Raw genomic sequence first — 144,179 nt, forward strand, 5'->3', positions numbered from 1 at the left:
CCTGCTGAAGTAAGCAGTCCCCTTCTTTTGTATATTTCACCATGCACATGCGCCGTAGCGAAGGCGTATCGACTATCTGTATAAATGTTTACCCTCTTTCCTTTTGCCTGTTTTAAGGCCTCAGTCAGAGCTACCAACTCAGCTTTCTGTGCTGAAGTGCCTGGTGGTAAGGCAGAGGCCCAAACAACAGTCTTTCTGTCGACCACCGCCGCCCCTGCCCTCCTCTCACCTTGATGGAGGAAGCTGCTGCCATCTGTATACCAGGTGTACTCCGCGTCTGGCAGGGGCTGGTCTGTCAAGTCCTCACGGGCCCCGTAGACTTCAGCCAGTACCTGTTGGCAATTGTGACTGACCTGCGTATGGTCTCCTGGTTCCGGCAGTAGAGTGGCGGGGTTGAGAGAGGCCGTCGTTCCAAACCGGATGCGCTCGGGGTTGAGTAACATTGCTTGGTAATGGGTAATTCTGGCATTTGATAGCCATCGATCAGGTGGCTGACGTATGACCGTCTCAATAGCATGAGACGTCACTACGGTCAGTGGCTGTCCCAGAGTCAGTTTGTCGGAATCTTTCACAATCGTGGCCACCGCCGCTATCATGCGAAGACACGGGGGCCACCCAGAGGCGACACTGTCCAATTTCTTTGAAAAATAGGCCACCGGTCTCTTCCAAGGCCCTAATTTTTGGGTCAAGACTCCCTTTGCAATCCCCCTTCTTTCGTCTATATATAGGATAAAAGGCTTGTTGGGGTCAGGCAGGCTTAGTGCGGGGGCTTCCAAGAGGGCCTTTTTTAGTTGATCGAAGGCCAACTGCTGTTCTTCTCCCCAGATGTAAGGGGAATTATTTTTTGTGAGGGGATATAGGGAAGCCGCAATCTCCGCAAACCCAGGAATCCACAGGCGGCAGAAACCGGCACTTCCCAGAAATTCCCTCAACTGGCGTGGGTTTTTAGGTGGGGGTATAAGCGCCACCGCCTGTTTACGTCCCTCTGTTAGCCACCTCCTGCCCCCTCTCAATTTATAACCCAGGTAAACTACCTGTCGGGCACATATTTGGGCCTTTTTGGCAGAGGCGCGATATCCCAGTTCGCCTAGCTTCTGGAGCAGGGATTCCGTTCCCTGTTTACAGTCCTCTTCGGTTTCTGCTGCCAGGAGTAAATCATCCACATACTGTAAAAGAGTCCATTGAGGGTTACTCACCCTAAAACTTGCCAAGTCATGATGTAAGGCCTCATCGAATAGTGTGGGCGAATTTTTAAATCCTTGTGGGAGTCTGGTCCAAGTCAATTGCCCTGAGAATCCGGTCTCCGGGTCCTTCCATTCGAATGCAAACAAAGGTTGGCTCTGGGGGCTCAATCTCAGACAAAAGAAAGCATCTTTTAAATCTAGCACTGTATACCAAGTGCGCGATGGAGGCAAAGTGCTTAGCAAGTTGTACGGATTTGGCACGGTCGGGTGAATGTCTTCGACCCGACGATTTACCTCGCGTAAGTCCTGCACAGGTCGGAAGTCACTGGTGCCTGGTTTCCGTACCGGCAGTAAGGGTGTATTCCAAGGGGATTGGCAGGGTTTTAATATTCCCAAGTCCAGCAATCTCTTAATATGAGGCCGGATTCCATCCTTTGCTTCCTTGGTCATAGGATACTGCCGTACAGATATTGGTTCAGCTGTAGGCTTCACATTTACTATTATAGGTGGCTGCTGAATTGCTAATCCTATCCCTCCGGTCTCTGCCCAAGAACTCGGAAACTTTTCAATCCACTCAGGGGCTAGTGAGGTTTTTATTTTTTCTTTGTCATTGTCATAGAGACGATGTTCATCTCTTAATTGTAAAGTCAATACCTGCAGAAGGCGCCCTCCAGAGTCCGTCACTGAGGCCCCTTCCTTCTGGAAATGAATCTGGGCTCCCACCTTAGATAGCAAATCTCTTCCTAATAATGGATACGGGCAGTCTGGTACTAAAAGAAATGAGTGGGTGACCTGGCCAGTGGCTAGATCTACCTGTCGTTCTGTGGTCCAACGGCACATTTTTCTTCCAGTTGCTCCCTGGACGCAAGAAATTTTTGAGCTAAGGGGGCCAATATTTTTGTTTAAAACAGAGTGCTGAGCTCCGGTATCCACCATAAACGTGACCGGCCTGCCTCCCACTCTCAGGGTTACCCGGGGCTCAGGGGGAGGCTCCTGGCCCTGACCCCCCTAGTAATCGTCCTCTTCCCCCAGGGGAAGAACTGGAATGTCAGTCTCCTTTCTTCTTCTGGTGGTATTCTTGTTTGGACAGTCTCTGGCCCAGTGTCCTCTTTCCTTACAGTACGCACACTGATCTCGTTCTACCCACGGTTTATTTCTGTCTCCCGGGTATTTCTTTGTTTGACCTCTTCCATAACCTGACCTATCCTGCCTATTAGATTCGTTTACTGCGGTGACCAAAATTTTAGCTAGTTCCCTATTTTTCTTTTTGTCTCTCTGATCTTGTTCTTTTTGCATTCTTTCCTCTTTTTCTTCTTTAGTTTCCCTCTTATTAAAGATTCTCTCTGCCTCTTTTAGGAGGTCCTGCAATGTATAACCCTGTAAGCCCTCCAGTCTCTGCAACCGTGCTCGGATATCTGGGGCCGATTGGCCAATGAAAGACATTATTACATCTGACTGCCGGTCAGGAGCCTGGGGGTCAAACGGGGTGTACATCCGGTATCCCTCCATCAATCTTTCTAGAAACCCCGCCGGGGTCTCCTCATTACCCTGAGTTATGGCACGTACCTTAGCCAAATTGGTGGGGCGTCTCCCTGCCCCTCTGAGACCTGTCAGGAGAATCTGGCGATAGAGACGAAGTCGTTCCCTACCGGCTGCCGTACTAAAATCCCAATCTGGTCTGGTCAACGGGAATGCTGCGTCAATCTCGTTTGGCAGTTGAGTAGGTTGACCGTTGTCCCCTGGAACATTTTTTCGAGCTTCCGTGAGAACTCGCTGTCTCTCCTCCGTGGTCAGGAGAGCCTGCAGAAGCTGCTGGCAGTCATCCCAAGTCGGTTGATGGGTCAAAAGAATAGATTCAATTAATCCTGTCAAAGCTTGTGGATCTTGAGAAAAAGGCGGGTTATGGGTTTTCCAATTGTACAAATCTGAGGCTGAAAACGGCCAATATTGCATCTGATTCCCCACCGAGCGAAGTGGGAAAGCCTGTGCCTCCCACTGGCCACCCTCACTCCCCCCTCCCCGACGCAAGCGCAGCCTGGCACCCATGGGGGTTGTACGAGCCGGGGGTTCCTCCCCCCTTTCTCCCTGCGTAGAATCCCCCTGCGTAGAATCTGGGGAAGGTGCCATAGGCTCTCTCGGGAGGGGTGCGTAAGGCGGTGGGGTGTCAAAAAGCAAAAGATCCTCCTGCCCGCCCGGGAGGACCAAGGGTTTCTTCGCCTTGTGGGAATCTAACTCCTTTAATGGGCAAAGGGCCGAGGCAGGGGCAACCAGCGAATTTTGCGCTGGGTCTTCCCACACAAAGATGTCAACTGACGGGAGCCCGCTCTGATCCGCGGGTTGCGGTTTTAAAGGTGTTACGGACGGGGGCGGGGCGGGTAAGGCACCCGCCACGACCCGGTCAGCCGGGAGAAAGGGTTTTACCCATTTTGGGGGATATTGTGCCAGGTCTTCCCACACAAAGATATAGGGCACTTGATCCGGGTGCCCTTCCTTGCCTTCTCTGCAGACCTGGCTCTTCACCTGTAAGATAATTCGAGAGTCAAAAGTCCCATCCCGCGGCCACCCGATGTTGAAGGCTGGCCACTCGGACGTACAAAAACTTGTCCAGTTTTTCTTCTGCACTCTCACAGACAAGTTTTGGGCCCGCTCCCGGACCTCTTTCCAATGATCTAAAGTAAGACTCAAAGGTGTAGTTAATTCCTGTCCCATGTTGGAGGGGAAAGGCAAGTGAGGTTAGTATATTAAAACACAGAAAACAACCACAAGACTCACAAATCACAAGACTTCACAAAGACACTGCGCACAACACTGGAACGAGACCTGCGCGCCCTAATGAGACGAGACCTGCGCGCAACAAAACTGAAACCAAAACGGGAGTGGCTGCTGCCACCAGCTCTTCTCCCGGGAAAGAAACCCTACTGAATCCTAACCAGAGCTTCCGATGAGAGCGAAGCGGCTGCCACCCGCCACGCTCCCCAGGTAAGCTTAGTGATGGGAGCGAAGCGGCTGCCACCCGCCAGGCCCCCCCAGAATACCGCCAATGGAGCGTCCTCCAAGGGCCTGAGCCAGGGGTCTTGACACGTCTGTCCTTCCTACTACTGGCTCTTTTCAGATACAGGTCCTGCAGGCACAACCTCAGTAAAACATGAACCTCCGGTACGTCAAGCGCCCCGGGAAAAAATAAAAAAATCAACAAAATCAACAGAACACAAAAAAAAAACACTTAAAACAGCAAAAACTTACCTCCGATTGGAAAATGGAGCGTGGGTCTGGGGTCTCCAAATCCCGGACGAGCCCCCAATGTAGGACCCCAAAAATTGGTGTCCTATAGAGAGAGACCCCCAGAAGCACGAATTCCAGTCCAACCGATGCAATAAAAGCAAGAGGAAGTTTATTACATCTGCGCAGATGGGCCAACTCTAAGCACAACAACACTCTCTGGTGCAGTGTGAGAAGAGAGGCGGCAATCATCAACCGCACAGCGTATTTAAGATTGAAAACCACAATATTAGCATATCTCCATAGCATGACACAAAGGTTCACAAGATAAACCACAGCATGACAAACCATCATAAGATGCATGACAAACTTCCAGGGTGAGGGGACAGAAGACCTTGAGTAGGCATAAACACGGGGTCATCATGACCAAAAACTCAACATAGCTCCTAAAATAATTATCACATGCTCCATTATCTCATAAAAGCATTAGCACATTCATCACATGTTACAAGGTCAGCTAAAGTCTAGTTATCTTAAACAAAATGCATTTTGCAAGCCAAAGCATTTTGCACAGAAGCAAAATATGCAGTTAGCTCAAGCAACTTCATTTTAACCCTTTCTATCTTAATTTTACATTCCAATTTAACCCCATCCTATCTTAATTTCACAAACAGAATGCCAGAAAGTGTTTATGTTGCATGTACTTTTATACACACATATATCATCATGTCAAAAAATCAGGCTATAATCAGGGCCATACCAATGCCTCTATCTAGCTATCTTATATATATATATATGTATATATATTTACTTCCATATATTTAAAAGTATATGGAAGGAGAAAAGAAAGAGAAAAAGATAATGATATTTTTAGAGGTTAACACCTATGAATGGATTAACTGGATTTTTTGTATTTTTTCATATATTTCAAATTCTCTTACAGATTTTTCATTAGTAATCAGAAAGAAACACCTACATCAGAGATGGGAGTTCTTTAAATAGAGTAAGAAGTCTTTGTATTACAGAGAAACCTCTTTTTGCTTTCATCCAGTTAGAATAATGGTTTCTCCTAACTGTAGCTGTTTGAGTGCAATTCCATTATAGTTATGTATTCGCATCTACCTCTATCATATCATGGGCATTTTGAAAAGGAGATTGCCTGCAATTTATCTCTTCCTGTACTTACAGTTCCCTATGTCAGATCCATGGCAGGTATTAAACAAAAGCTTTATGTTAAATTAAACTTATAGATGCTTAATCAGATCTTCTCTGATGAGGACTTAATTACAGACTTATAAACATATAAGTAACAGGAAAAAGTATGAGGCAAATTTATATAGCAAAGAGGTAGATAAAAAATAAACAACCTGATTTAAGATGAAAATGGATAAAATATCACTTGTATCATATTGTGTCACAGCAGTGTTCATTTAAAATTTGTTTACTAACAGTATTGGGTCATTGTTAAACAATTAGCTGCATTAAACATTAGGGTTAGGCCAGTCAAAAAACACTTTTGGATGAGATAAAAAAAAATTAACTTTAGTGCAACTGGAAAGACTTCATGAACAAGGTCAAATCTTTAATTATAGACTGTTGAGTTCATTGAGCAGAGAAAGACATTCTGGGAATGTGGTACCTATTTTGGAGAAGACTTAAAGAGGAAGTAGGACAAAAAAACCAAGATAGCTGTTTGGAGATAAGATAATCTAGTAGAGTCTAAACATCAGAAAATAGTCAAGGCATCTTTATTTTGATGGAAAAAATGTGAAATCCATGCCATAGCAAGGGTTTCACAATTATCAGGGAAAATGCAAATTATTAAAAAAGCTATGCATGGATTTAAAAAATTTTTTTCACCAAAATTAAGTCATCTTTTATTATTTTTCCAGAAACTATTTGATGTATATTAAACATATCATAGCAATAAAAGACAACAATAAAAGAAATGCGAAATTCATCTACTTATCTCTGTTACTAGGTCTCTAAATCTTGCCTCATTGCAATTATGAGAATCAGTGAGGCAATATCAAAGAAAGCAAAATCTTTAAGTCTGAGAGATAGAAAGCATTAACAGAAAGATAAAGAATTCTAAAAACTATTTTCAAATCCTGAAATACTATAAGGAATAATGAAAAGAGCAATGTTCTGATAACTCTCCCAAGTCTACTGTTAGTTGAATGTGTGACCTCTGGCAATTCACTGAGCACTGGAAAATACAGCTGAGCTATTGGTCTAGGTCATCCCCCCCTCCCTGACACACTTGACAAAAATGCATAGTGACAAAGCATAGAGATAGCAATTTTTGACATAATCCCCAAAGACCAGATCATTTGGTTAATTTAATTTGACCTTCATCACAGACAAAAATTGTTGCTACTAGTCAGAGAAGTACAGAGACAGAAAAAGGGATGAAGACTATTCAATGAATATGCACTCCATTCCAAAGAGAAGCATTGAGTTAGACAGCAGAATTGACCCAAGTGAAAACTGTATTTTCTATGTCTGGAAGGTGAGAAATAGATGTTTAAAATGAATGCAGGAAATCATGAGAGGCCATGACAGTGAAAGTTAGAGAAAGGTTATATCAGCTATGTTGTGGAAGATATCATTAGTTTATTATTTGGATCATTTCAAAGGACTTTAGGAAAAAAATGGCACTGTCTGCAGAGTAGGGGTAATCAACTCCCTATATTTTTAATATTTTTAATATAGTTTACTATATTTTAATGCAGTTGAGCATGTTAAAAAAGGATTCTTTGGTCTTAAAATAATCTAATATATAATTTTAACAAGATACATGAATTTCCAACTTTTAGTTTAAATGATTTTCAATGCAAGTATTCCTTAAAAATGAAACATTATTTTATAGCATCACTATTACTACTTGATTCTTTTAAGGGTGTTACCTTGAAAAAGGTGGCTAAAGAATAACAGTAGTTCATGGAAGACATAGAACATCAGGGAGATAGCTTTGGACACTGCATAGGGTGCATGAGAGTATCTAGTTACACCTGGTAAAATGGAGGATTCTAATGACTGAATTGATAATTGGCAAAAAATTGGTAAACAGCAATGTAGGGGTTCCGACTCCATGTGACACCAGGGTCCATATTCTTACCCATGTGTAAAGTCTTGAGATAGAGAAGGTTTTTGTTTTTGTTTCTTTATTTGCCAGGTAGAGTTATAGACAGTGAGAGAGAGAGACAGAGGAAAAGGTCTTCCTTCCGTTGGTTCACCCCCCAAATGGCCAATCCGAGGCCAGGAGCCAGGTGCTTCCTCCCGGTCTTCCATGCGGGTGCAGGGCCCAAGCACTCGGGCCATCCTCCACTGCCCTCCTGGGCCACAGCAGAGAGCTGAACTGGAAGAGGAGCAACTGGGATTAGAACCCTTGCCCATATGGGATGCTGGTGCTGCAGGCAAAGGATTAACCAAGTGAGCCACAGTCCCTGGATAGAGAAGGTTTTAGCTATACTTATTTCAATACATTATTGTCTTCCTTCTCCACTCAGCACCCTAGATGCGTTTCTTAATTCTTTGGAAGTGAAGTTTATCACTGTGTTAAAGAGTCATGTGGCTCACAAATAAAGACCACTGAAATGGAATTCTTAGGAATGAGACAGGAAAGAAGGGTCACAATATTTAAGATAAACCATCCAACCAGACCACTTTGATGCCATCATAGATGAGAATGCAGCATTTTTATTGTAAAAGTCCACATGTGAGGCAATTCCCTTTGTGAAAAGGTTTTCAAATACATAGACAGGGAGCAGTTGATAATTAAGAATTAGATCATATATAATATATATTCATATTGCCAATGCTATGCACACATTGCAAAGCTAGCTTTTAGTGTCTCAATTACAGAACACATTTCCTGTTGACAGTAATAACATTTTCTCACCATTGAAATTTGCCAACAACTCTCCCAAAGAATCAACATTTAATATCTTGACAATTCAAAACAAGAAAATAGTCTATTTACATTTGTTTGAGGTTATATACTAGAGCACTGATTATGAAAGTTTTATAAAATTGGCAGCTAAGTATGTTTCAAGATTTATCCAGATGACTTGATGATGACTTTGCACGTTTTTATATTAACAAAGCCACTCTCTTCTTTTACTCTTTTTTGATTTTCTATGTAGTTCTTTTCTTCTTTGCTACTTTTTCAATTACCTATATATTTATAATAGCTATGATTGAATTCTAACTTAGAGAAATGATTACCATAAGGAAAAATAACTGGCAAAGGGCACTATTTTAGAAAAATAAAGATTCAGGATGTGTACATGAAGATGGGGTTCAACTCATCATGGTTGAAATCTGATGCAGTCACTGCATTTAATACAATATAATCTAATGGGCTCTACCTCCATATAAGTCACTCATGTGTTCATTCAGTTTTTAATTTAACCTTCAGCACATTGTTGAATTCAAAGAGCATACACTATTACATTCTGAACACCAGTTAGGTATGAATCTTACTTATGCTTTCTGTGCATTCACAAATGAAGTTGTGGATGGGTCAGGACTTAATTAGTGTAAACCTGGAAAAATAATAAATAAAATATAATTATACTTTAGTAGTCATTTTTGTACACAAATATAGGACACAAATACTGCTCTAAAAGGAGCATGGACTTGCCCTAAAATAATTTTCTGAGAATGAACAAAAATTTCCAAAATTATTTGGGTCTTACTGGAAATTTTTGTAAGGTCAAATATGAGTTAACAATGCGTATATGAAATGATGAATCACTGGTTCCAGTTCAGCTCAGAGAGTTCATCAGAAGCGTATGGGGCAGTTGACTTAAAACCATATTTATTGAGCACCAACTATGTACCAGGCACTATGCAAAGTGCTGAGGACCCAAAGAGGAAATGACAAGGATTCTGCCCACAAGGCACTCACAATCACAAAAAGCAGATTTTGAGATGGAGAATAAGTTCTGTAACGACCTATTATCCTAAAAGGGAGAAAAAATAGCAGCAAGCACATTCAATTACTTTAAACTCTAGTTACGAAATTGGGCGCATTTAGTGTTGGCAAAGTAGATTATTGAGTCTGTATTTTACTTAAAGTGTAATATGTCATACAAACCAAAACAATAAACAATTTGAATCTTCATGCATGAGGGGGAAGGCAGTGGAATTCCTCCCTCTAATTCCAACCCAAATCCTTATCATTATATTCATGATTCTTTTATAGCCCAAAGACACAAAATAAAAGACAATACTTTATGATATAACTTCAGTCCATTTATTTTGGCTCTAAGAGATGCATGCATTAAACTTGAAGCATTCTATGTTACTGAATATTTACATCATTGTACATGTGATGTGAAGGAAATTTTTTATCTTGGGATAAAGGTATAATAGATATCTAGTCTAGTCTTTTTACTTTAAAGGGAGTTATGATTCTTCTTAAATGTAGAAGATATTCTGTTGGGATCAAATTTACCAATATGACCCTAGGTGAACATAGGATACAGTTTTTGACCTTTTGTATCTAATTGTCTTATGAATTATGTAAAGATATCACCATTCTAAATAGTCAGGGCTTTCACTGTTTCCATTGCTGTAGCTAAAAAAGTATCGTGTTTGGCTCCAATATTCTTGCTCTAATTTTACTTTGCCTTGCAGGTTTGAAACACAGGAAACATTAAAGTTAAAATTACACTAACCAAAGGAGAGTTGGGCACATACAATATGACAGTATACAATTTACCAGGTTAGGACATGGAAACAAATTCAGATCATTATCAATAATATAGGGGATTATTTAAGTGGACTTAGAAAGGAAAACTTTTCTCCATGAGATTTCCTGAATAATACCCATATCAATAAAGTGCATATCTCTTCACAGGTAAAGGTAGGAGACCCAATAAACCAGATTGAACAAGCAGAAAGCAGTGGGGAAGAAGATTCGGGCATATGAGTCCATTTTGGCAATTCGGATATGTATCCTCCCATGTCTCCAAGCTCCTGTTCGGCAGTCTTCAAAACAGCAGAAAAAACTGGCACAGTCCTTGCCGTCCAGACACTCATACCCATATTCCTCATCTCTCTCCTGAAGGTGTGTGGCATTGTTCATTTGAATGGTTGCTGATCTTGGGCGGATATCAATGGTAGGGGCCTGAGACAAGGGTAGGGAAGGAAAGGGTCCAAAATTAATTCCACTTGAGAAATCCTAAAATATTTCTCCACAATGTCATCAATGTAATGATGAATCTGAAAATGGGTACTCAGGATATTGCTATGATATTGTTATCTACAATGGTAAAATTGAACTTAGAAAGCACAATTGCAGATTTCAAATTTTGAGCTTAAGCAGTGCAACTGAAAATAATACCATCAAGCTAGTAGCTATAGCAGTAAGATTGAACACCAAAAGAACTCAAAGTTTAAATACTTAAATCAAACTACATGGAATCTTATTCTATTAATTATTAGATGTGAAGTTGGTTACATGAAGGCAATTAATGGTTCTACATGTGAGTGAATAGAAAAATAAAAATGCATCAAGTTTGAAATCAAATTTTGTCATGCTTACTCAGAGGCAAATAGGAAATCCCATTACACTGAGCAAATGTATCAAATGCTGTTACTAGAAAATTCTAAGATATTCATAAATATAAAAGTTTCCTGATTTTTATATCACAAAAGTATGTCTTATGCTTTAAGAGAATATCATACTACATCTATTATTCACCATCCTGAAGTTTTAAGAATGTCAGCAGTGTTGACCTACATGTGAATGAAAATTCAGAAATTGTTGCTACCTTAAAAAGCTTTTTTCACATTTGAGAAGAAAGTGGTAAATTTGACTGCATGATAATATAATCTTTGCCATCAAACAAATAATAAAATTGCTATAAAACTACAGGGTTTATTTAGTAATAGCTTGAATGAATTAGTTTTGGGATAATATATACACAAATCCTAGTATCTCTGAATTAGCTATCAAAGTGAGTAGAAATCTCATTACAATATTGCATGTTAGAGCCAACAGGCCCAGTGAAGATGGTAGTGTTCTTACCATCCAACATGTAGAGTTCAGACAAATAATGCGTATTCAGTTAAAAAAAAAAAACTATCCTATTTTGAATTAGGATGTAAATAGTTAAATTTTAGTTTTGAAATGTCTAAAATGCTAGGTGTAGCCAGTAAAATTGAATCCCATTTTATCTGAGAAGAAAGGGTCTTTTAAATGTTCATGTGCAAAGATACCCTATCAGCATATAACATGTCATAGGGTTTTTATTTAATAGAAAATTATGTGGGGAATAGGCATTGCAGCCTAGTGGGTTAAGATGCTGATACTTAAGACACCTGAATCCCATACTGAAATGTCTGGGATGGAGTTTCACTTTCATTTCTGATCCAGCTTCCTTCTTGGGAGGTAGCAGGTGAAAGCTCAAGTACTTGTCACTACCACCCACATCAGAGGCCCAGAAGGAGTTCCCTGCTCTTTGCTTTTTCCTCACCCCAATTTAGTTGTTGTGGACATTTGAGGAGTAAACCAGTGGGTGAAAGATCTTTCTCCATCTCCCTCTTTCGCGCTCTCTCTCTCTCTCTCTCCCCCTCCCTCTCCTTTCACTCCCTCTCCCTCTCTCTTTCTCCTTTTGCTACTCTGCTTATCAAATAAACTTTAAAAGAACTAAAACAAATAGTGCATAATTGCTGAATGAACTCTAAAAATTGATATCACTTTATTCACTTTGAATGTGTTATCTCTAGTAGAATGTTTAAATATCTACTCATAACAATAACAAAAAATAAAACACCATGTAAGCGTTAATAGTTAAATTCAGCAGTTGCATGCAGTGAAGTTCCATTCCAAAAACTTTATACCTTGAAGGAAAACATCCGAAGAAGCTTTGGGTTTGTAGACAGAAAAGAGAATCGCATTTTTTTTTAATAAAAAGAAGGAAAAAAAGAAAAGAAAAAGAGAGAGACAAAATAAGATAAATTAAAAATACATTTCGAAAACATAGTAAGTAAAATGAACTGAAATTATAAACACAGAAGGAGAGTTTGAAGTTTGGGATAAAGCATATACCTAAAGTTAGAAAATGGAATTCTAGGATTACTATTGAAATTTTTAATAAATAAATCTACAAATATCTTACTTCAACAGTCAGTGTTCTTAAATTATGAGGAAGCTTTCTATTGCCTAGTTCCCCTATACAGATTTACTTTGATTTTTATTTTCTGATTATCAAGGGGACCTTAATAGGTGAGTCTTGGCACCTATCAAGGCCAAAATAGCAGAAGAAAAATAAAATTTTAGCTTCCTATATGCAATTCAGGCTCTTACTAGAATTGTTAAATCAATGAATTGGCTTAAAAGAGGAAGTGATGTTGTCAAGTAATTTTTTTTTCAGTTTCTTTAATCCCCTTTCTATGTCCTTTAAGGAATCTATCTCTCTAACAAAATGTGCTCAGTAGATACATAGCTGAAAGGGTCAAAGGGCTATTTCTAAAGAATCTTCAGAACTCATTGGAAAGCTAGTTCTCACACCCTTCTTACAGCTGTCAGGTAATAATGCGAGTGTCTTTAGAATCATGTTCCTGGGGAAGAATGAAATGGAATGTAAAGGAGGGTAGCAAATGAAAAACACCACCACAAGGAAAATAAAGCAAGGATAGAGAAAGTGAAAAAGCAGAGAGAGACTTGACAGACATGGTAGGGAAGGACTGCATAAAGCATAATAAATATTTATGAAATTAGAGCTAAGCATTTCTTTTTTATTAATCATCAAGAATAATGATACTTTCTTCTTTACCTATTATCAAGCCTTTCATTCAAATTAGCACATGCCACATGCCATTTGTAGAATTTCACAAGGTTCCTAGAGATGCATCGGAATACAACCTAGAAGGAGCTACATTCCCTCCTTATAATTTTAACCCCTCAAATCCATAGTTGGATAGTTGGTCACTGTGATGGTCCTCATGACCCTTAAAGTAGAAAACCATGAAAGGCTACAAATTCAAGAGAGTAAAGAAATTCTCATTGTCCCTTTCTAGGAAGGAAATGGATCTTACCATTCATGGGGGTTCCTATTGGTCACAAAGTTTGTTCAGGTGGGTAAATAGGTATCTATGTGCTCTCATTCACACTCAAGATTTAAGACAATTTTTAGCTGTATTTATGCCTCCTTCTCCTTTATCAAAGTGTAGTGGCAAGCAGAAATCATCTTAATTGTTTCTAAATCGTACATGCATTTGAAAGCAGTCCAGCTTGGTAATTATAAATCATCAACATCAACCATCATCACCAACTACTAATGGTAAAAACTTTAATGTGTACAGTATTAAGTAATATAATTTTTAATCTTTTTCTGCATTACCACATTTGTTTCTCGCTGTAGTCCCATAAGACATGTTTTTTAAAAATGCTCATATATGAGGAAACAAAGACACAGGAAGTCTAAGCAACTTGCCTGAACAATAGGTAAACTGTTTATTTTAAAAATCAAATGCATTCAAGTACAAAATCAATAAAAGTCCTCTAGTGGTAACGCAAACACACACACACACATACTATAGTTTTTACAAAAGTGCATTAATCATTGAATCTTCAAGAACCTTGTGGCTTCCCCTAGTACAATGTCTTAGATGAAAGTTTTATTTTAAAGCATTGGTAAATTAAATATATGATAGTGAGGAGGCAGGAAGATGAAAAATCAAGGAAGACTAGAATACCAACTAGAAAATGGATGTACTTCTCAGCAACGTTATTAATCACAACAAAATTAAGAAAGCAAGTCATTATATTTGCATTAAGCATCTGACTTAGAGAATCAAGTATCTCTGCAGTAACTAATGAGTATAAATGGGACCTTGTGATCTAGCCAAATACATTCTGTTTTCATGTTGTAGCTCAAAATATTGAGCCTTATCCTGCACATAGGCTAACAAAAACAAAACCAAATCAAAACCAAGTAGTCTCTGCATAAAATATCAACAATCCCAATGGGAACTCATACATACAGGATTTTTCTTCTTTTTATCTTTGTCCTTGCTTGGTTTCCGGTTGCTGACAAAATAGTGCAGGGTGCCATACTCCACCAAAGCAGAGAAGACAAAGATGAAGCAAACAGACACAAAGAGATCCATGGCTGTGACATAGGACACCTTGGGGAGTGATTTCCGGGCAATGGTGCTGAGGGTTGTCATTGTCAGGACAGTGGTGATACCTGAAGAGAAACACAAAACAAGAGTCATGGGATTGCATCTTCAAGGTGGGGAACTGAGTCACTACTGAGAGTAAACTTGTTTTGAAACTTCTAATGAACACCCTCAGTAATGGAAAACAAGGAATAACTGATATTAAGTCTCTCTGTTCACAAATATTTTTTGCCTGTCTGCTATGTATTAGTTACAGTGACACTCATTGAATATACATTGATGGAGATAATGGCTTTAATTCCTTCCTTATTGTGCCTTATATTTTATTGAGACAGACACACTATAAATCATGTAAACAAAGCAAAGTATAATTAAAAATTTTGGTATTTGTCAGGCGACTGGTGAGAATGGTGAGAAGCTAGTTACATGGAATGCTCAGGGAAGATCTATTTGAGGAGTTGATATTTAAGGTGAAGCTAATACTGTAACTTTTTGACTGCTGATATTCAATCGGTTCTGAGAAAGGGTAGTTTTAAACTTTTAGAATACTTGGAATCTGGGAAGAGGCATGGGGACCAAGGTTCATGATGTAGAGGTTATATTAGGAAACATATGTGGCGAGGCTTGCATTTTATTCCAAGTGCAAGGAGAAATCACTTAAATGTACTAAACAGCGAGGAGGTTTGTATATAAGTTACATGACCTGATTGATAAATTCTTTAAACATTATTGGATGAAAATAAATATCTCAGAAGCAACATGATAGCTAATATTTAGTGAAAACCTTGTGCTGTGCACTATTATAAGCTTTTTGTGTACATGGTTTCTGTGAATATTCACAACAGATCTTTTCATTCTGGTTTTATAGAAGAGGTAAATGGGGTTAGAGGACCAGCTACACAAACAAGGGTTGGTAGAGTAGCAGAAAAAGGAATTGAACACAGCAGTTAGACATGATTTCAAAACCCCTTTTTTCCTAATTATACAATAGTACCCCAAAAAAACCAGCCCACCTAATAGCAGCTTAATAACAGAAAACAAAGTTAAGATGACTTATCTACATCACGGAAGGGTTAGGACTCTCCTTCTGTAAAAACTGTGATTTATAATAAAGGCACGACAGAGTCAGTCCTAGCCCTCAAGTAGACCTGTTTCCCTAGCTGTTGGATTAACCCTTTGAATACCCATACATCTTATCAGTCTATTTTTTTTTTTAATTGAGAGTCAGAAAGAGAAAGAGACATACACTCTGAGAGAGAAAGACTGCAAAAGAAATAACTTCATGTCATTATTGCTCCAGTTTGGTGGCTTATATTTCTCACTAGGGAACACACACACACACAGTGTTTCTGTCATGTAATGATGTTATAATAATGACTACTCACCAATAACTTTCCTAGAGAGCACTTGATTTTCTTGCCTTAATTAATTATGTTAGGGAAATTCAGAAGAATCAGGCATAGAGACTTGGGGGAGGGCAACACAAAGTGTAGAGAAGAGTGGCAGAATCATATAGGAAAAGAGAAATAAGGGTTTTTTGTTTTTTTTGTTTTTTGTCTCCAAATGTAGGCTATTGGTATGATATGCTTAGAAGATGTTTAAGTAGAGCCAAGAAATTCTTGGAAAAGTAGGTTTAAAAAGCACAGAAGTTGTATATTTCTTTCTAATTACTCATCTTTTTGTAGTAGAGCCATCTTGGAAGAGTTTAGCAGTTTCCTAGAAATATATAGTTCTCTTGGGGCATTTATTCTTCTGTAAAGTCAAAGTTTCTCAAGTGCTGTTATGAAATTCCAGAGATGGAAAAGACCAGTTTTGGTTGAAGAAACCTCACAGGATATACTATTCCTTGATAGAGTACTGATCAAGGGAATTATGGTGACAATTGCCATAGCCCTTTCCTGCACTGTCACTGATTATGTAATAAAACATCACCCTTTTTATTCTGCACACTCTGTGTCAACAGACATTTATTTTTATATTCATTGCGAGCCCAAAGTACAGTGCTGGTACTCAATAAATACTTGTTGAATAAATACACGAAACAATTAATGAATAGTGTACGTGTGAAAGAAAAGAGGCTCAATCTACTGTTAAAAATAGGAATCCACATTTATGACTTGTGAGATATTTTTAATTGCAAATGACAGTGGTTTATTTATTGTTTTTTTTGTGTGTTTTTTTTTTCTTTTTTGGCCAGGTACTGTGTCAAGTACTTTATATATCGTCCTACAAAAGTCTTCACAATGATTCTCTGATGTAAGTACTGTTATCATTTCTTATAGATAAAAAACACTGAGTACAGGCAGAATAAAAACTTGCCCTCAATAGTAAGTAGTGGAGGTGATGTATAAATATCGTCTGCCAGAATTCAAACGCTGTGCTCCAAGCCACACTGTGTTATTTCCATGAATATATGGAAAACATAAGATAATACGTAGCGTGAAAATTGCAGACAGTTGGAGTTCTTCTAGATTACTCATCTTGGAATTAAATCGGTCTAGGAGTCTTTTTGTTGTTATAGTAGGACTTTTGGAAGGTTTAAGCTCCTTGTCTAGAAACTGGGAGTGGTGGAAAAAACCTCTTAAAGCTTTGGTGAGGATTAAATTAAGTAATGTGTAGAGCACCAATTCCTAATAAAGTTGCAATATATTTTAGGTATTGGTATAATATATTTTACAGAAAAAATGTTTGCATTTTTAAATGAAAAAAGCTAATGATGTTGTCTATGCCATAATTCTTGTAGAAGTTCATGATTGTACATATTAACAAATAGTATTTTTGTGGAGAAAACAAAACCTAAATAGGTTCCTTGGCCTTTGTTTCATAATCAGGCTACTAACTACACTTGATCTATAATAGGCAAAAGTTTTAACCCAAGAGTACTTCACAAATTTCTTGGAAAATGAGTTTATTTTGGTGCATAAAATGTTTGAAATCCTTGCATATAAGAGCCTTCAACAAATTCATGGAAAATTCATATTTTAAAAAGTATGCATGAATTAAAAATTTTTGTACCAGAATAAACTTACTTTAGTTCAGTTTTTTCAACAAGTTTTTTCAAGTGTCCTAATATTAAGGTAGATATTTTAGAGGAGTTCTTTTTAAAAGAATCTAGTATGTGATATTTAGGTGAAACCAAGTCTGACATGTAAGTTAAACACTGATGCAGGAAATTGGGAAGATGTTATTTAGATTGCATGAAAGTTCATCACAGCCATATTGCTTCATGATATTTCCAGGGTTCTTCCTGGAACCTCAAGGAAGAGAATTGCTATGATGAGACATAGAAATAATGAGAAGTAGAATGCTGGTTGTTTTCACTAATTGATCAAAAATTTCACTAATTCAACCAAAAATAAGATGACTTCATATGTCTGTTAAATCCAGTTTTGCGAAGTAAAGAAATTAGACTTCTCTTACCTGGGGTGCATGAAACGAAACATATCCACAGGTTTTATCAGTTCTTCCAGTCTTGGCATGGAGTAAGCTCTTCAGGGATGTTATCTAACCTCAGATTACTTGGGTAAAAAATACCATTTGATGTTTTCATCATTTTATTTGTCACCACTATACCATAGTTAAACTTTGCCATCTATCACATGTCTGCCAAACTGCATTGAAATGTTATAGGCTCATAGATCGATGTTCCCCATGCTCTGGTGATCTGTGCATGGAAAATAGCTATAATCTCTGAGCCATATGTGTTTATTTATCTCACTTATGAACCAGGTTAACTTTAACTGTTCTGTGGCAATAATATTAAAGTCTATAGGTGTTTAGGGTCATCTCATTTAACCCTTGATATTGTAAGCACTGCAAATGGCATTAGAATCAATGAAATCTAGACCACTATTTGAAAAGGTGAGTGCGCATTAGTATTAAGTTAGCATTTTTTAGACTATTGACACATAATGCATGTCCTAGGCAAATTAAATAAGCATATTTTAGGGTTGAACTAAGACATGTGTACTTTAAAAGTCCTCTAGTGTTTTAAATTCAGTTTAAGAGGCACTAATCTAAAGAAATGAGACAGCAAAGTTAAACTAGAGGCATTGGCTCAATTCAGCTTCTGGTCTTTCTCCACAATTGGTTTCAACAATCTCTTACACCCAGAGAAAATCTTTGTGCTATTATCTGAGGTGCAAATATACTACCAACTGTCTGTGTGACTGTATAAATCATTGAACATTGCAACACCTTTGTTCCCTTAGCTCAGCACTAAAAAATGTGATAATCATTTGATTCACAATTAATCCAACTACTACATGCAGTATTTGTGAGGAGTAGAAAAGGGACCATATGAAACGTGCCTCACTTAAATTATCAAAAAAGAATACGTACCTGCTATTTGTTCAGGGACCTCTCCTTTCTTCCTGAACCTGATTCCTTCCCCTCAGTAGTCATTTGTCAATGAACACTCAATGAATGAGTGGATGAGATGAGCTACTGAAGTGGTCTTACAAGGATTTTTGACCAGTAAAAGTTCAGGCTTCAAGGGGAGACACTGATGTTTTCATGAAAATGTTTTTGTGAAGAGTGTAGATTGATAAACGGCAATGGATTTGTTCCATACACTTGTAACACATAGATTAACTGAATCATCATCGAGGCACCAGGTATGTGCCAGGCATTGTATGACACACATAAAAGACATTTATATTCTGATATGAGGCTGATAAATAAGCATGTAATGTAATACATTCTACTCACAGTGACAAATTACAGCCCTAAAGTAATAGGCTCCATGTATTTTGGGTTTGTTTCGGTACAGCGTATTAGACAAGATATTTGAATTGTTGAATAGAACTTATGATACAAAGTACTGCATGTAACAGGAAAAATCAAAATAGCTTCATTTTGAAACAGATGGGTAACTAAATTGGGTTTGGAAGAGGACAGATATGCAAATGATGTCTTTTTTTCCCAGTAATCACTTCTGCCCCTAGTTTAATAACCTAGTACAGATCATTTTTATCAGAAAATGACTTTAGTAGCTGACATTTCTGAAACTTTACTGTGCTTCATGCACTTGGCATAGAATACCTTATTTAACCCTAATAAATCCCCACAAGGTACAAGAAGAAATGCATGCTTTATGTGTGAGGAAACCATATATATATATATATATATATATATATATTTATTTATTTATATACAGACACATATATATATGGTTTGAAACCCAAATTAGTTTGACTCAAGCTAATAGTTCTTAATGATTATATAATATGGATTCTATCCAAAGAACTAGCAAAAAAATGATCTTGGTTCTACATACCTGATAAAGTGATTGTAGCTTTATAAATTATCTTGTGTTAGCTTTAGTCTTAGTCAACTCTTTTTTCCTCATCACCCCCCAACCCCAGCTACCCTAGTTTACTATTAAGGATTTTTGTCATATAAACGTTTCAACCCTGGACTTAGACTACTACGCCCTGTGAGTCTGTGGCTTTATTTTAGTTTATGTAAGACTGCTTCCTCATGTGGAGGAAAAGATGTGAAAATACAAGACAAATATCACCATATGCAATATAGCTCAGGAAGAAGCAGTCATTTTCAAAGCATCCCCCCAAATTTCACAAGAATTTTTCTAAAAATAACATGTTCAGTGACTTTCCTGTAAAGAATCAGTTACTTCAAATGTCATCACAGTAATTAATGCATATTGGAAGAAATTAATAGCCAGTAGTATGCTGGTGAATGTGTAAAAATCAATACTTGAGAAAAAAGATGGCTCTGAATTTCACTTTCCCAATTTCTAGGTTGTTAATACTTCCACCTTGGCTGATTTTAAGCTGTCAGTTGACATCACTGAACCCAGAGTAGGAAAAGGGCAAAAACAATCAGTTCTCACAGACTAATGTGTGCAGCTCACTCCTATTATTATTGGACAGAGTCCAAAACATACAAACCAAGTCCCTGTTAAAATTAAAAGGTTTTTAATAGTTAACTTAAAGTTATTAAGCAAGCTTATTAAAGAAACCTATTGAGGTAATTAAGGAAAACAGAACTAAGAAACTTTAAATAATATTTATTAAAATATGATATGATAGCTTTCTTTAAAATAAATAAAATTACATTTCTATGCAATTACTGGCTAAATTTAAAGCATGACACCTTAGAAAGAGGGATAAAGTACCTTTTACTGGGATTTATCTTGGGACACAACACAAATATATCTCACCCAAAGATGTTCTGGCTGGAACAGCATCCTTATTGATCCAGAAAGATACCCATGACAAGACAACAATGAGTGTGCAAGGGATGTAGGTCTGGATGGTGAAGTACCCCATTCTTCTGCTCAGGTCAAAGTAGACGGACATGACCACATAATCTCCTAGAACAGAACAAAGATAGTGCTATGCAATCCCTTATTAACAAATGAAAATAATTTGGAAATAAATATGTGTTCACTTCTCATTTGTACACATTTAAATTTGAGACTTCTTTGTAAGGAGTATGCTGTAAACTATTTTCTGTCCACTCGAGTTAAAAAGAAAAACAAGCAAATACACCAAAAACCCAATGAACTGAATCCTGATCTTTTCATAAGATGCAACTATTAGCTGGAAGAAATAATTTTTGAAGGTTTAGATCATATTTTTTTCTAGATTATTTTTTCCTTGTCTTCCTACTTGACACCCAAAGTGTGAATTTATTACTTGACTTAGAGGGCAGGAAACAGTGTTTCAACACTATGTCAATCTTACTTGTTAAACCTTCTGAATTTTGTAGCAATTTCCTGTTTTTCTTAAGACCTTTATCCACACAAACTGGAGGGAAATATGCTAATGATTGACAATAATGAATATTTTACTCAGAATTTACCAAATTAGCATAATGAAATATTTTTGATGCTTTCATTGATTTATATTGTTTTTTTTTCACAACTGTCATTTAAATTTGCAATTCATCATTCATTTGTGTGGTGATTTTTGTAATATCTATCTCTTCTATTAGACTTCCTCTTCCTAAGTCTGTGAATGGTTATCCATTAGTCCACTATTGCACAACTGGTTTTTAGCATCCTCTTTGACTATAAATGGGCAATCAGAAACATTTGCTGAATGAATGAACAAGTCAATGCATGCATTTGTAAATTTTAAAAATGAAGAACATAGGAAAATGTATTATTGAACATTTTGGATTAAAGAGGGGAATTTACAAAAATTTCTTTACATAAATAATCAAGAGAATATACTAATTAAAAACTAATAAAGGAACCAAAGAACAATCATATGGCTATGCATGAGACCAGTTTATTTTGAAACACTTTGAAGTCTCTGATTTTTAAAAATTATGATGTTTAACATTCTTTTAAAATTTCATATCCTTCCTTTTGTTCTATGCCAAGTATTATTTTAAAGAATTTCAAGTTTTGAGATTAGAAAATACATTTTTGAGATATCCCTGTTAGTACACATTTATGTTTTCTTTATTCTGTTAGAGAACATCAGTTTCAAGGACTGTATCTATACTTGTATCTACACTATGTAAATAAGAATCCTTTTCAAATGTTGCTCTTTTTTCTTTACTAGATTATATTTTGTCCTAGAAAATAAATAATTAAATATAAGTAATATATTTTAGCTTGTTTATTTGGCTTTGTGCGTTATTTCCCTTTGTGCCTAGCTTATTTTATCTGGTTTGAAACTAAGGTACTCTGGAAATTTCATACATAAAGACTGCCTTAGCAGTGTAAGTTATTGCCGCCTCAATACAGTTCTTTCCCACCCTCAAGCTTCATCCTGTAGCCTTCCAAGCTGTTGACATGGAAAACCATTAGATAACTGAGGAAGTAAACACTTTGTACCTAAACCCTGTAATGTTTCCTAAGTGTGGTTTTGAATACTTCTAAACACTGTCTTTTAGTAGACTGAAATACTACTACTACTACTAGTTTATATCATGGCTATTGAGGCAGGTATCAAGACCTACCGCTGTCTTGGGAATAAATTAATGGGATATTATTTTCCTCTTGGAGATCAGTACGTAGCAGTATTTAGCAACTGTGCCTGTAGATTTGATGGTAGAAATGTTTTTTCAATGATAACTATAATTTAGTTAATTCCAATGAGATTGTTTCTCTGAATTAATTTGCCTGAACATAAGGTATTTAAATTTTTCACAATTTGTAAATTAGTTTAGTCTCTGCTTTTGTCCCAATTTAGAATATAATAATAGACATGGGCTATAAATGAGGAACAAAAACATTTAAGATGACCTCTATATTTTAATTTTTTAATTTATATTAGAGAAAGGTCATATGTTTCCTATGTACAGTTTTAAGAACATAATGATACTTCCCACTTTATGCTCCTTGTCCTCCTTTGCTCCCACCCTGCCTTTTCCTTCCTTCCTTATTTTCTTTTATTTTTTTACAATAACATACTTTCAATTTCCTTTATAACCACAAACTTATCTCTCCACTAAATAAAGAATTCACCAAGGAAGTAGCAAAAACTGCTATTCCTCAGGAGTATAGACAAGGGCTGTAAACAATAATCATAATCTCAAAATGTCAATTTATTTCATGTACTTTATATTTTTGTAGTCAGTATATTAGTAACTACAAATCAGGGAAAACCTTTGTCTTTTTGAGTCTGGCTTATTTCACTAAACATAATTATCTCCAATTGCATGCATTTTATTGCAAAAGATACAATTTCATTTTTTTTGTATCTGGGTAGTATTCCATTATGCATATTTACCATAATTTTTTATGCTGTCATCAGTTGATGGATATCTAGGTTGATTCCATATCTTAGCTATTGTGATTCAAGTTGCAGTAAACATGGGATTACAGATAAGTCTTTCATATTCTGATTTCATTTCCTTTGGATAAATTCCCAAAAGTAGAATGGCTGGTTTATACGGTAGATCTATTTTCAGATTTTTGAGGAATCTCCATACTGTCTTCTATGATGGCTGCACTAATTTACATTGCCATCAACAGTGTATTAGTGTATCTTTTCCCTCACAATCTTGCCAGCATTTTTTTTTTTTAAATTTTTGAAGGGTAGCCATTCTAACTGGGATGATGTGACACCTCATTGCAGTTTTTATTTGCATTTCCCTGATGGCTACTGATGTTCAGGATCCGGAGCCATCAAGATGACCTCTACTAATATCTGTCTTTTTCTTTCTCATTTCTTTGATCAGAAAACCATTGGCAAGTACAAACTGTCTTGTTCCAGGTAGGAAAAGCAAAGAGAAGGAGAAATTTTCTTTTTAATTAATACATATTCTGAGATACTTTTTCTACTATTTCCCAAGTCCTTGAGTTTTCTGCTCATTTGAAATACATTTAAATGGATGTCTAAAAATTACAATATTTTAGACACAGGTAGACAGTACTAGTAACTTATTTCTTCATTATCTTGTAAGTGAATGAGAATCTGCACTTTGGTATTAATGATCTGACTTTTTAAGAGGTGAACTTTAATTTTGTCCAAAGTTAACAAGATAATTATCTCAATTCAATTCTCTGCTTCCCTTCAGGTCAGAGTCTAAATGTCCATGGTCCACTTATCTATCAATTTCTATAAATAAGGTAATAGCTTCTCAGCATCTTCCGTCTTTGCCAGTATTTCCAAAGCTTTTCTATGAGTGGATTACAGATTCAGACTTGGGAACAAACCATTTAAGAGCAAAGCAGCTTCACAGTGACAGCCTGATTCCTGCCTTATCTCTAAGCCCACATCACTTTTTGTATTCTTAAAGACTCTTGGGCTGAGCAACCTATAAAATCAAATCCCCTTAAACTGCTCCATCAGTGGTTCCCCAAGCACCAAAGATTTAAATACAACCAAAGTCAAAGGTGGTTATTTCAGCCATTTCAAATATATTATTTTTACTGATGTATTCTAACATGATGTTTAAAGTCACAGCATTTTATAAATTAGTTATGTTTCTGTATTAGCTTGAATTTAGAATAAATTGACATAGGCTAGGACTGAAGGGAAGTGACATATAATTTGAAATAACATCTATTAATATCCATTTGTACTTTGTTTTGTTTTTTGTAAGACTCTCTTGTCTGGTTGTAGGAATGCATGTTAATGAAAATGATTGTTTTTGCTGTTGTGTTAAATAAACATGAGAACTTCACAATTCAGTATTTATTAGTATGTTCTTATTTCATCCATGAAACTGTCTACTCTTAAAAGTTAAAGATTTTGGCCGGCGCCATGGCTTAACAGGCTAATCCTCCGCCTTGCGGCGCCAGCACACCGGGTTCTAGTCCCGGTTGGGGCGCCGGATTCTATCCCGGTTGCCCCTCTTCCAGGCCAGCTCTACTATGGCCCGGGAAGGCAGTGGAGGATGGCCCAAGTGCTTGGGCCCTGCACCCGCATGGGAGACCAGAATAAGCACCTGGCTCCTGGCTTCGGATCAACGAGATGCGCCGGCCACAGCGGCCATTGGAGGGTGAACCAATGGCAAAAAGGAAGACCTTTCTCTCTGTCTCTCTCTCTCTCTCTCACTATCCACTCTGCCTGTCAAAAAAAAAAAAAAAAATTAAAGATTTTATAGTGATGAAATATTTTTTAAATTTAACCCCTGAAATTATATGTGTATATATATTTATTTACATATATATTAGTTATTAGTGATGGTGTCTATTATGTTGAGATCCTGGGATGAATGGTTTGTGTATATGCTCTTTAAGTACCCTAAAATTTTGTTATGATGTTGAAAAACACCAAGTGAAATATATTTTCTACTTGTTGCTCTCTTATGATTCTTATTCCACTTCAATATAGTTGAATAGGATATATCTTTTTCTTTAGGATAACTTTGAAGCCATAAATATTATGCTCATTACATTCCTTCTTTATTCAAGCCATGCATATTTTTAATCACTGCTTTGCAAAGATTACTACATTATTAATGTGGTGTTTAGGACTATGGGGTCTCATAATTGAATCTAAATTAAAGGCTCAAATGGAGCAAGATTATTTTCTCTCTACAATGTAGATAGACAGACTGGTATGTTGAGACAAAGCATTAGGTCTAACTTCATCATCACTCATTAAATATTGCAATCTGAGACATAACACCATGAAATTGACTTTGAGTCAAATTGCTGAATTTTCCATAAAGAAAATTATTTTCTGAAATTAGGTCTTTACCTCACCACTTCACCATAACACATAAAATAAATTTAAGTTGGGCTGAAGATACAAATTTCTGAGTGAATATAAATACCAAACAAGAAAAGTGTTTAGAATATCCACACATTCTTAATATGGGAAATGTTTTGTTAAGCATAATATAAAACATAAAAGCCATAAAGAAAAAAAATACCTCAGGACTACTGTGTTAACATTAGAATTTTTGAATTATAAAGAATGCTATCACTAGTTGCAAAATGAAAAAATAACAGACTTGACTGGAATAATTCCAAAATAAGTAAGAAATTGAAGGTTAATATTATAAAGAATTTGTTAGTCATTGAGAAAAGGAATCTAAATTTGTAACTAAGAAATGAGTGGGAAATCTATAAGTATAAACACTTGAAAATATTCTCAAGTTCAGTAGTGATCAATAAAAGGTGGAGGTAACTAGTTTAGTTTTAGTCTGATTAGGAAAAAATAAACTGATAATGTCCAGAATTGACATGATATGAACTAGGAACAGAGCTATACAATATTTGTGGGAGTAGAACTATTTAGAATATAGTCTGAAGTTTATCAAAAACACACTTTTCTCCTAGATTTCTGAATTAAACATTTTAGGAAAAATCGGATTGCAGTTATTGATCTTGATTGGAACCTTTTTTTTTTTTTTTTTGAGTTTTGCCCTCAAGTATGGGTAAGTATTGGGCAGAATCCTGAGACCTTGAATGATCTAAGACATTCTTGAGAAAAGACTTTTGAATTAATCAGTTTCCAACTGCTATACATACTACCCACAAGTGGTTTCTGCATCCATCACCTGCACACCATTCCCAATGGTGGCTTAGTCTATCATGAACTGTTCAGGGATATGTTCAGTATTTTCTCAGCAAGGAGGTTTTGTGAAGTCAAGGGATGGGGAGGACATAGCTAAGCTGTATCCTTTGCTATCTCAGAGTACTCAGTCTTAGAAAAGGCATCCATAATATTAGACAGATAGCTGCAAATTTATCTTACACTATATCATTAAAGTTTCTGGCAGGCACATTCTGAAAGTTCTGATTAAATTGCTACAATCATCACTATATATATATATATATATATATATATATATATATATATATATCTTCAAAGAATATCCAAACTTGTTACTTTGAAACAATGACGATTCTACTTTCGATTATATGACATCATATGACTTTGTCTCTTGTCATTCCCTTTGTGTCCTCTAACCCCTAGACAACCTATAAGTTTTCCTATCATGATGATATGATTTTCCTGTCTATATTCTTCCTGACGGCATCTCCTTCCTAGGTTTCTAAATAATGCCCTCTTTTTCTTCATTCTGTATTTCCAGCCACCACCAGTTCTGCCACCAGTACCATCACCACCACAGACTTAGTTTATAGTATGTCTTGACTTGTCTTGTATAAAATGGTATCCAACTGAATGTAATTTAAAATTAAATGCATTTTAAAATTTAATTCTGCAATTGTTCAAAGCATATCTCAAGTACTCAATGCTACATGTTCCTAGAGATTAGTGTACTGGACAGTGCGAATTTCATCAAAAACAATTCAATTGGACAATGCCAGACTGAACTATTCATTCTAGAATACCTGTTTGTTCAGGGAACCTCATTCGACTTTCTAAGGATAAAAAAGTACCCTGCTTTTCCTGTGATTCTGGCCCAATTTTTTCTGATCATGGTGAACATCCCAATATTATCACTCACTATTCATAGCCTCTCTGCTTTATTCCAAATCACATGACTTACTCATATTCTTTTGTTCTTGTATGTCAAATGTTACCCTCAACTTCTGGAATGTTTTATGCCTTTCTGATCACAATACACACACATACACACACACATGCATATGTATGTGTATCTTCAAACCTCAAACCCTTTGTGAAAAAGACTTACTCATTTATTTGAAAGTCAAGTTACACACAGAGCAAAAGAAGAAAAGGAGGAAAAAGAGAGACCTTCCCTCCATCCATTAGGTCACTCCCCAAATAGGCACAATGGCCAAAGCTGGGCCAGATATAAGGCGGGAGTCAGGAACTCCATCCGCTTCTCCCACGTGGGGGACAAGGGCCCAAGTACTTGAGCACTGCTTTGCCAAGTGCATTAGCAGGGAGCTGGATCAGAAGTGGAGCAGCTAGGACTCCAACTGGTGCTCATATAGGGTGCTGGCATCACAGGCAATAATTTAACCCACTGCACCACAATGTATACCCAAGACCCAAATCCTTGGCATCAGGACACCTTGCTAAAAATCGTTAGCTTGGTCTGCATGGTTTCACATAGTTTTTCCTCCATGTCTCCAGCCTCATCCTAAATAGTGTTTCCTCACTAATTGAAGTTCATAATGTCCCTTAAATGCCCCCACCTCCCCAATGCATCTTACCTTGGGGACTTTTGTCAGGCTGATAGCTTTGGCTCAAACTCTAATATCCCCATGTTTACTTAATTAACTCCTTTCCTTCTTCAAATGTCAGTTAATTTGCCTGATCATCAGAGAAGTCCTTTTCTCGCCCTATATCCTCAGTAAGATCTCAGAGTAATATCTCAGTTAAAGCACAGCCTTAATCTGAATTTCTCCCTAGAGTATGTTTACTGCGAGTTCCATGAGGGAATTAACTGTACTGATTTTGCGTACTACAAAGTGTTCTGAAATCTTCCAAAAACAGTGTATAGATAAGGTGTTAGAACATCCTCAGACAGTTGTGTTGTCGAAAAACTTCTATTATACTGGTGGATAAGCTTCCTGTTGAATGATATGTGTCTTTAGCCTTTGTCAAAAGACTTCCTGAAACCTTCAAGGCTAATGATGAAGCAGCCAAACTTTTTCTTGTTTATAGCAATATCAGTGTATCCATGCATGCCATTAATGCACTCCAGCTGTAATATGGCTCTCATATGTGTGTCAGTAAAATTTGCTATCTCTTTTATCAAGCTGTGATTCCTAAGTACAAATTAATTGCATATAAATATGATTTGGTGGTCAAAGGTAACCAATGTTCTTTTTATGTGTAGTTACTCTGTGTAGAGTACTATTGAGACATTAATAGATCACTTAATTTACATTTTTAAGAAGTTCTGTTTTAGTAGAAATTTTAAAGTGTGAATTCTTATTTTACTCTTAGCTCTTATAGTTTATTGGGAATATTTTCAGCAGTAAAAGAGAGATACCAGTAAGAGATACTGTGGATTTAAAAAAGTTTTATATTTTTATGAATCTTTATTTTATACATAAAGTACATAATACATGTACTTATCCTTTATAAATGATTTTTTGTTTATTCAGGAGGTAGAGAAAGAGAGAGAGATCCCATCCACTGTTTATCTCCCCAAATTCATACAGCAACAAGGGCTGGGCCAGAGCTGGAGCCAGAAGTAAGGAATATAAACAAGTCTCCCACAAGGGTGACAGGAACCCAATTGCCTGAGCCATCATTGTTGCCTCCTAAGGTCCATATTAGCAGGAATCTAGAAACAAGAATCAAACCTAAATATTGCAATGTGGGACATACGCATATTCACCACTACTTGACGTCTGCTAACAGAAGTACATTTAAATCGTTTTTAAAAATGCATCTATGGAGATTTAATTCTGTAATATGTTAATAATAACAATGAATTATTCAGACAGGAACATTTGACTTTGTGCCGCCCATGCTTCACCACTGCCATGACCATTAGCAGAGATGTGTTTCCACACTGTGGGAAGATACCTGCCTTTAAGTTAAATTTTCCAAACATAATTATCTTAGATTTCGGTTTTAGAGAATGCCTAGGATAAAACAAAACTTGTTGTCAAACACACTTCTCTTTGAGGCATTATTCGATTTGTTTTATCTGATTGGTAAAATTGAGAAGTTGACCACTTAGTTATTTCCTTACTAAATGCATCTAGTAATATCTTGTTTCTGTCCTCCATTTGGTAAACTCTCTTGACTAATGTAAGAGTTTGATATAGTATTTCTGCTGTGTCCTAAATTTGGGTACCCAGAAGATACCAGCCAGATATTCTAAGTAAGTAAACAGGTTTTGCACATCCATTTCCACACTGGGTGGGTTAATATTGAAGATTAATCTTGGAGGAGAGATGACAAGAATCTCAACTGTAATTTTAAAAATGCCCTAAAAACCTGTGCTACCAGAGATTAAGATCATACTTAAACTCTATGTGTACAATGTGTAGTAACTACATCTCACAGATGGTTCCACAATCAGGAGACAAAGAGAGAAATGTTGTTGACAATTATAACTCAAACCTAGAAATCTCTTTTAGAGAAATGAGCCTGTTGGTAGATACACTGTTTTTCATGTTGTTTTCAGCCTTTCAATGAACCTGCTGTAACCCAGGCTCTGACATTTTCTTAAAGAAAGGCTCCACAGAGATTGGGAAACCTAATGTTATCAGAATACCAAGCTTTCTAAAATGACTTTGAAAGCAGCTGGAGAAAAGATTGTTCAAATTCAGGCAACTGCAGGCAACAGTTGCAAAAGGTCAAATCACAAAATGTTCCCCAAGATGTCAAATCACTCCTGGGGATACTCTGCAAAATTATAGGCTTAAAAGCTTGACCTTACTTGCTCTTTATTCCCAAGCACTCAATTTTAAAGGTTCTTGCCTCCCCTTAGAATTCTTTCACCCAAGAAGTTTTGCATTTTGTGGTATTTTAGAAAGATTTTAAGATATCTGTTAAAATTCATTGCTTATATATTTTAAAACACTGTAAGTTATGTCATATAACATCAATTAGCTCTAAGAAGTTGAACTTCTCTGAATGAGGAAACCTTATGTTTTGCTGCAAAAAGTACAGTAGCTACTTCACCTCTCTAGTCTCATTTTTTCTACATGGAAACATGGAAATAATAGAACTCCTTGCCTCACGGAGTTCTGACAAAGATTACTCAAATCTCTGTAGAGAGTTTACAGCAGGAACAGAAAAAGTAGGTTCTTAACAAAAGTTACTGAATCTTATTAACCACTAATTTTTTTCCTTTTCCTAATTTTTCACCCAACTTTGAAGACCTTATGATCTTGAGAATTTAGTTGTATATTAGAATTGTTCTTTTTATGGTTTCTGTTTATGATAAGTACCTTTATGGTTTTCTTTAAAAATCAATAAGCCAAAAACTTAGACCCATTCTATCTTGCAATTTTAAACCAAAAGATACTGTAGTTGTTCCTCTGCTAGTGCATTGAAATGTCCCCTTGGGGTCATAAACAAGAAAGCAAACCAATCCATGTTCCTCCTCCCACTGAGAAGACTCCATTACAGACAATGAAATATAAGAAAGCCACACAAACATCATAATATAACAATATTCTCTATTAGAGGGTAGCAGGCCTTGTGCTGTTATGTATGACTCTGCACACTGAAGACTCACCACAAGGCTGGTGAGATGACAGCATAGTCACCTCTTCTGTTCACCAAAAAGTTCTTCTAGTGACTTGACTGTCTAATTAAACAATTTGAGGACTTTGGGAAAGGCATGCAATCACATGCTTTTTCATTATACCATTAGAATTCAGAACTCAAGGTTGTCTTGGTTTTCAACCCACATGTCAAAGAATGAATTCGACTATTAACCTGTTTTCCACATGGGATATTGTGTCTTTTTCATTTTATAAAGGACAGTCCAGAGTAGAAGCTTGGTGCCAAGCATTCTCAGTGCACAGGGAAAAATCTGATGATATTTTTGAGCAGAATAGGCTTCAGTGTGCTCTGAGAGAAGGTCGTATGAACTAAGGTATGTACGCACCTGCCCCATATCTGGCTTCAGCTGTTGCAGGACTGTTATCAAGGATTTTCAAATGCCCTCCTGGTATCAGAAATAAACCCCTAAAATCTATATGAAAATGTGGCCCCTTAAGGTTTCCCAGAAATCCCATTTGGGGTGCCACATATGCTATTGAAATTTGGGGTGCCATGTGATATCACCATATGCTTATTAATAAATCCCCAACGTTGATAAGCCTGAGAGGGTTTATGCCTAATATTTAGAGAAGAATTCTAAATACTGGTGTTAGGTAGGAAGTCAGATATGAGCTTATGTGTGTGAAAAAGGCCTAAGGAGACATTTAGGTCCTCATATGCATCTCAAAGTCATCCCAATAACGTTTCAGGGGCAGCCCAGTATTTGCATCCTGCCCTGCCCCTTCTAACTGATAACCTACCAGGTGGGGGTCCCCACCCCTTCTGCCTGATATCTGCATTTCAAATATCCTGCTCAGGATCCTGATTCTCCAGGGGGTCCTGCCCATCCTTCCTCTAACCAAGGCGACGACGCCAGCCAGGTTTCCCCCTGTCTGATAACTTCAGGGGGAAAAATCAGATAGGCGTTTTTAGAATTTACACCCATAGTCTTTTGTTTCAGAAGGAGATGTGAGAAGACAAAGACCATCCCCTTAAACACACACGGCTTCAGCCAGACTGAGCGCTCAGCCCTCTGCCTCACTGCTGAGCCACCTGCCTGGCCTGCCCAGGTGTACTCTCTCCATTCATCCATGTAACCTCGCTCTCCACCCCCCGCCCCAGTCTGAGCGACTGGGCACTCTCTCTCAGATTCTGTCTGGAGAGGTGCCCATCCATTCTTACAGATGTCCCTTCCCTAATAAACCTTGCTATTTTACTTTCTACTACTCTCTGTCTCACGCCTGAATTCGTTCTTGCACAAAGAACCCTGCCATTCACCAGTAACAAAGGGAGGGACACACTGTGTCCCAGGCTTTTAGCTCACTTCCAAAGGGGAGTGGTTAATTAACCTGATTGGCCAGTGGGCACCCAGGTGTGGTCAGGTAGGGGCATGAGGCCACACAGGGGCGTGGCAAAGGTATCAGGTAGGGTGTGAGGTCACACAGGTGCATGGCGAAGGTGTGGTCTTCCAGCTCACAAACCTAATCAATTTTAACCTGTATGCCTGCCTACTTCACTCTCAGTCCTTTATTTGTTTATTTTTGAGTTGGCATTTGTTTTATTCCACAGATGGTACTCCATGTCTAATCAGCATTAAGAACAATGCCATAAGCTCTGCTCACCAAAGCTGAAAGTGTCTCTGACCTCATAATATGGGGAGTTTTCAGGGCTTCTATTGATTAATTAGAATTTGGATTTGATCTTTTAGTGTCAGTGCTGAAAGGGAATTTAGAGATCAGGTCATTTCCTGTGTTTCACAGGTGAGAAAGTGGAACTCTGAGAGGTTGCAGGGTTTGCCAAAGGTCAGTATTAAAAATCCAAGTCTCTCAATTCACCCTGAGTGTTTTTTCATCTTTATTAATATTGTCATTTAAGTAACTAAACTGTGAATTGTAAAAATGAACTATGGTTTATGCAGTAAAAATTTAATAGATTTTTCTCTCTCTTTTTCCCATGCTTGAGTTCCTGAATAAATTTCAGATTTAATCAATCTGTGATATGGAGTAACTGCTTTTAAGATTTGCAAACAATAAGAAGCAAGAAATAATAGCTGTTTATTTTAGAGAGCTCTATTACTTGCTAATGGACTGTTTTCTCAACATTGGAAACTTCTTTGCCAGGTGATCAGCAGAGATTTCTCAAAGAGGATTTGATGTTGGTATTAATGAATCTTTAGCATACTTATAACCTGGTGTTTAAGTATTGAAATTGAAATTCCTTTCTTGTCCTCTATAGCTTTCCAAATAGGAAAAGTCCCATTCTTTTCATGTAGTTCTATTCAATGTGCACTACATAGAATTTAAGCATACACATTAATGTATAGCTCCTTCACCTCAGAACTTTCCTTAGCAACATATAAAATTTAGTGGAAGGGAAGTATTAATGGGAATGATGGTTTGCTAGATATAGGACATTATAGAATGGAAAATGATTTTTACTTCCTGTACAAGTTTGATTATTCTTGCTAAGAAAAAAAGAAACACTGATCAATAAAGAATAGGCTACTAATAGAACTGCTTTGTTTTTACATCTAAAATCATGTCCTTGTGGCCAGAGCTGTGGTGTGGCATCTTAGGTTGCTGCTTGCAATGCCAGCGTTCCATATGAGCACTTGTTTGATCCCTGGCTACACCACTTCCAGTGCAGCTCCCTGCTAATGTGTATAGGAAAGAAAGGGAGGTGGCACAAGTGCCTGGGCCCCTGCCACCCTTGTGGGGACCTGGTTAGTATCTTCTGGATCTTGGCTTCAGCCTGGCCCAACTCTAGCCATTGCGGCCATCTTGAGGGTGAACCATTGGAGGGAAGAGCTCACTCTCTCTTTCTCTCTCTCTCCCTCTCCCTCCCACTCCCTCCCTCTCCTTCTACCTCTCCTTCTCTGTAACTGCTTCTCAAATAAATAAAAATAAATCTTAAAGAAGTTTCAAAACATAAAATTGTCCCCTTAAGCCATTACTACCTTAAGATAATTAGAAAATGTACAAATTGCAAAGGAGAAAGCATGTAACTTTGATCATTCACATTTAGAAGAAATATCAAAGATCACCTACTTGAGCTATAACTAAGCTCAGAATTGAAATTATACACTCAGGGTTGTACCATTAATTAGTACCAGATCTTAAGTAAGAATTTCAGTTACTTGATTTTTAATTTGGAATTTTCTTATAGTAACATTCCACTAAAAGCAGCACTGCACAGATGATTTTGTTCTATGCTACTGAAATAATAACACAAAAATCATAACCACAGAAATACAATTTCAATTGTCAACTTATTCAAATTTTTTATTTTAGTAATGAGGAAACCTGTGGCCTTTTACTCCCCATTTGACCTCTTGGAGACCTGCAAGTATCAGAGATCATCAAAAAGTTCATGGAACATGCATGTTATTAAAAAGTTATGTGTGGGTTTAAAAAAAAAACTTACAACAAAAACATGATCTTTAATAGTGTTTTCCTGTAAACTTCTGGAAGTACTCTTGCATTAGTTTTCTTCCATCCTAGATTACTTTGCGTGATTTGGCAGAAAGGGGAGAGGAGAGGAAAGAAAGCCACTTGGCCTAGGAGACAATTGATTATCTGCTTACTGAGAGCGGAGCTTGGAGCAACAGCATTTTGCGTGGCTTCATATTTCCCCTGTAGTTGTCAGGAGAAGTGAAGTCAGGGCGGTTTCTTGTATTGTTTCTTGAAGAGCTGTGGCATGTTGTTATGTGAAACAAACCAGAGGAGGGCAAGGATGCTAGCAAACAGCCTCACCACATTTAGTCAGCTGTTCTCCAGGGAGAGAATGACAGTGTGTCTCTGCCACTTATTGAATGTGTGTTGTATGACTCAGATGAGAATCTGAGATGAAATCAATGCACCCTCTCACCGAATCTCAGCCAAGGAAGAAATCTCGGGATAGCTAATCAGAAAAGATGCTTGGGTTGGCACGTAGCCATGTTCTTTGATCTCCCTGCAAGGAAGGACACTCCTGAAACTGGGCCTGGCAGTTGTAAGAAATGAGGGTTTCCCTTTCTTGAGCTAATTCAGAAGAGCTGAGAGCATGACAAATGTTGAATTTATAAATCATGATTCCTATTTCTTTGGTCCTTTTCTCTGGATGAGTTCTGTTCCATAAAACTAAAGGTCTTATTTCAACTTCCTGCCTAACTCACACAGAGCATTTGCCTGAGCAGTGCTCTGTGCTCTCTCTGTGTGGATGCTGTGATAGCAATGTGAGTTTTGAGATTAAATCTAGATTTTGACCCTGATTCTGGTTCTTACTGAGTGTATAAGTTTAAGTTACTTAACTCAGTAGAACATCAGTTTCTTCACATGTATACTCAGCTCTCCTGTCTCATATTCTCTGTTTTTAGATGGATCTGGGAGGAAGAAACATGATAGACTCCATGTTTAATGACTGACTTTCCTAGGTATTGGCTTTTTATGGTGGATTGCTGGGACATACTGCTTTGATCTCAGTGCACAAATTGTTTCATAGTGGGTTTTCCGGTATCATGGTACACAGTATGATAGAGTTATAACCACAGCCCCCAAACTATTCATTGAGAAGCCTGACTCTCTAATCCACCATTAAATCAAACCTCAATATGCTCATCTTGAGGTGTGAGTTTGCAGATTTTTGCATTACATGATGATAAAGATGCTCCCGATTCTATAATCTTATCCAAATCTTAATTTTAATCATACCCTAAAGCACATCATTATAGGTGATTAAATGGTGAGGGCAGCTAAATCAACCCAATATGAACCTTGAATGATTTTAATTTTTTCTAGTATAATTTTAATATTGAAGAATGTTCATTTATTTCAAATATCTATAATATAGCCAGCAATGAAAGGATGACTTTCATGCAAAAACAATTACATTTATATTCAAAACATAAATTTCCAGTGGGTATATATTTGATCAATTTTCAGATGGAAAAATAAGCCTTAACAAAAATTATGAATTTCAAACACTCCTGCTCCCTTAATCTCTTACGTATATACGTGTACTTAATATTTTTTTTTCTTTTTACATCCTTAAAGAATGTCACTGTTGAATTTTAATATTTATGATTTTGTAGTATACAAAGATATAATTTGTGTCATCAATAATATAAACTTTAAAGACTTAATATTTATTATTATAAATAAATTCTACAAAAAATTTATGATTTTTGCTTTTTTAATTTTATTTAAGTAATACAAGTTTCATATATTTTATATATACAGATTTAGGAACATAGTGATACTTCCCACCATACCCTCCTTCCCACTCATACTGCCACACTTCTTCCTCCACCTTCTCCAATTCCCACTCTTAGTTTTTACAGAGATCTGTTTTCAGTTTACTTTATATTTATAAGGTTAACCCTACTCTAAGTAAAGAGTTCAACAAATAGTTTGAAGAAAATAAACACTGTTCCTCAACAGAATGAAAAGGGCTGTAAACACTTATCAAATCTCAAAATGTCCATTTCACTTCAATACATTACATTTTAGGTAATGATGCTATGTTTACAGAGGTAATGTTGCCTTGAAATTATCTTTGGAACTTTGTGAATTTTGAAAGTTTAGGAAGAGATAATTACCTTTAAATATTAAATGGGTTTAAAGTAACTAATGTTTATTTATCACCTACCATAAGCTGCTCCCAGTGGTAATAACTGGAGATACCAAAGAAAACAATAAAGACCCAGTTTGAATGGTCCCCTTCATGTACAATGAGACTTTAGATAAGCAGGCAACTGAAAGCATTTTTGTGAGTTCCATGAAAAGGGATAAAAAGAGAATGGGGATTCAAACACATTGTCAGGACTTTGTGTGTTTCAGTGGAATGATGAAGGAGAAATCAGAGTTATCATTGAGGTACACAAGAAGAATGTTTAGTGAAGAGGAAAATACGAACCCCTGAATCATGTGAAAGCCTGATATATTTGGGGAATTATAAACAGTTCTTCTGGTTCTAGTGTTAAGTGTTAGGATTGGATGAAGGGGGAGGTAGAAAAAGATGAGCTTGAAGAGGAAGTATTAATTTAACTGTATGTTATGTAAAGGAATTTGGAATTACTCCAGAGAACAATATATTGCATTGTTAAGCCTATAACCATTATCAGATGTGAATAGAAAAACCTCTTACTGCTGGTTGAATTATTCTTTATTTAGTGGAGGGTTAAACCTGTGATTATAAAATAAACTGTAAGTATATCATTGTAAAAATTAAAAGAAAAAATAATAAAGGAAGGAGGTAAGAGGGTAGAAGTGTGAGCAGGAGAAGGGAGTGGTGGTATCATTATGACCATAAATCTGTATATATGATACAGGAAATTTGTTCCTTTTATATAAATAAAGGAAAGAAAAACCTCATTCTAGAATAATACCTATCTTGTCCAAAAAGTTTCAATTCTATCTAAAGTTGTCAAGTGGAGTCTCACTTTTCATGTACTCTTGAAATTCCAAAACATAGATAAAGAGTCAGCCCACAGACTAGCCTAAAACAATGAAGTCCACAGTCTTTCCTTTCTTTTTATTTGATACCATTTTACATATGCTTAGGTGTAGATACACAACCACCTTTCCATTCCAAAAGGAACAAAACTTGTCAGAACATACTCATTTCCTGACTGCTCTTATGTTTAAGTAATGACCTTTTGAAGTGAATTAGGAGATCTTTTGAGTCACTTTGACGTGGAATATTTCAATTCTTCTGCCTAATTGTTGTTAGGAATGTTTAAGAGAAGGTAGGAATCTCTAGCATTGTATGCCACTGTGGCAAATTAGGAAAATATTCAATTCTTGACATTTCTAGTATACATTTTCAAGTGTGGCCAAGTAAAGGGATGCATCATATCATCTTCACTCTTCACATTCCCTCCCCTACAAAGGAGCTTTGTTACCCTGACACTATCAGCCTGTCTGTTCTTTCACTCCACCCTAGAAAAAATTGAGTCAGTAAGATGAGTAATATAGGTGAGTAAAGAGATTTAGAAGAAACTGGACATGCATTACCCAACTCTTTGCTCTTTCTTCTTGGGATGGACTCAGTAAGGAGATTATCCTATCTACTCTCTTCTTTTAGGAGTGGCACCACTAATTCTCATGAGTGAGTAGTTCTAGTCCTGGGGTTTAGTACTATAAACACACTTTTCCCTAGGTATATGCTTGTAGAAATGATGCTTTCTACTTACTCATTTGTTTACTTCTCAGTTGTTTTAGAACATGGGAGGCCAAACAGTTACTAACTGGACTCTGAAATACCCAGCATTCACAGATAGTTGAGCATATGTTCCCATTCTTATGTCTGAGCCTCTTTTTATGCCATTATTCCTGCTCTTGCTAATGTTCCTGTAGTGTATCTTTTAAATTTTATTTCTATGTAATAGTAATGGAAATTATGAAGATCTAAATGATACTGTATATACAGCATCAAAACCCAATAAAATTATGAATAAATATAATTAACCTATAAACATATATGTGCATACAGAGGAAGATATGTTTGGGAAAAAAATAAAATAAAATAAAAATAAAGGAGAAGTGTGTATATGGTTCATCAAAACTAGATATTGGAGCCAGTGTTGTGCCGTAGGGTGTTAAAGTACTGCCTATAACACTGGCATCCTACATGGGTGCTGAATCTTAAAAAAAAAAAAGACAGGCATAACTTGATGTTGTAGTGATGTGAGTCGTCCACAGATTGGTTCACAAGTTTAATGCATGTCCACTGTATTTCCAAATATTTTTTAAAAATATAATATTGTTTCAAATCTATATAAAAATACAAGAACCAGTATTACCCAAGATAAAAATAAAATTGAGAATTTATCAATTGTAAATAAATTACTGTAGCAGTGGGAGTAAGATAGAAAGAAAATTCGACAGGATTTAGTCTCAGAAACACATACATCATATAAAGAGAATTGAAAATGAGTCTTGATGTAAATGGAAGGGAAGAGGGAGCGGGAAAAGGGAGGGTTGCGGGTGGGAGGGAAGTTATGGGAGGGGGGAAGCCCATGTAATTCATAAGCTGTACTTTGGAAATTTATATTCATTAAATAAAAGTTTTTAATAAAAAAAAAGAAACACATACATCATCATCCAAGTCATTTCCATGTTGCTACTGAAAAGCATTGTGGTAAAATCAGTCTTTTCCATAAATACCAATAGATCTAATGAATATCCATTGGTAAACTTTGAATATTGATGCCTATATTACACCATATACGGAAACAATTCTTGATGTTAGATGTACTAACAATAAAACTTCTATAATGTAGTGTAAGAGAAGTTCTTCATGACTGAAAAAAGCCAATGCTTTTTAAAGACACAAAAAACACTTGTGATAAAAAATGGCACTGCATACAAAATTATGTTTTTAAGAACATCTACATAGTAGAATGGTTAGGTGTACTTAATTATCATATACATCCCAATGCATAGCTATCGTTTTTTGGAAAGAATACTTAACAATACATCAAAACACCATGTTTTAGACAATAAGTGTACAAATTTTGTCTGTCACTTTAGAAAACAAATAAATTTGAAAACAAATATTGCTTTAAGGTTAAAAACTTCTTTTCATTAAAGGGCCTCATTGAGAAGTAAAATTGCAAGTCAGAAGATGGGGAAAGATTTTTTAAAGTACCTATTGAGGCTGGTGCTGTGGTGTAGCAGGTAAAGCTGCCGCCTGCAGTGCTGGCATCCTGTATGGCCGCTGGTTCAAGACCTGGCTGCACCACTTCCGACCAGCTCCCTGCTATAGCCCGGGAAATCAGTAGAAGATGGCCTAAGTCCTTGAGCCCCTGTACCCCCATGGAAAGACCCAGAGGAAGGGGCCGGCACCGTGGCTCACTTGGTTAATCCTCCACCTGCAGCGCCGGCATCCCATATGAGTGCTGGTTTAAAACAAAAATAAATAAAAAAGAAAAAAAAAAAAAAGACCCAGAGGAAGCTCCTGGCTCCTGGCTTTGGATGGGTGCATCTCCAGCTGTTGCAGCCAATTGGGGAGTGAACCAGCAGATGGAAAACCTCTCTCTCTCTCTGCCTCTACTTCTCATTCTGTGTGTAATTCTGACTTTCAAATAAATAAATAAAATCTTGAAAAAAATTTTGAAAAGTACCTAATTACTTTTGTTTTATTTGAAAGGCAGAGAGAGGGATCGAGAACGATTTTCCATCCACCTTTCACTGGTTTACTGCCCAAATGCCTGTCAGGAACCGAGAACTTCTTCCTCCAGGTCTCCTACATGGCTGGCAGGGACACAAGTACTTGAGCCATCGCTTGCTGCCTCCTAGGATGCACATTAATCAGGAAACTGCAATCAGAAGTGGAGCCGGGACTCAAACCCAGGCATGCCAGTTAGGGGCAGGTGTCCCAAGCAGCATCTTAACCACTGCACCAAACACCATACTAACTTCATCTATCTGGCTGTGTATTCTTTTTTATTAAAATTTTTAAAATTTATTTATATAAAGGGAACAGATTTCATGTGTTTTATATATACAGATTTAAGAACATAATGACACTCTGAACCTACATTCTTCTCCCACTCCTCCTTTCTTATTTTTCTTTTAAGTTTTGCAGTGGCATACTTTGAGATTTGTTTATTGGGTCTGGCACTATGGCGTAGCTGACATCCCATATGGGCGCCAGTTTACGTCCCAGCTGCTCCACTTCCAATCTAGCTCTCTGTTATGGCCTGGGGAAGCAGTAGAAGATGGCCCAAGTCCATGAGTCCCTGCACCTGTGTGGGAGACCCTGAGGAAACTCCTGGCTCCTGGCTTTGGAAGGGCACAGCTCTGGCTGTTGTGGCCATCTGGGGAGTGAACCTGCAGATGGAAGACCTCACTTCCTCTGCCTCGTGTCTCTGTAACTCTGCCTCTCAAATAAACTTATTATAAATTTATTTAATAATGTTTATTTAATAATAATAAGTTTATTTGAGAGGCAGAGTTAGAGAGAGGGAGAGACAGAGAGAGACATCTTCCATCTTCTGGTTCACTCCTCAAATGACTGCAGCAGCCAGGGTTGGGCCAGGCTGAAGCCAGGAGCTTCCTCCAGGTCTCACACATGGGCACATTAGCAGGGAGCTGGATCAGAAGTGAAGCAGTGGGGACACAAACTGATGCACATATGGGACGCTGGCATAGCAGATGGAGGTTTTTTTTGTTTTTGTTTTTGTTTTGTTTTGTTTTTTTAGTGAATATAAATTTCCAAAGTACAGCTTATGGATTACAAAGGCTTCTCCCCCCCCCCCAAAACCTCCCCACCCTGCAACCCTCCCCTTTCCCACTCGCTCTCCCCCTCCATTCGCAGATGGAGGTTTAATCCACTATGCCACGCTGACCCCAAGCTATGTATTCTATATCTATGTATCTTTATCTTTGTGTCATCTGACAATACTTGTATCAAATTTATGTACAATTCCTAAAAACCAGGAAAACAAAGAGAAAAAGATATGACAAAGTCTTGAACTAGCAATTCCCAGGGAAGAATATGCAAATAATCAATAAATATGAAAAGTCGCTGAACTTCAGTGTTAGGTAAATACAAGCTAAACTCACTATTCATTCATGAGAATGACTAAAAAAAATTTAAAAGTCCCTGGAAATCCTAAATATTGGCTATGACTTAGTTTCTGATACTTGGAATGTATATTATTACCAACACTTAAAGCAGTTTCTGCTAAAGCTGAATATCTTACATATATTGTGATTTAGAAATTATTCACAGATGTAAATTTTTAAAAACTGTAAAAATGCACAAAAGACACGTGAATGAATGATTGCATTATTTACTATATTTAAATAAATGTTACATTAATTATATTAATCAAAAGAAATTAATTACTGATACACACAAATCTTTTATTAGATGCAAATGTGCTTATAGTATAGATCAAATTCATATACCTTTTAAAAACCAGACTAGTGACAGGGGTATTTGTAAATGGATATTGAACAAAAGGATTTATAATTAAGACGTGTATGGTGGTAATATTGTATGTTTTTATTTGGCTGTTAGCAACATAGGTATGTTTACTTTGAAAAAAATGTATTCTGGGGCCAGCCACGCAGCATAGAAGATGAGGCTGCTGCCTGTGATGCTGTCATCCTACTTGGGCACCAGTTTGTGTCCCAGCTGCACCACTTCCAATCCAGCTCTCTAGTAATGGCCCCAGAAAGGCAACAGGAAGTGGCCCAAGTATTTGGGCACCTGCATCCATGTGGGAGACCTGGTTGAAACTCCTAGTTCCTGGCTTTGGTCTGACCTAGCCCCTGTTGTTGCGGCCATTGTTGGAGTGAATCAGCAGATGGAAACTAACTCTCTCACTCTCTCTTTTCCCCCATCTCTCCCTCTCTCCCTCCTCTTCTCTCTATGTAACTCTGACTTTCAAATATATAAATAGATCTTTTAAAAATTTGTTGTGCTGGCCGGCGCCGCGGCTCACTGGGCTAATTTTATCAGTTGAAGTCATTTCATGGAATATCATAGACCCTCTAATAAAATATCATGTTTTTTTTTGTTTTTTAAGTTTTATTAGCAGGGGCTGTAGTGCCATTAATGAAATGAGGTTTAAATTATAATAGGGATGGGAGAAGGAAAGCATAAACTCATAAAATGTTTTAAATATCCTTACATTTATAATTAAAGTGTTATTAAGTATTATCCCAATAGTGAAAGGAACACTGACTATAATAGCAGACACATTTTTTAATCCTATCTTAGCTATTAGCTCATATTTCAAAAATACTTCGTAGCTTCATTTGGTTCACCTTCTCAATCTCTACTGATAGACATACTTGAAAATTCCAGGTATGTGTCATATCGTAACATGCTTATGGAAGGCTAGACAGAAAAATGAATAGCATTTTAAGTAAGACTCTGGAATTTCTCTTAAAGAATTCAAATTGTATATTCTTTAGCTTCTATTCAACTGCATTTTGCCATGTTACAGCCAGTTGGAAAAACAGTTTGACTTAGCCTATGCTCATCTCAGTCTTAGCCATTCATGTTTTCAATGCCAGGCAGTGAGTTGTTTCAACAATAATTCAACTGTTTACTTTTCTTGGGTCTAGTAACCTTCACTTGTGCAATATATGAAAATGCTTACCAAGTGTATTTTGTTTTTCCTAAGTACAAGTATTTTCCAAAGAAAATAATAAAATTCTAGAAACAAATATGAATGAAAATGATCTGTTAAACAAAATTCAAAATGCCAAACACTGTATATTACCCTCTGTGTTATTCATTTAATCCATATAAACTTTGAGATACATATTTTATTTTTTCCATTTCATAGATGATGTAATGTTTATTTAAAATAGGTAACATGAGTGGCTGGCATCATGTCACTGATGGTTAGGCTTCCCCTTGTGGTGCCAGCATCTCATATCAGAGTGCCAGTTGGATACTAGCTGCTCTGCTTCCAATTCAGCTTCCTGCTGATGGGCTTAGGAAAGTAGTGGATAATGATCCTATACCTGGATCCCCCCAGTACATTTTGGGGACCCCTGGCTTTTGGCTTCCACCTGGTGCAGCCTTTGCTGTTGTGGCCATTTTGGGAGCAATGCAGTGGATGGAAGGCTTCTTCTATGTCTCTCAATCTCCCTCTGCCTTTTGAATAAATAGTTAAATCATAAAAATAGATAACATGAGTTTACTGACTCAGTGATAAATTAGTGTCTCCGTAAGTGCTTCCCTTTACAACATGTGAAGTTCTATAGTATAATTTCAACATGGAAACACCCATATCATCACAAATTTCTTACTAATATTAATCAGATACAGTAAGAATGACTTATTATAACTGCATTATTTTAACATTCTGTTATTTCTGATGAGAGAACAGGAGTTTCTTCGTATTCCTCTCTCCCTCTGGTTTAATTTTCTGTAAACAGCTAATGCATTCTTTTTTTTTTTTCCAGGAGTGGTTCCAAGACTGCTACTGAGAAAGCCCAGGTGGCAACCATCAGCAGTAAGAAGGGTAGAGCTAACTGCTCCAAGAGACTAAAGAGCGTATCAAATACAACAGGAAAGATTTCAAATGGCACCTCCGTAAGTAGAAACACACGACGCATTTATTACACAATGGCATGTGGGGGAAGAAATTTGTTGGGGTAAGATTGAATCATTTGTGGAAAAGGAAATAAAAAGACCAGTTTATCTTTGCCAACTGAGGCAGCTGAGCATCTCAGGCAGCAATCCCTAAGTTTTATTATGCCAAACAATGATCTTAAATTCTGCTTTAAAATGCTAATTACTGTGTCAAATCTCCGGAGATTCTGAAACTCGAGTCTCCTGCAGTGGAAGAAAGTCCATAGTGGTGCGGCAGGAGTGCTCATGATACATTGAGAATCATGCTCTAAACAAAAACAAAGACATGAAGGACTAGGGAATAAAGTAACAAGTGAGTGATCCGAATTTTTATTTTTTTATTTTATTTTTTTTAGTTTCAAAGCCCTTTAATTTCCTTAAAGAGGAAAATAATCAATTCTTATTTCTATACCCAATTTGAATGGTTGACAAGAATGGGTAGCACAATTATTTGCCTCAGTTGCAAACATTTACATATATACATGAAGTCTTTATTCTCCACTTAAAGGGGACATATTTGTTTTTAAGCCATGTTTGAAAAAGATTTTATAAAGGTAACACTACATGTATGACATGGGTTATGGAACAACTGATGATTCTAGGGCTGTAGTCATAGTCATATATGTTAATAGAAAAATTCATGAAGAGTCATATTAACTGAGATAAGGTCCACTTAAGCTTTGTTTCTTTCCAGATCAAGTCTTTCTACCAAATGAGTTCAGGTTAAGCTATAGGTTTTCATGATAGTGTAATAAAAGTTTAATTTTCAAATTAATGCTATGACTATGACTTGAGTTCAGACAATGTAGGTAAGAGACTATGGAATTGTAGTTACATTCAGTTACAATAAACCTGTAGTCTGTTGGGTACATAATGCTTTCCTGGAACTGAATTAAGAACATAATGTAAGATTTTTATTGCATTTTCAAAATGTTTCTGTGCAAATTATCTTATAGGTCTAATTTTAAAAAGTAAATAAACTGAGGCTCAGAGGTTGAAGTGGTTTACTTGAAGATAGACTGGTGGATGACAGAGGCAGGACACAGCATGACTAATTTGACTGTACTGATGGGATACGATGTCTTGTTCAAACTTTGTTTCCTTCACAACTAAATTCAGAAGGAAAAATGTGCTTCCATGGCATATTAACTCAATTTTTAAAAAGTCTTTTCATTAAAGCTTACAGTTTGTTAAGTTTCTTTTATACATCTGTGCAGTTTTTAGTGCATTTATAAATATTCTAACTTTCCTTTCTTTCTGGATCATGGTATAATTTATCCTTCTCCTTTCTTAGACATTGAATTGGGGTGGTACCCATTCCAGTTTATATCCTAGGGTGGAGCTTAATGTAACTCAAAATGTTAAAGAACAGCACAAAGTTTAAAATATCAAATGAATTTTTGATACACAACAGAAACAAAACAGGAGACAATCCAACATGTGCTCACACTAACAAATTTTTGAAATGAGAATAAACTGAGTTAACCTACACAGAATACCTTGGAAGAGAAGAGTCATGAGAGTAATACTTATTTCTTATACAACTTTATTCAGGCATAATGGATATATAGTGAATACTTTTTTTTTTTTTGTATATTTGATGACTTTACTTTCTGTATGTCCTTGCCTGTACTCTTTAATTTTAACCACTCTAAGAGATCAGTACTGGTATCTTAACATGGCTTTAGTTTGTGTGTTCCCCTAGTCATTGTAAAGAACACCATTTCATGTGTTTATTCACTACTCACGTGTGCACCAGATGAGGTATGTTTAGTCATATGCCAATTTTTAAAACTTGTGTTGTTTGTTTTCCTTATTGAATTTTGAAAGCTCTGTGTATTCTAGGAAAAAAATTCTCATTTGATAGATGCTTTGTATATATTTTGATCCAGCATGTAACTTGTGTTTTTCTTCTCTTAGTATCATTTGAAGCTCAGAGTTTTACATTTTTGTGAAGGATAATTTGTCAGTTTTGATTTTCTTCTGGTAATCATGTTTTGATAGAATATCTAAAATATATCATCTAACCTAGGTTCATGTTTTTTTTTTTTTTTTCCTAAGTACTTTTTACACGTTTTATGACACTGAATTTCACAGTTATGTCTCTACTACACCTTGGGGCATTTTTATTCATGTTTTATTTATTTGAGAAGCAGAGAGAACAACTCCCATTCACTGGTTCACTCTTCATCTGCCCACAACAGCCAGAGCAGGGATGGGGCTAAGAAAACAATTCAGGATCTTCACTCGGGTCTCCCACGTGCACGGCAGCACTGTTGTCTCCCAGGGTCTGCATTGGCATGGTACTGAAATTGGGAGCTCTTGCCAGGAAGGGATCCAAGCACTTGGACACTGGATGTGTGTCTTAATTGTTAAACTCCTGCAGTCTTCAGTATTTTTTCATATTGTCCAAAATATATATAGAAATCCATGCATGCCTCTTTTAATTTTATGGTTTTATGACTTATTATTAGTTTTAGAAATTTTATTATTATGTGACTTGGTATAGTTTTTTTCATATTTTCTATGGTTGGGATCCATTGAGTTTCTTGAATATTTTGGTTGATATTTGAATGTAGAAAATCATCTGCAGTCATTTCCTTGTAGCTTTTTGCTGCTCTCCCCTCTCTTCTCTTTTGGAGACACACAAAGGCTATATTTTGCTATGTTAATGTTATTAGACTTCTTGAGGTTATCCAGCATTTTACTGCTACTAATTATCTTCAAGATTTTTCTTATATTCTCTTTTTCTCTGTTTCCTTTTGGAATGTTTCTATTCCTGTTCCTTCAGGTTCACTCATCTTTTCTTCTACAGTGTCTAATCTGCCACTAAATATATTCCTTAGATTATACTTTTAATATCTAGAAGTTAAATTTTGTTCTTTTAAAATATTTTCTATGTCTCTAGTAGATTTTGAAATGTATATCAGTTGTAACTTTTCCAATATCCTTGTCACACTATCACACTGTATTATGACTTTAAACTCAAAAATTAAAGAGGATCTAAATGTTTCTACACTCTACTTGAGAAAAGCCTTTTCTAAAAGGACTGAAAGTGATAGCACTACCTCTGATAACTGATTTTTTTAAATATATGGGAACTGTATGCAAGCACTGGTAGCCAAATGAGAGGCAGGGCAGATAAGCAGGGAGTAGCCCTTCCCATCTTCTATATGCCTGGAGGAATTGAATCAGAGACATCTGCTAGTACTAAAACCAAAAAACAAGAAGCCTAGTCCTCTCTTTTAGCCAACTCTGAGATTTAGAAAATGGAGCCAGGAGAGAATCAGATACCAACTGAGCCTTCATTTTTCTTTTTTCTTTTTTATTTCTTAAAGTGAGAATACAAACTTATGTGATTCAATGTGAGGTTTCCATATGTAAGGACCTTGTATATTGAGCATTTCCATTACCTCAGTCATTTATCATTTCTTTATGTTGATGCATTCAAAATCTTCTTTTATCTATTTCAAAATATCAACATATTTTTGTTAACTAAATCACTCTACTGTGCAATAAATCATCAGAATTTATTGTTCCTATGTAACTCCAACTTTGTACCTGTTAACCAATCTGTCCTTATGCTGTTTGCCCATATCCTGTGTCTTTTCTCTGTAATTACGGTCCCTTTATCATTTTGAGTAGGCTTCCCACCTCAGAAATCTTGGAGATAATTAGTGGTCAGTACATGAGATGCGATATTTGAAGGCTCACTGACTTGTGGGTGCTTTTCTACTCTAGCATGCTCTGCTGAGTGCTTTTTCATGAGAAGATTCACATCCGCCCACTAAACTGGCAAATACACCAAAGCTTAGAAAGAGGATTCTGAACAGAAGCAGCTTAGGCAGGCCATTATTTTTAATCACCCAATCCCTTTATTATATAACCACAAGATGAGCATAAGTAAGAAAGCATAAATAAGTTCATTCTCTCCTAAACTATAATATGTGCCAACTGAAGTTTGCAACCTGCTTTTAAAAAATTCTTCTATATAAAGGATTAAGTAAATAGTAATAGGATGACATTTACTTATGATAAATCTAGTGAAGGAACATACTTTTGCATAATAGTGCATTGGCTGAATTCATTAATCATTTTTCTTAGAAAAAGTTAAACTCTCAGGAAGGTTTAGACAGGATGTCAGTCAAAGAACTTACTGCAATTTGCACCAAATATTTTTGTGTATTTAGACCCATTTAAAATCTATCTTTTCAAACTGCCCATGAAGACAAAAATGGAAACAAGGTCAAATGATTTATATAACATTTTGCTGTTAGTAGTGGAGAGACCAGAATTTTCACTAGTTTCTTCTCTCTCCAATTTTTGAAAACTTAACTAATACATGGTATGACCTGTTACTGAGTGAATTAAATCTGAAATTCCACTGAGGCCAGTGATACATGACTTCAGCTACATTGTCAACAAGAACTTACATAATTAAGTTGCGACTGGTTGAATGGACCAGAAAGTTAACAGATGAGTGAGATCAGGATTACGGCAAACCAACTGGCCCAGCCATCTGAAGCAAGCAGGTAGTGTACAACTCCAGCGAATGGCAGTCATTTCAAATTACATAAACTGTGTGACCATTTTCTTCTTTCATTTAAAATAAGGTAGAAATCTATACATTATAGATAAATCTCCATTTCTAAAAAATTAATGGTATATGAGACAAACAGAGTATATTTGGTACATTCATCCTGAGGTTTATGAGTGATCTTAGAGGATTTAAACCACTAAGTTGCCCTACCTATTTATATCTCCACCTCACAGAATAAAACTGAAAAGATATAGTGAATTTATTTCCCAGGAGATTAGAATCATGAAATTCTGAGGTATGGGATCATTAAAAATATTACTTTTACCGCCGGCGCCGTGGCTCAACAGGCTAATCCTCCGCCTTGCGGCGCCGGCACACCGGGTTCTAGTCCCGGTCGGGGCACCGATCCTGTCCCGGTTGCCCCTCTTCCAGGCCAGCTCTCTGCTGTGGCCAGGGAGTGCAGTGGAGGATGGCTCAAGTGTTTGGGCTCTGCACCCCATGGGAGACCAGGATAAGCACCTGGCTCCTGCCATCGGAACAGCGCGGTGCGCCGGCCGCAGCGCACCAACCGCGGCGGCCATTGGAGGGTGAACCAACGGCAAACGGAAGACCTTTCTCTCTGTCTCTCTCTCACTGTCCACTCTGCCTGTCAAAAAAAAAAAAAAAAAAAAAAAAAAAAATTAAAAAAAAAAAAAAAATATTACTTTTACCTAAAATCCTTCTCATGATTTCTAAATAAAGTTCCTTTGGGATTCTAAAATACAATGGTATGTGTGGTGTGGTTTAGTAGAAGATGAAGGAAATTAGAATACATAAAAATTTCCCATATAGGGCCGGCGCCGTGGCTCAACAGGCTAATCCTCCGCCTTGCGGCGCCGGCACACCGGGTTCTAGTCCCGGTCAGGGCACCGATCCTGTCCCGGTTGCCCCTCTTCCAGGCCAGCTCTCTGCTGTGGCCAAGGAGTGCAGTGGAGGATGGCCCAAGTCCTTGGGCCCTGCACCCCATGGGAGACCAGGAGAAGCACCTGGCTCCTGCCATCGGAACAGCGCGGTGCGCCAGCCGCAGCGCGCCTACCGCGGCGGCCATTGGAGGGTGAACCAACGGCAAAGGAAGACCTTTCTCTCTGTCTCTCTCTCACTGTCCACTCTGCCTGTCAAAAATAAAAAAATAAAAAAAAAAATTTCCCATATAGTGTTAGAGAAGAACATTGAGTAGTATGTAGACATGTGACTTGATTAAATAGCTGTGCTTATTTTTACTATACTAACATTTCCCTGATTTTCTTTGTAGAACTGCCTTCCCAATTCTTAGTCCATGTGGTTTGAGTGGTCATACCCTTAGCTCTAAGAGTACGCATGTGACCATTATAATTTTCAGCACAGGCATATGTCCTGAGCTGGGAAATGATGCATGAGACTCAAATCCTGGATTTTCATTAAAGCTAACAGAAAAGAGTCATGCTCCCTACTTGTGGGGTTGCCAAGAGAATAGGAACATGGACCTATAGCTACTGGAAGCCATTTTGTCACTTCAAGGAATGGTCCTTCCTGAGAAAGGATTTATAAGAGAGGAAAATAGAGCTGTCACATTGAGAGACCAAGACCAAATGCAGACCATTACAATTTGATCCTTGGGATGCAGTCCTACCTAAAGCCAAACCAACTTTGGAAATTTAAGTTATGTAAGACATTCCCTTTTTATTTAAATATCCTTTGGACATAGTACTTTTAAATATAAGTGTACTGAAAAATATTCTTGGCTTCAGTTTTCTCATTTATACAATGATATATTTATTGGATGATCATGAAGGTAAAATAATATTAAATAATGTAGAACATGAGGCAGACGGTTTCTGACAAATCTCTATTCTAATGATAAAGTCCTTCAAAAGTATAAGTGAAATATGGATTATATAAGTCATCTAACCTCTCTTTAAATACATTCAGAGGAAGAAAATAATACAACCAGTCAAAATATTTTTATTTCAATTTGTTAAACTTTGCTAGTTTTAAAATTTTTAAGTGAATTTTTATGTATCCAATTTGTTAAGTTTTGGTATAGTTTGATTTGGTTCTTATGGGAGTAACATTTATAGATCCATACAGGATCTATAAATTACATCGAAACAATTCATAGATATCAATAGTCCTGGCTCCACTTGACTCCAGTTTTCTACAAATGCTGGGAGGCAGCAGGTGATGATTCAAGTAGTTGGGTCCCTGACTCTTTGTCAGAGACCTGGATTGAGTTCCAGGTTCTTCGCTTCAGCCTGGCCCAGCCCTGGATGTTGCATATATTTGAGGAACTAACTAGGATATAGGAACTCTTTCTCTATATATTTCCTTATCTTCATCTACCAGCTTCTTCCTTTTTATTTTTAAGGAAAGCTTCAAAAGACATGAATTTATTTTATTTTACTATCACTTAGAGCACAGATATTATCAGCATCACAATGAACATAGCTAAAAACAGAATTAAAATTAGAGATATTGCTAGGCAGAGAATAACATTAAATTCCCAAATATAAGAAATTTCATAACGTTTTCACAAATATGAAAGTGACCATGATTAATAGGAGTACTATGGCTTAACTGTGATTCAGCAATGTCTGTAGGTAATTGATTATTGATCTTGAAGATATATCCAGCATTACTAATCCTTCAAAATCTGCATTTGCCTTCTTTTGAACTCCATAATTTATTTATTTATTTTTAGTTTTTTAGCTTTCAACAGATTCAGTATAGTTCATTGATAAAATTCTAAGAATACAATGATTCTCCCTTCTTCTCTCTCTCCTATCCCCTCACTCCCTCCCACTCTATTTAATTTCAAATAAATAAAATAAATAAATATTGTAAATAAAAAACAGTCTGCATTCACAAACAGGTTTGGGCAGAAACATTACTGACTCTGAATATAAACTCACCATAATCATGTAGACAAGTATTATGGTAATGCATGAGCATCAAGTGTTCAAACTGCTGTGGACAGTACTCAGTACTCTCAGCAGAGATCATGCAGAGGCTATCTGTAGTTGGGTATGCAAGTGAATTAAGTAGGAGGGTAAAGAATTTTCTTACTATTTTACAATGCTTTGAATGAATAATCTAGACTTGAAGCTTATTGGAAGTGATACCCTCGCCTCATTTAACTTTATCTCTTAGTACAGTGTGTCTTATATACTCATATAGTATATGCTGATCAAATACCAACCAAATAATGAATATGGTATCTAAATTAATAGTATCTTGGTTAATGAGCTCAATGTTGGATCTCATTATCATGTTTTGATGGAAATTCTTGAAGTGGCTAATTTTCTTCTTATGGAATGGAGTACAAATGATCCCATAAATTTATATAGTGCTTTTCAATTACAAAGTTATTTTCATATACTTCAATCTCATTTAAGTATTCCAAAGATCTTATATGGTTGAATAAATAGATATTTCAATCCTTGTTTCCAAGCCTGGGAACTGGCTCAAACAAGCTAGAAATTTGTCCAAGTTCATGCAGTTTGCAGAGATGATAGTAGAAAGCAGGTTGTCTGACACCTAATCCAAAATTCTCTCAAGTCTGCTTTTTGGGTTAGAAAAATTATTCAGGGCTAGCACTGTGGTGTAGCAAATAAAGCTGCTGCTTTTGATTCAGACATCCCATATGGGTACTGGTTCGAGTTCCAACTGGTCCATTTCTGATCCAGTTCTCTGCTAATGCACCTGGGAAAGCAGCAGAAGATGGTCCCAAGTTCTTGGCCTCTGCACCTATGTGGAAGGCCCAGATGAAGCTCCTGGCTCCTGATATTGGCCTGGCTCAGCCCTGGCTATTTTGACTACCAGTGGATAAAGATTTCTCCCTCTCTTTCTCTGTGTCTCTCTGTAACTCTCTGTCTTTCAAATAAATAAATGCATCTTAAAAATGCATGCTTCAGGTAAAATCTATACTGCCACGCTGGAGACTACAACTCCCCAATATTGTCACCATACAAAGACTTTGAGTAGGCATAACTTCATGTTTGACAAAAACAAAAACAAAAACCCTGCAGTGTTAGCATGATGTATCTCAATGAGAATTCAGTGTCTCTTAGGCCTGAAAAAGGACTCCATCAATTGAAGGTTGAGGGAAAGGATGAATACAGTAGCAAATGACTATCATATCTAGATTCAAAGACAGATTAGTTATGTCTGGATTCAGAGCTCAGGTCTTTATGAGCCAAAAATCGAATATAACATGGAAAAACAAGCTTAAACCATGCAGCATCTGTCTCATCATTAAGGTTGCACAGATATGGGAACAAAGGCTCCCCAAGTGAATTCTAGCCAGAGTGTTGGGAGGGCAGCTGATTCTTGTAGACAGCACACTCCCACGAATCTCTATCTGGAATGTACTAGATGACACAGACATAGGAAGAGACATCAACTACAAGGAAGAGAGGTAGGTGGAAGTGCGTTAGGAGACTGAAATAAGCCCTTGAAGCATCACAATGAAGAACTATAACACTTCTTAAACAGGAAAGTGACTTTACCTTCAAATTATATTCCAAACTTATACTTAGTATTTTAGAATTAAGATATTTTTAGGACAATGATTTCTTCATTTAGGAAAATAAAAGTGAGAATTGACGGATTTTTTTCATTGATGTAATCTGGTATAGTAAAAATATATATAAATTTCTGTGCACAATGGATGCTTCATAAGTTTATTATATAGAGATTCTTGTAAAAATTGTTCAAAATTCAATTAGTTCTGGCTGAATAGCATTCCGTTGGACTGTGGACTGCTAAAAGGAAATTTATCTCTATGAGGCTTGGCAGTGGTACTTGGAATACAAGAGGTCTTAAATAACACACTGGACTGAGCTGATTTGGAGAAAGGAGTTAGCCACAGCTTTGGCCACTCCCAGTGAAGTTAGTGGCAATGCACAGATGCATACAAGAAGTCTGTTCAGCCTGAACTGAGCCTGAATCCCACCTCTTCCAATCACTTGTGAGTGACCTTTAACCAGTTACTTATCCTTTCTGATATTTAGTATTTTCATCTATAGAATGGCTCTGTTAAGCCCATTGAGAGAATTAAAACTGGTGCTAAAAATTAGCTATTATTTAAAAAGCAAAACTTTTTTTTCAATTTCTTAGAACTTTTCCTCAAAAGTCAGGTGCATTTTCTATAGAACAGTGAAAAGCCTGAGCCAGTTAGAAAAATAAACCATCTATTTATCTGATATGTTTTGAATGGATTTCTCTACTAATTCCTGTAATTCCTAATCTGTATTGAGTCCCTAAATACTATTCAAATTGGGTGAAATTCCACACTAAGTAAGGCTGTAAGAAATAAGGAAGCTTATGCCATCAGATTTCTGTCAAGTGGCCTCTAAACTTTTTCTTTTCATCAATTAACACATGGTGGGTTGGGTGGTGGTTTCAAGACACAACTAAGAAACTGAAGCATCCCAATTGAACCTGTCTTTGGAAAATTCTCAAAGTAGTTTGTTATGTGCCACCTAGGCAAACTGTTCCTTTTTGTTTTTGAGAATAATTTAACCTAACATATGACCTGGAGCTCTGAACTTGCACTGAAACTGAAATTGGCAAATCACCAGCCAGGGCTTAATTCTTCACCTGCAAGATTAGGACTTGCTTTCACCCTATCCAAGAAGATAGGATCTTTGTCGAAGTCTGTACTGCAGGATTAGATGACAGTCATGCATGCACTGCTGCTTCATGTCCTGCTGCTTCCAGAGAAGACATCACAAAAACTGACAGTTCTATAACCTTCTGACTGCCTGTACTTACATGACCAGCCAGGAAGAACGTGTGCAGTAGAAAGGATTATAATAATGATAATTGTGTTACGTTTTTGTAGTTTAAAGTATTTACTACCCCTTTCTGCCATGTCCATCCCTGAAGGGACCTTCCCTGGTAAAAGGAGGATGCATCTCATCTCATGGACACTAGGCTTTCCTAGGAGATTTGCTTTGCTTAATAGTTTGTGAGCCAAAATGACTTATACTTGTCAAAGCAAAAGCTTTAAGAATAATTTTAGCCTTGTGTTATTTCACCTGCTGCCTATGAGATTGCCATATCAATGAATGAACAAACACAGAAAGGAGAGCAATATCGAAAGTATCAAGGTTTTTTGGGGTAGCTTTATAACACTGAAATTTAAGGCTATTTGCTACTTTAGCATAATCTACTTAAAATGCCAAATAAAGACTGATTCTACCATACTTGTATAAAATCAGTTTAGACAATTAAATGATGGAGGACAGAGATAGAGGTATGTCATAATAGTAGCAGAAAATCAAAGTACACACTAGATAAAGAAATAGAGCTAAGGGCAAGTCTGTGTGCAAACACAAATGTAGAAACAACCCTAGTGTTGAGTCATCACCCAGTTGAACCTAGGCTGTTAGAAAACATGATTTTTTAATAACTTACTACAGTATTTGGATAAGATCATTACTCTCTGTAGAAACCTTTTCATAAGGTAGATTGTACATGATTATCTTAACATGAAAAATGAGAATTGAATTATAGAATGCCTCTGAAAAGTGAATGTTATATGATGGCAGTAATGGATTATAAATGCTTATTTATTATTATCATTATTACTATTTTGTAAAGGTAATACTACCATTAATATTTTAACAGAATGCTAATTCACTGCACCATTCACATCCAGTCACAAATATACAATTAAGCTATTTAACTTTTTCAAGTTAATAAGGTCATTGTACGTCCTCTTGATTGCAAGCATTCTCTAGGAATACCAACTGTCAATTCCTTCTGCTTTCTCAAAGCATGTCACAATCATTTCCCTGTCTCCATCTACTTCTCATTTCTCATTTACAATCAGTCCAGTTGGCATCTACCTTCACTCATCTGTCCCACAATAAGTCTATATTTCCCATGCTGTATACACGTTTTCAGACCTTAACTAATTTGCCAACCATCTTGTATCAATGTCTTGGGTCTATTTCCCCCACAGTTGCTAACTAAGAGCTCCACAAATGACAAATAAAATAAATCTGATAATTTCTGATACTGAGATAAGAATACAGGAGAAAAATTTAGAAGAAGACTTAGAAAGCCTTAAATACTCAGAAGAAGTTTACAAATATGAGGAAACACATGAGGTGTTTTGGAGATGAGAAAGACCTTCAAAATCATCTAGTACTTTCAAAAATTTTTTGAAATGAAGAAACTATGAGCCAAAAGAGGAATTTACTTGCTTAGGGTCATTCAACCATATGGTGACAGACCAAAATGGTAACCCTTAAATAGGAATCATAATTTTTGCCCTATACCCAGCTGCCTCATTTCATCATAAAAAATGAAGAATAGGGCTTTATTACAGAACAATAACTGTGTAGATTTTCAGAAAACTACAAAAGAACAAAGTGTTAATTGGCAGTGCAAGACTACTAATCAGTATTGTCCAGGAAATCAGCAACAAAGCTTTCAGCTGCTTAGATGTGAGTAGAAAAAGAAAAAGAGAAGACTATAGAGACAGATGTCCACATACGGAACTTCACAACTTTATTTTTATCCAAATCCATCTTCTATGGAAGTGGATAATAGAGATAAACTGAATGACCTTAAAATTGAATTGCATTGCTTATGCTAGATATTTATTATAAATAAATCCAGTTATAGAATGTTAAAAAGAGAGACATAGATTGGGCAAGTTCTAGCCCTTCGTTACAATTCATTTACTATCTGCTTTCAGACAAACTTGGTTGGGTCATCATTTTCATTTCATTTTTTACTATTGTTTTATGATAGAAATTCATAATATAGCTATAGAAATATTCATTTCTGCATATATTTATGTGCTTTCATTGGCAGATTAATTATCCTTAATTTCCTCCCATTTTGAATAGAGATGTATATGTACATTGTTTTCAAAAATAAGGAATGTGCTATTAAGAAGAAAGAGATTTAGTCCCAAAATGGAACCAAAAGTGGTAGGGACTTGAGTAAACTGAAGGCTGTAAGCCTCTGTCCTCCATTCTTGAGACAGGTGCTGACTCAGCACTATACAATTGTTTTAACTTGGAAATGAGAGCCCAGATGCTGCTAAAAAGTTTCTCACTTGATATTATTGTTATATCTAAATATAATCACTATCCCTACAGGTTAACATGTTGTTGATGTATGTCTGATTATCTTATTATTTCTTATAAGTCATCATTGCATGCCTCTGTAAAATTAGCTATTATTAACACTAGCTTTCTGTTTTAACTAATTCATCCCTTTACATAATATATTTATGAAAGGCTATGAAGTAAAACTCTTCATCCAGAAAAACAGTACTGTTTCACTGAATGTCCTTGTACAAATAACTCAACAACTCTAAACTTCAGTTTTCTCATTTATGAAATAGAAAATATTACCTTTCTCAGAGACTAGTTGTGAGAAATAAAATAGTGTAATGCATAATGTACTGATGCTAAAACATCATAAAGCCCATTATCCCTTTCTAGCATACAACTGAGCTACATTTTCAATCTCTTTTTTATCTCCATGGGAACATACAACTAGATTTTGCCAGTGGAATATAAGCAGAAATGACAAATGTCACCTTGAAACAAAGCACGTTTCCTTGAATATTCCTCCAACCCTTAAAACCTTATTCTCTAGGTAGTGTCAGAACAACTTTAGAATGTCAAATTCAGAAGTGTGATTTTAATATAATATATTAATGTTGAAAATTGAATAAAAAGAAGCTAAGTTGTCATTTTTGGTTAACATGTTTAAAAAACAGTTGTAGTAACATATTACTAGCAATAAAACAGATAGACATAGAGTATTGTTTTCCCTAAATCAAAAAACCTAAATATAAGTGTGTGCTTTTGCATTTGCCTCACTTTGAAAACTTCAAAAAAGAAAAGCATTCTAGGAATACATACATTTGTGCAGAAAATATCTTCGAGGACATGAGTAGGTGTGAAGGACATGGACACTGATAAAGCACCTAATCAAATGCAAAATGCACTCCCATTAGAGATAAGGAACTTTCATCCCAGTGAGGGAAAGTTACCCAGGTCTGCTCAGGGACTAGCTCTATTTACATAATTCATACATTTTCTTCTCCTGAAGCCAAAGTTAACTTTCCTAAATTGAAGCTTAAAAATAAAATAAAAATCTATTACTGTACATACATCCATTGCTTTATTTTAAGACATGTTGATTTACATAGTTTGGAAATTTTAGTATCGACTAAAATAAACTCTCAATTCCCAGAGACTATAGTAACGAAATACTGAGGGTTGGAGCTGCAGTTGTTGGTTTCCTTTATCATTTTTGGCTTATTTTTTTCCTTTCAACCTCTTCAGTGAGAAAACGACCACCAGTCTGCATCTTTTTATTTTCTTTTCTCTTTACTTTAAAATAACCTACTTCAATGATGAATAAAGTTACATTTGTGTCTCCCTCATTTACCAAGGAGCTGTAAACTAAAGTATGTCTAGAAGCTGGGAACCATTTTTTATTTGCAAAATTATTTTGCTCACACATAGACATTGATGGAGGCATAAAAGTCTGGAGTTGAGCTTGTTATTAAATAATGAAATGAAGATGAGCAGAGATGCTGGCACAAGTACAACTGATCCAGAAATTCTCTGAGAAGGGAAATGGAGAGGTGACAGAGTGTTGTGCAATGCTAGAAGGCATAGAACAGATTACAGATATTTTAGAAATCTGGCAATAAGCATGGACTTCATATATGGAGCTAGTGTTTCTAAAATTATTATGAATATGCCACTGGTGGAAAGGAAGATAAATTTAGTGAAACATAGATTTTTTTCATATATATATATATTTCTTATAATAGAAACCAAGAAAATATAACAAGCCACTGGTGGAAGAAAAGATAAATTTAGTAAAATAGATTTTTTCACATGTTTATATTTCTTAAAATAGAAATCAAGAAAATATGACCAGCACATGGTATCTAAGCCCCAAAAAGTATGCTAAAAATAATAAAGGAATTAAAGTATAGTTAATGAACATCAGAATGATGAAAAATTGTGAATATGTTTCATGAAACCCTGGCATTTTAGATGCATTTCTAAAGACAATATAGAAGTTTTAACCATAAGAGGGATATAATGTATTTCTTTATGACTACTTATGATTTCAGTTGGATCCCAAGAATGTAGGTTCCTTCAAGAATTTCCTTGCCCACTTGTTTTAACTTTTTCTGGTCTGTGTTCAGTAAAGCCATCATGGAGAAAGTGCCTTAACATTATAAAAATGAGTTGGTAAGGATGAATTAAGAAACCATTAAAAAAGAAAAGAGACTGCAAATTTGATGTGAGCATCAGATTGAGCAGTAAAGTTCAGGAAAATATTAGGTGATTAGTTCTGTCACAGTCTGTGAAATTTTAGGAAACGGTGCTGGAAAGTTCCTGAAGTAGGATTCTCATATTTTAGGAACAACAGCTTGTGCTGAGTTGAGCTTAGAGAATTCTTGAGACATTGTGTAAGTTCTACCTTAGCGACTCATTGGAACACAGTGGGAGTAAAATAGTGTAATGAAGAACATGAGTGCGGAGATGAATTTATGTCCCAGTGCTTGCCCTTGATCCCTGTAAATAAATGAACCCTGTAATGTCTCAGCTTCCTCATATTCAGTGATACCATTGGTGATGATGATCATAAATATGGCTATGTCCATGAGAACTGAAGTAGGTCATTAACACAAAGTATCCGCTGTTGCGCATGTAGTTAATGCTCAAAACTGGTACTTTATGATTAATGTTTAAAGCATAGACTGTTGAAGAGAAAGACTGACAGCAGAGACATAACTAAATAAGCTACAGACATAGTCTATATAAGAACAGACAAAATCGTGAACTGGGACAGTGGCAGTAAAAACCGAAAAGAGGACAGTTATACAAGATATTTCAGAAGCATAAGTGCCTTCATGATTCATTAGATGTGGGAGGCAGAGACATGGCTGAGTGTTCACGCCTGCCTCGCTGGGACAACTGTAGTGTTTTTTACCAGATGTAGAACAATCAGAAAGAGATGATGATTTGGAAGTGATACCATGGATCTGGAATCTGTTCTAATGTATTGCCTATACATTGAACGTTTTCTTCAATTCTTATCCATCTACCATCAAGGAACTATTTCTCTCAAGTGTAGTACAGATGACAAAATCAGTGGGAAAGGAGATGACTCAGTTGAAACCAGGACTGTCAAATAGCATTAAATTACTGATGAGAAAATTATTTCCTCTGAACTGTTCCTTGTATCCTTCTGTTTACATCAAAAAGAATGTTTTACTTTGATACTAGGTACACTTTACCATAACTCTCTCTTTCAACATATTCAGAGGTTGGGGGAACATTTAAGTATGTAGTTATTTTAAAAATAGTAGTTTTTGTTACATTTTTTTATCAACTTGAATATATATCAAATGCTTTTGGCCTTACAAGTATGGCCTTGGTATGAACTTTCTTTTAAAAATCCCATTCATTTTACTAAAAGCAATTAAAATAATATAAAGTAAAAAATCCCAAGGAACCAGCAATACTTCCAAGCACTTGCATAAAACAAAAGTAGAACAAATGAAAGTTAGAAAACCTTCACTAAGCCATGTTATAATTTAAGCAATGGTCTCACCCAGTTACAACATAGGCTTCTTCAAAAAATAGATACATTTATGTTCAGTCTGTAAGAGATCCACATTATAATAATGCTTTGGTTCAAAAAGACTGTAATTTGCACTGCTGATGATTTCCCAAGAAAATTAACATGACTTAGTTATGGGTAAAAGCTATGCATCAGAGATAAGAATGACATCAAAAATCAAACAAAATATAAAACACTTTCATCACTACAGAATCAACTGTTGGAAGAGGAGGTTACTTCTCAATATCAGTGCCAATTTTTCATTCAATCCTAGCTTTTCACAGAAGCCATTATAATGATACTGCACACAAAATGCTAATCAACAGGAGTGGAAAAGAAAGCCATATCACTCTGTCAGCAATTGAAAGGAGTTGACCAGATCAGTTAAACTATGCTATACAATGTCAAATATTTTCAATACAATTTTGTCAAGCTTTTCTTGGAAAGATTAATAGCCTTGTAGAACTTTGGTGTTTTTCTTAACCATGCTTAAACTAAGTAGACAATTTTCCCCAAGCAGTATCTCTTAATAGGAAGGAAATACCCTATGTCATTCTTAATATGAATTATTGAGAAGGGGAAATATTAGGCCCTGTGATATAAAACCAACTCTTTTATTGCCATTATTTGATTTAATACCACCCTGAGCTCAAAAAAGACTGAAAACATGCTATTCATGAGTTTATGGGTTCTATTTTAGGGTGCAGAAATAATTATAGAAACATGAATATACAATAGAATTTAATGCTCAATTTCTTATTCTAGAGGCACACAGATTTAGAGATTATTTTTACACATTTTCTTCCCTTCACAGATGGAACACTTCAGTTCTACAATAATCCTTAACTTTTTATTATGGACTATATAAAAGATTGTGCTGGTATAGGATGCAGAAGGCCACTTTTAAAAATATAATCAATTACTCTGACCTTTCAGATTCTTTTTGAAAAGCAGTAGAACCTTAATACTTGAAAATGCTGAAAACAATGTTAGGGCCAGTAAACTCTATAATTTAGAAAGTGTTGTTTTTCAACATAGACTCTTAAATGCCTGTCTTTGTGATGGTCTTTTATTTGCCTGTCTATGTACAAAGGCATAGGACTTATTCTAATTTTTTCATGATAAAAATATATTCTATAAATTATAGACAGGAAACAGATATGTGTGAATGAATCAACAAAAATAGTTCAAATCATATAAATGTATTTAAATGAGAAATTTTAATAGGTGGTAAGCTGAAAACACAATGTTCATATATGAAATTTGGACATATTTAAATTCATATGATTTAGAAGGCATATTAGGAGAACTCAGTCCACACAGTGTGTTTGTCACTTCAGAGGATACAAACTGGCAAGCCATGGGATGGATTTAGTCTGGAAATTTGCCTAACCCTCTGCACATAGTATTTTTAATCCATTAATGCCATTGAAGATTATGATTATCCTAGTTAAATAAAGATTTTTAGCTTCTTTTGAAAAATCTGAAATTCTGACCACATTATGCCTCATGCATTCCTGAAAATTAAAATTATTAAGACCTGTTATTGGTTGAGTGCTTCCAAAAGTGCTAGGTATCATTGTAGATATTTTACTTTTTACTACTATTATTATGCTTTATATTACTATTTGCATTCCCTTAATATTTCTGTAATATTTTTTTTGTCCATAGAGATATCTTGAAAAGCCGATCTCTCCAGAGATTCAGTAAATTTGCCTGATAACAATCACTTATCTATAGCTGATAACTGATGAGTTGGGATTTGGTCCCAGGCCTGTCCAACATCCCAAACAGTCTCTTATCGACTGATGGATACTGATTGAAATATGAAATTGCTAAATGTAGAATAAGTCAATGTTTACTACAGTCACCTCTCTGCATTTATGGAAGTTTCATTGTTCTTGTCTTTTTTTTTAAATACTGCTATTTCAATATATTATAAAACATATTTCTTAATAGAAAAATGAACTTATACCTCATAAATATTTTGTTTATAAAATAATTGTCATTCAGTTTTTTACTTAAATAAATTAGCAAATGATTTACTAATCCAATTTGCTCCAATTTGATAGAATACATTTATATTTATCAATTTTACCAGGCTACCAATTATAATTTTCTCTAGGAAATTTAAACACCTCATTAATTTTCTGAATATCATTTGGAGACAGGTATTGAAAAGACTTCCAAATCATAGTCACCAGCATTTTAACCCTACGTCATCCAAAAATGTATTTTGAATAAATCTTACCAGAAGTTGTCTTCACTACTTCAGTGGTATTTCTCAGTCCAACAAATGAAAATTGATAAAGCCGCCATGATCTGGTGTCACCCACTTCAACAGAACTACGCTTCCACTGATAGACAATTTCCTCACGTGGGTAGCCATCTGCCGTGAGATATATAATGTACATATGTAGCAACCACATTCTATTAGCAAAACATGAGGTAAGTACTGACAGAGAGTTGTAAATGAGATGAGGATCCAGGATTAAAGGACATAGCAATAGGTGAAAAAAATGCCATGATATTACATCCTAGTGGAAAGTAGAATTCTCAAAATTACCCTTGAAAATTACTTAAATTGCATATAAAGTATGCTATACTTATACATAGTTTCATGTATTCTATATAAAGTACTCATACTTTACATCAGCTGAATAATGTGTGTAAACTGACCAGTATATAATAAATAGAAGATAGGCACAATGGTGTTTCATGGTGAAGGATAATCACTAGAATGAGATTTTGCAAGTCATATAGTAAATGAGAGAGAAGAGACCCAAATTCTTCTCTAGAGCAGGATGGAAGGTGATGGAGAAAAAAACTCAATGACTTGTATCTATATTACCATCTCGCAGTTTGTTGAGATTCCATTTTAAAATACATAGAAATATAAAATCAAAGCCAGTAAGTAGAAATGCTAATGGGAAGATGGCAATGACCTCGACACAAAGAGAACAGAAAGTCTTCACGAAAAGGATATTACACAGAGAGATAAGATAATGAAGGGGTTTCCTAGTCATAACATCCCTGGAACTTTTCTTAATTTTTCTCTCTTAATTTGTTTCTTTATAGGAATAACAATAGTACATAAGTATTTATCTCATGAAATCGATGACCAATGTATGTATTTCTAGATATTTAAAATTATGTTTAAAGAATTATTTTGCTTATTTGAAAGGCAGAGTGACAGAGAGAGGGAAAGAGAGATCGTCTGACTGCTAGTTTACTCCACAAATGGTCACAGCAGTCAGGTCTGGGCCAGGCTGAAAACAGGAGCCAGGAACTCCATCTTGGTCTTCTATCTAGGTGACAGGGGCCCACATTCTTGGATCATTTCTTCTCCCTTCCCAGACACATTAGCCTAGAGCAGGATAGGAAGCAGATCATCTGGAACTGGAACCAGGACTCTGATGTGGGAAGCAGGCATTGAAAGGAGTGGCTCAACCTCCTACACCACAACATTGGCCCAAGATGACCAATGCATATTTTGGGAAGATAAACATTATTAAGTAACCTGTAGGATAAATTTTTTTCAAGTAAAACTGAATAAACAGAAACTAGATATCATCTGAACTATTTGTCTACTAATAACCTTATATAGATGAGTCTTGGTTATGGGTACTCATTAATTACTTGAAATAAAATACCATATAATTTCTCCTATCCTTTTGATTCAATAACATGTTTATTATATATTTATTAAATAAGGGTAGAGGAAAAGCTAGAGAATCCCTAGAGCACTCGTGTGTGTGTGTGTGTGTGTGTGTTTATTACAGGATGAATTAAAAAGTGACTCAGGAGAGCAGTAGCCCTACTAGGGAAATTAAAAAGCAAGAAGGTTATCTTTGTGAAATTCAGAGAAGCTTTAACTTTATAATGAAATATATTCCACACTTGGATGAAGTATTTGTGGAAGAAGATTTATAATGGAAAATTTTTTTTTTCTAAATCTGTATGCAGCACAGTGACATTTTTCCTCTGGTTCCCTATGAAACTGATATAATGATCAGATCGTGGCTTCTCTGTCATTGATTTTTTTTAAACTATTCCTATATTTAGTTGTTTCATATAAGTCACATTTACTCTCTGGCTGGGAAACTACATTTATAAAACTACAAATCTAAAATCTATAATCAGATTTTCACTGTACTTTTCATGTACAATTGGTAAATCAAATACAAGGAGGAGATAAGGGACCTAAGATGAAATGATAAGGCTGACTTTGAGGAAATAGGCTTACCTGTTTATGACTCAGCACACAACACCTGTGAAGGTTACTAAAGCTTAAGTCTATGTTAAGAATCATCATGAATCCTCTTATTATGTTATATTATCTGATAATAAATGAATAAAAATAGTACCTTTATAGAATTTTATTGTGTTAAGTAGCATATCAAGCATTATATATATATACATATATATTTTTATATAAAATAGAAACAAAACAGTATTTTTGTAAAACAGAGCAGTAATATGCCAGAAAACTCCCCTCTTGAGGCTGTTGGAGGAAAGAGTAGAAAATGAATGATCAATGACTATACTCTTTCTTTGAGTCTATGCTTGATCTTAAAATACATCTTGGGGGCTGGCACTGTGACATATTGGGTAAAGCCACTACCTGTAGTGTCGGCATCCCATATGGGCACCAGTTCAAGTCCCAGCTGCTCCACTTGGAATTCAGCTCTCTGCTATGGCCAGGGAAAGCAGTGGAAGATGGCCCAGGTCTTTGGGCTCCTGCACCCACGTGGGAGACCTGGAAGAAGCTCCAGGCTCCTGGCTTCAGATCGGCCCAGATCTGGCTATTGCAACCATTTGGGGAGTGAACCAGCAGATGGAAGATCTCTCTCTCTCTCTGCCTCTGTCTCTCTGTAACTCTGCCTTTCTAATAAATAAGTAAATCTTTTTTAAAAATGTTTATTTAAAAAAAATCCATCTTGACAGAGCTCTCCAGGAAAGCACTGCTAGTTTATTAAAAGTTTACAACCCAATGAAATCAATTTATAATTCCTGATAAAATAAATCCATTCTTTTGAAGGAAATGTGATTACTATTGTTAAAATACTCACAATTAACAATACAATGAATGCAATATTGCAATTCTCTGATTCTCTTCAATTGAGATTGGAATCAGAAAGATTACAGGTGATAGGACATATGGAATACAGAAAGATAACTACTTACAACTGGAAAACTCCAGGGGGCAGGAGTGTTCATCCATTGGGAAGTTGTGCAACTGTAACTGGCACTCAGCATCAATTGTCAACCTAAACAGAAACATTTTGGACATAATTTTTAAAATGTACATTAGCACAATTCTAATGATGATTAGTTTTTATTCCTGGAGCATGTATTTTCTGATTGGTAACACAAAGTGATCTTCACTCAAGAAATTCATAAAGTCCAGGAAAAAATTATGTAAGACTTATTGTAATCTTCTCATATTCCTAGACCAAGGAATAATAAATCATTTACCTCAACCCTTTTCACTTGAAATATATTACTGTATAAAATTTCATTTGTTGTGTTTTGCAGTGTTTTTTGACAAATTAATTGCACACATATGAGATTTCTCACTGAATATATTTAACAATTACTTAACAAACTGTTTTAAGAACTTAAACTCATTTACCCTTTGCATGTAAATGAATGCTGATGATTTTCAGATCTTGTCTACCAATTAAAGCAGGACCTTCTGTTTGTAAGTACTTGTTAGCTGTTAGTTTTAAATTGCTATAGTGAGTTTTAAAATATATATTATAATAAATTATATATAAGAATATATAATACATATTATTATATATAACATATATAACACAAGATATATATATATATATACACACAAAACAGAACTTTACACTTTTTTAAGAATGCACTATAAAGTCATTAAATATGATGCTACAGATACCTAATGCCAAACAAGAAATGTTAAATACATATACATACATATTTGAAAACTTCAGTGTGTCTCAATTATTTTGTCCCTTCAGTGCTTATTAAAGCATAGAGATTCTCTGAGTTGATAGCGTCAATCTGAGACTCCAAGAGAGGGGTATTTAAAGGAGTCCAGATGTTTTGACCACTTTTGGAGAAGTATGATCATAATACCAAATTGTTATGATGATGAATGGAAAATTTTTAAAATTTCATATTTGTTGGCTATATTTCCTGCAATGTACATGAATTACCATTCAAATAAAAGATTGGTATTTTATGAAAATTATTTTAATCATTGTTAATAATTATATATTCTTTAAAAGATTAGTTTTATTTAATATGAAATTACAATTAAATTTGATGTTTTATTAGCATTTTTCTCCAAATATAACTAGTATTGTTAAAATTAAATTTTATTGCAGCTAGAAAAACAGATACAAATATATACTTAAATCTATGCATGCACCCACAGACATATATACTTACCTCATTACAGATAAGTAACCAGAATAAAATCATTTCCATATATAGATTGGTAACCATTCATACCTTAAATGAATCTCCTGCACTTGAGTGACTTTTTTTAAAAAGATTTATTTTATTTATTTTGAAAGTCAAGGTTACAGAGAGAGAAAGAGAGAGAGAGAAAATCTTCCACCAACTGGTTCATCCCCAGATGACTGCAATGACCAGGGCTGAGCCAGGATGAAGCCAGGAGCCAGGAGCTTCTTCTGGGTCTCCCACATGGGTGCAGTAGCTCAAACACTTGGGGCCATCCTTCATTGCTTTCCCAGGCACATAGCAGGGAGCTGGGTGGGAAGTGTAGCAGGACCCAAACCAGCGATCATATGGGATGCAGGCATTGCAGGCAACAGCTTAACCTGTTACGCTGCAACACAAGCCTCCCATGAGTGACATTTTTGAGTTAGCTTCCATAGTTAACTATTCTTGTAATTCCTCAAATTAACAGGGCTCAAAAAATAACTGCAGTGTTCTGAAAACAGTAAAGGGACTTGAGATAGTCTGACTTCACATTTCAAAATCTAGAGAGAGCTTTTATTTCTCACACAGACTTTGATTTCCACTAGATCGAGTTCCAGTCATTACTTCCTCTCTAATTTAGAAGGTCATGACAAATACAAACTAGGTGTAGTGAATTTCTTTCGTGATTTTGGCCAGTTTTTTAGTAACTGATATAATACTGATACAGGTTGTAGAACCATTTTAAAGAGTTCTATTCCATATGTTTAATATTCTATGAAGCATTAAAATATACTACAAGTGCCTCTAACATAAGTAATTTTGAAGCTACAAGTTCTAGAATGCCAATACCTAGAAGCATCACATTATTCTTATTTTTATTGAAAATATAAACAGAAATTTAATATGTTATGTTTATTATGTTTTAGGATCCCTGTTAAGCAATTGTCATATGACCTATTTCATCTTTACAACAACTCTGTAACATAAAAATCACAATATAAGTTTTATAGAAATTAAATGAAAGGCAAAAGTATTTGTTCAGTTGTAGTGCCAGCATAAAGAGGGGAAAGGAACAAGGTGCAACCAGGGCTGTTACCAAGGCCAAACATCAGGCTTACTGTGCAGATAAGGTTCTGAAATGTTTCATACCAGTAATACCCCAGCCACAGTTAGCTTGTAGACAGTTGCTCCTTTGTATACAGATAACAAGATAAAAAGAATCAAAACCAGATTTGCTTATTTCCTAAATCTATGTACCTACATACTTTGCTACTTACTTACAAAGTCTTATCACTGAGAAACTTCAGGGTAAAATTATTTTAAATGCATGGGGCAGGTGTTTAGCCTAGTGGTAAGGAAGTTTGTTACAATGCCTGTATCCTACACCAGAGTACCTGAGTTTGATTGCCAGCTCCTTCTCCTTACTGCAGCTTTCTGCTAATACAGATCCTGGGATACAGTGGTGACAGATCAAGTCACTGAACTCCTGGATTGAGTTCTCAGCTCCTGCCTTTAGCTCCTGTCCTGGCCAAGGCCACTAAACGAATTTGGGTAATGAACCAGTGGAAGTGAAGTGTCTCTGTTTCCCTCTCTGTCTCTTTGCCTCTTGAATAAATAAACACTTTAAGAAACCCTAAAATACTGGTATAAAGTGATTTAAATAGAAAAAACCTCTAAATGTTACCTAATAATTTAGTTCAGAAGATGTAAAATAGTTCCTTCAATTTTTCCCAAAAGTTTTGTATTCCCAAAACAGACAGTAAGTTAAATAAAAATATCCTATCAGTGTAATGGGAACTGAGGTGCCAGGAAATGGAAGATATGGTTTTAGATGTTTGCCACTGAATAGCTAAAAAGAGAAGGATGTATGGAGATCTCCGTATAAAAAATGCTCCTTTGGTTATGATTTTCATTGAAATGAAGATCAATATGAACATAAAAGTTGATGATTACAAGATTGAATGTCTTAGTTACATATTCTAAAGCAGTAGGACTTCATATGTAACAGCCAGGATTGTTGCCAGTATGAATCTTAACAGAGGCATGGGGAATTTCAAGTCATGAGTGAAAGAACCACCGTCTCATAGCAATCATAAAAAAATAAGTTCTGTCTATGATTAGTGCTTCGAAAAAGCTCTTAACAATACAAAGAAAAACTAATATTTAACATTATATACTAGTATTGATCACACATGTCAACTGTGATGTAGATAATTTTTTGTTTACTCCCAATAGGTAGTCCTTTTCTTTTTCCAAAATATTACCTTAGGGTGTAGAGCACGCGACCATCATTCCAGATCCTCAACATTCTGTTAGGAGTGGTTATCCAGTGTGCATCAGCCTTTTTGGAGTTTCTGAAGAAAGTGTCTGGAATCCAGATTTTCCCCACCATGTTGCTATTCAGTCGGAGGACTTTAATGGTGCTGTTAAATTTCAAACGTCTGTCATACCATGTTTGAGCAAAAAATATATCAATTGTATATTCCTATTTTAAAGAAAAAAAAGCACAAAACAGAAAAATTTAATACAGAAAAACTGGTAAGTAGGCAGACAGATAAGGAGAGAAAACAAAAGATCTTCTATCCCCTAGTTTGCTTCACAGATGCCTGAAACAGCCAGGGCTGGGCCAGGCTAACACCAGGAGCTTAAGGTCTCCCACAGACATGGCAGACATCCAAGTATCAGAGTCTGCTGTCAGGTTTCTTAGCAAGAAACTGGATAGGACGTGGAGGCGGAGCTTAGCTCAGGCTTTTGAATATGGCATGTGGGAACCTCAGGCGAGAACTTCACCTGCCACGCCATAGTGCTTGACCCTGTCTGTCTCATTATTTTTTCATTGCCAGTATAGGCAGGCCTACTTTGTTTTGAAACAGTTTGGAAGAAAGCTACTGCCTCACCGATCTTTTGAGACCGCTTTGATATTTTTATGAAAAATTAGACCGATCTAAATGAATTTGGCAAAGGAACATAACTTTGATATAATCCTTCACCTTACTTATCTATAGAGTTTGTCATGATATGTTAAGCCACCTAATTCTTTGTTGTGGAGAACTGCAGGATGTTTAGAAGCATCCTTGAGCTCTATTCAGAGGGTGACATTAGCAATCCCCCATCCCAGCAAAGTCATAAAAGCTGATATGACCTTCAGACATTGTTAAATTTTTCCAGGGAAACATTTTCTAGGTTCAAAACTATGATCTAAGAAAATCAAAGTCCAAAAGTTAAAAAAAAAAAAAGTCCTAAGCTGAAGATCTTAAGGATCAGTTGTGTCATAATAAAATGGAAATCCTCAAGAAACTAGCTGGTTGTGTCATGGAAGAATAGAAAAGGTAGGGTCTGGCTGCGTGGTGCAGTAGGTTAATCCTCCGCCTGTGGCGCCAGCATCCTGTATGGGTGCTGGTTCTAGTCCCAGCTGCCCCTCTTTCAATCCACCTCTCTGCTATGGCCTAGGAAAGCAGTAAAAGATGGCCCAAGTCCTTGGGCCCTTGCACCCACATGGGAGACCAGGAAGAAGCTCCTGGCTCCTGGCTTCGGATCAGCATAGATGTCCGGCCATTGCGGACATCTGGGGAGTGAACCAATGGAAGGAAGACCTTTCTCTCTGTCTCTCCCTCTCACTGTCTGTAATTCTACCTCTCAAATAAGTAAATAAAATAAAATCTTTAAAAAAAAAAGAACAGAAAAGGTAAACACACATGGAATGCAGTGCCCTAAAACTGGCAAATGGAAATACCTACTGAAATATATTCTTAAATCATGTATTATTCTTTTCTCTAAAAAAGATGAAGCTGATCAATTGAAATAATTTTATCATGTGCTAATTATCTCTCAGAAAGCATATTCTTACCTGTTATATTGACAAATGACTTACAATGATTTCCCTCAAGTTTGTATCATTAAGGTCGAAAGTGGTTTAACTTCGTTCAAGAAAAGCCAGGTATGGTGTGACATGTAGGCCATACGACCCAGAGTTCACTTGAATTCTAACCTGTCTTCTTTATTTCCCTCACATTTACAAATGAACAGTTAATTTAAATATTTCCTTTGTTCCCCATCATCATCATTAGTTGTCTCCCCATTGTTAATAAAAATGCTATCATTTTTTTCTTCTTGATATTATTATTCAGCACGTACTTATTTTGTGCCAAATCCTCTGGCTAAACATTTTTCATACATCATCTTATTTAGTAAGCTGCCTTACAAGAACAATAAAAATAAACTATTAAAGGCTAAATTATTTGGTATTTATATCATTCCAATGAAGTAGCCCTAAGTATGTCTTACATTGTTGCATAACTTGGTTTGAATTATGTCGATAAAGGGGAAAATTTCTTAGAATATAAGAGCTTAGGGGAGGGGAACTTATCCATATTTCATAGTCCAAAGCCCTAGACTTACCTCTATTATATATTGAAGAACATAAAGAAAGGAGATATTGATTTTTTTCGGAATACATAGCCTATCAGGGTTAGTCTAGATTCTTCTTCCTTTACTTCATTCACATTTTACTCTGTTCTAGCCCAGTACCATCTGTCACCAAGTCTCATTCCTCCTGGAATAAACCATGTTACCTTTGTTCATGATTTATGAATCACAGATACCAAGAAGGGAAAATATTTTATGAAATCCTTTGTAAAGTAATTAGTGATAGGCTAGGGGATAAAGTAATTAAATCCTCATACATTGTGATTGAAGTTTTCAAAAAGCAAAATAAACACAAATGAAAAGTTTTGATTCTTAAAATTAGAGTTTCACACACTATAATCCTGGAAGATTATTCTGAGGACCATTATTTCTAAAACAAAATTTCTTAATTTGGGTAAACTCTAACTTTTACTTCCAGGGTATATACAGTTTATATCAGAAGCTGAAGATCTTAAAAATTTAGTTGTAAGTAAGCAACATGTTAGAATGATTTATTGATTAAACAAGCAAACACATTTGCATGGGGTATGCAGGTGGTGGTATATATTTTGTCATTACCCATACTGAGAGCAATTAATGTTTCACAGATCTAACAAAGAGTCTATTACTAACTTAGTTTTAAAGTTTTGATATCACCACATTACAATATATTATATTATACTATACTATATGTTACTATATTATATTCTGTTAGGAACTCAGTCTAGGTTATTTTTTCAGATTTGAGTAGAAAGTATTGTACAAGAACAAAGTTATGTTTATTATTATTTCTGATGCAGTATTTCCTTTGAGAAACATTTCTGTTTTGAAACAAACTATATTATCTCTATACTAACAATATTCTAAAATGTTGTGAAATCCTATGTTTTATTTGGTAGTCAATAGTACTGAGTGGGTATACAATAATTGTTGAATTCTGGTAGCCTAGTATTCTCTCACACATATATACATGCATAGTGATATTTAATTCTTGATTTAAAAAAATCTTCAAACTCTAATTTTCTTCACATTACGAGAGAGTGAAAAGGGGATCTGAAAGATTATCTTTTCTGTTTAAAGTCTTGAATCTAATTGTATTTTGTTGGGCTGTTCCGTACTATTTCCATTGCTCCACATTTCTTCTGAAACATCTAATAAAACAGACAAATTTTATTATGAAACTCACCATATTGATAGCATTCACGGGACCAATGCTATTCACATACATGTCTGTGTGAATTAATGTTGGTTTCACTGTAAAGAGAACATAGGTATGTATATATGGAGAAACACAGAATTTTAATGCTTCAGTCTTTTTTTAAAACAGGTTTATTTGGTTATATTAGAAGTAATTTATTCACAGTAAAGTTGGAAGCAGTTATTTATTCACAGCAAATTAATAATTATTTTGTTTACAAAAACATCTCCTTTAAGGATGAAAATGAAATAAAACAAGCATGGTGGAGTTTGAAAATAATTACCTTTTAAAACTATATGAACATAAAGTAATCAGAAAACTCTACTGTTGGGTTTTCTCCATCTTTCTTTCAGATATCTTGAATTTCATCACTTTTCAAGCCCTGTAATCTATTTTTGCATTGTAACTTGACTTAACCTATATTAAAACCTAATTACTTATTGTCCTAAAAAAAAATCAAGCTTTAGAAACATGAAGCAGACATAAAGAACAAGTGAAACAAATTGTTTTTGAAACACTGCTCCCTGTTGATTTCTTTTTATGACCACTTTATCCTCCCACACTTCTAAACAACACAAAATCAGTCTTCCTCCATGGTTTATGACGTGCTGTCACCCCACAGATAATTTAAGGAAACCATATGGATGCCCATCACACCTCTGTTTGTCAGAGTGGACGATACTAAAATCTGTAACCTAACGCCCTGGGTCATATGCAGGTGCTCCGTTTTCATTTAAGATTAAATAAACAAAGATTCATAATATTTTGGGCTTCAAGTGAACAAGTATACCTGTCTCACATTTAATCATTTTCTGTGAACATGCTATGTCCTATTCTGTGGCAGATTTCAGTCTTCACCATTACTAGCATCCGTATTTTTGCTTTCACCTCAGTTCAAACTATTCCTCTGGGTCTGGACTTTGGACTTACTTGGACTGATGATAAGAGTCACAAATGTGACCGCGCCGGTTCTAAGCCTAGGCATTAAGCCTTCTAAGCTCTACTTCCTCTCTTACTCTCTGTGCTGCCAAGAGAAGGATTCTCCTTGCTAGTCTGTTGGCCCCATGTGCCCCGGTTTAGCTGAGTGTAGATTAGTCCATCACTCGGCTAATTGCTCAATAAGTGCTAGATGTTATATACCACTGAAATGTGGTTGGCTGTTACACAGCAACAGGTAGCCAATGCATCCTCTTTTTACCATGTTTTTGTTTTTGTTTTAAATACATTACTTCATAAGGAGATTGTCACTTTTCTGCAGCTTCAGCCTGTCTTATCTAGGATAATTTGAATTTATAGCTCCCAAGCTACAATTGTGATTCATATTTCTTCATTGTGAACATATCCATACCCCTCTGACCTTCAAGTCTAATGCTATTTATTCACTCTTTATTTAGTTTTTACATCATTTAATCAAAGTATAATTTAAAGCCTTCTGGTTCATGGACTAATCCAATATTTTCTTTTAACAAGGAAGACATGTTTATGTGTTTCTATCTATAGCACCCCAAAAAACTTTAATATACCTCCTATATCAGGTCGAAGTTTATTGTCATAACCTTCCAGCAGGTTGTTTAAGATGACGGTGACATCACCTTCGGGAACTTTTGGAGTCAAAACCCATGTTTTGTTAGAAGCATAATCTTCATAGTCATCATCAGATTTTTGACTAGTGAAGCTAAGAAAACAGAAATACTAATCAACAAAAGCATAGGTTACACCTAGGTTGACTTTTACCCACAGAACACCGGTGGAAAGATGAAAATGAAGCAGGATTACAGGAATAAACAGAAAAGTAAATATTCTCATTTAATGGTTGGTCTCACTAATTACACTGCAGACTGAGGGGGTAATTATATTAAAGTGTACTGTCCAGTTTTCTAGAATGGTTTACTTTCCCATCTTTAAATATACAGTATTTTATCAGTTATTTTTCTTTCCTATATTTGATACCCTCCCTGCTTGCCTTATGATGGAGCTATTAAAAAAAAAACACTATTTTTGTGAAAGGGATTTTTAAATGATCATGATGTAGTCCAAGAGTTCAGGCATAATGCCTACTTCTACTTCCTTGGATTAATGAAAGTAAAAGACTGATAATTAGATTCACTCCCACAAACCAGCAGACATACCTCTCCCCCCTCAATGGAACCATGAAGGAGTGCACAGTCTTGCTGTCTTTTCTTTCCCCAGGGTGTGTGTATTTTTTCCCCTCACTAGCACTGGAGGCAAGGGCAGCTTCATTTATCTTTGATTGTTAAGAACGTGGGTACTAGGAAGAAAAATGCAGCTCTATACTCTAAACCACTCTTTATTACAGGAGAGGTTCATAAGATGGAAACTCATATGCATGGCTAATGAATGACAATCAGAGAAGTGAAATCACCTGTGTTGACTGAACATATATACCTTCCTGTGATTCAGTCTAATAGGAATTAATAAATATTAACTTTTAATTCCATTTTTTGAAGCCCCTTGCATTCCCAAACCTATCAGAAAATTGCCACCTTTAGGTTGGAAGCTAAGAGTGACTTTGGAGTGGGAATAAAATTCCCTTAGTCTGTTTATTCCCCTGACGCAAGTCGGATACCCTCCTTTTCCCACATACAAGATGATTATATTTTCCTGATGCAGGACTGACACAAGCCCTTGCAGTGATGTTATTTGGATTTCTTAGCACTAAGTGGATATTTGTTATTTTTGTGGTTTAAATGTAATTAAAAATGCATAGTTAAAATATAAAGTTCACTTTCCATCTTTATCTTCCGTTTTTCTAATTATATACTGTATAATTGGTCCCATCAATTAGCAGAGCATCACTACATTGCCTTGAATGTATATACTCAACTGAAATTTATCATGTATTTTCAGTCATACTCTGACACTGATAAGCATGTATATACATATAAATGAAGCTATGTTAAACATATTGAATGTATGTGCACGTGTATGTGTGTGCACATTTACATATGTGCAAGTGTATATCAATGATTAAATATTATAGAATTAAAATGATTAAGTGATTTACCTGGTGTAAGAATAAGGTTAGAAGATGAATGGGGTGGATGTTTGGCAAAGCAGTTAAGATCCATGTGCATCTCAAATCAGAGTGCCTGATTTGAGTCCTGGTTCCTTCGTTTCCAATCCAGATTACTGCTAATGCACACTCAGGGAGGTATCAGGTGATGACTTAAGTACTTGGGTCCCTGCAACTCACATGGAAGATCTACATTGATTTCTGGGCTCCTGCCTTCAGCCTGGTTTGGCCCTGACTGTTGCTGACTTTGGGAAGTAAGCCAGCAAATCAAAAAATTGATCTCTCTTCCATTTCTCTACCCTACCCCCTCTGTCATTTCTTCAATGGAAGGGGATATGTATTGAATTCTTTGGTTTTTCTCGTTTATTGCACCAAACCATATAAATAAATACATACATAATTTAAAAATAATACTGCTATATTATTGTTATTACGAATATCTGTCAGACTTAGAGTGAGCAAATAAGAGGTGCTTGTTTACAAGGAATGCTGTGTTCTGGAATTGCACTAGTAATTTTCACAGAGTCGTCACCTACTGGATGCCAAATTGATAGTCTAATTGATATTTCATTTAAAAGTGTTGGTGATAGATTTTTTTCATACTTCAGGATATCTACTTAGCTGTCAGAAAGTAATACTGAATAGAGAAATTAAGATCTCATACTTGGTCTGCCTTCTGGATTCACTTTTTCCTCTGTCAGTTAATATTTGATGACCTTGGTAAAGTTATATGAACTTGCTAAGCCTTAAAGTTCTCATCTTAAAATATAAAGAATATCAACACTCTTCTTAGGTAAGGTTAAGATAATGTTTATCTATAAAAGTGCTTAGTACAGTGCCTGACACATAGTCCTGGAAATAAGTACATTGCAATTATTGTTATAAAGTGACCACTACTAGATTTATAACAGCTCCAGCCATGTAACTGCAACCTAAATGTATAGACGGTGGTTCAAAGCTTTTATTTAATATGGACTGAGAAGAAGTGAAAACAGATGTTTCCCAGCAAGAAAAATAATTAGCCCCTGCATTATAAATAATTAAGATTTTTCTTTTCTATAACCTTCCCATCTGAGGTCTAAATTAAAGAGTTGTTTCAGAATTTGGGATTGATCATTTTCAGATTTCACTTAAAATATTTTTTCTTTATAAAAAGAATGTCGTTGGCTGTTTTTTGTCCTAGAACTAGCTGGTGGTAAGACCCTCTGCATTCACAGATGGGCTCTTTAGGGATAATGAAGTCTAACCAATAGATGGGGCATTCTGTAAAGAGGTGAACTCTGTGAGAATGCCAGGGCAGAAACAGATTGATAAAGACTAAAGAAAAATGACTTAATAACTGAGTGGGCTGAGAACAAATAACACTTGAACTTCTAGTTGAAGGCACCTGCGTAAATCTAACAGTCTTTGGAAGTTATTCCTTTTGTGCCCTTCAGGTGTTTTTGTTGTTGGTGGTGGTGGTTGCTTGGTTAGTTGTTTTAACTCCTATAGAGAGAAAGAACTGAAATTGAAATCACTCTTTAACTAACCATAGTAAAATAAATTCTGTCATTGAAGTGATGATTTCTGAGAGGTGATATCCAAAAAGGTTGTTGAGTTTCGCTTCTGAAAATCTTAAACACACTGTTAGAAGGTCAGAGATGACCAGGAGCCTTGGATCAGCAGCACCAGAATTCGCTGGAATCTTTCTGGAAATGCAGAGACCTTGGACACACCCAGATTCCCTAACTAGAGTAATTATATTAATGAGTTCTGAAAGTGATTCACAAACATGATTGAGAATCTCAGCCATAGTGATTACATCAGTGGCGCTTATCCTTGCCCATACAATGATAAATCAGTGTGTTGTGTATACACATTCTGTAGTGGCTTTTCAAAATACGGATTCCCAGATTCTTGTCTTCACTCTTCTGAATATGAATCTCCATGTTGTAAGTCAGATTATTCATTGTATTTCTAGTTTTACAACTTCATGAATGATTTTAACTTTAGGGAAGATTATCATTATGAACTCGGGTTTGTATTTAGGAACAAAAATTTATTTAGGAAAAAATGGCTTATAGAACAAAACTATTGGATAGGCATTATTCAGTGAGAGGTTGCTCACATTTATATCAATGATTCTAAACTTTTGAATGGTTGGATATATTTTTGATATTTGCCTGTATGAAAAATAATCAGTTTCTGGAATTTTAAATTTTTATCCAGGTACTTTGAATTCCCATCAACTTTTATAAAGCTTTAATGTTTTATGGGGAAAAATAAGTCCTTGCACTCTCACAGTAGAGTAGGAGAGAAAATATTTGAGTGAGAAATATGTCTTTTCATTTGAATACCTCGACATTGGTGTTCAGCATCATAAAGATAGAATGAAATATTTTCTGTTATCTAATATAGTCAAATAAGCAGATAAAATCAGAAGTTACTTATTTTTTTAAGATTCATTTACTTATTTGAAAGTCAGAGTTTCAGCAAGAGAAGGAGAGACAGAGAGGAAGGAGAGATCATCCATCTTCTGGTTCACTCCCCAAGGGGCCACAACGACCAGGGCTGGGGCCCAAAACCAGGAACCAGGAGCTTCCTCCAGATGTCCCTAGTAGGTGCAGGAGCCCAACCACTTCCTCTGCTTTCCCAGGCATGTTAGCAGGAAGATAGATGGAAAGTAGAGCAGACAGTAATCAACATATGCCCATGCGGGATGCCAGTGCTGCAGACAATGGCTTTACTCACTGAGCCCAGCACTGGCCCTGTAAAGCTTGCTTAGCTTTAAGCCTGAACTATTTTAAATAGTTAGTGTTTCACTATTTTATAATGTTAGTTTCGCTAATATTTTGTTGGTACAGTTTTGGTTTACTGTTGTTTTATAGATGCAGTGAGTCACATGCAGATTAATGTATATCTCAAAATCTCTCAAGACATACGTGCCAAGAAAATAATGCCTTTGAATAATTTCTATTAAAATTTCTAATGCATTCGATTTCCTACTCTGTTAATGCTATCTCTATAGTGTAAATATCCACTAACAGCTAATAAAATCTCTCCTTCCTTTTGCCACACTCACAGGAATCCTCTGCTCTCCAAATTCATGTCAGTTTGTCCAATCGGAATCCTGCTCTACAAAGCTATTAACACAGAAGTTCTTGTTCATTGCAGCGTGATGCTATCTGAGAATCCATGGAATTCCAGAAACCATGCTGCGCTATAGTTCCCTGACATACTCATTCCTCTCTGCCTGCAAACTTTTCTTTGCTCCACCCTGGAATGTAATACTTGGCATGACATTTCTTATTCTCTAATTTCAACAATAACATCATCTACTCTCAGAGGCTATCCCTGATACTATTACCCATATTTGTTGTCCACTTCACCTGTCATGTGCTCTAAGCAGTAGATTGATTCTTTGACCTGACTTATCACAATGTCTATTTATGGATTTGTCTACTCTCTGTGAGGGTGTGATTAATGAATATGTATGGAAAAATACTTTTTTTTGTTTGCTAACCAATTTTACTCAGAGAAATAATAATATAAAAAATGGCTACTATTAAATATTCATTATGTTAGAGGAAACACTTGAAAGACATAAACACATTCTCTCATTTAATCCTTAAAACACTGACATTCCTATAATTATTCCCCTTTCATAAAAAATGAAACAGGATTACAATTACCAGGAGATGCTTTGGTTTACCAATATCAAAACATTCATAAAAAAATTCATAACCATTTTGCTGCAAGACTTTGAAAAGAAACGATGACTGAAAATTCTGCTACTATGCATAAATTGAAAAGCAAATTCATACAAAACAAATGATTGCCCCAGTTTATTTTCCCTTAGGACAGTGCATTAGTTTACACTTGAACCCAATAAAGATATGGCACTTTTAACACACAGTTATTCATGTTGAGATGCCAGAAACTTGTCATTGTGGATACTAATCACTTGATCTCTCCATACTCTTTAGCAAAAACAAAAAGCTTACATTTTAACCTCATGGATATGATATGCTATATCATTTAAAGGCCTTTCCTGTTTGAAAAGCAGCCTACACTGTAGAAGGCAGGCACACATGTAAGTGAGTTCATTTTACAGAGCACCCTCCAGCCATTGCCAAAGGTAGAATTCGGTACAAAGTGTAGGACCTAGTAGATTGGGTTAGCTGACATCTTCTAGGGGAAAGGAAGTTCAGCACATCATGGCACTTGTGGACTTCACCTTATACTGTTCATGAGAACTGGAAGATGTTTAAAGATACTGCGGTGTTCCAAGAACTGCAGTACTGAGGCTCTGGTTGGTGTGTTTTGCAGAGGCTCACAGGGGTCTATGTGATGGTATAAATGTAAATAAGGACATACAAGTGACCTGTGCAAAACTGGTCGGAAAGGGAAGGGTTTTCTGTGTGTAGGTGAGTGCATATGAGTGTGTATATGTACAGAGGGTGGAGTTAGGCCAGGGAAGTAAACCACTGACAGTAAATTGCCACATACAAACTGAGTTCCTTATATAACACTAAGTTCAAGAATCTGAACTTTTTGATAATAGACTAACAGCTTTTAATAATTATCAGACATACTTTCAAATATGAAGAATGAAAACTGATAATTTTATTAAAAACTACCCAAGACACATATCAAATAAATGCTTGTGGAAGATCTCTCTCTCTCTCTAAATCTGCCTTTCAAATAAATGAATACATCTTTAAATATATATATATATATATAGTATATTCCCATAATTGAACATTTTTTCTGAGTCTTTTTTCCCAGAAGCCTTTTATTTAAGGTATACAAACTTCATCTCATGTACTATTTCATAAATACTGCTTTAGGAACATAGTGATTCTTCCCACCTTATACCCTCCCTCCCACTTGCACTCCCACCCTTCTTCTCCTCTCCTATTCCCATTCTTATTTTTTACTGAGATCCATTTTCAATTAACTTTATATATGTAAGATTAACTCTATACTAAGTAAAGAGTCCAACAAATAGTATGAACAGCAACAAAATCTGTTCCTCAACAGTCGAGACAAGGGCTATTCAAAGTCATAGCCTCTCAAAGTGTCAATTTCACTTCTATAGATCACCTTTTAAGTACTCTATTAGTTACCACAGATCGGGGAGAACATATGGTATTTGTCCTTTTGACTGGCTTATTTCACTAAGTACGATAATTTATATAATATAAATTAGTGCACTACTGTGACAAAAGCAAAATAAATTGGTGTAATAAAAATCTGAGCCAAATTCTGTAAATACATCCATATTCATCCACAAATCTGTTGTATTTGTGTTTATATAAGATTTAATTGCTAGAAAAATTCAATGATAGTTCTTAAAGTCAAGCCAACTTTGAGGTTAACAAAAAGAAGTTAGAAACTCAGAAGTGTATGAGGATATTGTCAGAGTGCTGGCAACATTTTATTTCTGTACTTGGTTGCTAATTATATGGGTTTTATTTGAATTTATGGATAATCCATCAGGCTTCATTTATGTCATGCATATTTATTAGAAAGGCAAAATGACAGGGGAAGGGAGAGAAAGAGAGAGATACCTTTCATCCATTGGCTCACTCTTCATATGGCCCCAAGAGCCAGTTCTGGGCCAGCCAAAGCCAGGAGCCAGGAACTCCATCCTAGTCTCCTACATGGGTGTCAGGGTTGCAAGAACTTGGACTAATCTTCTACCTTCCCAGGTATATTGGCATGGAAATGGATGGGAAATGGAGAATCTGGGACTGGAACCAACACTCAGATATGGGATGCCAAAATCACAAGTGGCAATTTAATCTGCTTTGCCACACTTTGTCTTGTATACTTTTAGTACATTTACTTTACAATAATAACACCAAAAATCTTGAAATAATGAAGTCTTTGGGTGCAGACTGGAAGCAAATATTAAGCCCCAAAAAGCAAAAACTGATTTAGTTTTCCATAGTGTTGTTTTCCAAATTATTGCAATTGCCTGGTACTTGGCACAATACCCTGTGAAAATTAACTTAATAAACATATGCTGTATACATTTGCCTATGTAACAATTATATCTAATACTAAATCGAGGTGTCTACTTAACATGCTGTTGTGATAATTATAATTACCATAATGCATGTTAGCATCATTCTTTTATTAAATGCTGTTGATTCCCTGAATGTAAAATCTCTACTGACATACATTTTCCATATTGTTTGTACAAAAATGAAAAACAAGACATGGTTATACAAGAAACCAATTCTAAATTCATCTCAACTATCTTGTTATTGATAGAAAAAAAAATAGAAGTGTGGATGATAACATTGTGGTGAGAAATAAATGTCAACAGTTAATTATTAAACTGGCATTTTTGTAATATACTGCTTATTTTATAAAGAACTTTAATGTCTAGCTTTTTTATTTACAAGATGATGAAAATGATGTTCTTGATTTCTCATTTGCAAATACTCTGCCACAGAATAAAAGCTTTAGGGACTTTCTTCCACATCAGGCTGAAAGACATTGGGAAGATCGGCATAACTCATGTCGTGCACTAGTGATCTGCAGGGCGTCCATCGTGTGTTGGTCTCAGGTAGTGGCTTTTATTTTATGAAGTGGCGAAACCTACACACTATACCTGTATGAGTGTTGTTACTGGATTGAAATGATAACATGATGACAAAATAAATCAATGTGATTTGTAGAGATCGTCTCTCTCATTACAGTATTACATATGTATACTACAACTCTTGCTATGTTCATTTCTAAGTATCTTTAAAATATTTTACTTATGTGAGAGTCAGATAGAGAAGGGAAGACAGATGGACAGAGAGAATTCTAAAGCAATGTTTTCTCTCCAAATGTCCAGCAGTAAGGAATTCAGTCCAGTTCTTCCATGTGTTTGGCAGTGACCCAACTGCTTGAGCCATCCATCACTTGCTGCCTCCTAAGCTATGCATTAGCAGGAACGTGAATCGCTGACAGCAGAGCTGGGATTGGAATCCAGGCACCCTGACATGGAAGGTGACCATTTCACCTGACATCTAAATTGCTGCTCCAAATAACCATCCTTGTAACTATGTTCTGATTAAGAATATCCAAACCAATTTTACCACAGAAATAATGAAAAAAATAAAAGTTAATGACAGAAAAATTATATAGGAAGAAATGTTTTCTCTTTATTCATCATTTGATGACTGTCATGTGTTAAGAATACACAATAGAAGGAAGGCACTGTCTTGTAGCAGGTTAAGACTCATCCCATAACAGAGTCCAAGTCTAAGCCCTGGCTGCTCCACTTCAGATCCAGAACTGCTAATGCACCTGGGAGGCAGCAATGTAGAATGTGTACATAACTCTCAAGTGGAAAACCCAGATGGAATTCTTGATTCCTGGCTTCAGCCTACTGAGCCCTCACAGTTCTTAGCATTTGAGGAGTGAAACAGCTGATGGGAGACTCTCTCTCTCTCTCTCTCTCTCTCCCTCTCTCCCTCTCTCCCTCTCTCCCTCTCTCCCTCTCTCCCTCTCTCTGTAACTCTGCCTTTCAAATAAATAAACCATTTTTTAAAAATCCACAAATGTGAGTCAATTTAGGAAATAATGCCTAATAATAATAGATTTATTTTTCTTTATTCTTTGATTAATTAGCTTATATCTGAAACTTTCTTATTCAAGATGAAATTTTTGGTAGAAAGAAGTATAAAGTACAATGTTGATACCAAAGCACTTCTCATCTATTTGTCGAGCTACAAGAAAAAAAAAAAAAAGCAGTAGGAAAACTTGAAGTTAGGAAAAGGCAACACTGAATTAATATTACAAGACAAAACAAAAATATTTTCACGTGACACAACATGACTAATCTCTGTCTGACAGCACCTACAACTTCTGTTAAAGTTATTTCTACAAAGTGTTTCTCTGTTCCCATCTAAATCTCAATTCCAGTGAGTAGAAAGAATATTTTCATGTAGAACACAAAATATTTTGAGGAACCACTAAAATTTTTAATCATTCACAGAAACATTCCAGATTTTTCACATACTTGCCACAGATGGGCAGAACCTATACATTTTCTTGCTCATGTTACATAAATAAAAAAGCAAACGGCCCATATTTAGGATAGTTTAAAAGTCGCTGAGAAAAAGTATGTGGAAATGAAGTTTGGGTCTACCGCATGCAAAATCTGTAATATATTCAGGTGCATTTTCAAATGAATCAAATTCAATTACATTCCAGATTTACTGAAAATTTGTATTGCTATAAAACTACTCTGTGTTAATAGGAAATGAAATAATCCAAATTTGTTTGAGTATTCCGATGTGTGGAACCAGGAAGCTAATTTATTCAGGTAGCTGATTAAATTTTCACTTTCATACAGGGGTTTTACCAACTTGTACACATATATTTGAGTGACAATAATTCTTGGATTTTTTTTTCTCTTTTTTGTTTCTTTTCTAAAATTGTGCTGTATCTTGACCTTTAAATTCAGACAGTTCTAACTCTGTCCTGATTATTAAGGCCAATTCTAGAAGACTATCCTTAGGTTTTCATTCTTTGACTATTTATAAATAAAATATTTTCTCTAAGTCAAGGTCTTAAGCTCACTTTAAAACGTGAATTATCTTGTCTTCTTAACTTTAAGTCTTGTTGCTAATACTTTTCTTCTTCCTCAATGGCTTTACCCCTATTATGCAAATGGTGTATTTTATCTCTGTAAACTAACATAACTAGAAATTGCAAATACTCTAGATCATAGAAATTTTGTGTTCATTTATCCATTTGTGCTTATTCACACACATCTATGAGCTAAGTGCTATTTTCACCACTGGGAATTATTTCTTTATTTAAGAAAATGTGCACTGAGAATGAACACAAAGTAGCAATATATGAGTGCACTTTGGAAATATCAAAATACATTTTCTCCTAGAATTCTGAAACAATGCTAATAAAAACTAAATGGAACTTGAAAACATCTTAATTTAACTTCAAGGTTGAGAATGTTTTAAATCAGCATGTTGATTTCAAATGAAAATAAAAATTCTCTATGATCAAAACGTGTCTGTTGCTTATAAATTTACAGACTTAGATCCTTTATCATAAAATATGGCTAAAAGCCTCAACTCATTATGAATGCATATTATGGAGATTTACAGACTTGAATCTTCTACCATAAAATATAACTAAAAGCTTTAACTCATTTTGAATGCCTACCATGGAGATAGTATCTTAACGTAATAACAGGAAATATACTGTTTTTTTCTGGATAGCATGCCATACATTTCTCAGCGGGCTACTACAGCAGTGTAGGAACTATAGGATTAGGCTCACATGGAATCCTTGCTTTTCCTTCCCATTTTTCCTATCATGACTTTTTCCTAATTTTTTCCTGTACATCCTCACCAGTTGTATCAAAGCAGAACACATAAGCACCGAAATATCCATGATTCAATCAGGAGTGAACCTTCAAATAAAATCAAAGAAATCTCCATTTTGTTTAAAAACTTATGTGATCAGGGCCGACGCCGTGGCTCACTTGGCTAATCCTCCACCTGCGGCGCAGGCATCCCATATGGGTGCCAGGTTCTAGTCCCTGTTGCTCCTCTTCCAGTCCAGCTCTCTGCTGTGGCCCGGGAGGGCAGTGGAGGCTGGCCCAAGTGCTTGGGTCCCTGCACCCACATGGGAGACCAGGAGGAAGTACTCGGCTCCTGGCTTTGGATCAGTGCAGTGCCGGCCATTGCAGCCATTTGGGGAGTGAAACAGGGAAGGAACACCTTTCTCTCTCTGTCTCTCTCTCTCATTGTCTATAACTCTACCTGTCCAAAAAAAAAAAAAACTTGTTTTTTAAAAAAAATGGTATGTGATCATTTTAATGTAAGCATTTCTAAAAACAAGCAAAAAATAAATTATTCTTTAAATCTGTTATTCTGGGATATCAGTTTTTAATCATTTCATGTATATTTAAGAATGAGATTGTTGAAAAATATGTCAAGTACTTGTTTAACCTTATATGAAATTACCAGATTATTCCCTAGAGTAACTATACCATTTTTTTATTCCCATTAGCAATGCCTAAGAATTCCAATTATTTCATATTCTCCTGAATCCTTGTTATTGCCTGTGTTTTTATTTGGCTAATTTTGATAGATAAGTAATGAGGTAATCTTATGGTATAAATTTGTATTTATTTAATGACTAATGGCTAAGGATGCAAGCCTCATTTCATGTGCTTACTTGACACCTCAGTAACTTAGACAAATCTTAAAGGCCATATGTGAAGTGAACTGTATGATTCTATTTACAACATATTATTGAAAGGAGAACCTTTAGCGATGGTAAACATATCAGTTATTGCAAATAATTAAGGACAAGGGGAGAATGTGGCTGCAAAGGAGAAGAACCAGTAAGCTTTTTGTTTTGTTTTTGTCTTTTGAGAATTCATACAACTGTATATCAAGAAAGGCCAATTTTCCTATAATTTAGCTTACAAACAAAACTATTAATCTGTAGATCAAGTCACTAAATTTTCCAAAATATTTTCAGTTGAGAATCTTGTAAAATTTCCTAAAGTATGAGGTATGTAAGCCTAAAATTTTTGAAATTTCCCCATGAGAAAGAAAATATTCTGAATTCAATAGTTTTGTGGCTTCTTGTAAACTTGGTGCACAATTTTTGCATTCATTTTTGGATTTTAAATGGGATATCACCTTTCCTGGTTCTTCTATACACAGATTAAGTTCAATAGTAAATTATTCGTTGGGAAATAAGTATACTTTTTTAACTGCTCTCTGTGAGCATCCCTTAAAGTTTTTGAATCAAACTCTTCAATCATATTGCTTAATTTGAAATTTAGGGATAGTATACCTTTATTAGATAACAATGAATAAACTCCATAAAAACAAATCCATTCAAACATATTGGTTAAATATAGTGCAATAAGGTGTTTTTTTTTTGTTGTTTTTGTTTTTTTTTTTTTTTCCAGGCAGAGTTAGACAGTGAGAGAGATTTATAGACAGTGAGAGAGAGACAGAGAGAAAGGTCTTCCTTCTGTTGGTTTACTCCCCTAATGGCTGGCGCTGTGCCGATCTGAAGCTAGGAGCCAGGTACTTCCTCCTGGTCTCCCATGTGGGTGCAGGGACCCAAGCACTTGAGCCAGCCTCCACTGCCCTCCCGGGCCACAGCAGAGAGCTGGACTGGAAGAGGAGCAACTGGGACTTGTATCCAGTGCCCCAGTTGGGACTAGAACCCAGGGTACCAGTGCCACAGGTGGAGGATTAGCCTGATGAGCCACGGCGCCGGCCTAGTGCAATAAGTTTGTAAGCACCATAAAATATTTAAAACATTTCAAATAATTGACATAGTACCAGAATCCAATAACTCGTTCTGGGTCTTCCTAAGATTTTACAGGAGAATATAAAACTTCACTTTGAATAACTCTAAGAAAGTTAAAAGTTAAATTGTTAAGAGACTAACAGATTCATAGCATAGTAGATGCCCTAAACAGCACTCTGGCCTCAGAATCAGCCCTTAAGTCATTTGGATCTGGCTAAAAAGCCTATGAGAGTTTCTCAGGCATGGAAAGCCAAAACATTGTGGCAAAAAAAAAAATGACCTAAATGAAAGATCTCTGTGAGTGAGATCCCAGTGGAAAGAACAAGCCATCAAAGAAAGAGGTACTTTCTCTCAAGGGAGGAGAGAACTTCCACCTTGATTATGGCCTTGTCTAAATAAGGTCAGATTTTGTGAACTAAAGAGGCTTCCATAGCTCTTTGGCAGCTCATGACAAGAACCTCAGGTGATTACTAACATCATAAATAAGAGTGTCAATTGTTAAATCAACAATGGGAATCACTGTACACCTGCTCCCCATGTAGGATCTCTGACCTTAATGTGTTGTACTGTGCAAATTAATGGTAAAACTAATACTGAAACAGTACTTTATACTTTCTGTATCTGTGCAACCTGCTGAAATCTTAGTATATACCAAGTTGATCTTCTTATATAAAGATAATTGAAAATGAATCTTGATGAAGAATGTAATGGGAGAGGGAGTGGGAGATGCGATGGTTGTGGGTGGGAGGGAGGTTATGGGGGGAAAAGCCACTATAATCCAAAAGTTGTACTTTTGAAATTTATATTTATTAAATAAAAGTTTAAAAAAGAGAGAGAGACTAAAAATGGGTAATAAATAGAAATTCTCATCATTTTCCAAACAATAGGGACACACTTCTTCATTAAGAATGCAATTATTGGTTCAGCATATGAACTATTTCCCCTGGTCTGGGTCCCTTAATTTAATTTTCAATTAAAATTATTTAGTCTGGCTGTAAGGTCATGCATCAGAAAACAGTGTCTTGCTTCTCAGACTTGCATTTAATCTTTGATCACGGTCCTCCAGCTCTCTGGACCTTGTTTTATTTCCTAAATTAGAACAAGCTCTTATTTTCTTTAGGTCCTCTGCACCTGCAGTTTCCTATGACTGTTCATAGGTTTAAGAGATAAATTATTTTCAGTCACTTACAATATCAATTTTTATTTTTTTTAATTATTTCAACTTTTTATCCAATTATTCATGGTGGCCTTTCTTGACTGTCCTACATAAAGTAAAATTTTTCTTATTTTTTCCCATCATACCACATGTTTTAGTTATTTCTTTAACACTTAACACAACTTGAAGTTTTTTAGAAAATGTATATTTGTTTACTGTTTGCCTTCTCTTAAATCAAAAAATTCATAAGCATCAATGTGTCTGTTTCTCTCGTTATGTTATCCCATCACACAGTACAAGGCCAACTAAGTATTAGGAACCCAATGAACATTTTTTGAAGGCAGGAATCCAATTACAACTCAAAATAGTATAAAGGCAGAAATGTAATGTTCAGATCTAGCTCTCTGCTATGACCTGGGAAAGCAGTGGATGATGGCCCAAGTCCTTGGGTTCTTGCACCCACATGGGAGACCCAGAGGAGGTTCCTCTTTGGATCCGCACAGCTCCAACCCTTATGGCCATTTGAGAAGTGAACCAGAGGATGGAAGACTTTCTCTCTCTCTCTCTCTCTCTCTGTCTCTCTGTCTCTCTCTCTTTCTCTCTCTAACTCTGGCTTTCAAATAAATAAATAAATCTTAAAAAAAAGAAAATGGAAGACAGATAAGGCAGTACTACTTGTAAAGGAGGAAAGGAAATTATCCCAGTATTTGAATGGATCTAAGTACTAATACAAATGTAATAATAAATACTAGTAGAAATGTTACAGGGGCAGGTATTGTGGCACAGTGGGTTGACCCACCACTTGTGATTTTCCACATTACATTTATTTTTCCTCCACATTTGACACAGCACTTCAGAGCTCAACAAGAGTCTAATGAAAACCCTTGCTAGTCTTTTTTAAGTGAGAAATGAACAGATTTTGGAAAATGTATGGACTTTAAAAATGGTTGAACATAAGATGTGTATCTAGTTATACAATGTCATATGAAACAAATCAAATACAGGTACATTATCTGTAAGTAAATTATAGAATGAATATTATAATATAAACTATTTTATTATCTTTTAAAAACATTTATTTGAAAGTTACAAAGGGGGAGGGAGGAGAAGAGGGAAGAGGGGGGAGAGAGAGAGAGAGAGAGAGAGAGAGAGAGAGAGAATGAATCAGTCTTGTATCTGCTAGTTCACACTTCAAATGGTGGCAAAAGCCAGGTCTGAACCAGGCTAAAGCCAGGAGGTAGGAACTCAGTCCTCCATCCTTGTCTCCCACATGGGTGGCAGGGGCACATGTACTTGGACCATCTTTTGTTGCCTTTCCAGCTGTATTAGCAGGCAGTTAGATTGGAAGTGGAGTAGGAGGAACTGGAACTATACTTCTATATGAAATTCTATATCACAAGTGGTGGGTCGACCCACTGTGCCACAATACCTGCTCCTATATCATTTCTTCTAGTATTTATTATTACATTTGTATTAGTATTTAGATCCATTCAAATACTGGGATAATTTCCTTTCCTCCTTTACAAGTAGCACTGCTTTATCTTTCATTTTCTTTTTTTTTTTAAGATTTATTTATTTATTTATTTGAAAGTCAGAGTTAGAGAGAAAGAGAGAGAGAGAGAAAGTTTTCCATTCGCTGGTTCACTCCCCAAATGGCCATAAGGGTTGGAGCTGTGCTGATCCAAAGAGGAACCTCCTCTGGGTCTCCCATGTGGGGGCAAGGACCCAAGGGCTTGGGCCATTGTCCACTGCTTTCCCAGGTCATAGCAGAGAGCTGGATCTGAAGTGAAGCACCAGAGACTCGAACTGGTTCCCACATGGGATGCCGGCACTGCAAGCGGCGGCTTTACCTGCTACACCACAGCGCCAGCACTGCCATTTTCTTTTAAACCATGTCATCTTCAACATGAAATTTTTATCATAGAAATACTTTAGCATTTGAAAAGTAATCTTATTGTAAATATTTTCTATTTCATGCTTTAAAAAAGAAGCTGTAATTGGAATTGTACTTAATTAATCATTATTTCTGAAAACATAGAAGTGTAAAAGTGAGTATGCATACATGAAAAACAAACCCTGAAGTAACTTTCCAGGCACAATACATGCCATTTCATGCTAAATATTTTATTATAAATGGATTTAATAAAAATGTAGTGTGGCACACAGCTGTTCGTGAATATGCATGAAGAAGGCAGTCTGCATCCCACAAGAGAACATGCAGAAACACTCAGCCATGCCTACTGACGAATGTCACACCTGCCATCCTCTATAATCATCAGAAATAAATGTCTCATGTCTATAAGCTATCCTCATCTGCATTTTGTAATAGCAGCCCAAAAAGACTAAAAAAACAACTTTGTGTAGATCCACCTATGATCTATTAGGGTTGGCCTGTATTATCATATCAGCAGCACCTGGGAGATTGATGACGGGTAACTTTTCATATTTTGTTGTACAAATTATTGTTTACATCATGGAATCTCCTTTTTTTCTCTCTGCCTCTCTCTTCTTTCATTCTCCCCTTCTCACTTCGCACATCTCCAATACCATGAGATCCCAAAAAGCAAGAAACAGTAGTTTTCTTTCAATAGCCAAAGGGGGGTCACTTTGGGAATAGATTCTTCAGCACCTTCAGATGTCTGGAACACTGTTCAACAACTTGACTGTAACCTTGCAACAGATTATGAACCACAATCACCAGGTTAAGCCATTTCTGGAGAGTCTCCTCAGAAACTTCCTGAGATAATTAATGTTTCTTATGTGAAATGTTTTTTAATATTTTTGCACCATATCCTTTAGTTCCACTTATACAAACTTTATGAAGTACACTTGTATGTGCATATGTATATATGTGTGCATTTGTGTGGTAGTCACAGTGATAAATATATTAGAAAAAATAGCTCCTATAACAATACACTAAGATTTCATCCTAATGTACATTAAATCTTAAACAGTTTGATAATTATAAATTGTGTCCTTGATTTAAAAATAGTATGCACAGTAGACTGAGGGATATATCTTTTTATTGTGTGTGTGTGTGTGTGTGAGTGAAGTAGAAGGTAGCAAAACTAGCATCAGAAATATATTTGGGGTGACTGATTCTGTAACCTGGGTGACAAATCACGTTAAGTTTTGTTCTGTGATCACATTTATGAGGTACAAAGAAAAGTAGAGAATTAGTCATGACCTTCATAACAAAATATCAGCTTAGATTGTCTCTTTTCTCATGATTCTTCAGACTAAAAGCTATGGTTTCTATTTCATGCTCTCCAGCTCTGGCCATCAAGAGTAGCAAAATAATAGCATCACTCACAGTTTGCTCTGGATAATAAGATGAGTAATTTTGCTTACTTGGCATTTGAGTGACAATGGTTTTACACTATTTTTGGGAAAGGAACATTTTTTTACATACAGTTAGGGATGCTGTGTTCAAGGAGGAGTCCCAGATAGTGGCATATTTTTCCTCATTAAATTTGGACCTTATTTACATTATTAGAGATATTATTAAGTCACTGTAATGATCTTCTTAAAACAAATGAGCGATATAGGAATTCTGGAATTTAGGAATCTCTACCTGCTTTGCTTATTTCATACAAATTAAGACAGGAAACTGGAGAATAGGGAAATGTTTATTTAAAATAATCCCTCTTCATTACTGCTGTGAAATTTAGAGGTTAGCATGAATATAGAGGCTGCTTTACCCTCAGGTATATCCCCAGGAAAAAATGACCGTGTAGTACTAATAAGAACACTACCAGAAGCAAAAATGATGTGCAAGGAATGCTTACGATGTGCCAGACATTATCTATTGGATTATGCTACATAGCATTGTGCCAATTAGTACTCAAAGTAAACTGGTGAAGTGTTATTATCTTCCTTTCTATATAAAGAGAATGAAGTTAAGTGAAATGAAATAAGTTGGTTTATGGCCATCAGATAGTAAATGGCAGGGCTAGGGAATTGAATTCTGTTTAAGTTATTTCTATAGCTTAGGCTCTTAATCAGTATAGTGTACATTTGTCCTGCTTGCTGCTTTATTGTTGTTGTTATTGTTAGTGGCAACCATCTATGCTGAACCTGAAGTGAGATACTATAGAATAGTTGAAAGTTTTTTTTTTTTCTCTCTCTCATGAAAAAAAGATCTGATTTCAATTATTTCATTAAGCAAATAATTATTGAGCATCTATTATGGGCAAAGCATTGCTCAAAAAGCCTGGATATATCAGAGGATAAAATGATATCTCTGCTGTCATGGATCCAGGCTTCTAGCTGAGAACTCGAAGTGCCAGTGCCATAGGTGGAGGATTAGCCTAGTGAGCTGTGACACCGGCCTTTTGGATATTGTTGAGGGAGTGTCTTGCAATGGCTGAATATGGGATATAACCCTGGTCAAAGAATACTGTGATCCTGATGTGCCCAAAGGGAAAGGAGGAAGTTAATTAATTTGTTGTGGAATTGAATTAATAATAATGAATTCCAAATTCACACATTTGAAAGTGATAATATGTTTTGTTATGAAAGTGATCTTTAAAAAATTAAGATAAAGAATACAGACTTCTAGCAAAGAAAAGTTAAAATGAGACAATTTGGTTGAGTGATAGTTTTCAACAGTCACCATCTAGATGTTGTTACTCACTCTTAAGAATTATCACTTTAATTTTTACCTACTAAGAAGTACTAAGGAAAACCATTTTACATTAAGAAAGGGGAGATAACTAAATATAGCCTCAACTTTAGTTTATTCTTTCATTTTAGAATAATTTAAAAGGAATATGAATTCACTCATTTTTTTTTCATTTTTTTTTTTTTGAGAGAGAGGGAGACAAAAAAGAGAGAGGACCCCCCTGTTGGTTTACTAACTGAATGCCTTCCACATCCAGGGCTGGCTGTTACTGAAGCCCAAAGCTAAGAACTCAATCTATGTCTCCCATGGTGATGGTAGAAACCCAAATACATGAATCATAATGTTGATTCCCTGCAGTAGCAGGAAGCTGGAGTCAGGAGCCAAAGCTGGGTATTGAACCCATGTATTCTGAAATGAAACATGAACATCTTAATCAGCCTATTAACACTAGGATAATGCTTACCCTTTGATCATGTTTAATATGATGAAGAAACTATTGTTTTAATAAATAAAAAAGACATTATCTCAAAGTTGCAAATTTGTGTGTATATGCATAAGACTATGGCACCTTATTGTAGAATAAAGATTACTTGCAATGAACCATTTTTTATAATAAAAAATGTTAACCAAGTGTACTAGAAGAGTCATGTTTGAAAACATGTATATGATTGGTTGGAAGTTGGTGGAACAAAAAACCATTAACTGCTTATTGATTAGTAAATTAAATCTTTGTTAAGATAATATACCACTGCATCCCATTTTAATTGTGTTTAATTATGCACATATGTTTAAAAACTAAACAAAGTTTGTTTTCAGAGCATTTCAAAAAATGCTATTCTTTAAAAAAAAGTCATTTTCAAATGAAAATTTCTGAAACTGAGGATAACAACTAAAACAAGGACCATTGTGAGCAAGAAGAAAATGTTGCAGTATTAAAGCAAACCACTGTGATTGTGGAGGACTTTGAGCTACTTTGTAGATCTCAGTTTCTCTGCCCTATGCCTTCACCATTCTGGAAATCTGTTATATACTCTCATGGCATGATGCAACTTCTATGTAGCATTTACCTAAACTAATAATTTGGGTGGGCATCTGATCTAGTAGTGAAGATGCTAGTTAGATCATTTGCTTCCCACATTGGAGTACCTGAATTCCACTCCTGGCCCTGGCCCCTTACTCCAGCTTTTTGCTATTGTGGACCCTGAGAGGCCTCAGTGATGTCTCATGTGATTGGATTCCTGTCATACCCACATGGGATTCCAGAATTCTTTTCCCTTATTCCCATCTTCAGCCTATGCTTAGCTTGCCCTGTCATCGGCATCTGGGGATAAACCAGCAGAGAAGAGTTCTTTGTCTGTCTCTTTTTCTGTCTCTCTTATTTGTAGAACCCTTTGATCTTTCTTGTCACCCTATGAGATTGCGAACTTCATAATGGCAGACATCATGGTTTCTGTTGGTCCAAAATTACACACCCAGCACTTAGAGCAGACCTGGCTCAGATATTGTTCCCTTAATGAATTACTTAAAAAAAAAAAAACTACATTAATTTATGGTTCTTGTACCTACACTTATTTTACTTAACTACTTGTTTCAAATGTGTTTTTCCAAAATGGTTTATAATTGATAACCACCAAAGTAGGAAACAAAGCATCATTTATTTTGTACTACCAAGATTGTATTTACTTATTATACTCAGTTTGTTTGGGCCATTTTATCTAAACATGCCTAAATAAATTACAGAACACATTGTATACTTGTCTTACTACATACACTTTGGTTTTACAACTAAAGTTGTGTTCATGGTAGGGTTTCAATTACAGCAAAGAATCTTTGCTTTAACAACATCTCTTGTTTTCCCCACCATTATATTATTTTGTATTCATATGGTTTTCTTTATGAATGGGTGGAGACTGTAATATCAGTGCTACTTATTTAGCAGTTACATGGTACTTTATCTACGCAGAGTTATACAATGATTTTTATAATAATATAGAATTATTACCATATTTTGTGCTCTTGTATCACAACACTATAGAGATTAATATGATTTAGAGTTAAGTTTTATTTTTACCCTAAGCCACTAATTTAAAAGGAGCTTTTTATTTCTTTTTAAAGGATATTTACTCTCAAGTAAATGGAACAAATGAATAGGAAATAACCCTACCAGTAAGGCATAGCATAGAGCCCTTTTGTGTCTCAAAACAATCCAAGTATTTCCTTACCTATGAAAAGAAAAAAGGTAATTGCTCCTCGGTTTTTTGTATATTGCGTTAAGAATGCAACAAGGGGCATCTTCATGTTCCCTACAGTTAATATTCAAGAAGTCTTGCACAAGTTTCCTAACCTCACGTATCTCATTTTTACTGTTGTCAAAAGGATAAAGTATTCTTTTTCATCTAACACACAAGTCTTCTAAGAAAATAAAAATATGGATACAAACATTCTTATAAATAGTGAATCCCTGTTGAATTGCTAGCTATTATTAAACTTCTTATCCTCTAGAAATTTAAATTTAAATTCTTTGATATTAATTCATTCCATAACAAAATTAATTAAGCAGTTACTTGTGTGGTTGCAGGGATTAGAGATGTTATCTTTCAATATCTACATACTGAAAATAGAGATATCCAGATATTGAAGCGGTAATGTTATTTCCACTTTAATATTCAGTGTAGTCACCTCAGTTTTGTCTTTAATTTTTCTAAACTTGTGTAAGAAAACTTAAAGAACACTTTGAACACTATAAATCTGGTCAATGGATGGCAAGATGTCTTTTCTAACAGTTGGATGGCAAATATTATATTTACATTTCTGGCTAATGAATGAATTGCAGGTTAAACAATGCTTTACTATACAGACACAGTCATTGAGGAAATATATTTTCTAAGCATTTTGGTTTAGGATCTAAATAATGTTAATTACTATGTTCTTAAAGTTACAAAACAACTGAGTAGTAAACTGTTTCTAAACATTTCTGCCTAGAACTTTTAATCAAAACAATAATATTTTCTTTAAATATGATATCATCAGTGACAACTAAGTATCTCAAAACATTCCTCTGCAAAAATTGAACATTTTAATGTGTTTTGTGGAGTGACTGGATCTAAAATATATCTTCTAGATTATATCATCTGAAGGTATAATCAGAGAGTTAGAAAAATTAAAGCTAAGTACAAGTATACTTTACTGGAATGTCACATATTTATGGTTCCTCAAAGTATTCCTATTAAACTGGCTGAGCACAGTAGATTGATTAAAAGTTTAGAGTATTTTGGAAAATATTTGAACATCGTGGGTGCCCACATAATCTAAGTGCTTAAGAATTTGTATTTTAGTTGGGATGGTTTTCCCAGATGTGATAATTTACTCAGCTATCTGTGCAAAAAAGGATACATCCATTTGCTACTGCATTATAAGAGATCTATGTGGGGTCTTCAAAATCAGAAATCAATGAATTATACTTTCAAATCCACTTGTATTGAATATATACATATATGTACATATATTTCATGTTTATTATGACTCTTTGAAGTAATTATTGTCAACCACATTTGAAAGACTAGGAAACCAAGATTATGGACAAATTAAATGATTTGCCTAGAATCAGTAAATAACTAGAAGTAATATAATGTAAAGATAAGTATGTATGTGAATGGACAGAGAAATATACACCTATAAGATGACAATTATATATACATATATAAGGGTATATATGTGCATATATTTGTTGATATTACAGCTGATTGTTTTGTAGATCTGTCACTAATTCTGTGGTTTATGATCAGTGAGTATAGTAGCTGGACTAAATTATCTGTGAGATATATACACTGTATTTAAACTCAGAAAACTCTGTCTTGTAATGGCTGGAAAATTGTAGCAGAGGTAGTCATGGGCCTAGTAATATAATATTTACAACAAAGATAAAACGTCTAAAGTCAATCTTAACTTCGAATTGGAATGGAGCCCTTTGTCATAAAGCATGTTTTAAAATGTGCAGAAACAAATCTCTCTACTATTAAATTAAGTATTCTATAAATGAATTATTTTGAGTAGACTGTATATTCAAAACAAAGCCAAGATATCAGAGAGACATTTACATGTCTAATTTTTTAAGTGAAAAACCAAGTATTTTGTCTAGATAGTGATAAGCAACTGAATTCTGGGAAGTATTGGATCATAATTTTTTTTTGTCAAGTAAATGTTTGCCTCGTGGTAGACTATGTGAAATGAAGAAGCATTTGGGAATATAGGGAATAACAAGGGGTTCCATGTAGATGGATTCTATAAACAAATAGGGTTTCATTGAAAAATCATAATATTTATCTTACATGAATGATAATAGCTCATTAAATGCAAAAACTATGTAAAATTTAATTTGAGGATAAGAAAAAAATCTTTAACAACTCATAGGAAAAGTTACCTGAACTATTTCTGTTCAGGGAATATAAGAAAAAAATATTTCTAAATCTTTTAAGCTAATTTTCTTTTATAAAATCCACTGCTAGCTCTTCAAAGTAAAGGATAGATTCATTATCAAAAATTTAATCAATTTCTGTTCAGTTTATCCTTGAACAGTAATTCTTTATCCCTCTTAAGTGTAAGATTGGTTTAGTCTCATAGGTAAAAACACTTTTTCTTTTTGGCATTTATTCCTACTTAAAAATATTTTTATTGTATCACACTTTTTTCTGTTAGTATATTATTGCTCTAAGACAAAATAAAGGACAATGAAAATTTGTAAAATTATAAAATATGTATATATAGTATATGTTTGTGAATATAATTACATTAATGCTAATACATATTTTTTTTCAGCCACTATCTTCCCAAACGTGTTGTAGGCTTTTTGGTATTCTTCATACTATTCTTTAATATGTTTTTATAATACAGCAATCATTTACATATAAATAAGAGATTTATGGTTGTGAAATTGATTCATTGTGCTCAGTGAATATAAAGTAGCAAATACAAAGTACTGGTAAATATTAAATAAGGTGACGAATAAGCTTTTGAAAATCAGAAAAGTATAGAAATATTTTCTGCAAATCAAGGTCTACAGTACTTGTTGAAAAAGAATATTCCTATCTTCTGTGCTCTATCCCATAAATAATGATACAGAATCATCCAGTGTATACTTGGAATCTCCATTTTAGCAAGTTCCCCAGCTGGTTCTCATGGCAGTACTGTAAGGAAGATATTTGACAGTCTAGAACATTTGGAGCTTCAGAAATTAACTATTTCACAAGAAGAGATAATCATTATGAATATTCTCATTCTGATGCTTCATTTTCCTCCTTGTTTTACTTTTGTGTTAGCGCAGTCTCATGAGTTAAGCCATTTATCAAGGGAGAAAAGACTATTCTTAGGATTTATTTAAATTTAAAGGTCAATTTATTTTTTTTTTAGCTTGCTTCAATTTTCTAGATGATTCTACTGCCACTGTTTGTTCCAAAAGTATCCTTAGGTCCTCATTTTTAACAGTAACTTATTGTCTTTTTTCTGGATCACCTTCGGCGTTCAAAGCTTATACTTCACTCCAAACCTACTCTGCCATTTAAGTGACTTTTTTATGGGATTGCAGCAAACTGAAACTCTGATCACATTCTCTTCATCAAACTGTGATGGCTCCATTCTCTGTCATTATTCAGAAAACACACAAAAAATTACCTTTTATAGAGTTTTCATGACATATAACTCCCAATATTTAGGGATATTATGATGTTAATCTAGGCCACTCTGGTAAAAATGAAAATAAATCTTAAAGTTTTGCTTTTATATGATGTAGGAATACAAAAATTAGAGCTATTGCAACAAGGAGACGTCTTAGATACTCTACTGTTTTAAACAATAATAAAATTCAACTTTTTATAACTAAAATATCATCATTGGAAATAACATACATAGGAATGAACTTATCTTTATCCACTTGATTATAGAATTGTTTACTAGGATGGATGTATGACAAACATATCCCCCTAAATCCCTCCTAGATTTTAATCCACAGGTTTCAGAAATGGTATGAACATGAGAAAGATATTTTCTATCAGTAAGCAACTACAAACTCTCTAATTTCTCAAACAAATTAAGTTTCAAGAAGTTACACATTAAATTTAAATATATGTCTGCAAATTTTGAATAGAAAAATTGTTTTAATGGGATTCCACTAAAATGTATTACACATAAAAACTTCTGTAGTAAAAGGCCCTCTTCTCAGAAAACTTCTTAATCTTAGACTCTGAATGAAAATACTTACTAAACTTATAGTGAAGGAGAAACATGAAAAGTTCTAGAACTAAGCAGACCCTGTGTTTGCTGAAAAACTCCAAAAATAACCTTTTACTCTTTGTTTTTCTTGAGTCTTCTTTATAGCTCACCATAGAGAAGTAATGATCAAAGAACTTCACTAAACATTTTGAAGAAAATAATTTTAAAAATTAGTTTAACCTTATCTTTGTCAGCTTCTTTTGTATGTCAACTCCCAAGAAGACTTTAGGGCAGTATCTTGAGTTCTTTTAAAGTTGTTTTTTTTTTCTTTTATTTAGGGATTGGAGAATATGGAGTAATCAATCCTTTATAGAGCTTTATTTACAAATAGCAGTATAGGCAAGTGCAAGAAATGAAAATACTGGACCTATGATTTGCCTTTGGCCCTGACTGGAAATCCTTATGGTGATGGTGGTGAGGAGGGGTCTCGATGGTGCACTATCACGTATGGAGAGATATCCCCTCATACTACTGAGGTGAGGAAGTTCAGGAAAATTTATATGCAAAGCATTTTATATCACACACATGCTCAGGATTTTCTGGAATCCATTTCCCCTCACCCCCCCCCCTTTTCTGTTCAGTGCATCAGGGCCTTAAAGCATGAATGCATACTTCAGAATTCTGGCATCTCGTTTACCTCATTCAGCATATTTTTCAAGGCTGCAGTAAGGCTCACTCTTTTCCAGGCATATTTTCTCCCCAACACACATTCATTCAACTACATTCTACACCCCACGCCCAACAGTCCCTTTCTCCTTTGGGGGGCGGGTAGCCATAATCAGAGCAGGGACTTAAGACTTCATTAGAACCTCTAGACTCAGTAGGCCTTCTGTCTGGTGGTCTGTGTAGATTTAGAGAAAAGGCCCTACCAGGTTAGACAAGCCTCTTCCCTTTGGACCCAACTGGGACTGCTGTCCCTGGTGCTGAACCGTATTTGCCCATCAAGGAGTCAGCGGCCGAGTCAGTGGGGTTAGATGGAAAACCTGGCTGACTGAATGCCCAGATGCAGAAGCAGAGAATACTTTAGTGAACAGAGATGGGGCCGCCCCCACCCCCCAACTCCTCCTTCACACATATCGGTCTCTTGTGCGACAGGACCCCATTTGCAATGTTCTCTTCCAGACCCCCCCCACCCCAAACGCCTTCAACATGGCCTCAGATGCTAGCAGGTACCAGCAAAGCCCAGCTCGACATCAGATTGCGGTGATGTCAGAATGGTATTCCACAGACACAAAGTCTTTGTGAGGTTAGATGTTACACTCTAAAGCAAAACAAAAAATTGAAGCCTAATAAATTAATAAATAAATGAAAGTGACCTTCCTCTTTCCTCCCTCCCGTTCCTACCCCAAATTTTCATTCTCCTCTAGATTATAAAATTCCAGATCCTAGAAGCGTGCTTTAAAACTGGGTGGTCTCCCTAGCTTCGCATCTCCACCCCTTCCCCCACCCCTCGGGAGCAAAACGACGCGGAAAATGACATAGCTTACCCCGGGTAGAGCGACAGCAGAAGAAGAATCCACGTCGTCATTTTCCGTGAAAATACAGGAGTCGAGTAGACTGAGCTTCCTGTGCTCCATATATTTGGCGAACTCATCGCTTTTTTTTCCTCCTCTCGCTTCTAGCCTTTCAGTTGCAGAAGAATCCCTCCCCCTTTGTATTATTATTGTGCTTATGATCTAGTGTCCGCTCCCCCCACCTGCCTCTAGTAGGTCTCCTCACTGGGGAGCTGCGTTGCTTCCAGCTTCGCAATTAATATTCAAGGGACATAAATAAAATCAGCACAAACGCTTGCAGATACCATCAAAGCGTCAGCTAGGGCAGCAGCTTCCAAGTCAGGGGAATAATGTAGTTGAGTCAGGGGGAGGGGCCCAGGAAGGGAGACACGCCAAGACAAATAAACGAGTCAGAGAAAGGCGCGCACATTCATGCCTCACACTGAGGCATACTCCCCCAGGTCCATCATTTTAGGTTTATTTGTTTTGATTGTGTTTCTCTTAGAAGGGGCAGGACTGTGTGTGTGTGTTCATGTGTGTGCATGCGTTTGTGTGTGTGTGTGTGTTTAAAAGAAAAAAAAAACACTAGTGTCTCTGCGTGATTAACTATCACGCAGATTAACTGAGGTCAAAGTGGAAGTGATGCACGCTGCTGCTGCAGGAATTAACACATGCGTGGTATCTTTCCAGCACTTCTTAACCCTTCCCTGCACACACGCAGCATGTAAGGACTGGTGTTCATGGGGTCAAGAGCTGCTTTAGCAAGCCCAGAATCTGTGTCAACAAAAGCAGAAGGTTTATCTCCTCCAACATGCCTAGAATCTTTACTTTAAAATCCTAGTCTTAGAAATCATGATTTTATCCTGGGGTGGGGAGAGGAAGGGGAGGTGGGGGAGGGGTGCTTCTTCTCTGTAAACCATTCTGTGGGAAGCCGGATTTAGTGGATTCAATCTGAATGAAGAGAGAAAACATTGATGGAATTAAAACACAGAAAAATTCCACACTCTGCAGGATTCTCTTTTCCTTCTCCAGTGAAATTGTAAACACACACACACACACACACAAAAGACTAGAAGTTAGAAGAATATAACTGCCTGGGACTAGTTAACTTGAATAAAGAACATAGCCTAAACCCCTCAGCAGGGGACTACATTTTGAATGATAGAAGGGCACAGAGAAATGCAAGAGAGAACACTTAACAACACAAAAAAGGTTTCTGTTTGCTGTGTGAAAATTTGCTTTTCTGGGGTGATGGGATCTTTTTGGTAATAATCCTGAAAACTCCTAGGGTGAGTGAGTGAGTGGTATTAATTTATATTTTTTTAATTGCGGGGAAGGTGACAGTGAATACTGAAATATGGTATGGGAGATAACCCTATGTAGCTTTGTTCTACCAACATACAGGAATTCCAGTTCTCAGATCCTGGGGAAGAAAGTGGAGGGGTGTTTCATGACTCTCTAGGGTCAGATACTACCATGGCCATGTTCATAAAGAGGTGCAGATGCAGAGGACTCAGCAGATCACTTCCTAGAAAGTACAGTTATCTCCTAACTGAACCTTTTCTGCAGGAAGGAAATCTTCCAGAAATGGGACTTCAGTAAGCTGAAGTCCAGGGGGCCTAGAAACAGAGCATCCGATCAACAGGTTCTCAAAGCATTGCTAACTCTAAGTATACCCAAGGGAAAGAGAATTACTGCTGACTGTGGCCAGTGAATGCACTGAAGAGATGCAATGAAGTAAAAAAGCCTGAGAGTCGTTTCTGTTTACCTGATCATTTTACAACTCTGCCTTTAGTTATTTTTGTAGAATTTAGACAAAATCCAATTAAAAGAACAACATTCATAAGCAGTCAATGGAATTCTTTCCATTATATCTAAACTGATGATAGAACAAATGTAAATTTCTTTTCTTTTCTTTTTTTATTTGACAGGTAGGGTTATAGACAGTAAGAGGGAGGGACAGAGTGAAAGGTCTTCCTTCCATTGGTTTGCTCCCCGAATGACCCCTATGGCCGGAATTGCACGGATCTGAAGCCAGGAGCCAGGTGCTTCTTCCTGGTCTCCCAAGCGGGTGCAGGGGCCCAAGCACTTGGGCCATCCTCCACTGCCCTCCAGGGCCACAGCAGAGAGCTGGACTGGAAGAGGAGCAACCGAGACTAGAACCCGGTGCCCATATGGGATGCCGGTGGCACAGGTGGAGGATTAACCAAGTGAGCCACTGTGCCAGCCCCGTAAATTTCTTTTCTTTGTAATTATCTTGTTCCTTGCCCCTACTCAGTCGTAAGTTTTTTAGACACTAAAGGTATGTGTATGTGTGTGTGTGTATGTGTAGAAAATGAAGATATCTGATTATAATTTTAGACTAATGTGTGTAAAAACATGCACATACACACATGTGCACACTTTGCTTTGTAAAACAATCAGGCATGTAAGTTACAGGAAAAAAAAATGGGCTGGTTATGAATCAGTAAAATGGTAGAAACCATACACCCCAGAGTGATCATTCCTCATATAGCTAGAGTTACTCCTGCTTACTTACTGTCAGAGTTTCCAGAAGAGATAGAAAAAAGAATTGCTCTTTGATGTGTACTAACGTATTAAACCACAAGACAGGCCAAATCCAAAAATCATGCAGGCCACTAAGTTGCTGATTTTGTTGTAGACAGTAAAAAAACACCTGCAGGTGACAGTTCTATTCTCTGTCGTGCAGGCCATTTCGTTTTGCAATGCAAGTTTTTTAGAGTGCTTGTTAGTTTATTTTTTTCATGTTAATGTGTTATTAATACAAAGAGAACAGATTCAATATAGTTCATAGATACAATTCTAAGAATATAATGACATTCTCTCCCTCTGCTTTTCTTTGTCATTCTCTCTCTCTCTTCCATTCTTTCTTCTAATGCAACTGTGAGAATACATGCTGCCACTTTCAAAAGGTAGTGATTAGACCTGCGGGCGGCTCAATAGGCTAATCCTCTGCCTTGTGGCGCCGGCACACAGGGTTCTAGTCCCGGTGGGGGCACTGGATTCTGTCCCGGTTGCCCCTCTTCCAGGCCAGCTCTCTGCTGTGGCCAGGGAGTGCAGTGGAGGATGGCCCAGGTGCTTTGGCCCTGCACCCGCATGGGAGACCAGGAGAAGCACCTGGCTCCTGCCTTCGGATCAGCGTGGTGCAGATCAGCGCACCGGCTGCGGCGGCCACTGGAGGGTGAACCAACGGCAAAGGAAGACCTTTCTCCCTGTCTCTCTCTCTCACTGTCCTCTCTGCCTGTCATAAATGAAATAAAATAGGTAGTGATTAAGATCCTTCCTGTACAGAATCAGTAATTCCTAAAAGTTATAATCTATTTCAATAATGGAATACTTTACTATGTATAGTACAATATCTGGTATAGTTTAAACTGTGCCAAATATGACTCGTAGGCCTCAGTTCCTCAGTGGATCTTTCTTAGCTAGTAACTGCTCTGTAAGATCATATTTAAATAAATCCTCCAAGACTTTGCAAGTAATATTCTGGTGTCTGTAAGAGTCCTGTTCTGTTAATTTCTTTCATAAGCAGTCACATGTTAATTATGCCTCATTTATTCTTGCTCATTTTAAGAAGATATAATGCACATAAACACCATTTGATAAACATGAATCATATTTTAAGAGTAAGTATTATATATATATATACACATATGGATATTTATGCCAAAGTTTGAAAAATATTGGAAATGGAAAGAACACTACCACCCAGATATACTTATCAAAATAAGGCATTGTAAATATATTATAGAATTTTCTTTAAGTAAAGTTTTATTTTTTATTTTTGCTTCTAATTTGGCATTGCATCATTATGTTTTTTAAAGATTTATTTATTTTCATTTGAAAGTCAGAATTACACAGAGAGAGGAGAGGCAGAGAGAGAGAGAGAGAGAGAGGTCTTCCATCCGATGGTTCACTTCCCAGACAGCCACAATGGATGGAGCTGTGCCTATTGGAAGCCAGGAGCCAGGAGCTTCTTCAGGTTCTCCCACATGGGTGCAGGGGCCCAAAGACCTGGGCCATCTTCTACTGCTTTCCCAGACCAAAGCAGAGAGCTGGATTGGAAGTGGAGCAGCCAGGACTTGATCCGGCACCCATATGGGTTGCTGCCGCTTTAGGCCAGGGTGTTAACCCACTGTGCCACAACGCCTGCCCCATGCACTGTTGTTATTATTGTTTCATGTTGTTATCAAAGTTACTATTCCTAGAAGTTAATTATGAGAATAAAAGTTGAATCAGTTTGTTCTTAATAGAAAATATCTCATTTTTAGGAAATTAAGCTCTATTATTAATTGTGAAGGTGGAAAAGTAGGTAATTACTCTGTGAATAATATGTAACTTTCAGACATAAGATTAAGTGAATGATAAAAGTGACATGATAAAAATGTAACAAGAAGCTGAAGAATTGATCACTGAAAGAGGAAACAGTTGAATGAGATTGCAAATTATGTGACTTTTTCCCTGGGAATACTCCCAAGGATGACTATCTTTTCTGTATTCCTGGAGCTTTTCTAGCTTTAGAAAGGCAGGAAACCTCTCAACCCAAAACTGAAGACTAGCTGGACTCAACATAAGGCCACAATTTTACTGGCTTAAGGTTTAATAGAAGTGTTTGGGGCTGCCTGTGCAGCTCAAATTGAGGAGGGAATCATATATATGAAAACAACAGGAAAGGAAGGTTCCAGGTATGTATAAACTTCCTATGTGTTTTTGTGTGGAAAGGGGAAACATTACCAAGGAACCTGGATCACTACAAAAATCAATAGACTGAATTGTTCATAATTTAACTCCTATTGAAATAAAAATGCATGAATTTTCAGAGGAATGGGACAAATCAGAATATTATTATTAAATATACATATATATATATAAAGTGTCTGATACATGGTGAAAATAATCCTAAAGTATTCAGAGTAGGGATAAAAGGAAATATATATCTTTTTTAAAAAAAGATTTTTTTTTTGAAAGTCAGAGTTATACAGAGAGAGGAGAAGCAGAGAGAGAGAGAGAGAGCAAGAGGTCTTCCATCTAATGGCTCACTCCCCAAATGGCTGCAATGGATGGAGCTGCGCCGATCTGAAGCCAGGAGCCAGGAGCCTCCTCTGGGTCTCCCACATGGGTGCAGGGGCCCAAGGACTTGGGCCACTTTCCACTGCTTTCCCAGGAAATAGCAGAGAGCTGAATCAGAAGTGGAATAGCTGGGTCTCGAATGGGCGCCCATATGGGATGCCAGTGCTTCAGGCCAGGCATTTAACCTACTGTGCCACAGCTCTGGCCCCAGAAAATATGTATCTTTTTAAATCACTGTCAAAAGAAACAAACAAAAAATACTGCAATGATTCAGATAAGGATGGTCAATCAGGTATCTAAAACCATTCAAGGACTTAAAGAAAAGTATGGTCTAGATGATCATATAGTCAAATAAGTGGACCTTATAGAATCTCAGCAAATACATGGAAACTAGTTTTAAAAAGGCAAAATAGAAACTCTAGAAATGAAATTTATAATACCAGAAAAGAAACCATTACCTGAATGGGCTTTAGTAGCCAATTGACAATTGGCAGAAAAAAGTATCACTACACTTGAGGACAGATCAGTAAATATTATTTAGTATAAAAATAGAGAGCCATTAAAAACAAAAATAAAAGAGCCCATGGGAACTGAGACAGTATCAAGCATCTTAATATAATTGTGTAGAGGAAGAAGAATGAGAGAATTAAGCAGAACATATTTGAAGTAATCATGGTCAATTTTCCCCCAAATTGGTAGAAAATATCAACACAGAGAACCAAGAAGCTCCTAAGCGCAGTAAACACAATGAAAGCATCATTTTACAATTTTATAGTCATACAGCTAGGAACTAAAGATAACATAAAAATTTTATCCAAAGAGAAATGAAGCATTACAGTTGTTAGACACTCGTATTAAGTGGTTGACTCTCAAAATCTTTAAGGCCAATAAAGAGTGGATGATAACCTTTTTAAAATGTTGAAATAAAAGATATATACAGAATTCTATATATTATAAATAGACCTTTCTGATTCTGAAAGCAGTAAAAGGCTTTTTTAAAGAAATAGAGGCTGAGAGAATTTGTCACCAGTAGAACTGAGCTAAAAGCACAGCAAAAGAAGTAAATTCTTCATGCAAAGTGATAACAGATGGAAACACAGATCTGTATGAAGAAGAGAGGAACACAGAAAATGATTAATATGTGATAAAACAGGGAAAAATGCATATTTTACCATGATTTATTTAAAGGCATCTAAGCATTTATTTGGGATGCAGAGTAGCAGAGCGAGAGGGAGATTGTCTGCCTGCTGGTCCATTACCCAAATGCCCACAACAGCCAAGGCTAGCCCAAGCCTATTCCAGGAGCCAAAATTTCCATCTGGGTCTCCCACATGGGTGGCAGGAACCCAAGTACTTGGGTCATCATCTGCTGCCTCTCAGACACATTAGCCAGGACTAATGGAGTAGCCAAGACTGGAACCATGTATTCTAACACGTAATGGGGATATCCTATCAGCAGTTAAACTTGCTGCACCACACATCAACCACAACACCTGACTTTTTAATGCAAGAGTTATAACAGGGGCTGGAGTTCTGGTGTAGTGCCTAAAACTTCCCCCTTTGACACCGGCATCAAATACAGGTGTGAGTTCAAGTATGCACTACTCCACTTCGAATCCAGCTCCCTGTAAATGCACCTAGGAAAGCAGTAGAAAATGGCCATCAGGGGATTCCAATTCAGTCCCATCAAGGTGGCGTGTCACCAATGCCATCTCACTAGACAAAGAGATCAGTTTCAGTTCCCTGAAGGGAGGAGAGAACTTCTATTTTGACTATGACCTGGTCTAAATAAGATCAGAGTTGGCGAACTCAAGAAGCTTCCATAGCCATGGCAACTCATGACAAGAGCCTCGGGCGATTACTGACACCATAAATAAGAGTGTCAATTGTTAAATCAACAATAGGAGTCACTGTGCACTTACTCCCCATGTGGGACCTCTGTCCTTAATATGTTATATTATGTGAAATAATGGTATAACTAGTACACAAACAGTACTTTATACTTTGTGTTTCTGTGTAGGTGCAAACTCTTGAAATCTTTACTTAGTATATACTAAATTGATCTTCTGTAAATAAAGATAATTGAAAATGTGAATGGGATGGGAGAGGGAGCGGGAGATGGGATGGTTGCAGGTGGGAGGGAGGTTATGGGGGGAAAAAACTGCTATAATCCAAAAGTTGTACTTTGGAAATTTATATTTATTAAATAAAAGTTAAAAAAAAAAAAGAAAATGGCCAAAGTCTTTGGGCTCCTGCATCCATGTAGGAGACTGGTAAGAAGCTCCTGATTCCTGGCTTTGGTCTGACCCAGCCTTGGCAGTTGTGGCAATTTGGAGAACGAATTAGCAAATTGAAGTTCTCCCTCTCTCCATCCCTCTTGCTTTCTCTAACTCTGCCTTCCAAATAAGTAAATCTTAAAAAAAAAGTATTATAACTTCATTTTAAAGTTTATAACCCAATATACTTTACAAATATAAATATAAAAATACAATATATCCATATACATTATATGTAAATAAATATAATATATATTTTATGTATAAAATATATACTGTATATGTCTTCAATAGCACAAAATACAAAAGTTGGTTTTAAGTAAAGTTGTATTGTTAATTGTACTTTTGCAAATTTTTTCTCATTTATCTCATCAAGTGGCATAATAATAACTATAAATACTTGATAGATTAAAATAGTGATCATTAAAATTACAATAAATAATATTGTAAAGATATAGCTAAACATATAATACTAAAATAATTATTAAATGTAAAAGAGCACAGAAAATGCAGAGCATAGGGGGAAAGTAATGGGATGGATAGCAAAGAGCAAAATGGGGCTTGAATGTAGGTGTGAATACAAGGAGTGTTATGAGTGATAAGGAAGCATTTTTTATAATGGCAAAAGGATCGATTCACCTGAAAGATGTAACAATAAGATAAGATTATACACATGATAACAGAGCTTCAAAACAAGTGAATCAAAAACAAAGCATAAGAAATAGGGGAGAAATATCACAATTATACTTGAAACATTAAAAGAGTTCCTCTGACTTGGTATTTATGAAACACAATATGAACCCAATAATTACAGAATAAACTGCAACATTTATACTCTTTTCAACTGCTCATAAAATAAGTTTCAATAAATTTACCAAGTTTGAAATCTTAATAGAACAAAAACGATCCAAATTCAGTAATATAAAATGGTAAATTCAAAAAAAAAAAATTTAAGTTGATATGTCCAAGTAATACATGTTTCAAAAGAGCAACCCTAAAGAAAATTGGAGGTCATTCAAATCAAATGAAAATTAAAATGCATTCTTAACCACTGGTTTGACAAAGGTATAAAACAAAGTTTTACAAAACTATATTTGCAGCAATATTGACATACATAGACATTTTTTTTTAAATTTTAGTTCCCACATATGAGGTAGAACATGCAACACTTGTCTTTCTGTATTGGGCAATGATATGTGATTACTTTAAAATTTTCTATATAGATTAAATGGTCATTTTTTTCCTTCATTGTTTATAATCATTATCTACCTTTCCATACAAGAAGGGTCTTTGTGCTTTTTGCTTGTTAAACTTTTTATTTGGTGAAATAGTAAGCCTTTTTACTGTAATGTAAATTTATAAATTACCTCAAAAACTAGAAAAAGAAAAGGAGAGGGAAGGATGGAGGAAGGGAGTAGAGAACATCATTATATTCTTAGGATTGTATCTATAAATTATATTGAATCTGTTAAAAACTAATTAAAATTAAACATTAAAAATGAAAATGCATCATATTAATGTTTGAGTTATGGAGTTAAAAATGAATTTAAAGCAAAATTGATGGCTTGAGACACATGTAGAAGAAAAAAGTTTTAAATCTGTGATCAAAGCTTACAACTAGAAACTAGGAAAAGGACAGATTAACTTGGGGCCAGCACTGTGGCGCGGTGAGTTAAAGCCCTGGCCTGAAGCGACTGCATCCCATATGGGCACTGGTTCTATTCCCAGCTACTCCTCTTCTAATCCAGCTCTCTGCTATGGCCTGGGAAAGCAGCACAGGATGGCCCAAGTCCTTGGGCCCCTGGACCCGCATGGGAGACCCGGAAGAAGCTCCTGGCTCCTGGCTTTGGATAGGCGCAGCTCCGGCCGTTGTGGCCATCTGGGGAGTGAACCAACGGATGCAAGACCTCTCTCTCTCTCTCTCTCTGCCTCTCCTCTCTCTGTGTAACTCTGACTTTCAAATAAATAAAATAAATCTTAAAAAAAAAGGAACAATTAACCAAAAGTAAACAGAGGGAAGGAAAAAAAATATGAAGGCCAGGGCAGAAGTTACCAAAATAGGAAATAGAAAAGTTCTGTACAAAATTGATACAGATAAAAGTTGCATTTATTATAAAAAAAAATAGAAAAATCATTAACTCAAAGTAGACAATTTAAAAAAGTTAGAAAAACTGTTTCCAGGTTCAGGCATAAATGAAGCTACGTTATTACAGGTTTTGAGGGCAATAAAAGAATAAAATGTACTGCCATGAACTTATTCTTTTTTTTTAAGATTTATTTATTTATTTACTTGAAAGAGCTACAGAGATAGAGGGAGAGAGACCTTCCACCTACTGTATCTCTCCTTTGATAACCCCAACAGCTGAGGCTGTGCCAGGCTGAAGCCAGGAGCAAGCAGTTTCATACATGGGTGGCAGGAGTCCCAGTACTCCAGCCATCTTCCAGGAGGAGCTGAGACAGGAATCAGTACCCACATGGGAGGCTGGCATCACAGACTGGCTTTATCTACTATAGCACAACATTGGTCCCTCTGAACTCTTTGCTATTTGTTTAACAGCTCAGATTAACTGAAAAAATTTGATAAGATAAAGTTGATAGAAGGAAAAAAATCTAAATATTACTATAATTATTAAAGAAATCAGTGAGGATATTTGCATAAAAATGAAGTAATTTTTAAAGATTTATTTGCTTATTTCAAAGGAGGGAAGGTTGGGAGGGAGGGGAAGAGAGAGAGAGATGTTAAGTTTTCTGGTTTACTCCCCCCAAAATGGCCTCATCAGCCAGGACTAGGCCACGCTGCAGCCAGGAGTCAACCACTCCATCCTTCCTAAGCTGCAACCCAACTCACTGTGCTGCAACACCTCACTCTAAACTTACCTTTTCATTGAATTTCCATGAACTTTTCAAATTATTCTCATAGTTTTCCAACAATATTTTATAAGATGGTTTTACTATTCATCTGCATCATTTAAAGGACCAATGAAATTCATCTTAGAGTAACATTGGCAAAAAGTAGAAGTTCAAATCAATTTTCATGTCCAGTTTCCAAATTTTATTTCCAGCTTATTTAACAGGTTGGAATATTCTTTTGATTGTTTCAGAATTTTTGCAATTATAACTAAGGTTGCTACAAAAATTAATGTGGAGGTTTTTAGGTGGACATATATACCTATATACATGCATATATATTCTGGATAAACACCAAGAAGCATAACTGGTGGCTGATGTGGCATCCCATATCAGAGTCTAGTTTGAGTACTGATTCCCCTGCTGCCAGTGCAGCTCTCTGCTTTTGCATCCGGAAAGGCGACTAATGATGGCCCAAAAAGGTGGGCCACTGAAACCAATGTGTGAGATGAGGATGGAATTTCTCCTTCCTGCTTTCTCCTGGCCCAGACCTGCCTGTTCCAGCCATCTGAGCAGCAAAAGATAAGGTGGAGGCGCTCTCCCTCTCTCTCTCTGCCCCTCTCCCTCCCCCTGCTCTGTGTCCTTCTCTTTCTGTCATTCTGCCTTTCAAATAGATAAATAAACCTTTTTCTTGAAAAAGAAGCACAATTGCTGAATCACATTTAAGAGTGTGTTCACTTGTGTAAGAAACTACCAAATTGCCTTTCAGAACGTCTATGGTCTGTGTCATTTTGCATTCTTACCACTGAAAAAATGGAATTTCTAGAGCTCCACATGCTCATCATCCTTTGCTGTTGTCAGAATTTATGGTTTTTCACCATTCTAATGAGTATTACTGGCATCTCTCGCTCTCTTTATATTTGTGACTCACATCACTAATGATGCACGGTGTTGAGCATTCCCGTGTGCTTTTGTGCTGTTTGTACATCTTTACTGCACAGGAGTCTATCAAGAATTTATATCCATTTGTCCATCTTATTAAAAAGAAGATAAAGAAAACATGAAAAAAGAAAAATAGTAAAAATAAATAAATAAAGATATGGACAAGAAATGTATAAGAATATGCTATACAGAGGTTGTGTGGTGTGTCACTGGAAGCAGGAGCAAGAAAAATTGAAAATAGGCAGGACCTGAGAATAAAATAATTTCTACAGCAATGTCCATATGTAACCTTAATAATGTAAATCTCTTTTTGATTATACAACTTAACTATAGAAAAACTGTATGAGGCCGGCTCTGTGGCACAGTAGGTTAATCCTCTGCCTGCAGTGCCGGCATCCCATATGGATGCCGGTTCTAGTCCCAGCTGCTCCTCTTCTGATCCAGCTCTCTACTATGGCCTGAGAAAGCAGAAGATGGCCCAAGTCCTTGGGCCCCTGCACCCACATGGGAGACCTGGAGGAAGCTCTTGGCTCCTGGCTTTGAATCAGCCCAGCTCCAGCCGTTGAGGCCATTTGCGGAGTGAACCAGTGGATAGAAGACCTCTCTGTCTCTCTCACTGTCTGTAACTCTACCTCTAAATAAATAAATAAAATCTAAAAAGAAAAAAGAAAAATTATATGAAAACACAGCAGTACAAATTTTTTTTAAAATTGTATAAGATCCAAATATCGTATTTTACCCTTTATATTTTACAATATTATTCTGATTTTCTTCGCATTCATCTATATAATATTGGCTACTATGGTCTTCTTTTTCTTCTTCAATTATTGCACTGTTGCAGGGCCATATTGCCAAATAAGTATAGAGTTAGAAATTTTATAATGTTAAGTTATACTCAGTATTAAGAATATGTTGAAAAATTATTTATTTGAGAATCTGATACAGAGAGGAGAGAGAGAGAGAGAGAGAGAGAGAGAGAGAGAGTCCCTACCTGCTGATTCACTCCCTAGATGCCTGCAGTGGCCTAGGCTGGGTCAGGCCAAAACCAGGAGATGGGAACTCAATCTAGGTTTCCCACATTGGTGTCAGGAACCCAATTACTTGAGCTGTCACTGCTGCCTCCAAAAGTCTGCTTTTTCGGGAATCTGGCATCAGGAGCCAGAGGGGAGAATTGAATCCAAGTACTGTAATCCAAGATGTGGACATCTTAATGGCTAGGCCACATGCCTGCCCCCACCATTATTTTTCACCTATTACCTTTTAGTACATTGCTGATTATGTGTTCATTCCTGCATTCAAAATACTCCCTGTATTTTTGGTAAAAACAAATTGTATGGCATCACATATTTGTTAAATAAATTTAACATATCCCCTTTTCCACAGCAAGTTACACATTGAGAACTCTCAATATTCACAAGCCCTGCTTTATCTAGCCCCATGTCAACATACATTTGTAACTTTTCCTTTACTCTAGCCACAGTGACACTTTTTAGTACATGGAATGTATAATTTCCCATGCTGTGGGCTTTCACTCAGGTGATATCTCTGTCAGAATGTTGTCTTGTTTGCCTAGTTAACTATTCACCATGCAGATCTCAGCTTGAACATATTTTATTCTCTGACCCACAAATTAGGTTAAATTTTCATTTTGTCAAAATAAAATTGAAATGATATGGGGCCATTGGAAACATTAGTCAATGAACCAACAGATGGGAATGTGTTCTCTCTCTCTCTCTCTCTCTCTCTCTCTCTCTCTCTCTCCCTCTCTTTCCCCTCTCAGATAAAAAATTTAAAAGATTTAAAGGTAAATAAATATAATTAGGTAATGATAAAGAAAATTCTCATTATATAAGATTCCATACATCATGAAATTATCTTGCTTGATGTATGAATGAATATAATCACAAACTTAATTATGTTTATTGAGTGTTTCTGCAGCTAGAACATATGTTCCATGAAGCAGACACTCTGACTAGAATTTATCACATAGTGAAATAATATTTAGATGACTGAATGGCTTATGTAAAAATCCCAATGCTTATATTTTGCCCCATTCCTTAGTTTTCTGCTTTTATTTGCACACAGAAGACTCTTCATTTGGTTTGGATAAAACATAATGGCAAAAGGCTACACATAGCATGTGTTACTACATTAAATATTAAAGCATGAAAAATATTAAAACAGAGGGACATTATGTATCACCTTCGATCATAGCTTTTTTTCTTTTTTTTAAAGATTTATTTTATTTATTTGAAAGACAGAGTTACAGAGAGAGGTAAAGACAGAGAGAGAGAGGTCATCCATCCACTGGTTCACTCCCCAGATGGCTGCAATGGTGGGAGCTGCGCTGGTCTGAAGCCAGAAGCCAGGAGCTTCTTCTGGGACTCCCATGTGTGTTCAGAGACCCAAGGACATGGGCCATCCTCTACTGCCCTCCCAGACCATAGCAGAGAGCTGGATCAGAAGAGCAGCAGCAGGGACTCAAACCGGTGCCCATATGGGATGCTGGCACTTCAGACCAGGGCTTTAACCCACTGAGCTACAGCGCCAGCCCTGGATCATAGCTTTTCTGATAAAACCGCACAAACTGCCACTAGGGAAAATGATTCCTTTGGCCTTAACTCTTTAATTCACATTGGTAAAGCAGCCTCTTTCATGTTTCATAAAGTGTAACCCAATCACTTAAATACTGTTCCTAACTTTTAAAAAAGCAACAGGTTTTTAAACTTAATTCTCCAGAGACCTGGGCAACTCAGTATATTTTCAATAAGTTTGTCAATAATTCATTCAACAAACACTGTTAATTGCTAAGATATCAGACACAGACAAGCCCTGGGAAATTCGAAAGTGAGTAGGCCACTGTTTTTGTCCCCTAAACCTCACAAGGATTCATGAGGAAAGTGGTGCTGTGTTCACTTTTCAGGACACTATATGCACATTTTATTTTTTTTAAGAAGATAGAAATATTTGACAAAGAGAGAGAGCTATTGAGCGAGCTTCTATCTGTTGGTTCACTCCCAAGTGGTGTGACTAGGTGAGGCAGAAACAAAAGTCAGGCTCTCCATCTAGTTCTCCCACTTGGATGGCAGGGCCCAAGCACTTCTGTTGCCTTCCCAGGTACATCAGCAGGAAACTTCATTGGAAGCAGACAGGGATCCACCTGGGACTCCGATATGGGATGCAAGCATTGCCAAGTGATGGGTTAACCCATTGTGCTACAACACTGGCCCCTATGTGCACATTTTGGAAATGTAGTTCAAGAAGGTAGAATAGTTGGCATTTTAAGAGGTTACTCATGACTAGTTGTGCAGATTTTACATTGAATAGAATAGCAACTAAATTTTACTAAAATTACTGGAGTTTACTGATGATTATTCGTATGTGTGGTATTTTAACATCTTTACTTTCCCCATGTTTCTGTTAATCAATATTGAATTAATTACTTGGTGAGAAGGCTATTGAATATAATTTCAAATATGAAATTCATATATGTTGTAGCAGCTTGAGACTGGAATCGGTGCCTATATGGGATACTGGTATTGCAGGATGCAGCTTTACCTGCTACAACATGCTAGGCTATTTTTGTGTGATCTTTGGCTAGTCCTTTAGCATGTCCAAAATTCAAGTTTTTTTCCTAGTAAAATGCTATCAAATTGTCTGTCACTAGGATCCATTCAACAACAAATTGTAAAATTTGATTTAAAAAGTAGTATGCATTTAATAACTTGGCAAAAATAGTTTCTTAATATGAAATTGACTTTTAAAAATATCTGAACAAATATTCTCATTGTACAAAGATATAGAAATTTAGCACAGATGAATTTAATGACTGATACACAATTACCCAGCTGATTAATAACAGAGGCAGGATACGGAATGCTCACTCAATAACAGGCTTCATTTTCCCCCACATATGAAAACAACTTCACTTCAGAATTTAAAATAAAGTGAACATTATTTCTATAAGAAAATTATGCCTCAATCATAATTTTCTGAGTGCTCTAAAATATATAATATTGTTCTCTGTTTATTAATTCAGACCTGACACTTAACTGTTCAACAATAATCCAATATTCTCATTCTTAATTGGCAATACAGGAGTTGAAGAAGAAAAGCATGCTTATAATTACAAAGCACAGGGAGGTGCCAATTAGGGATTTTTCTAATGGCTGAGAATTTGATTTAATGATAGAACTTCTTTTGGACCATGGAGCTGAAGACATTCTCAAACTCAAATTCGTATTCATCAGAAAGATAGTCTGCTTTGCTTCTTGGATTCTTGATTGTATCCAGGTAATTATTCAACTGACAACCATAGGTTTTGTTTTGGTTATATCTTAAAAAGTACTTTATACAACTGAAGTATACAGAAATATAAGCAGTAATTACAAGTTTTATTTTTGAGAAAAATATTCAAGTTTTAAGTAGGCACACATAAAGTGCTTTGTATAAGCAAAAAAAAAAAAAGAAAAGAAAGAAAAACAAAATGTTCTGTTCTAACAAAAATCTGTGCTTTCAAACATTTTTCATTTTCTTTTAGATCATATTAACCTTGTCATCTCCAGCTGCCTGGGGAGAACTTGTTTAGTCATTTATCATTTCATTTCAGACATTGGGCTTCAGTATTTAAAGGAATGGAAAATTCATTCTCCATGACACATGGCAATTTAAACATACTGTTTTTAAGAAACATAATTATTTAATGATACACAATAAAATTCAGAGCTATATTTGACTTACTTTGTGAAAAGTTCCTGTGTAAAATGCTATGATCTTTAATGTGTTTAGGAAGTTATAAATTTAATCTGTGTCATGGCCAGTTTAAATAAGAATCAACAAAAATGAAACAATTTCCTTTTGATCAATGAGGTAAATAACTTTAAATACTGTTGTAAAGATATATGTCAGTAAGATAATATTAAAATTTTCAATGATGGATAGTGTATCCATCATTGGAAGTATCCAAGATTGAGAAGTTATGAATTGTGAGTGATAGACTGATAGATATAGACAGCAGATGTATGGGTGGGTGGAATACAATACATGGATGGTTGGATGGATAGGTCTGTGGTAGATACTTATAAGGAATTGTGAATGTCAGGATTAGTCTTTTGCATATTGATGTAGCATTCACCAGTTCTGTATTTATTATATTTTATGCTTATTACCTAATCTCTCTGATCCTTATTTTTTCCATATATAAAATGTAGGTAATACTGCTAACTCATTCATAGGCTCTCATGAGTAAAAACCCCAGCGAAGACTTATTATCATAGAATCAGGCACACATTTAGAAATATTTTAGCAGTAAATTCTCACTGTTATTTTATTATGTATCTGTATACATTTTATGCAGTGTGATTTTTATGTATATGTTTTTAGTAGAACACATCTCAATGTAAGCATAGCATTTAAACTTTTCTAATTTGATTTTTAACAAGCATTTAATAATCACCGACTGTGTGTAAGTTTTTGTATGGACAAATGCATATATCTTAATGATATGAAATCACAGAGAAAAACAAGTTTAAGCATAGTGGGTAAAAGTCAAACAAGAGCTTTCACTAGAAAGTGAAAAGTCAAAGAAGAAAGAATCAAATTCAGGCGATTTTTTTTTTACTTGCTTTCTATGATTGCTTTTGAGTGGAAATATAGGATGAAATAATTGAATTGTTTATTGGCTTTTAAAAATCTTTATTCCCCACACTCCAATCATAGTATAGACATATTATCTAGCTTAATATTAACTCAATTATTTAATAAAATGAACTCCATGCGCAGTTTTGCTATTGTTAAGGTTATTTTTAACCATTTCAAAGAAGCTATTTTTGCCAAATTATTAAATGCATAGTACTTTTTAAATCAAATTTTACAATTTGTTGTTGAATGGATCCTAGTGACAGACAATTTGATAGCATTTTACTAGGAAAAAAACTTGAATTTTGGACATGCTAAAGGACTAGCCAAAGATCACACAAAAATAGCCTAGCATGTTGTAGCAGGTAAAGCTGCATCCTGCAATACCAGTATCCCATATAGGCACCGATTCCAGTCTCAGCTGCTACACTTTCAGTTTTACTCCTGGCTTATGCATCTGGGAAAGTAGAGGAAGATAGCCGAAGTGCTTGAGTCCTTGCACTCACATGGGAGACTCAAATGAAGCTCCTGGATCCTGGCTATTGCAGCCATTTAGGGGAGTAAATCAGCTGATGGAATCAGTCAATCTCTCTCTCTCTCTCTCTCTCTCTCTCTCTGCCTTTCAAATAAATAAAAAAACAAACAAACAAAAAAACACGATTACAGGCAATGGACCCAACCATGTTAAATACACACACACTCACACACACACACACGATAGAAACCAGGAACTACTTTCTGTTTTTCCTATAATACCAAGCATTGAGCTCTTGTTCTGGGGATATAGGCCCACTTTTCTCGCACAATTTACATTTTTCTCCTCTAGGGTTCCATGTACTGTAGAATACATCATTCGTATTCTGTTTCTGGATGTCTTTCGTTCTCTCATATCAAATAAAAAGCAATAAATATTGATCCCTGGAGCAAGTCATGTTTCATACATATTAACAAATCTGTCTGTAAGTCCTTCAAGGAATAGCATCAAAAAATAGCCTTAAAATCTTAGGTAGTACTAAAAATACATATATTTACGACTAGAGAGTTGTGGATATGTATACAAATTTATATGTGAATGTGTGTGTATATATGTGGGTATCCTAGGCATGGTGTTAAAAGTAACTGTTTGGATTAAATAGTAAAACATCAATATATTTTTCTCATTTTCCAAGGAAAATGATAAACCCCTTATAAGTAATGTGTGTACTTATGACTTTGGATGAATTTCTTTTGTTTTGGAGTTGAATTGAATATTTTTCCTCCCTGAATTCAAGTTAATGAATTTCATTTGCAGTGGCTTCCTTGCCAGTCATGAGTGAATAGTTCCACTTAATACCTTGTTTGGGATCTCAGCTGTATGTGCAAGCAATTATTAGCTTTTAACTGTGAACTTCAGATTCCAAAAACATGAAAATAATGAGTGAATAGCGTTATTAAATACAAACAATGATACACTTAATCAATCAATTATAAGAAACAAGGAGATTTGGAAAGCTAATAAATAAAATAAAATTGGTTCCTCCTATTGTCTCTGGACACCATGATGAGACAAAGAGATGAGCTCAGAGATTCAAATTCCCAACTCCAGTGTCACATAAATAACTTGAAAACTTCTCTATGTGCTCTTAAGGAAACCCTCAGCTCATATAACCGCAGGCCTGAGATGATTGAAATCACACATGGATTCCCATGCAGCTGGAATAATTATGATCCTCTAGGGTCTATCATCCCTCCAGATCAGTGTCATAATTTAGTTCACAAGAATCTTGATTTTCTTTCCTTTCCTTGAGATACCACACTAGTCTACTACATTGATGACATTGTACTGATTGGACCTAGTAAGGAAGAAGTAACAACTTCTGAAAACTTACTGGGAATACATCTTCATATGAGCGAGTTAAAAACAAATTGGAGGAAAAAAAATTGTGGGGCTTCTCTCTCAGTGCCATATCTAGGAGTTTAGTCATATGGGCCATGCCAAAATACCTCTTCTAAAATGAAAGTCAAGTTGTTGCATCTGTTCCTTCCTGCAACCAAAAAAAGAAATAACACCTAGTGGGCCTCTTTGGATTTTGGAGGCAGCATATTACTCATTGTGATGTGCTTCTCTGGCTCATTTACTGAGTGACCCAGGGAGGTGCTAGATTTGTGGAGGACCCAGAACAGGAAACAGCTGCTCTGCAGTGGGTCCAGGCTACCATTCAAGATGCTTTGCTGCTTGGGCCATAAAATCCAACAGATCTAGTGTGCTTGAAGTATCAGGGACTGATAGAATGCTGTTTTGTTTGTTTTTTTGACAATGACTTATAGGTGAATCAGCCTGCATGCCCTTAGGATTTTGTGAGCACATAAGTAACCAGGTTTCACAGATTCATGGTAGAAGAGGAAATTTGGTTCATGGTGAATCATAACCAGTCTCTCATATCTGATTTAGATGATGTTTATGAGAGACTTTGGACTGTAGACTTCAGAGTTGTTGCTTCAAAGATTATTGAAGTGGATTATTAGAGTGCAATGTGTGTATTTTCTTGGGTATGATGTGTATATTTTGCATGTTAGAAAGACAAATTTAGGGGCACTAAAAGGAAATGTTATGGACTGAATGCTTTTGTCCCTTCAAAATTCTTTTTTTTTAAAGATGTATTTATTTATTTGAAAGGCAGAGTTACAGAGGCAGAGAGAGAGAGAGAGAGAGAGAGAGAGAGAGAGAGAGGTCTTCCATTTACTGGTTCACTCCTCAGATGGCCACAATGGCAGGAGCTGGGCTGAACTGAAGCCAGGGGCCTGGAGCTTCTTCCAGTCTCCCATGTGGGTGCAAGAGCCCAGAGAGTTGGGCCACCTTCCATTGCTTTCCCCAGGCCAGGCCATAGTAGAGAGCTGGACCGGAAGTGGAGCATCTGGAACTCAAATTGACATCCATATGGGATGCTGGCACTGCAGGCAGCGGCTTTACCCACAACACCACAGCACTGGCTCCTCCTCCAAAATTCTTGAGTGAAGCCCAAACCTACAATGTGGTAGTATTAGGAGGGGGGACCTTTTGTTCATTTTTTATTATTTAATATAAAATATAAATTGTATTAGACATTATTTTATAACTTTTTAAAAAAGATATGTATTAATTTGTCAGGTAGAGTGAAAGGGGATTGGTGAGGGTCAGGAGAGAAGTCTTTCATTTGCTAATTCACTCTCTAAATGGCTGCAATGGCCAACATTGCTCACGGCTGATGCTAGAAGCCAGTGCCACTCTGTAGGTCTCCCATCTGGTGAGAGAGCTGAAGAACTTGGGCCATCCTCTGCTGCCTTTCTATGCACATTAGCAGTTAGCAGGAAGCTGAATCAGAATACTTTTCTCACATTTGTATGATTTGTGTTATGTGGAATTCATAAGAAACATCAAATATCCATGCCAGTTGAAGTTTACCAGATGGCTGACATTTCCGATAAATACAAATTGCTGACGACTTCACAGCACATACTTGGACTGATGCTGCATAAGTGACTAGGGGGTCATTTTATGTGTGTTTTCTAGCTCTACAAAACTACAAATCTAATGCACTTGATAGACCAGGGATTGTGACATTTGTTAATGTACAATTAATGTTAATCAATTAATGTTAATGTTTTATTTATTTTTCTTATTCATTTAATCCATATAGCATCAGAATGTCGCTTTGTTTTGGTTTATGTGCTGGTAAAGGAAATATGATATTCCTCACAGTGGACCAAAGAAGCTATAATATTCCAGTCTCCAAGCCCATATAAGATAAGGGACTCCAGGTCAATTATCACGTGACCATCTTCTAACCAAAAATGAATTGCTCACTAATAAATCAAGATGAAAAATGTGGTTAGGATCAAGTGTCAAGGTTATTTCAGAGTTATGACTTGGTGTGTTTGATGTTGTGAAACCTTCTTGATGTTACTGGAAGAACAGTTGTAACTAGAAAACATAGCATAGAAAATCCAATAGTGTTAGAACTGGAATCAGCTCTTAATGTCAATGTAATCCAATTATCTTGTTTTATGAATGTCATGGTATTCCCTGTGACAACGTCATACAGGTTATCTAAGTGTTTATATTTTTACTATTATGTAGAAATAATATTTCTAATCATTATATAGAGATAATAATAATTCCATATATGCACAGCCTTGATAAGATTATAGAGGAAATTGATGTATGTGTGTTAATTCACTTTGAAATTTCTAATAACCCGTATTGCTATAAAAACAGCATTATAGGTTTTTTCTCTGTTTTGTTCCTAAAAAAATAGCTCTATAGAAAGTGTTAATTATTTTCTTATTCCATTCCATTCTGAGCGTTCACCTGACTTTTGTCACTTCTTGGTCTTGTCTTGTCTGTTCTTTTATGGGAACTACGAATCTAAAAACAACCAAGGGGCTGTGGGTTGCATGATATATGTAGAGAAACTTGAGTGATCCTCACTTCTATATTTAAAGTGAGAAACATTTGGCCCGATTAAGGAGAAAGTGTGTCTATCCAAATACAACTTCAGGTTTTTTTTTTTTTTTCTTCTAGATGCCAGTTTAATTTTCTAGGTTCAAGATCAGGAAAACTAAAGCTATACAGAAATATTAAAAGCAAGATGTAGGGGATGGTGCTGTGGTGCAGTCGGTTAAACTTTCTCCTGCAGCACCAGCACCCTATATGAGTGCTGGTTTGAGTTCTGGCTTGTCCCCTTCAGATCCAGCTCCTTGTTACTGGCCTGGAAAAGCAGTAGAGGATGGCCCAGGTGCTTGGGCCCCTGCACCCATGTGGGAGACCCAGAAGAAGCTCTTGGCTCCTGGCTTTAGATCGTCAAAGCTTCTACCACTGTGGCCATTTGGGGAGTGAACCAGCAGATGGACAACCTCTGTGTCTGTATCTCCCTATCTCTATCTGTAACTCTTCCTTTCAAGTGAATAAATAAATCTTTAAAAAATCAAGGTAAAGTTTTAATAGCATCTTAAGAAATCCAAAGGGGGATACTTGCTTTTACAGAATATTTTCTAATTTATACACACACACACACACACACAAACTCAGATTTCCACTTCAGCTTTCTTATGTCTTAGCCCACTTGTGTGCTGCTATAACAGAATAACTTAGACTGGGTAATTTATAATGAACAGAGATTTATCAGATCACAGTTTTGGGGGGCTGGGAAGCCTAAGACCATAATTTTGACATCTGACTTGGACTTTCTCTTTGTGTCATCACCTTACAGAGAGAGGAAGGACAAGAACCCAACAGGGGGCTGAACTTACCCTCTTATAATAGCATTGATGTATTAAGCGGGTGGTTATAATTCTCATTACCTCAGCATCTCCAATTAGAATCCAACTCTGAACATCATTGTGTTGGGGATTTATGCTTCCAACTCATTAATCTTTGGGGGAGACATCCAAACTGTAGCAGCCTTTCAGCCTGTTCTCTTCCCCCACAATATTTTCTGGCCTTCTGTTGAAATAACTAGTTTCTCTAATTAAATATGTTTTATTAGGAAAACAAAGAGAATAAATAAAATAGAACAACTTGTAGCATCATTTTGCAATGTCCAAATCACAAATCATGAGATAGTCTTTCTAAGGGAGAAAAAACATCATAATCATGTAAGCTGGAAAAGCAGTGCATATAATGTCATTTAGTGGAGAATCAAACTATGGTTTAGTGGTTTACATCCTCTGATGTGTTCTGCAGTAGAGAAGCCTGTTGCCTTGACAGTCTATTTCCAAAATTTATTTCTCCATGAAAACATATTTTTCAAAACTTGTGAAAGGAGAAATTGACTTAGTGGTGGTTAGTGAACTCAGTTTGGTTAAGTCTGTAGCCATGGTAGTATTGGGATGTGTATGCAACCTTAACAGATTTTAATCTCTCTAGGAACTTCTATTCTGTAAGATTCAAGTTGATAGCACCTGTAGTTTTTGATCAATTTTTAATTCATTATATGTCTGAAATAAAATTCATAGTTAAGAAGACTTCTTCTTTACCTGAACCACATCATGGATAACAAGTAGGTAATGATAGTAGTTAATGCCAGTAATCTCAAGTAATTCTGCTGTTTTTTTCTATTTATTTTTATTTTTTATTTAGTGATTGATTTTAAAGATGTGAAAATAAACATATTAAAACATAAATCTTATAATGTCCTATCATTCCCATTAAATGACTTTTAAATTAAATACTAAATAGATACAAAAGAATACACTTCTTCAGCCTTTCTTTTTTCTCAGGTTATGTTTTGTGATTCATCCATGTTCTTTCATGTGGTTATAATACAATTATTGTATTATAATATAATATAATATAATATAATTATAATATGGTATATAATATAATTATTGCATTCATTACCATAGAATTATCTATTCAATTAATACATCACATTATTTACCTCTATTTTATTTTTAAAATTAATAAATTTCTTTATTGTATTTATTTGAAAGGCAGAGAAATAGAGACAGAGATAATCCCATCATCTGGGTCATTGTCCACATATCTGGGCACTGGGCCAGGCTGATGCTAGAAGACAGGAGCTCAATCTGGGTCCCCCACGTGGATGACAGGAACTAAGTATTTGAACAGTCAGTCACCTGCTTCTTCCAAGAGTGTACATGAGTAGGCAGCTGGAATTAGGAGCAAGGCAAAGACCTGAACCCAAGAAGCCACTTAATTGCTATACCAAAACCTGCCCCTATTTACCTCTTTTTTTAAAAGATATATTTATTTATTTAAGAGGCAGAGTTACAGACAGAAAGGGAGAGATATCTGCTGTTTCACTCCCCAAATGACTGCAATGGTGGGAGCTTGGCCGATCTGAAGCCAGGAGCCAGGCGCTTCCTCTGAGTTTCCTGTGCAGGTTCAGGGACTCAAGCACTTGACCTGTCTTCTACTGCTTTCCCAGGACATCAGCAGGGAGCCGGACTGGAAGTGGAGCAGCTGGAAATCAAACTGGTGTCCATATGGGATGCCGGCGCAGCAAGTGGGGGCCTAATCTACTATGCCACAGTGCTTCTCCCACTATTTCTCGCTTTTAATGTTTGAGGTCATTTGGATTATTTGTTGTTTTTGTAATTACAAACTGTTCTTTTATGTATATTCTAAAAGCACTTCTTCTGGAACACATATGAAAGGATTGAGAATTGGGGTCATACACTGGAATGAAATTGCTGGGCCATAAGGTGTGTAAAAATTCAGCACTATCAGGTGGAAAATTATTTTTCAAAGTCATTTTACCACTTTACCCTCATACTAGCAGTGTATTCCTAATAGTTTACCATCATCACTGATATTTGATATTATCTTCTTAAGAGTTTTTAAGACATATTGATTACCCTTTTATAGCCTCTAATCAGTGGTTAAGTGCATAATCTTTATAATTTCTAATCAGTGGTTAAGTATCCTGTTTTTATCTCCCCTCATTTAAAAGCATTTGCATGCATCAATCCAAATTCCTCACAAATGATTAATACATAAACAGATGTGAATGCCAGGGAACTAATTTCCCCTGATGTGTGTAACTTTTGTTAATTAATTTAATGGGTTAATTGTTTATAGTGATTGAGATGTGTTTTTATTGATCAGTAGAAATACCTTAAAAATCAAGATACAAAATGAAAAGTGAAAAATAGAATATTAACTATCATGTATATACAACAGAGTCCATCAGTATTAACAATCCATCAATACTTCTTTGTATTTGCTTTTGAAATATCTACATTCCAATATTCTTAAAATGATCTTTAAAAAGATGATATTTAAATCATTAAAATTATATCAAAATAATCTTTAAAAAGATGATATTATCAAGTTTTCTTTTGTCCTTTTGTCCATTATACGTTTTTAAATAAATTGAGCTTTAAACTGTGGCTAGTGTAGCTTATGAATTATTATATGTTAAGAGTATGCTTTCCTTCAGTCCTTCCATTGAACATTTGATTGGTTATTACTTCCTCTGTTTCTTCCATCATTTTTCTTTATTCCTTCCACTCTTGTTCCCTTCTTTGTTTAAATATAATGAGTAGTTTACAAAATGATATGTATAATAGTTTATCCTAAAATATATAAATTATAGGAAATTTTTTTGTATTGTACACATAGTTAAACAGTGTTTCAAAGTAGCTGTACATATTTTACATACATTTTAAAATCTGTATAGACAGAAAGTAATGTATATACACTGTGATACCTTGATGGTCAATCAGATAACTGATACACGATGATGGGTAGTGCGGTGACTGTAATGGCTCCTGCTGACTAACTGGATGATAGCATGAATATCAAGTATATGCAGCTCCTTGGTGGGATAGAGAGAGAGGACAAGAGATTTCATTACGCTATAAAGAATAACAGGCAATTTAAAAGTGATGAATTGTTTATTCCTAGATTTTTTTATTGATGTTTTAGACCATGTCTTTCTACTTTTTACTTGTAGAACATGATGGTCAGTGGTGTATTAGGCGTGTGATTATGAAGTAAATTGAAAGTATAGCATTGCAAAAATTAAAGGAGAAAAAGAAAGAAAGGAGGGAGGATTGAGGGAGAGAGGGAATGAGGACTGGAAGTATGGATATCTCCTTGGAAGTCTACCTATGAAATATATAAGTTCTGTTATTTCTATATTAGTCAAAATTTAAAAAGAAAAAACAGGCAAAAAGAAAAATATATCTAAATTGCATTTAAAAATTTACTCATTTTTTATTTCTGTCACATAAATGCATACATAGGGTTGTGCCCTAATAAAAGGGAACTTCCAGGCCGGCGCCGCGGCTCAATAGGCTAATCCTCTGCCTAGCGGCGCCGGCACACCGGATTCTAGTCCCGGTTGGGGCGCTGGTTCTGTCCCAGTTGCCCCTCTTGCAGGCCAGCTCTCTGCTATGGCCCGGGAAGGCAGTGGAGGATGGCCCAAATCCTTGGGCCCTGCACCACATGGGAGACCAGGAGAAGCACCTGGCTCCTGGCTTCGGATCAGCGAGATGCGCCGGCCGCAGCGTGCCAGCCACGGTGGCCATTGGAGGGTGAACCAACGGCAAAAGGAAGACCTTTGTCTCTGTCTCTCTCTCTCACTGTCCACTCTGCCTGTCAATAAATAAATAAATAAAAATTTTAAAAAATAAATAAAATAAAAGGGAACTTCCTTAAAAAAATCAAAATTTTATTAATAATACTATGAGTTTTCATTGGGTTGACATGCTACAAACAGCCATGATATCTATATGTTTAAGGTCAATAAAACCTTTGATTGAAACTGCAGAAAGTGAAATCATGGATAAGGAGGAATCTGTATATTAATTTGTAATTTTTGAGTTTAAGCTTTTGAGAAGGAGGAAGAGAGAGACAGAGAAGGATGGTTTCAACTACTGATTCATTCCCCAAATGCCCACAATGGTCTCCTTGCCAAGGGTGAAGCTGGGAGCCAGAAACAATTTTGGAGGCAGTTATAAATACAATCCAGGTATCCCATGTAGGTGGCAGGAACTCAGTTACTTCACTGCCCCCCAGGGTTTACATTTCAGGAAACTAGAGTCAGGAGCCACAGCATATATGAAATTGAGTCAAAGGAAATGTAATGAATATTGCCTAAAGGAAATTGGTTGCAAGGGAAGACCTCATTGTTATGAGTTGGGCAAGTGGGCAGTTACACGACCATGATCATGAGCCTTTGCTGTGGTTTGAATGTTTGAATCCTCCAAAAGTCATATTGCAAATTAATTCCCAATGCAACAGTGTTAAGTGATGGGGATTTTAGGTGATCAGGCTATGATAGCACTGCCCTTTAAAGAGATTACTGTGCCATATATGGCTTGAGAATGTGTTTGTCCTTTTTGTACTGTATGCTGTGTGTGGATATAGAATCCATTCCTTAAGGAGTGCGCAGCATCAGGGTACCATTCTGGAGGCTGACAGCAGCCCTCACTAGACAACAGACATGCGGACAGCTTGATCCTGGATGCCTCCGCCTCCAGACTTGTGAGAAATAAATTTCATTATTCATAAATTGCCTAGTCAAGTATTTTGTTATGGCAGCACTAACTGACCTAGACATCCACTAATTCAAAAACAACAGTAAGGTTATAATAAACAATCACTGGTGTTGTGACCTAGCAGGTTAAGCTGCTACTTGCTGTATTCACACCCCATATCAGAGTGCTCATTCAAGCCCTAGCTATTCGTTTTTCAATTCAGCTTGCGGCTAATATGCCTGAGAAGGCAGGAGAAAATGGCACTGGTACTTGGTGCCCTACCAACCATGTGTGAGACACTTACGGAATTGTTCAACACACACACAAAAAAGCCTTTTTTAAAAATGAGGAAACCAGAAAATGGTTATTCTTCAATTAGCCTTCCTTAATGGACTAAAGAAGAATGCACCAGATGAAGAGTACTGAATCAGCAACTGTATAACAAACTTTTAGGAGACAGGATTGCTTTGACAAGATAACAAGAAAAGGCAACAGAAAAGGAATCTTAGTTACCAAATCTTACCATCATAAATGGTTCATCATATGTGTCACCTGTCATATTCTACCTCTTTCATAGATTTGGAGCTCCATTTTGGAAAATCATGCTATCAAAAAAAGAAAACAATTATGTATACAAACCAAAGGGTGCTCAGGTTTGGTCATGTTTAGACAATAGCATCTAAGTTCCAATAAATTAAAATTCTGTACAATAAATTTCAAGTAACACCTAGTCAAAGTCAACAAAAACTAATTAAAGAAAGAGAGGGTAGCAGATGGCTCTGAGTCTCTTCTTTAGAGTTTATATTGCTTCAATTATTAGGCAGCAAAAATAGTGTACTGAACCTTTTGTTAATAAGAATATAAATATTCTTTTAATCATAGTTTGTCATGGTGAAACAATATGTAATTACAATTTACAATGCTATTTCAGAGTTTTAATAGGCATTGGCAAAAAAAAAAATAGCCATTGGCTATCTCAGCTTTCAAAAGAATACTGCTGAAGTCTTTCTCTTTGGTGATACATTTCTACATAAGATAAGTTTCTAATTGCCTTTTCATATGAACTTTTTATTTGATCTGATCAGGAGACATTATAAACAAAAATTTAATTCAGGGATTAACTTAATAAAGTGAGCAGACAATAAATATAGTAGCAGATTCTCAAGGAAGTAGGAATTTCGCAATTTAAAAAAATCAGCCTGAATTCTTTTTTGCTATATTTTAAGGTAAACACTAGTGACATGTTCAGTTCATAGATGTGACAGTTTATTCAATTCAGAAAAACTAACAAAATGTGAGTTCCTGATGACTTGGTTTTTCTGAAAACATTCCTCTCATTTTTCTGGTTGGTTAATAATTTTACTAACATATTAGGAAAGAGGCTCATGACCATCTCATGAATTGGCACACCCCTTCCACTAAAGCAAATCATTCTTCCCTCTATTGGAACCATGTTCAGAAGAACTAATAAGGGCCAAAGAGGCTGTTTAAAATGGGAAGGAACCAGCAACGAAAAAAAAAAAATCACTTTTTCCTTGAAGAAGAACCATTATAGAATGCAATCATTTTTTTTAAAAAAAATTCTTATTCTAAAGCAATAACTGGGGCTGGCTCTGTGGAGTAGCAGATAAAGCTGCTACCTGCAGTGCTGGCATCCCATATGGGCACCAATTTTAGGCCTGGTGTTCCAGCTCTCTGCTATGGCCTGGGAAAACAGTAGAAAATGGCCCAAGTCCTTGGTCCCTTGCACCTTGTGGTAGACCTGGAAGAAGCTCCAGCTTCTGACTTTGGATCAGCACAGCTTCAGCTGATTCGGCCATTTGGGGTGTGAACTAGTGGGTGGAAGATCTCTTTCTCTCTGCCTCTGCCTCTCTGTAACTCTGGCTTTCAAATAAATAAATTATCAGTTTTTTAAAAAAGATAAAGCAATAACTGAATAGTAAGGATATTTGGATACATTTCCACCTGAGAGACTCCATGACTCTTTATCTGAAACACTGTTAAAGAAATAGAGAGGAAATGTGAATTTGAATTAACCAAACATAAAGGTTGACAGGTAAAAAAGAAGTCCTCAAAAGACTGATGGTTGAGTTGTGTATTTTGCCAAAGTCATTTACACAAAAAAGGTCTCCTCTGACTACTCTAGTTAAATTTTATCCCATTTCCATCTCATTTTACAATTTTCACAGAACTTATCAGTAATGAAAATATTATTATTTTTTATTCTTCTTTTGCCAATATTAGTTTTTCTGACTAGAATACAATGTCCATGAGATGGGGAGTTTGTCATTACTTTTTTAAACTTCTAATGACCAGGGGTCTGCATATATTGAGTTAAATAGCATATAAGTGAGTAAAATAATGAAAATAAATAGATTTGCTCTCACCCACTCAGAGTGATAGTTCAGTTGACGTCTAAATACCGATTGAACTTGCTTGTAAAATATTAAATCAGATTGAAGCCAAAATTGCAAAAGGTATTGAGATGCCTAAGTTTGGATCCAGAAAGACCTGGGTTAAAAATTGCTTTAGATTCTGATTCGTTCACAGATTTGTGACAGGTCACTGAGCTGTCTGGGGCCTCTCCTCTTCTCATTTGCTACTAAATGCAGAAAAGGTTCTAAAACCTATTGGAAAAGTTAAAACACCCTATATGTTTAATGTTGTTTTATGTGCTTAATAAATGTTTCACTATGTTTTCAATCCTCAATAAATGATAGCTGTTAAGGATTTTACTAGAAATTTATGTCAAATAGAACTTTCCTCAATGTACTTTTTCATTTCCAGTGTCAAAGTTTATAGAACAGGAATGTTACTCACATGATAAGAAAGATATTGCTATTGTACTTCCAAATATTTTTAAATACTTTCTTCCTAGAAGCAATTTAACAATTATATTTTGGGATTACTCTGAAGTTTTCTTCTACATGAACATACCTTGGGCCGTTACAGCAAGGAATGTCTCTTTTAGTCAATTTAGTTTTTTTAAAAAATTTCATATTGGATAGAGTTCACTGGAGGTAAATGATAAATCAAGGACATTTTCTTCTGATAAGCTTGTGATTTTACAAATGCAGTAATGGTAAATACAAATGACTTGGCTTTATTTTTAACATTCACAAATATCACTTCAGAGTGGAGAGAAGGATGTGAACTGAATTAAGTTCACAATTCAAAAGCCTGCATGACCTTGAAATATAGTACTGACTCTAAATAAGTTTTGTGGGCTTTTTTTTTTTTTCAGTTCTTTATAGCTACTTAAGAAAGAACACCACTTACTTTCTTTCCTTCGGCTTTGAAAGACATCTTTCTTAAGGAATATTATCTATTCTAAGAAATTTTGGCTTTAACTTAAAAGTTCCAATATGTAACTTTTTTTTTTTTTCAATTAAAACTATCATTTGGACTATAGGACATAACTTTCTCAGATGTGATCTTTTCATGTATTTTTAAACACAGACACTTTTAAAGTCAGAGGGAAAGAAAAGGAAAGAGCCAGTGCAGGTGTGTGTGTGTTGGGGTGGGTGGGAGTCTCATCTACTGATTCAATTCTGAAATGCTGACAGTGACTAAAGCTGGACTGAGGCAGAAGTCAGGAGCCAGGGATGCAATTCAAATCTCCTACTCATTTGGAAGGAACCCAATACTTGAGGCAGCACCCCTGCCCCTCAGAAACTGGGAAACTGGAGTGAGGAGCTACAACCAGCTATTGAACCTAGGTACTCTGATGTGGGACCCAGGTGTCTTAACCATTAGGCTAAGTGCTCATTCCCCCAGGCAGACATTCTTTACTAACTAAAAGATCAGCAGAATATTAACAGCCTCTGCCAATGAGATACCTCTTAATTATACATGCCAATGAAAATGTGGACTAGTTCAAAGAATCTCAAACTCAAGCAAGCTTTAAATGATTTATATATTGTTCTAAGATGTTTATATATGCCCCTGATCACAGTATTTCTGAGCTTGATGTTAGTCAAATGAGAAATGACTCAAAGCGTAAATAATAAAGCTGTAAGTGAATAACATTCTATTTGTTTTGATGTTCATTTTTTGAAACAGCAACAATACAACTTCTCTGGTCGAGGCAAAACAATGTGTAAATAATGATTCCCTTCCTGTCACATTTATATTCCTTTTGTTCTCATTCCCACCTTCTACTCTTTCTATGTTTTACATCTTTCTTTCACGATTTTAGAGGAAACTTAGCAATATTGTATAATTGATATTTACTTGTTCCTATAATTTAACTGAAAAATCTGTCATGGAAACAAAAGTAAGATAAGACCATTGGTGCTAACAAAGAAGAGTAAACTTGTACCAGATAATATCACTGTGATATTATCATGCACGTACAGACACACACATAAACAAACAAAAATTCTATGAAGGCAGAATCTTGCTAAAAGCTCCTTGGTTGGTTGCTTCATATTTTCTGTATAACCATTGAAATTAAAACATACATTTACAAGAATGATTTGAAGAGGCTCAGAAGAGAGGACCAACAGGAATTTGGAAAATTGAGCAAATATTTCAAAGGTTTTTTTTTTTTTTTTGACAGGCAGAGTGGATAGTGAGAGAGAGAGAGACAGAGAGGAAGGTCTTCCTTTTTTCCATTGGTTCACCCTCCAATGGCCGCTTCAGCCGGCGCATCTCACTGATCCGAAGCCAGGAGCCAGGTGCTTCTCCTGGTCTCCCATGCGGGTGCAGGGCCCAAGCACTTGGGCCATCCTCCACTGCCTTCCCGGGCCATAGCAGAGAGCTGGCCTGGAAGAGGGGCAACAGGGATAGAGTCCGGTGCCCCAACCGGGACTAGAACCCGGTGTGCTGGCACCGCAAGGCAGAGGATTAGCCTGTTAAGAAACGGTGCCAGCCAAATATTTCAAAGTTTACATAGCTTTGAAGAGATGTAATTTGAGGTTTGTAACCAGCTACATAGACATTGACAAACACTCTGCCTTTCAACTGAGAATCAAGGAAAGGAATAGCTTAATAAGGATCAGAACCTAGTTTTAAGGGGAAAATATGAAGTAGACTCAACCAATAAAGCTTAAAAACCAAATGTTGATACAATCAAAGTTTTAGAATTTTTTTTAGGATTTATTTATTTATTTGAAAGTAAGAGTTCCACAGAGAGAGGAGAGGCAGAGAGAGATAGAGAGGTATTCCATCTGATGGTTCACTCCCCAAATGACTGCAACGGCTACAGCTGTGCCAATCTGAAGCCAGGAGCCAGGAGCTTCTTCCGGGTCTCCCACGTGGGTGCAGGGGCCCAAGGACTCGGGCCATCTTCTACTGCTTTCCCAGGCCATCGTAGAGAGCTGGATCAGAAGTGGAGCAGCCAGGACTAGAACCGGTGCCCATATGGGATGCCGGCACTTCAGGCCAGGGTGTTAACCCACTGCATCACAGCGCCGGCCCCCAAAGTTTTAGAATTTTTAACTGAAGAATGGAACACAATAGAATTTTTTTTTTTTAGAGAAAGATAGTGCACAAAAAACATGTTTTAGCAAATCAAACAATGGCAGGTCATCAAGAGGGAAATTAGTCACTAGAATTGTAACCAATGATGATTAAGGTAGTGTATATTACATACAAAGATATTAGTATAGTTATAATCACTGTTAAAGACAACTGAGAAAAGGGTACAAAAGTGGAGGAAAATTGGAAAACTTCAATTAAAACAATCCATTATCTGAATGCTTAAGGGCTGATTCTGAGGCCAGAGTGCTATTTAGGACATCTGCCATTCTATGAGTCTGCTGTGTATCTCGCTTCCCATGATGGATTGTTCTCTCCCTTTTTGATTCTATCAGTTAGTATTAGCAGACACTAGTCTTGTTTGTGTGATCCCTTTGACTCTTAGACCTATCAGAGTGATCAATTGTGAACTGAAATTGATCACTTGGACTAGTGAGATGGCATTGGTACATGCCACCTTGATGAGATTGTATTGGAATCCCCTGGCACATTTCTAACTCTACCATATGGCTGAAGAGCCTATGAGAGTATTTTAGGCATGGAAAGCCAAGACACTCTGGAAAGAAAAAATAAGACCTAAATGAAAGGTCTCTGCGAGTGAGATCCCAGTGGAAAGAACGGGGCCATCAAAGAAGGAGGTACCTTTCTCTGAAGGGAGGAGAGAACTTCCACTTTGACTATGACCCTGTCGGAATAAGATTGAAGTCGGCGAACTCAAAAGGCTTCCATAGCCTTGGCAACTCATCACTAGAGCCTAGGGAGATTACTGACACCATAAACAAGAGTGTCAAATTGTTAAGTCAGCAACAGGAGTCACTGTATACTTACATCTCATGTGGGATCTGTCCTTAATGTGTTGTCCAATGTAAAGTAATGCTATAACTAGTACTAAAACAGTATTTTACACTTTGTGTTTCTGTGTGGGTGCAAACTGATGCAATCTTTACTTAATATATACTAAATTAATCTTCTGTATATAAACATAATTGAAAATGAATGTTGATGTGAACGGAATGGAAGAGGGATCGGGAGATGGGAGGGGTGCGAGTGGGAGGGAAATTATGGGGGAGGGAAAGCCATTGGAATTCATAAGCTGTACTTTGGAAATTTATATTTACTAAATTAAAAAATCCATTAAAAATTAAAAGGATATTTTAGGACTACAAAATATACTAACTGAATCTAAGAACTTCTTGGATGGTTTGTAAGAACTTTTTGGATGGTTTTCCATAAAGAGAAACTAATAGGGGTGGGCATTTGGTACAGCAGTTAAGCTGCCACTTGGGATGCCCTCATCCCAGCTGGAAGTGCCTGGGTTTGAGTTCCACCTCTGTTTCTGAGTTCAGCTTCCTGCCCATGTCCACCTTCCTGTAAATGGGAGGAAACTGGTAATAGCTCAAATAGTTGGGTCCCTACTAGGCTCCTGACTTCAGCCCTGCCCATTTCCATCTGCAGAATAAAACAGTGGATGGAGAATATTTCTGTCTATCTCTATCTCTTACACTGTCTCTCTCTTCAAACAAAATGGAAATAAATAAATAATTAAAAAAACAAACTAATAGAAAAGTCCAAACTAGAATACAAAACGTATTAAAACATGTTATCTAAGTAACATATGAAACACTGTCAAAACGTATAAAGTATTTGGAGAGCCTAAAAATAGAGAAGAGTAACACTGAGCATAAATAATCCTTGAAGAAATATTGTCCAATTATTTCCCTAATATGATACCAATGTCAACTCCTAATATCAATTAATTCAATAAATCTCACACAAAATAAGTACACATATACCTCTCCTAAGCACATAATAGTAAAGAAACACTGTCATCATAAATGCGGACAGATGAGAAAGATCAAAGATATTAAAAAAAGGAGGAATGATAAACTTAGCAATGTTGATGAAATTCCAAAGACAGTAATTAATTAGATTTAAAAATTGGGGATGGCATTATGGTATGGCAGGTTGCCTCTGATGCTCTCATCCCTTATAGGAGCCCTGGTTGAATCCCTGCTGCCCTGGTTCTGATCCATCTACCTGCTAATGCACTTAGGAAAGAAGCAGAAGATGGCCCAAGTTCTTGGGCCCCTGCTATCCACATGGGAGATCTGGACTGAATTCCAGGTTCCTATCTTTGGCCTGACCATCATGGCCATTTGAGGTATGAATCAGTGGATGGAAGATCTCTCTCTCTCTCTCTCTCTTTTTTTTTTTTTTCTGTTTCCACCTCTCTTTCTGTCACTCTGCCTTTCGGATATATAAAATAAATCTTAATTTAAAAAAAAGAAAAAATACTTCCCAGATTTCTATATAGAGAAAACATTCTTCAGTAAACTAAGGTGAAAAAGGAAAAAAAGACAAGTTTATTTTTTAGAAAAAAAGTTGAATAATTTCAGTGATTTGGTAAAAGCAGGGTGAAACTATAATTAGTGAAATCAAGGTGGGAGTTTGACATGGCGTATAAGACCCTACCTAGGATACTCACATCCCATGCCAGAGTGCCTGGGTTGTAGTCCGGGGTTCGAGTCTCAGCTTTGCTCCAGTTGTACCTTTATGCTAGTGTGCATTCTGGAAGGCAGTAGGTAATGGTTCAAGTACTTGCTTCCCTGTCAACCAGCTGAGAGACCCGGATTAGCTCCTGGCTTGGAACTGACCCCATCCTGGCTGTAAGAAGGTAATCAAAGTAGCAAATTTCTTGTTTTTGCTTTTTGTTTTTGTTTCTTGTTTTGTGCTTTGGAGTCAGAACGTCAGGATTTCGGGGCCACTGTTGTGGAGCATCAGGTTAAGCTACTACTTGTGACACTGGCATCACATCTTGGAATTCTGGCTCAAGTTCCAATTGCTGTTTCTGATCTAAGTCCTACTAATGTGCCTGGAAAAGCAGCAGAACATAGCACAGATAGTTGGGCCCCTGCCACTCATGTCAGACACCTTAATGGAGGTTCAGGTTCCTGGCACTAGCCTGGCGCAACTATGTGAGGAGTAAACCAACACATAATGTTATCTGCCTGTCTATCTATCTATCTCTGTATCATCATCATCATCATCATCATCATCATCATCATGTCTCTTTCTTTCACCCCCACCATTTTTTAAATGAGTAAATGAATAGATAAATAAATCTTAAAAAAATAATGTCTGGATTTAAATTGTATTTCTGTTTGAACTAGTTTAAGTGAATTTTCTAAGCTTCAGTTTCCCTGTGTCTGTTTAACAAAAAGACAGTAGAATTTCTTCATCATAAGAATTGCTGGAAAAATTCATTTAATTAAAGCCTGTGAACTGTTTTACACATGGGAAATTTTCATGTATATTAGCTATAATTATAATTTACTAAAGAAGGATTGTAAGCATCAAACTTTTTATTTGAAAAATATTCTTAATGGAGTCATTACTTTTGTTTCCTTCTCTGAAAAACTAGTGATTAGAACAATTCTATTTCTGAAGAAACTTTTTATTTTATATGGCTTATCAAATACACAGAAATGAGGAATTTTTAAACCTTAAACCTTTATTCAATGGATTCTTATCTTTTCATTTTATGAATGGTGATGAATTTTCCAAAATGGATATATGTTTTGCCAAATTATACAACATTTTTTTGTTTCCTTAGCGTAATAAAAAATAGAAAGTATGTATTTTTAAAAATAATATCAAAATTACATGTTCTTTTCATAGCAATTCTTCTTTTAGCTAACTAACATGTGGAAGTTAATAAATAGAGATGTAGGCATATAGCTACATATAAAACAATCATTATGGGAAGCTTCATAATGGCAGAATTGAAAAAGCATAACTTAAAAAATAATGATATGAGATGGGGTAAGTCATTTTCATTTAACTAAATATGTGGCTGTTAAAAATCAAGCTGTATGTAGACAGGTGGTGTGGCACAGTGGGCTGAGGTATTTTATTGGATGCTCACAGAATGCTGATTCTGGTCCAGCTTCCTGCTAATATATTCTGGGAGGCGGCAGATTTTTGCTCAAGTGCTTTGGCTGCTAACACCAACTATGCAGCCCTCTTCCCTTCCTGACTTCCCATCCTGTAAGATATCATCCTTACAGAGACTGCTTACCCAGTTCACAGGAGAGAGAAAGATCTTCCATCTGCTGGTTCGCCCCCAAAATTGCTACAGTGACTGGGGCTGGACCAGGAAGAAGCCAGGAGAGAGGAGCTTCTTTCAGGTCTCTCACATGAGTGCAGGGGCCCAACAACTTGGGCCATGGTGCACGGCTCTCCCAGGCACATTAGCAGGGAGCCGGACCAGAAGTGGAGCAGCCAAGACTTGAATGGGATGCGGGTGCTACAGTCCTTGGCTTCAACCTGCTGTGCCACAGTACTGTTCACTCCAAGATGTCTTACAATGAAGAAGACAAACTAAGAATACTACAATATACCACTTAACTACAAATGTTTAAAGCAAATATAAAATAACAGGCATTTAATTAGCCTCTCATTATCATGAACCTACCCATGCCTTTTTGTGTGGCCTAAAATTACTTCATTTGGGCAAGGTTATTCATTTGCTTGAGTTTCCATAACCAAATACCAAGTCTGGGTAGCTCAAGCAACAGAATTTTATTTGGTCATGGTTCTGGAGGCCAGGAGTCCTAGATCAGGAGTTGCCAAGGTTGGTTTATGGCTAGAGCTCTCTTCCTGGCCTGCAGATGTCCAATTTATCTTCTTGTGGCCAGAAAGCTCTCTGTGGCCTATTTTTAATAGGGATGTTAATCCCGTCAGATTAGGGCCCCATTTTATGACCTCACTTATCATTAATTACTTCCTTAGAGAATCCCTTTACAAATACAGTCATATTTGAGGGTTGGTCTTTAAGATATAAATTCTGGGAGGATATTACATTCAATCCATAATTTATCTATCTATGTATCTATCTACCTATCTATATTTATCTCCTATTAAAATACAAGTATACAAATAAGAGACGGATAAAGTCCTTAAGTAAAAATATGGCTCTAGGGGCCAGCATTGTGGCACAGTGGGTTAAGCCATGGCCTGCAATGCCTACATCCCGTATGGGTGCTGGTTAGAATCCTGGCTTCTGCATTTCTGACCTAGCTCTCTGCTAATGCACATGGGAAAGCAGCAGCAGATGGCAAAAGTCCCTGGGCCCCTGCCACCCTTGTGGGAGATCTAGAAGAAACATATGGCTCCAGGGTTTGGCCTGCCTCTGCCCTGGTCATTGTGGCCATTTGAGGAGTTAACCAGCAGATGGAAGATCTCTCTTTTAGTTTCTCGTTTTACCTCTCCATAACTCTGCCTTTCAAATAAATAAATCTTAAAAAATATGCTTCTATGCTTTATAAACAGCTGATTGATTGCTTAAAGTAACATAAGTGATGCTCCCTCTTATCTTAGTTGAAATTAACTTCCTCTCTTAAAAATTATTTATTTATTCATTCCCCACATGGTCACAACATCCAGATCTGGGCCAGCCTGAAACCAAGAACCAGGAATTTCTTTCAGATATTAGCAGTGAGCTGGATCAGAAGTGGAATAGCTGGAACTTGAACCCTTACTCCAACATGGGACTCCACTGTTGTAAGGGGCATTTAACCTGCTTTGCCATAATGCTAACCCCCTCGCTTACCTTTTTGATAAATTTATCTCCATAAATATATTCAGGTGAAATTCGGTTCATGGTCTTCCAACAGTACAAAAAAATGAGTTGCAATTAGATATCGTTTTGGATACTTAGTTTAAATTATGGAGTTGGTGTACTATATACCCTGTCAGAGTCTTAGATGTCAGGCTTTGGTCATCTGTTCTTTACTTCCCTCAAGCAAGTGCAGTGCCAGCTGTGAGGTTCTTGAACTTTTGAAAATTGAAGATTTCAACCTTTAGATAAAGAGAAGCTATAACAGGGAAATATGGAAATAAAGTGGATATTGTAGTTGATAAGGCATGGGGATGATGTGAAAACTCTGTCTACTCTATGTCATATGAAATGTTGCAATTTGTGTCTCACTGTAATGACAATGAAGCAAAGTAGTGGAGAACAGATGTCTTCACTGTTGAAGCATCCCAGAATAGAGGTAGCTTCTGAAAGATATGTTTATGGAATTTAGTGTTGATCTTTCCTTTTTCTTGATTTTCATGCTTCTTTTCATTTTTAAAGATAAATGGCAAGGATGATTATACATTTCACATTCATGCAATGTGACTTTATTTTATATCTTATAGTTTTGTTCAAAGTACAGTTGTAGAAGTAGAGAAAGGTGATTGTGACTTTAACCATGGAGTGAAAAGTCAAGCCACTTTGAAAAATCTCTCTTCTTCTCAAGCTTCCAACTATTTTGGAATTGCCAATTTAGTCTTTAAGCTATGGAAAAATGCTTTAGGTAATTTGGGTTGAGTCAACGAAAACACTGACATTTCAAGTAATGTTTCGAAGTCTGTATAGCTTGAAACTTTAAAAATGAGTATCAGTTTTAGACTTGCTGTTGTTGCAGAGCTGTGATTAAATATGCCATATGCTGGCTAATCTGCAAATAATACATCTGTGATCTTTTGTGGAATTTCCCTCCTCCGGTCTTCTATTTCAAGATCCACATGAGTTAGGAAGTATCTTGTGAGTTATAGTTACCACACTTGCTTCTCTGGGCCGAAGATTTGAAGCCCTCCTTGCATGTGATTCATATTTTGCATAAGAGGATTAGGTTCATGGAGGAGAAGGAAGACTGGAAAGGTGATGGTGCCCACATGTGATGCCAGTGCAGCAGGCTGTGGCTTTAACATGCTATACCATGGCGCTGGCCCTCATAAATACATATTTTTAAAATATTTTAAGGAAAATGAAGACAAACAAATCAAGTGCCACCCTTAAAGTTGAGGAAGAATCCCCTATGTTGTTAGTAAGTCTGTACCCCAGACGAGGAACATAGATTTTCTAGGTGATGATCAGTGTTGATTGATCAAGGAGCCAATGGGATCTGGTGTAGCTGCAGTCGTATCAGTGAGCACCACATATATGGCAGTTATAGTCAATATGAGACATGCTGGCTGACATCAACAGGGTTGGGAGAGAGAATGTGCTATATGCCAAAAATGTTGCTCAGATTACTCAGGCCATTAGCACATTAGCAGAACACTAAAATCTCAATGAAAAAAAGAGAACAACTACAATGGGACAAATAAATATTTTTAAAAAAGAACTTATAAAAACCAAGGAAAGAATTCTGGTTACTAGAAAGCTGAGTATTCGCTTGAGGGTAGAACCATCTACTTGGCTCAGTGATGTGGCACATGGGTTAAGCTGCTGCCTGCAAGCTGTGAATCCTATATGGGTGGCAGTTCAAGTCCCAGCTGTTCTGCTTCTAATTCAGCTCCCTGATAATGGCCTGGGAGAGCAGTGGAAAATGGCCCAAGTTCTTGGGCCCCTGCCACCTCATGGGAGATATGAATGAAGCTCCTGGGTTCATCCTGACCTAGCCCTGACCATTGTGGCCATTTGGGAAGTGAACCAATGAATGGAAGATATCTTTGTCTCTCTCTCCCTCTCTCTCAGTCTGCCTTTCAAATAAATAAATCTATCTTAAAAAAAAATATCTGGCTTGCACATTTACATGAGAGTATAAGGAATGACTTTAATCTCTGCCCCATTTAGCAGTGCTCAGCACTTATCTGTTTATCCTGGAAACATATAACCATATCTGGTGACAGTATCATTGTCATACCTTGCAGGGAGGATGACGTTTATATGTAGTGTATAAAAATCAGCACTTCTGTGGAATATCCTACAATATAAGGACCATTCATCTAACAAAAATCTAATTATCTGATTCAAAATGTCAACAGTTCTGGGATTGGAAACCCTGCCCTAGAGCATGGGCTGCAGTGAAGCAACTTTTGTTGGACTTACTCTGTATTCCACTATGATGTGCTAGAGGATGAATAAAAAATTCTTGTATCTTTGTCTAGTATTTAAGGATAAGGGGAAAGAGAGGAGTATTGTGCAAGTAGGAGAGAACATTTTCAAAAAGTTTCCATTAAGTTCATTATATTAAAAGTGGCCATTTCCCTTTTTCTTTTATCAAAATAAATATGTTGAGAAACTCATTTCTTTATGTATTGTCATAAAGTTATTTTAATGGCTGAAAGCAACAACTATTTATTTTTTCATACCTTTTGCAATTCAGTAACCTGGAAGTGTTTTAGCTGTGTCTCTGAGACTCAGGCTCTCTAATTGGTTGCAGCTAAGCTGTCAGTCAGAACTATAGTCCTGTCAAAAACTTAACTGAGTCAAGAGTCCACTTCCAAACTCATTGCCATTATTGTCTGGCTCCACTCTGATAGTTTCAGATCCTAGCCACATGGTATGGCTCTCACAATAAGCAGCAGCACCTGAGGCGCCAGCACCCCAGGTTCTAGTCCTGGTGGGGGCGCCAGATTCCATCCTGGTTGCTCCTTTTCCGGTCCAGCTCTCTGCTATGGCCCAGGAAGGCAGTGGAGGATGGCCCAAGTTCTTGGGCCCTGCACCCACATGGGAGACCAGGAGGAAGCACCTGGCTCCTGGCTTTGGATCAGAGCAGCGCAATGGCCTCAGCGGCCATTTGTGGGGTGAACCAACGGAAGGAAGACCTTTCTCTCTGTCTCTCTCTCTCAATGTGTAATTCTGCCTGTCAAAAAAAAAAAAAAAAATAAGCAGCAGACTTTCTCAGTACAAGTAAGCCAAGGAGAGAGAGAAAGCAGAGAAGGAAGAGTGGTGGAAAGAAAGAAAGAGAGAGAGAAACCAAGATAGAAATTATGGTGTTTTAGAACCTGATATCAGAAGTAAATATGATATCACTTCTACTACGTTATTCATTAGAATAGAACAGGAATGATCATTGTAGTACATATTTAAAGGAAGGAATCTTTTTTTAAAAGATTTATTTTTTTTTATTTGAAAGACAATTATAGAGAGAGGTAGAGACAAAGAGAGAGGTCTTTCATCCGCTGGTTCACTCTGCGGTGGCCATAACGTCCAGAGCTGTGGCAATCTGAAGCCAGGAGCTAGGAGCTTCCTCTGGGTCTCCCACATGGGTGCAGGGCACAAGAGACTTGGGCCATCTTTCACTGCCTTCCCAGGGCATAGCAGAGAGTTGGATCAGAAGAAGAGCAGCCAGGACTAGAACCCACGCTCATATGGGATGCCGGTGCCTCAGGCCAGGGTTTCTACCCGCTGCACCACAGTGCAGACCCCTTGAAGGAATCTTTAACAGAACAATGAGATAATTGGGAAGACTGAACACCTCATTTTATTGATCTGGACACTGAGAGTCAAAAAGATGGAAAGAATTTATATCACAATGAGGGTGGGTTTGATATAGGAATGCAAAATTCCCAAGAGTAAGCAATTAGGACTGTTTCCTTACAAATAACTTACCAAAATAGCTTGAATCATGACTTCATTATCCATATATTTTATCATTTTAAATTAATAACACATTAATTTAATGATTTATTTTCTACCTCCCTAAGTTAGTTAGGTTTGGTATTCTCTGCATATACAACAAGAAAGAACAACAACTTCAGCAAAAATACCCAAGTAAAAGCATGCTCTTTTCTCTCTTTCACTTAAGTCTGGAGGTAGATGAATGAAGGCGACTAGGAAGGCTCTGCACTGTGCTTCAGGACCCCAGGCTCATATTTTTCTGCTCCATCACTTTAGTGCAAGACTTCTATTTCCAAGTTCACCTCATGATCCAAGAGGGTTGCAGTAATTACAGAAATTCATTGCAGGACTAAGGAAGGAGGGAGATGGAAAGTAAAAGTATCTACTTTTAGCAGAATTGGGCTCCAAATGGGCCAACATTCTATAAATTTCACATAAAATTTTCCTTTACATTTCCATTGTCAGTAACAAAGACATATGACCATACTTAAATGTAAAGCAGATGGGAAAAATATAGTCATTCATTATGTGCAGTAATGTATACAAGTATTTTTTTTAATTTGATGCTAAAATGTAAAAGGAGAGTACATAATGAAGTAGGAAAATGGCTGCCTTTGCTTTCCTGAATTATAAAAGTGTTGCTTTCTTGTTTAAGATTGTGTGGAAAGTAGAGAAGAGCAGAAAAATGAAATAAAATCACACCAATGCCCTATTTCCCCAAGATAAGCACTTTGTACCATTTTTATGTGTTTTCTTCTCTTACCTTCCTGAATAAAGTTTGTGGGTTGCTATGGACTTGCAAGAAATGAATAACATATATTTTGGGAGTGGAGATAGGAAAGCTAGAATAGTTTTGAGGATTTATGAAAGCAAAAATAATTAATTTGGTCTTAGAATAAATCGTCTTTAAAGTAAATGGATTGTTTCATACTGTCAGCAGGATGCTTTGTAAACTTTTGCACAATATACATCAAATTTTAGGGATTTCCATTGGAAGTTTGGGATATTCTGAGAGGAAAGACTAAAAAGTGTGATAAGGGGGCTACAGTAACAATCCAATCATAAAATAATGTCTTAGAGTATGGTGCATAAGGTGAAATGGGAGGAAAGGATGAGGAAAGTGGGAGATGCAGATTGAGTTCTTAGCTCCTAACTTCAGCCTGGATATTTCTGGCATTTGGGGATTGAACCAGCGATCTCCATCTCTCTTTCAAACAAATAAAATTGGGAAAAATTTTTTTTCTCAATCTTTTAAAATAGTTCCATCAAGTGTCTGATAATAATAATAGATAGAATTAAAAAGGAGAAATGTTCTAACATGGGAAGCAGTCCACACACTTGACTCATAGAATGACATTCACTTTAAGTAACACTCTGACCTCAGAATCAGCCCTTAAGCTCCCTGGTCTGGCTGAAAAGCCCATGAGAGAATTTCAGGCATGGAAAGCCAAGACACTCTGGCAAAAAGATGTCCTACATGAAAGATCTCTGTGAGGGAGACCCCAGTGGAAAGAAGTGGCCATCAAAGAAAGATGTACTTTTTTCTGAAGGGAGATGAGAACTTTTGCTTTGCTTATAGCCTTGTCTAAATACTGATGGACACTGTGGACTCAAAAGGCTTCCATAGTCTTGGCAGCCCATATCAGGTGATCACTGATGTCATACATAAGAGTATTAATTGTTTAATTAACAGTAGGAGTCATTGTGTACTTACTCCCCATGTAGGACCTCTGTCCTCAATGAATTGTACTATGAGAATTAACTGTAAAACTTGTTCTCAAACAGTGTTTTATATTATGTGTGTGTTTGTGCAAATAGTTGAACTATTTACTTAGTATAGAGTTGGTCTTCTGTGTATTAAGTTAATTGAAAATGGATCTTATTGGAGAATGGGACTGGGAATAGGAGAGAAAGTAGGAGGTGGGGTGGGAGTTGGGGTGGGAGGGCAGGTATGATAGGAAGAATCACTATATTCCTAAAGTTGTACTTATGAAATTTGTACTCATTAAGTAAAACGTTTCTTTGAAAAGAAATAAAGTAAAAAAGAAACATAGTGTTGTGAAATAAAATCCTCTTGAATAGCTATTGTGGTGGTGGTATAGAAGGGAAGTTGAGATTCAAATTTAGAACTATAGAACCAGAAATTTCCTGGCTCCACTTCCAAATCAGGTTCTTGCTAAAGTGCACTCTGACAAACAGCAGATAGTAGGTCAGGTTGTTGGGCTCTTAGCGTCCATGTGAGAGACTTGGATTGAGTTCCTGGCTCCCATCTTCAGCCTTGCCTGGATCCAATCTTTGTAG

At 36.3% G+C, this 144,179-nt stretch overlaps 1 protein-coding gene across 5 annotated transcripts; it reads right to left on the reverse strand.

Annotated features, from left to right (window-relative positions):
* Positions 1-10,266: 10,266 nt before the first annotated feature.
* GABRG2 (gamma-aminobutyric acid type A receptor subunit gamma2) lies at positions 10,267-100,342 on the reverse strand. Of its 5 annotated transcripts, none has more exons than XM_062189675.1 (10): positions 100,236-100,342; positions 73,902-74,044; positions 72,367-72,434; positions 69,041-69,261; positions 65,541-65,623; positions 62,605-62,742; positions 20,728-20,880; positions 14,406-14,611; positions 12,261-12,284; positions 10,267-10,542 (listed from the first exon to the last, which is right to left on the reverse strand). In XM_062189675.1, the coding sequence occupies exons 1-10, from the start codon at positions 100,340-100,342 to the stop codon at positions 10,267-10,269; spliced, it is 1,419 nt and encodes a 472-aa protein (XP_062045659.1). The 5 variants fall into 5 exon arrangements, with proteins under 5 accessions (XP_062045659.1, XP_062045658.1, XP_062045657.1 ...); XM_062189674.1 differs by having other exon boundaries at positions 20,728-20,877; positions 73,902-74,053; XM_062189673.1 differs by having other exon boundaries at positions 73,902-74,053.
* Between the last annotated feature and the right edge of the window lie 43,837 nt (positions 100,343-144,179).

Source organism: Lepus europaeus, chromosome 4 (assembly GCF_033115175.1).
Source record: "Lepus europaeus isolate LE1 chromosome 4, mLepTim1.pri, whole genome shotgun sequence".
In the NCBI taxonomy this organism is placed as follows: Eukaryota; Metazoa; Chordata; class Mammalia; order Lagomorpha; family Leporidae; genus Lepus; species Lepus europaeus.

Bases quoted from the DNA above. Each gene is read 5' to 3' on its own strand.
- GABRG2 (XM_062189673.1), bottom strand. From the start codon at position 100,342: ATGAGTTCGCCAAATATATGGAGCACAGGAAGCTCAGTCTACTCGACT. The intron at 74,054-100,235 runs GTAAGCTATGTC...CTGTTTTCTTAG, and splicing joins CTGCTGTCGCTCTACCCGGG to CTTCACTAGTCAAAAATCTG. The intron at 72,435-73,901 runs GTATATTAAAGT...TTCTCTTTACAG, and splicing joins ACTTCGACCTGATATAGGAG to TGAAACCAACATTAATTCAC.